Here is a 143,695-nt window from a genome sequence, read left to right on the forward strand (position 1 = left end):
TGTTATATCAACTTTGCAGCCTTATGATTACATAAAATGCAGCCCGGCGGGTAGGAGCATCTGCTCCTTTGCTTGCAGGGCTGGACCACGGAAGAAAATAGAAGGTTCACATGTCAAGCCCTGGGAAAAAGATCTAATAGACCATCCGAGGTTGCAAATTGCACAGACCAGCCTAAATCTCAGGTTCTAGTGAATGCTATGGATTGGTTACCAATGTTCCCTTTGGCAAGGCTTCTCAAGAGGGAGGAAAACATATCCTGTTGACACCACATGGGGTTTGGAAGCAGAAGGTCTCAGATGTGATCCTAGAAGCACCAGTTTTGCTACTGCAGATTTGGAAACCAGGTTACCTTTTAAGTCTCTTGCAGACTGTCCTTTTTTGTGTATTCTGATGTTGCTGGTGAGAAGATGCAAGTGCTGGAGGGAGTAAGCAAATACAGAGGGAAGTGTCTTGTCCAGAATAGAAAACTATCACTCTTAGATGTTACGTCTGAGTTTTAACTATGAGGAAGTAACCAGAAATGGCTTCTGTTGGGTTGTTTTCTGGATCTCCTTGATGGGTTCTTTGTCCAATGTGTCCACAGTTGCATGAGGAGCTTTGATTGAAAACAGGAGTGTTTTGTGGAAGGTAAGCAGAGCCCGGTTGGTTAGTAGTTGGACAGGAGACTGGTCCACAAAGGAATGCTAGGACTGAAGACTGGATTGGAAAGTCCCAAAGCCTTCATTTTAGCAGATGGTAATGACAAACCACTTCCATTTTGCTACCAAGAGAGCTGTGTGGAGGTGTCATGCAGTCAACTTGTTCTTCAGAAACAGCTCCTGATTGAGGCTCCTGAGTTGTGAAATGGGATTTGCACATTGGTAGGAAATGTTGCCATCTGTGTGTCCACAAAGTCACCAGCATTCAAGCTGGAGTCAAGAGATTCTTTATTTCTTTCCCTTCCTTTGGTGCTTGCCCCGTGCTGCAAACCCCAGCACACCCACAAAGCCTGAAAACTCAGCCTACACAGATAGTCCTCAACTTACAACCACAATTGGGACTGGAACTTAAGTCACTAAGTGATGCAGTCCTTAAGTGAGTTGTGCCCAGTTTTATAACCTTTTTTCCTTCCTTTTGGTTGTTAAGCAAATCCAGCTTCCTCCATTGACTTTGCTTGTCAGAAGCCCCCCGGGAAGGTTGCAAATGGCGATCGTGTGACTCCGGGATGTTGCAACTGTCATAAATGCCAGTTGTCAAGCACCTGAATTTTGATCATGTGACCTGGGGATGCTGCAGTGGTCATAAATGTGAGGATCCATCACCAGTCACTTTTTTCAGCACTGTCGTAACTTTAACAGTCGTTAAATGAATGGTTATAAGTTGAGGACTAACTGTACCTCAGTTATCATTGCCTTTCCTCATTTTGGAGAAGTGTGGTTGCTGTTATTTCTATGGGATTTCGTGGTTTCTTTATTTATTTGTTTCCTGGTTCTGAAAAAGAGGAAAAAAAAAGGGACTTCCAGTGGGGACATGGCAGACTGAACAGCTGTGCCCATGAGCTCTGCGGACAGAACTGGCATCGTGGCAGTTTTTTGGGGCTCAGGCTGGTTTCTCCTGAAGCCCAGGAGCGTTTCTCCGGACCACAGAAAATGCTCAGAATTAACCCATTTGCCCTCGGGACAGTGAATTGCAGCCAGGAGATCGTAAACGCCGCTTGCAATCAATGGGTAAGAGTTCTCCATGTTGAGGTTTTCCTGCTAACAGATTAAGACTGCTATATGTGTCTAATCATTTTGGCCAGGTGAAGGGGTTGTATTAGATTGTCTCCTCTCACGTGCTTCATGCAAATTAACCTGGGGGAGGAATCCTGCCCGGACTTGTTCTTACTTCCTCTTTTTCTCTCTGCTGGAAATGTAGCTCAGCAAGGCTTGCTCCAAAGGGAGCTAAGTCCTTTAAATGTTTTGCTTTTGTTTTTGCTTTCTGTAAATAAATTATTTTTATAGAAATGCTTGGTGTGTGACTTTTTTGACCTCTCCTGGGCTAAAGGCTTTCCCAGCATCTGCCAACACTCCAGGAGGCTGGGGTGTCACCATTTCCAAGCCGCACTGCAGCCTTAAAGGGACACTAAGACTGGCCACCCCATTTCTAAATCACCCAATTTTTTTTTTTAAGTATTTGTACTCTAAGAGAGTCTACATTAAGGAGAAACAATCTCTCTTGGTGCTCATCGTTAGTTTTGTGATTAAAAAAAATTCTTTAAGCTTTGGATTTTGCTTTCCATCCAAATACTAGGGAAGATTGAGAATATATTAATGTCTCCCTGTCATTATTTTTGTATTAATTTTGAAGATTTTAGCATTTTCCTACATGTTGAACCTGCCATTCTGAACTGTTACTTTCCTGCTGCTACTCTCCCTGGGGAATTGTCTGTTATCTTGCCTTCAATTTGTAAACTCAGTTTGGAAATTTTCCATTACTTTTTACTTCTGCCGGCTAAGCTCCTAGGGGGTGCCATAATTCACTGCCTGAGACATGGAGGATCTCAGCCAGGCTTTCTCTGATTTCCATCGAGATATAAAGCAGATTTTTTTCTGATTCCTGCCAAGTTATTATGCAAGACATTCAGAGCATTGTGGAAAATATGAGGGGTAAAATGCGCCATCTGGTTGGGGATGTTGTGGATGAAATGGAAGAATTTCACAGCAGTGGAAATGTTTCTTCTAAGACATTCTGTTTCTTCTAAGACATTCAGCTTCTGTTGAAATGCTGGAAGAAGTTGACAGTGCTGAATTGAAGAAATTTAATGGAGAAATTGAGTTGCAAGACATGAGTGAATTTGATCTTCTGATGGAATGTTATGGAAAAGAAGGGGTTATCATGTGTGGGAGGTTTTTTGAAGAGAAGTCTGTGTTGGTGAGGGGAGCAGTCGGGCTGTTTGATTTCTTTAAGAAAATAGCTCTGTGTTTATTATGGGGACGTGTAAATGCTTTGGTCTATTTTGAAGTGGGTTAAGGGGCTAAAAATATTTATCTGGATAGTCTTTTGTCTTTGGATGATTTATTTATTGTTAATGATTGGGATTAAAATTATTAAGTTTTTTTGGAAAAAATATTCATGTTTATTGTATTATTAATTATAATGGCAGATAATTTACATGCTTTTTTATTTTTGATCTTTATTACAGTAGACAGGATTGTAGATAATAGTAGGAAGGGAATAATTAAGTAATTGTTACTTTTGGGGGGAAAGTTGATTAGGAGGTTTATATATTTTTTTCTTTTCTTTTAATATAAGGGGAGGGAGCAATGGTATTTAGTGATTTTTATAATGTGCTAATGGGTTGATTCATAGAAATAATGTGATTTTGGTTTAATATAGAGTAAGGGATTGATTATGGAAAATTGTTGTATATCTTTGATGTTTAAGGTCGGAAGTCACTTCTTCTTGTAATCTATTTAAAAAAAAAATCTCTTGTGTTTTCACACTTTTTTTAGTTCTTTTTCTTTTTGTAGTTTTTTGTTTTTCTGTATCTTTTATCTCTTTCTGAAACTTAATAAAATTCTTATTTTAAAAAAAGAGAAAAAAAAGTGGGGTCTCTTGGCTCCTTTGTCAGGGTTTAGTTATAGACCAAGTATCCCTGGGCCAAAACTAAACCGAATGCACCAGGACCCAACTTGGCCTATTACCGTCTATATCCATAACTCTGGATTGTGGCCAGTAACAAAGACAAGGTGACAAACTGTAAGAAGAAGAAAATGGCACCCCCTTTCCATTTCAGACATGGAGTTGCAGGTGATTCGCAAAGCAGGGAATGGCATGGATAGTTCTGCATAGGGGATGATCACCGGCTTCCAGGGACGTCTCCCCCCAACCCATCCTCCACTGCAGACACCCCAGCTGGCTTCCTGTCTTTTCCACCAGTGTCCAGTTTCAGAGTCAGACACGTGTTAATGGGCAAGGCTGGGTAAAGCAGATGGTTTCTGGGATTAAAATATATATATATATATATTGATCCACTGGTGACTTAAAATTGATTGCTTCAGTAGTGCTGCCTCCCCCCCCCCCCGTTTTGAATGTTTAAAAGTAAAAATTCTCTCTTCTTTAATTTTTAAAAAATGGAAGAAGGAGAATCAAACGAAATAGATGTGTGATAAAGCAGGTGTAATGCCCCCCAATTCAAGAAGATATGCCTACTTTTAATAGGCATACGATTTTGTGTACTTTTTGGCTTTGATGCAAATCATGTTAGTTTTCAGTGGAAAGGTTGTTTTTGCATCTGGTGGAAGATAAAATTCTTGAAGAAAAATACATAACAGGACTCCAAAGGGTAATAGAACTGAAGGCCTTTTGCTCTCAGAATGAAGTGGTTTTTAAGGAGACATCAGGAAGGGTGTCCTGAGTAATGTGGAATATGTGTCCCAGCTTGACAGACAACATCAGATACTTCCTTTAGCCAACAGACTGTGCTATAAACATTCCTAGCAGGTTGCTAAATGGACCAGCCTCTTAATCCTTCTGATTTTACTTTTTCAAGCTGGAATCCAATCCATTACTCTTCAAGTTACAGGTTTTACCTGGGGAACAAAGTAGAATAGAGGAGGTAGGCTCCCTGAACTGCACGTAAATTGTATTCAACATTTTTAGACAATATAATGCTGTGTACATCTACTCAGAATTGCATGTCATTAAATTCAGTGGGATTAACTCCTAGGTAGTTGTGTACCTCAACTTCCCCCAGCCTCAGTTCCTCTGTTGGGGATTCTGGGAGGTGGAATGTAATACATCTGTCAGCTGAAATCACTCCCAATCCGGGCAAATTGAAGTTGTGCAGACCAGCTCCCAAAATTCCATAGCCAGTACAGCATTGCTGAGAACTCTGGGAGTTGAAGTCCACAAACCTGTAAGTTGCCCAGGTAGGAGAACACTCTGCTAGAAGATAAGATTGCTGGAAGGTTTGGGAAGGTTTTTCTTCAGCTTTCAACTTGTACAAACTGTACTTCTGTTTCACACACACACACACAAGAGTGCTTTAGTCCACAGCGTGCAATTGCTGTGGGTGCATCTGGAAAAAATATAATCACTCACCCATCTGCAAATTGCTATCTTGCCTCTTGTTTACCGAGCTGATGTCATGAAATTATCAGCCTTGGTCTTGCCACTTCTGTGATCTGGGAATAAATAAGTGTGTGCATACCTTCATACTTAAGAAAAGTGGTTAAAACTGGCCCAGTCTGCCATCAGCATCTCTAAACATGCACTGAAAGACAAAAAATAAAGAAACAGACAAGAAAGTGGGTAGTTTTTGCAATTTTTTTGCATTGCAATTCAGGCTGCAGGAACGGGATGCCTGTGGTGATTGAACATTTGACTCTTATGAAGGAGGAAAGAACAGCAAGGAAGAGATTAAGAGCTGTCCCATTGGACGTGGAGGTCCTATAGGTGAATTGCAATGCAGCAGAGCTTCTGAGAGTTGGAAACAAGGGAGGATTTTGGCTAGCCCAGTTTCTTGGTGGAGTGACCACAGCAATTAACGGGGCCAACAGTTAGCTAGCTGCACAAAAACAGAACAAAGCTTGGCCCAGATTTTAGAAAACTTAAGGAATGGAGGGTGGGGGTGGAAGTGGCTGCTTCCAGGGGAAATTAGTCTGGGTTGAGGTGCAGTGAAGAAGAAGTGGGACACAGCGTGGGCCAATTGCTGGCAGCGCAAGGGGGAAGTTTGCTCCAAAAGCTTGGCTTCCGTACTTGGGAGTGGGGGTGGGCTGCATACTTTAGAGTCTTTGCCAATCGCTTATGGCAAAGGTACGGATCTTGTTCATGGTCTGTAAGTGATTAAAACAGGGTTTGTGAAACCAGCAAAAAATGCCGTATGAGCAGGATCGAGAACCCGCAAACTGGTCCTTCCCCGCCATTGACCCAGACAAACCACGTTCCCCTTTGGAAATGACCCACCTCGGGAGGGAAATGCCGTGGATGTCACCTGCTTCCTTTGCAAGCGGAATACAGCTGGCTGGTAAAATAGGATTTGGCTGTGAGTTGTATTAACTGGGTATGACCCTGACACCAGTCAAGACCAGCAAGGTCCAGCTATCTCCGATGCAAAGGAGCTGTCCTGGAAGCCATAAACTGATGGCAGCCTTAATATTTGCTGAGATCTTCTGCACCCTTTCCTTGGGAGGATACATGAAGATGTGACCCTTCTGGCTGTGACACCCTGGTTGTGCCCTTCCCAGGAGGCTAAGCCAGGGCCAGGACTGGGACCAGTTCAGGGTCAAGCAAAGACAGCTGGCAAGAGCTTCTCTTCTTATGTTGTTTGTTTTGAGCATTGTTGTGCTACTTCCACTGCCTACATTCTGAGGTGATTCCTTGATCCAGAATGTGTTCTAAATCTTCAGCCAATCAGTTAAGCAATGGGTGTAGAAGAATGAACGGAGAGCTCGGAAGAATCAAGATGACCTCGTAGCTGTGTCTGTCCAGTTGCGGGAGGGAAGCAGGGAAGTTCAGGTCAAAACAGAATGGCTGGAAAGTCGGTTGGGACAGATGGAAATTGTGGCAGGGCTTTGACGGGGAGCTATTTTGACAAGGAAGTCCCCGGGTGGAGAAGCTCATCTTTTGCCAGATGGTTTCCTGCCAAACATTGTTTTTGCAGGTGTTGCTCGTTTACACGCTCAGGCAATTAGAGATGCCACATTTGTCCAGATACATCCCAGGTCACTGTAGATGCTCCCAGATCTTCCTAGGCCGAAAGCATGAGAAAGGTCCAAGTAGAGGAGATGGAGAGAGGTCTTTTTCAGGGACTTGAGTCACCTAGAACTCCTAGAAGACAGGCAGGATATAAAGATTTAAACTGAGTAAGTAAGAGGGTTGGGCAATGCTTCAGATTCAGTTCCACAGAATATTTGATGGCTGACAATTGAACAATCTGCACATACTTATCTTGGAACATTTAGGATGATTCTCATCAATAGTGGAGATAGCAGGCTTCAGATCCACATTAGCCAGTTCGTTGGCACATTTCCAACCTGTCTGCTTTCATACAAGAATGCAGGCATCGTATTATGTCCAGATGAACTGAAGGCCCAGGAGAAAGTGTGAACTTCATACACTTCAGGGAGATTTCCTGAACTTCATAAAATTCAGGAAGAAATTCTAGGCTTCGTGGTGTAGAGGACAGAGAGAAGACCCTCTTTCCCATCTATGTGGTACCATTCACTTGAGACATGAGCATCTGTTTGAGCCCTGATGCTCTGAACACATCCGTCCGTTCTGATTCTGACCCAGTGAACATGTTCTGTCATTCAGAGTAATATCACCACATATAATTTTATGAATAATTTGAAGACAAGATGACTATATATGTGTCACATGTCCACCAGGTCAGATCAGGTCATCCAGCACTGCATTCACCTGTGCTAAGCTTGATGAGGAGAGGCCATGATTTCATGTGCTGTTCAAACGTAGCCTATGATTCCATGTATGGTGTGACCCCAGGAAACATGTTAACTCAGTTACTGAGTAAAGCATATAAATGGCTTGTATGTGGCCGAATATAGGACTTACTTGCTGCATTTACATCCAACATTTCCCCAAAGGGCTCCCCTCTCTCACTGTGGTCTGCAAAGCAGCTCCAGATGTTAGGTTAAATTTGGCTCCACATGTCCTGTGACTTTCGTAGCCAAGGTGGGATTTGAGCCGTGCTCTTTCTAGTTGATATTCCCTGGGGCAATTTGGTCCACATAGTAATAAAACATTGTAGCCTTTGTGTTTGATCTCAGAATGTATCGCTCCTTTTAAAAAAATGCCATGGCAAAGAAGTAGGGCAACTATTCAGCCCTGCATCTGTGTAGACTTGTGCTCCATCCTGTGGCTGGAGGGAAAAACTGCATTGAATTTATTTTTCTGTACTGTAATTGCTGCTCTCTTAACTCTGCACATTCGACTGAATTCTCTCCTGTGCTGAGACTGTTGACATATTATGAGCCGTAGAATAATAATAATAATAATAGTGATAACAACAACAACCAATCAGTAAATAATGAAGTGACATGGACAACTTTGTTGTTGTTTATTCGTTTAGTCGCTTCCGACTCTTTGTGACTTCATGGACCAGCCCACGCCAGAGCTTCCTGTCGGTCGTCAACACCCCCAGCTCCCCCAGGGACGAGTCCGTCACCTCTAGAATATCATCCAGCCACCTTGCCCTTGGTCGGCCCCTCTTCCTTTTGCCCTCCACTCTCCCCAGCATCAGCATCTTCTCCAGGGTGTCCTGTCTTCTCATTATGTGGCCAAAGTATTTCAGTTTTGCCTTTAATATCACTCCCTCAAGTGAGCAGTCTGGCTTTATTTCCTGGAGGATGGACTGGTTTGATCTTCTTGCAGTCCGAGGCACTCTCAGGATTTTCCTCCAACACCACAGTTCAAAAGCATCGATCTTCCTTCTCTCAGCCTTCCTTATGGTCCAGCTCTTGCAGCCATATGTTACTACGGGGAACACCATTGCTTTAACGATGCGGACCTTTGTTGTCAGTGTGATGTCTCTGCTCTTAACTATTTTATCGAGATTTGTCATTGCTCTTCTCCCAAGGATTAAGCGTCTTCTGATTTCCTGGCTGCAGTCAACATCTGCAGTAATCTTCGCACCTAGAAATACAAAGTCTTTCACTGCTTCTACATTTTCCCCCTCTATTTGCCAGTTATCAATCAACTTTATGGTTGTATTAATACTGAGAGGCGATACAAAAACTCCAAGCAGAGGTATTAGAAGAATCTTGGATTTGTAAGGCATCCCATAAGATTTTTAAAGATGGCGAAACAGATAAAGAAGGAAACCATTCTGTCCCCAGTGTTCTCCCCATTTCTGGCACAGATCCTATTTCTCAAAATATGGGAAAAGGTAGCTGTGAGTTGACTTTTCCTAGTAAATCTCCTTTGGCACAGAAGCGTAGTCGTGCATAAATAGAGTCTGTTTAACAAATCCTGGAAAACTGTGTAACCTTACATAAGGACCTTCTGGTTAGATTATGAAATGCAGCCAAGCTTCACACAAATACCTGAATTATGGAGAAGACCTGGAAAAATTACTGTAGCTTTGTATCCCTAATGAACATTTAAGCTCGCTCTGGTCTCTGGGGTTCCTCTTTGCTGGGCTCTGAAAGCTGTAGTCCCACCTCAAGAGTTCAGTGAAGGCTGAGCTGGAGCAGCCATAAAACTCGATGAGCAATGGTGAATGGCTGCCTAGTAACTTGGAGGGGAACTTACTGTATGCAGTAAGTAACACCACTGATCCATTGATTTCTCCTTGGATGTTCCCACTTCAGGAAAACTGAGGCTGAACTTCCACTCCAGTTCTGTTGCTGTGGGGTTGAGGTCAATGGTCCTTGTGCTTCATTGGCAGCACTGCCAATATTGACTAAAGTAATTGTATTACCGAAGTAGTTTATTTTAGTAAACCAGGCATGGTTTCCTCACCATTTAATGCAACATTGGACTGGCCTTTGATGGCTCATGTCTCTTGGCCTAGCTGTTTAATAAGGGGAAAAGAGCAAACAGTCGTTGGAGGCTGGCAATTGAGCATTAAGTGCGGTCCAGATTCAGGGGAATTGGACACACATGCACACACAGCAGCACATTAACTTCTCAGATGGGACAAGAAATAAACACGGTAAGCAGGACCATGCAAAATAACCAGGTCGTGGTTTTTGAACTGGAATGTTGTGGCATTTAGCTGTAAAATTATATGGTTGGGACATAAACCAGTGAATCCACAATGCAAGTTTGGATCTATACTGAGATGGACTGTTTGCAGAACATTGTATGGTGCACCCTGGCAACTTTATATCAGTGAATCCTGGTAAACAAATATTTTGCAGAATACATCTGGTACACACAGTTTACACAGTATTTGAAAGTTGTTTTTTTTTCCTGAACTTACAGGATCTAGGGCAGTGGGCTATCAACTTTGCCTTGCATTCAAAACGTTGTGGTTTTTTTTTTCCTTTTTAATCCTTAGCTCCCTCTGAGAGCAAATAAACCACGCTGACTCCATTTGAGGAATCCTGTTGGTTGAAGGAATCCTTCAACCAAGGAATCCTTCAACCAAGTGCAGTTGGTTGAAGGCTCAGCTAAATAGCAGCACCCAGTTAAAATTTAAGAGACCCTAGAGAAGTATTTTGCAACCTCGGCAACTTTAAGATGGGTGGACTTCAACCCCCAGAATTCCCCAGCCAGCCATGCTGAAGTCCACCCATCTTAAAGTTGCCGAGGTTGAGGAGCACTGCTCTAGGGGCTAAGTGGGGCAGAAGTGGCTAGCGGCTGAAGGGGAATCCACCATGATATCCTAGGGCTATGGGCTAGACTAAGAAATTACAAAAGAAAGAAAGAAAAAGAAATTAGAAATAGATCATGGCAAACCACTGTTGCCAGGAAAACTACATGGTGTGTCCGTACAATTACCAGGACTCAGGCACGACTGACGGGGGATTTCTACCTTTACATATGCGAAGAAGCAGCATGGGTGTTCAGTAAGAAAGGAGGAAGAATCTGATGGGCATCAAAATATCAGGAAGAAAACAACTTGGGTAGCTGTTACCCAAAGTTAGACAGGTGAGCAGAAGGAGGGATCTGTATCTGTGATGGACTTGCCTTATATTATATATGTGTTTATATGTTCCTCGATGTCCATGGAAATACAGCCACTAACCATGTTGGGTCGCTAGGATCCATAAAAGCTTTTCTCTCCTCTCCTGGGAGCACATGGTCTCTAAATGTTTCTAAGGCTTCAATCCCAGGTGCCCTTTCACTATTACTGCACCATCCCTCTAAAACAGGATCTTTTCCAGTTGTTTTTATTCTCTTCCCTTCCCATTGGCCCTTTGCTGAATTTTTGTTGTTCAGCTTCCTGCCTGGAAATTTGGAATGCAATAATAATTTCCATTAAGCTGTTTAGGAAGCTTCCATACAGCCTTCTCCAAATGGGATGAACAAACTTCTCTCCCCACTGGCATCCCCAGAGGGAGCAAGTGACAATACGTGTGTCACAATTGTCGTCATAACAATGGCCTGAATTACATACTTGCATCTTGAAATGATGGAAGGAAGCAATTCCTGTCATTTGTAGGTTGATGTCATTACACATGAGATGTTGTTTTGATGTCAACACGGCTTCTGTTGGACACCTACTTTATGTATACTTATTTATTTTTTATTTATTTAATTTGTCCCCCCACCCCCACCCCAATCTCCTCCCATCAGGGGACTCTGGGCGGTTTACAATAATTTATTAAAAATATCATCTTTGGACCCTGAAGGAAATGATTCTATATCTTCCTTCAGACATGTCTGCAATGAAGCTACTTAGATGTTGCATAGATAACAGCCAGCTGGCCTCCTAATGAATTCCAGACTCATCCATATAGTTGCACCAGACAACCTTTTAAATGTTAAAAACATCTCCCAGAGTCAGAAACAAGCAATGGATGATCTAAATGAATCCAATGTTGCCTTTGGGGCACACATCCTATGAGAACTTTGGACTGGGAGGGACTTACTGTTGCACTGATGACCTTGCCAGCTGTGCTTCCCAAAAGGCAGCATCTGATTGGCTCAGCTATCTGCTATTCATTCTTTATACAATGCTTTTCTTTCAAGTGATCCCTAGTGTTGAATTCTGACTGGCTGATTGTTCATCCAGATCTTTTATGGAAGATGCTAGTTGGCTGGTAGCTGGCGGGAGGAGAGAGGATGATGAGGTATCATTTCTGAGAAAATAAAGCAAAGTCATATAAAGCAGAAGGGCAGCCAGGTAACCAAGGCTGCCACTGTATGGTGCAGTATGGTCCTTACAAGAGCAAACAGTGAGCAGACAATGCTTATGGTCAGACTGATGAATTTAAAAAAAAGTGGAAGAACAAGGACTTAGTTGAAACAAGATTTTATTCTGTCTCTTTAAAAAAAAATGTCCACCCTTTCTAGGGAAACCAAGTGCTGATAATAATGAGCAAAAATACATTGATCAGTGATTCCAACCACAACAGTGTGAAATGGCTATCCAGCCACACTCTTGGAGGTCTCAAAGATGGGTAAGGAAGGAAGCCACAAAGGAGACACGAAGGGGGACGCATAGAGTTGCCCTAAAACGTACAATCAAGAGTTTGCCACCCAGCTAGGATAGGTTAGAATTAGGCAAGTGAAAGTCTGTCGTGCTGAATGAAGATAGCTTAGGAGTAGGAGAGAGATCCCTGCTCTAGTGTCCTCTAACAGGTCTGCGTTTACTCCTGGGTTTCATACTGTAGTAGAAGACCTGGAGAAGATTAATTTCCTTCACCCTGAGAAGAAAAAAGACAAGGAAATAAGTTAGTTTACCTCCTGAAAAACCCACCTACTCTACAGTGCGGGTATCAAAACATATTAAAAACTACAATGAGTTTTTGGGGGATTTGGGTATTATTAGGAATGTGGGCTAAATTTATCCGTTTACTGTCATTGTTTTTCTGTAAGGCGGATATTTTATTGTTTATAATCTTGTTGCAAGCCACGGGGAGTCTGAATGATTTGGCAGCATAAAAATATAATTAACGCTGCTACTACTGCTATTGCTAATAACCACAATGATAATAATGTGCAAATTATGTAATCTGCATCATTTGCAGATGCCTAGGGTACAGTATTTCCATAATTCTTTAAAGGCAAACTAATATTAAGCAAGAGACCAGGTCAGAGTTAGTTGCCTTCAATGCTGCCATTTAAACCATAATAAAAGCATTGTAAAAAGCATGACATCATTAAAACAACAGTATAAGCTGAGATTCATGTACACAGCTAAATAAGTATATCGGTGCTTTAACAAAAGGTTTATTATCTGAAAAAAATTCCATCCTGAGCTGTTAACATACTTCCTCCAGAACAGTCCTGCTAAATAAAGAAATGACTTGGCATTTATTACTAACATTAAGCTAAATTAATATAATTAATTAATAATTCGATTAATAATCACTGATAACTGAGTTACTGTGGGAGTTATTGGAACACATCTGGAGGGCCAGAGATTGTCAATGGCCAAAGTTGAAGAATTTTCCATCTACTTTCAACTCTCTTAATTATCACCAAACATAATATCAAAATGGTCTAGAAATTAGGGTGGGGAAAGAGTGAGAGAAAGGGGGGAAAAACACCCCAAAAGGCAGTATTTTGATGTAAAAATCAGTAAACAAAGATTTGAAATCACTTTATGGAGAAAAGAAATGGTAACCACCTCAGCAGGGAACTGAAGACTGGTAGAGCTTTGATCACATAGTTGTGATCTTAATTTTTTTGACACACCCTGACTCCCACCCTCTAAGATTCTGGGGTGAGCTGAGCTGAGACCCTGCTTTACCTCTGTGGCTTCCACTGGGGTGTCTTCTTCCCCAGCCCCAGCAGGCTGGTCTTCAGGCTGCTCTGGATGCTGTAAATCCTCCTGCAGAGCATACAAGAAGAGGACCTCCTTATTGGATCAAAGTATTATCAGATGCCAGAATGAGCAGAGGGCTGCAGGAATTCCTTCAGGTCAGGGTTTCCTATTCTGGGTAGCTTCCAGATGTGTGGACTCCAATTCCCAGAATGCTCAGCAATGGCTGAAGCATTCTGAGAGCTGGTCCACAGTCCACACATCTGGAACAAAATGCTGGACTGAGATGAATCTTGACTGAATCCATCAAGACTGTTCTTCTGTACACAAAGGTCGGGCACACAGACTTTAAATGCTGAAAAGCTGTGTTTACCCAAGTTGAATGCTATTCCCCATATCACACTTTGCACTGTTTTGTTTTCCTGTGTTGTATACAGACCATCAATGCAAATGTGATCTCCCATCCTGGCCCTGCTGAACTTCAAACTCAGTTTCTGCTGACTGTGGACACAACCAGGCAGTGTGGTTGGGATTTCTCTGCTCTTGATTCCTTCTGGTTTTTGCTTTGTTTGGTTTTTTTGTTTTGCACTTCCCAATCTAGCCGTTACATCTGGAGACCCCTGGTGGTCTCCCGTCCAAGTATTGAATGGCTATGATGCATGAAGTTAATTGTTTAAATTCAGGAATGTAAACTAGGAAAGGAATTGATTTAGCTCTGTCCCTTACATCTACCCTCTCTGCCACTTTGCCAACAATTTATACATGAATGAGGCAAGCATATGCTTTGGATACAAACAAATGTCTGTGTGTTTCCTTGGACCCGAGGAAACGTTCAAGCTCATCTCTAATTGTGAATGGTGGGCTTGAGAATCACATCCTCTGTTTGTTTCTCTTGTGTCTGTATCCCTCATCATGACTTCACATCTCTGACTCACCCTCTATTTTTAACCAGGCAGGAAAGGAGCATCTTGAGATTTTCTCTCTCTCTCTTTCTTTCTGAACTGGAGCACAATTACAGGATGAAGATGTGTTGGCTTGCACACTCCTTCTCTCCCCCTGCCAATATAAACTTGACAACTTTGACACATTGAGAGACACGGACCTTGAACACAGCCACTCTCAAAATCAAGAACAACTGACCCAAAGCTTACCAGCCTAATATGTTAGAACAGTATCATCTATTTTTTTTCAGAATATTCCCTACCAAACCAAATGATAATTTCTGGGCAGGGAGTCATACTTCCAAACATACTTCCTAGCTATGAATTTGAAGAATGTATTTAAAGAATTCCTACGAGATTGGAGGTACTTCTCTAAATAAAGAGCTTGCTATTTTGTGGAGAAAACTCCACAATCAATTATCTTGGTCCCTGACAATAAAAACATCCCAGAATCAAAGACCATCGTGTTGTAAAAAGTCCTGATTCTCTTTTTTCTTGATATTCCCCATAAAGGTTTGTGGACCTTTTATTGTGCTTGCAAATTTCCCATAATTGGCTTTTGTAGAAAATGAAACACTGGGCTGGAAGTCTTTGTAATGAACCAACAGCATACTTGGTATTTGATGTGTTTTCAGAGCTTTTCTTTACAGAAAAACCCACAAGGAGGCAGTGACTTTTGGTTGTACAAACAGCCAATCGAGTGTGCTATGAAACAGTTGCTGCAGAATGTACAGAGAAAACCAACAAAATCCCAGGACAAATATCGCTCAAACATCTGTTCAGTTTCTGCATCATGTCACTAATGGTTTTCTCTGTATCCTGTTGTTCCTCATTTTCAAGAAACAATTGGTGTATCTACTGCCCATTTTAAAGCTCTTAATGGGTGAAATAGCACTTTTGTTACTGATGTCTGTGAAAAGGGCAGGTTCACTAATGTATCTGGTCTTCTTAGATAGTTTGCCACATGTTGGACTTGCCGAGAAGAGAAGGTCATGGACACCAGCATGGCCTTCATGGTGAAGCTCAAGTCTGGGAAGCCATTCCGCTTGTTGAAATCTAGCTACATGAGAGTTCCACCTTCTTGAAATTCCTTTATTGGGTAAACAAGTCACATGTAAAATTCACAACCTTTTTCACAGGAAGAATGGTTCATTGAGGGGAAATAGCTGCTTAGCTCCCACCCAGGCTTGACAGTTTCCTACCTGGCACCATTTCGCATCACTGGTCTAAAACCAGAAGAGTTCTGATTAAGAAGTAGGAAGGATGCTAGGGCAGAAAATTAAGAACCCATCAACTGGATGGATTCCCCTGGGAAACAACACCATACCCTGCACTGGGCTCACCTCTCAGGAACACGATGAAGTCTCATTCATGGGGCAAAACTGAAAGATCACACCTACCCTTTTCACAAGTCCACTGGTGGTTACAATAGTCTCTGCTCCTTCTACTGTCTGCTTTGCCACTGTGTTCACACTGGCCACCATGCTTTCTCCCACAATATTGGCCTGTTCTTTGGTCTTCTCAGCAACTATAGTTTAAGCAGAAAGAAGTTGAGAGGGTGAATCAAGGTAAGATGAAGATCCCACTTTTTGGAATGTGGCATAAATTGTCTGCTATCTTTCAGCTGAGGCCAGGTTTTAAAGGATCGGCACCTTGTGGCTGTCATCATTTTTGCAGCCCAGGTCTGGGAGCCCTACTACCAGCATCCCTTTTGTTGATCTCCAGAAGCCCCCCACACCCAAAAAAATGTGTGGAGGCAGATTGTTCAGCCCTCATTTTGCAGTTTCTGGAATTTTGAAGGGGGTTCAAGACCACCCCCAGAATGTATCGAGTCTGCACCCACTTTCAGAATGTAGCACAGCAAAGCCCTGAAGATGGAAGATGAAAGAAGTTGCACAAGTAGATTGTCTTTCCTTCAGATAGAAAAAAGTCTTGAGTTGACTCTGGTAGAGGGATTCTTATGCATTATTTTCTCTGTCTGCCTTGGGGTAACTTTCTTTATAGCTGCCGAGATGCTTCCCCCCTTTGAAGGCCAAAGACTTGGTGAACCAAGACTTCCTTGTTCTCTCCGTGAGTCCATTGATCATTCTTCTCATGGACCACATGCTGGGAATTATTCTTGTAGCATATGGCAAACTGTTTTGCAGTTTTGCATAACTGAAAGTATAGCTGTTAACCACATGAACAAATATCTGTCTTGGATAACTGAAATGATCTATTTTCTAAAGAGTTCTGAGCTAGAAAATGGCAGGTTGATACCTGCTCACCTTCAAGATCCAACCCTAACATGGTTGATTTACTTCTGGTTTCTCTCAATGTGCAAACCCACTGGGGCTACAACCATGTTTTCTTTCTTGGGATATTCAACTAAAAATAAATCACATGGTAGCATGATTTTTTGTATGTCTTTGCTTTTATTGTACAGCAAACAAAGAGAAGGGAAAATAAACAATGTACAAAATGATAAAAGAAAGAAGACAAAAACTAAAGAAAACCAAAACAGAAACAAAAATATATAGGGCTTATGTTTGCAGAAATACCAGCCCTACACAAGCATTTCAGGGCAGCCAGCCATATTTCATTTTAATCACCTATTGCTGATCTGCTTTGATAAGTGATTCATTCATAAATTGCTAATACTGCCAACACTGCAGACCCTGGAGATGTTGGGGCCATATCTTTAACCTTCCAGTGCTGAAGAATAAGCCACACTGTATTAACATCCCATAACGTTAATGGATGGAGCATTTCTTGGACAATATGCGAATTCACATGTATTCATGCAAGTTCCACATGGGTATAGGACGAGGTGAGAGGGTGTCACTCATTCAAAACATGGAATCTAGTAGCAAATCCACAATACCAAAATTTGTGTAGCTCTTACCTGAAGAGACACTTTGCACCACACCCTCTTTGGTTTTTGTACCTGAAAGGAGGAGAGAGAGAGAGAGAGAATTGATTAGTTTTGCTTTCAAAAATCATTTATATTTGCAGTAGCATTACAGCTTAGCAGAGAATGAGTCACCAGATAAAAGGCATTGAATTTCCTGCTTCCAGGATGAATATAGCCCTTCAGACAAGTGGCAGGTTTGAGCATCCATTCAAATACAAAATCCACAGGCAAAAGAGATTTTAGAGCGCAGGTCTTGTTTTGCTGAGGAAGGAGAAAATCTTGAAGGAAGAGTCCATCCCCCACAGAGCATCAGACCTTTAGCCAGAGAAAAATGAACAAGGTTTTTGGATAAGCAAAAAGAGCAAAGAGTTGTCTGGACATGAATGCGTGCTCACCTATGGAGGGATTACATTGTTTTGGAGACTGGTTGGGATTCTTGCTGGAACACATCTAGAAGCCATCTTGTTAAGGAGGACAGCCTTATAATGTAAGGAGCTGGTGCAGAGCTGGTGTCCAACCTTTTCTGGAATACCATCTTGAAGTAATGCCCTCTACAGGTCTTGTATCACAATTCCAACAACCCCTCAAGATAAAGCTGGGGAAGTGTGCTGAAGGTCTCCAGATGTTACCCATTGGGCAAATTCATCATCAAAGCTGATATTCTCACTACAAAGGTGCTAGGTTTCCCTAAATATATAGAGTTATGAACTGCCTACCACATTTACTGCTTTTCAGATGCCTAAAAGGTAAATGTAAAATCTCCTACAAGGATTACAAAGAAGGACATCAAGTCTTTGGTGCTTGGTAGATGGCTTGAAAACTCTGTTCTCCTCCAAAGTACATCATCTGAGTCTGCTTTAAAGGTTAGCAAGATGCTACACCCAGCCGAACTCCATTGCCATTTTAGAAAATTAGATCACTGGATTGTGCATCAAGTTTATGTATCCTTTCAAAGTACCCAAATCCAAGGATTGTTTTACTTAGCTCTTAACAATATACTGAACAAGCACAGAGGACCTCACAATGCTGAAAGTCATTTAGAGGTGATTCAGGTCGTACTTTATTGACATACCTGTTTTAAGTCACATTTATTCTAAAATATCAGGAAGCTTTATTTAAAAAAAAAAAATTCTGTAAGCAATTTTTCAACCTTATATTCACTTAGGGGAGGTGGAGGGGGTCTTAATCTTAAAATCAAGCTCTACTTTTCCATAAATGTCCTTCACTCAGGGAATCTGATTTTCTTCCCTTCCTTCTTTTCTGAATTACTGTATGTCTTCCACAGGACTAACCACAAAAATTAAGCGTGTTAAGGTTTTTCTCAGATGTGTGCATGTTAATTGGAGTTTACCTGCGAAATAATTCCAAAGTGTTGATGATATGGGGGGGGGGGGAGTGTTAGCTATGCTAATGAGCAAACCAATTTAATTTGCCATTATTCATTGTGGTGCTGAATGGGCATTTTAATGAGCCAGGTCTAATCTCTGGCATATTCTTGAAAATTAAGCAATATTCCTACCACGCCTTTGCTTGTGTGCTCTGAACAACAACAGAGCAAAGGGCTTTCCTTGAAGTTTCAGACAATATTATCAAAACTTGAACTGCTCAGTATCCATGTCCAGCTGCTTTCAGGGTTGCCCACTGTTTTTCTCACTAAGACCCGCAGCTTGGTCTTCACACCAAGGCTCCTGAGATTTGAACAACCTGGAGGCAGGTGAAACATTTTCTGACATGCAGATGTTTACATTGAAAGGAATATAGGCTGCATATTCACACACTGCCAAAATTAACACAAACCTGCACACACATACACACCCTAACTGAGATCAAAACTGACCAAGTTTGGTCTGCTGTGCAGTTCAGCTTTTCACTCATCTTGTGAACTGAGTTCTGTGAAGGGGGAAATTGTAGGACAGAATCCCTTTCTTACCGATGCCCTCCTCTTGGGTTTAACCGAAGAACACAGTTCCAGAGCTGCCAATTCAACTTAGCAGCTCTAGTACAGTCATCCTCACTGTGTTTAATCTTCTCCGCACTCTGGAAGGACCACGCCCAAGGCGTCCAGGTTCTGGTTGGTTTTCTGCATGGCATGAACTCTGAGTCCCCAAACCACTGCAGTTGCAAGTCCAAACCCAATGAATGGTCACCGATGAATGGATCACAATGGCTATTACAGGTTCAGTGGATCTTGACCATTGCAAAACTTTCTTACTTCTTCCTTCTCTTTTCCTGGGCCTTCAGGGCTGATGTTCTGTATGAAGTGACCCTCAGCTCACAACAGTCATCCCATCCTGAGCTCTGCTTTAGGTGCCCACCTACGCTATTGGGGGGAGTAGAGCTCCCATTTAAATTTCCCATGATGCTTCCAAAGGAGCATGACCCTGAGCATTGTGGGAAATGTAATGGCAGCTCTAAGCCACCTGGGGTTGATCATGTCTGCTCATTTCTGCCATCACAATGTAACTCCACCGGGTTTCACCAGAATGGGCTTGGCAATTTGGAGATCAGTCCAGAATGAGACTGTGTTTGGGGTTAAAACTGCATTTCCGCTGTATTTTTTTCCTAGTGGTCATAAATCAGGAATTTCTGGCCCCTTCTATGTCTCCCTCTCTGAGAAATTTGGGCCTTGCCATCTCTTCACTTGCCTCTAGGGAGGAGTAATTCAGCACCTGGCCCTGTCCACACACGAAGAACCTTCTAGGTCCATAATGAGATCATTTCCTAAAGCAGCAGGTGACTAGTCTAGGGTGACTGTGGCCATGGTCCTAGTTTGTCGCTACTGCCCTAGCACAACTTCATGAGGATGGGTGGGGGAAGGGTTAATCCCTAAAGAAGGGAAGGAAGCTTGTTGGGGAAGAAACCTCATGGGGAAAATGTTGAGCAGGTGGGAATGCACAAGGAAAGCATTATCCAGCTAAGTTCCTGGTCAAAAGGGTTTCACCAACTTGCAGGATGGAAGGAAACGCAGGAGAACTGGTGAGGTGGAGTTGGTTCTACCTCTTTGGGACTTTCCACCCCTACCCAATTTCCACACCAGCCCTGGTCATCTTAGACATCTACAGTGTGCGTTATCTCAGTAGCACTTAAACCATCACCACTTTCACCAAGTTGCCTGATAGAATTATCCACTTCCTGCAAGTGAGGGCTGAGCTGAGAGCTGTTGGCTGGAAAGTTAGGCAGATGGCCAATGCTATACAGTACTTCCCAACCTGAAGCTGTGTTAGTGGACAATGTTTTTCTGCTTGAAGGGTTATTCCCCCAAATCTGGTTTAAAGGTAAATAACCCTAAGATGAGAAGAGCAGGGATCTTGGATCACAACCCTCTGATCAGCAGACTGAGCAAGTAAACACCTCACCATCTTCTTCTACTTTGGCCTACACTGCAGTTCTGCTGAAAGGAAAACCACAGTTTCCTAACTTATCTCTCTAAAGCCACCTTACTCCAGGTCCGTCTGTTCTTTTTCCTTCTCGTGCACGAGTGTGATATATTCATGGCCATCCTATTGACAAGATGGTGAACAGATACACCTTCTGCTTTTCCTCTTTCGCCGTTGTTGGGAAAGAAGCCACCAAGACGATGAAGGAGAAGACCGGAGGGCGTCTAAACAGCGCCATTGCAAACCTGAGCTGCAGTACAGTCAAATTCCTGCCACTCTTGAAAATTGAAAGAATCTGGCTTAGTTTATTTCAGGAGGGGCTGCACCCACCCCTGGCTTACAGCTTTTGGCTCCCCGCTGTTTAACAACAGCAGCAACAAGATGACCTTTGCAGCAAGCAGGATGGGGCTGCTGATTAGCCTGGGCTGACTGACGTTTGCAGGAAAGCTCCATTTTATTCAGCAGATTGCTAGACTGGGAATGTGCCTGGAAACTGCCCGTTCCTTATTCTAAATTAACATCTCTGGTTGGTGATTCTTTTCGTTCTAGTAAAAGCCGACAAGCCTGAAGTCGTTGCAAAGCACAATCTGTTTTATCCCGACACTGTGTTCTCCCTCCCTCCCTCCCTCCCTCCCTCTCTCTCTCTCTCTCTCTCTCTCTCTCTCTCTCTCTCTCTCTCGTTGAAATGACTCAGCATTATTGGGCTTGTTTATAGTCAACAGGAGACAAGGGGGGTGGCGGCTGGGGAGTCAGGGGAACATAGGGAAAAACATCTCATCAAGGCAGGGAGATGTCGCCTGCTAATGACCTGCAAAACATGGTGCCAAATCTGCAAGGTGGTGCCAGGCAAAGAACTCACTTGCTAAATTCTCACAGCGTGGAAAAAGGACTCGGCATCTCATTTCCAATCAGGCTGCGAAGTCTCCACATTTATTTATCCCTGCCTAGTAGTTTCTGGGCAAATATATTGGGCCTTCCTTCTGAAAGTTTATTCAGTAGCAATGGCAAAGGAGCATTTCTTTGATTTTGCAAAAAAACATAGTCATGATTTCGACCCAGATTAAGATGGCTTTTTAACCGAAATGGATTTGTGCTGTCAGCAAGCACTGTGGTTAGATAAAACCATGTCAGTATATTTATATACATATACATATATATAAAATATACTATTACATTTATATATATATATATATAAAAATACTGTCTTGGATCAGTGAGCAGTTCTGTAAGGGGGCATCTCACAGCCTGGACTTCTGTGTCTTCTCCCACCAGGTGAGGAGAGAGGGCAGTTGATTCTCCTCTATTCTTATCTCTTGACCTTGTCAGAAGGGTCTTCCCACCTCTGCACCCGACAGAGAATAAGAAGTCCCGGAGAAGAAAGAAATAGATACAGCCTTGCTCTCCTTTGGTGGAACTGGGCAGGGTACACCCGCTGGCCAGACCTCCATATGTTCATGGAATGATGCACAGCTTCTGGGTTCAGCCAATACACTAAGCCAAATGCAATTATACAACTTCAGGCTCAGCACCACATGTAGACATAGCCATTGTGGTTTATTCAACCAACCATGATTAAACACACCAAGGCTTAGCATGCCAACACAACTGCTGGAAGGCTGCCTGATGTTCCAAGAAGGTGCACCAATTTAAATGCAAGAGTTTGGTGTGGTTTCAAAAGAAGTAGGGGAGCTGGGGAGAAGAACGTTCATTGCATGGGCAGGATGGCTGAATCCAAAGCCCTCCCAACGCCTGGGCCTTCCTGAATCATGTAAATATGTGGGAGATGACCCTTGTTGTGCAGCATTGAGATGAGCTGCAAGATAAAGGCAAAATCGCTCTGGGTTGGGCTCAGCTCCTGTTCAACAACGTGGAAGTGGTTTACTTTATCCTTTATTACAGGGCACAGACCCACCAAGAATATCAAAATAAAATTCAAGAAAAAGACACAAGAACATTATGACACCCTAACAGCCCCCTTAATAGGACCAAATCAATTTATAAACTCCAACTGGAAACTTTAGCAATAGCTAGTGTTGTTTTGGGGTCTTGGAGGGGCTTCATGTAAAATGAATCTGGTGATACAAGGAATAGCCTTCTGAGAGGTGATCGCAGTTTGCTGTGAGTGTCTCTACCAGTATTACAGTATACACAGATTGGGCCAATGACTCAGGATTCCCAGACTGACAGGGAGACACCTTTTTTTGCATAAGGAATTTCCTGCCCTCCGTAATGGCTGATAGCAGAACATCCAACTGCAATATCTTGAGAGCCCTTTGGAATTTATTAACAGTAAGCACTTCAATGTGCAAGGACAGTTTAAAACCAATTTTCCTATGTCCCAATCATATTGTGGGTGAATATTGTGAATATTGCTATATTCAGTTCAAAAGGCTGCATCAAAGATCCTATATTTAAGACCGTTTGGATCGGGATTTCAGGAGGAGTGGAGACACCATAATGTAAAGAAAGAATGGTAGAGCTGCCCATCTAATCTGGAAATTTAGACGAGGCATTTGTTTTCAGATGATGGCTGATGTGTTAGAATATAATCATGCTTCAAAATTAGGGTAAAGGGATGACGCTGTCTCCGTTTCATCCTTTTTTCCTGCTTCCTTTCCTTTCCTTTTTAAAAGTATGGCTATTACAGGTCAAACTTCCAAACCATATCTGCACACTCGGGAGAATGTGGATTTAAGGGAACACCTGCAGGAACATTGAAGGCATTTCTTCTGATGTTTCCCTGCAATCTCATTTCCCAGACATGTGCTTCAAATCGAGTTATAAGATAAAAAAATAAGCTTAGCAGGAATTATACATGCTGGGATGAAATGGGAAGGTCACAAGGCATTGAGGGGAGAAATCTCTGTATCTATGAACTGGAAAATGTGTTTGCCGAAGTATTATACAACTGCACCCCAAGAAATGAAGAAAAAGGGAAGGGAGAGAAGAGGAATGCAGAGGGAGGAAGGAGGAAGATTGCATAGCAATAAAAGAAAAAGCGATTCTCATTAGCAGACAGGATTATAAATGTTGTTCCTTGACATGAATGAAGATTTGTGCATTAGAAAAACACAGGACTTGAGACTAGCAGGTGATGCGACCCACCACTTTTTTTTTTGTAACTGCCTGATGACATTTCCAAGGTAAAGTGATGGGTTGAAATAGCTGCTTATTAGATGAATGAATATTGGTAGTTTCTTCATATTGGAATTAAGACAGAGTAGGGTTAAATGTATTCTTGAGCTGCAGTTGATGATTCTGGCAGATTTGCACAATGCAGGATTTCTGGTGGCTCCATCCACGTCAAACTGTCCTTACAGTTTCTATTAGCTTCCAGGCTCTATAAATCAGAGGACACTGCGGAGCTAATATATCATTCAAGTGTACAAGTATAAACACCTTGCTATGGGCATAGGAACTACCTTTTGCAGGCCGTCATAAAATAAGGAACGATACCAATTTAGAGCAAAATAACAGAAGTAAGGATTGCCCAGGATTGCACAGATAAGCAGTTAGGAACAAACCAAGCAAATGTAAAGAAAATAATAATTCTCGTAAATGCAGATGGTGGCAATGGTCTTAACAGTTTCTCCTTCCATTCCCCATTGCTGGGTTAGATGTCAACCAGGGGAATGAAGAGTGATTCTGTTGCCTTTGCAGACTGAGAAAGCCCTGAATTCTTTGGTGCAGCTCTTAGCCGATAATGCAATTCAGTTCCTGGGAGGGAGCCAAAAGAGATTTTACCTCTCTCAGAGAGCCGGCTTCTGGCCCTCTTTCTTCAGAGGAGCTGAGAAGAGACCGAATGCAAGCTGAGAAGCATTGTGAAAAGGAAGCACGTACTGAGAGAAATGCTTGGTTTCTTGATGGCTTCCTTTTGCAGTTTATCCTCACAAAAAGTATTTGGGGAAGGGGAGAGTTTTAAGTTCCCAGATGTGACGCAGGCCCAAGAAAGCCCATCATCCATAGCCAAACATGTATTTGCCTCCTGCTTTTCTGCCCCAAAGCACTTCTCCAAACAAGGGCATAAAAGATCCTTCCTTCCTTCCTTCCTCCCTTCCTCCCTTCCCAGAGGTCACTGGGACACAGGGCAACCCATACGTCAATCTGGAATTTTGATCGGAGCAGCTTTCAAAGGGTTAGGGGAAAAGGACATGCAGAGATGACCCTTTCATAACAGGATCCTTCAAAATGTTCAGAACTACAAATCCCATCATGGACGATCCCCTATGGTTCAATTGGTGAACCCAGAGGACGGGCTGGGAGGAATAGGGTGGTATTCTGCAGGGAAAGCAATTACCTACATTTATTATTATTGTTTTAAGAAAAGTCATACATGAGAGGAGGCCCCCCACCCCCCACCCCCACCCCCGACTGCTCTGATCTCCAGAGCATCGTTCTGCAAGGTCAGAAACAGAGATATGTTTATGCCAGGGACTGCAGAGGTGACTGCCTGTTGAGAAGGTACATCGTTTGACCTACCTACGTACATCACCCCTTCTTTGGTCTTCTCGGCTGCTTCAGTGACTCCCTGCTTCGTCTTCTCAGCCGCGGCCACCACTCCCTCCTTAGCAATGGAGAAGCCCTTTTTAAAGACATCCATGCTGTCTGGCTGGCTGGCCTCTGCAATAGTTTTGGTGCGAGCTGGTGGAAAGTCTTCTGCCTGCTCTGTGCAGCCTTCTCTCCCAGAGACTCTCTGCTTCTACTCCTCAGCCAAATGAGAGCAGCAGGGACTGGGTGGCTCGCTCTTATTGAGGAGACACATCGCAGGGTAGCCAATGCCTGCAAGAAGATGATGCTGAAATATTAATGACATGGATTTGCCTGTAAGGTTTTAGAGAAAGGAGCAGAAGCAAAGGGGGGAGGAGGACGCCAAGGTAAGTGAGGGACTTTTTTGGAAAGCCTGCAAAAGGCGTTTAAATGTCCTTTAAAGACCGACTGCAATGCTTCCTCAAGGGCACATGTTCTACAAACACTTTCAGCAGGAGAGAAACAATTTAGCTGCCCTCCCCCCAGGCTTTTCATTGCTCAACTTTTTAAAGCACACATCTCACAGTAAGCTGTAGGCAAACAGAATACTAAGAGGTTGGGGGTGGGGGGGGGGGAGAAAGAGAGAGAGAGAACCCAGCAGAGCATCACATCTTTCAATGAGGGTTTAATCTGAGCCAGAATCTTGCTGCAGGGTAGCTTAACAACAGCCTCAAGGTTTACAAGGCAACCTAGGCTATTTAACAACTAGCGACTTGCAGCATCTTGAGAGCATCGCCCAGCCATTGCTGAAGCGAGAGAGAGCTTCATTATTGCTCTTTGGCACAAGGATAGTTGGATGACTGTAGAAGATGCTAGAGGATGCTCCCGGAAATGTCTCTGGCCTCCCACTAAAGAAAGGTGTTTCTTCTACTACTAAAATTCCACCACCTTCCCTTTCCAAAAATGACCATCACAGCTGGGGAGATGAGCACACTTTCTCCAGAAGAGAGGGCACCAATTTCCAGTCCTCTCCCTTCAGACCTGCGCATCTGCACATTTAGATTCATGCGTGCAATTTTGGAAACAATCATTACAATTTCATTGGAGTTACACTATATGGGGAAAGCTCATGCCCTGGTTGCTGTCTGATGCTGATGAGCAACTGAAGGCCCCTGTTCTAACCGGCAGGGGCTTGAGATGCTAAGGCAGGCTTGGAGTGGCAAGCCGGTAAACAGAGGACATCTTCAGTTAAAGGATCTCCTGCTAAAAGCTCTTCAGATACTTTCTCTTGCCAAAGAAGTGCACAATTAATGCCCTCTGTGAGACGAAGAATCCATCCTCCCATAAGCGATTGAGTAGTGAAGAGGAGGAAGCTCAGGGTAAATTGTCGATTATATTTGAAGAATTATGTGGAGATGCCTCACTCTACCAGAGACATTATCAACCAATGTTGGGGTGCTGCTTACGCTGTAAACTGCAGTCCCAGGTTTATCTCCCGTAAGCCACAGTGATTAAGTATTAAAGGATAGTATCAAAAAAACTTTGACCACGACCAACAAAATAGACATTTACAGCTTAAAATCCCAGGAGCCTTAAGTTTTCATGGCATCTCCCTGCCAGCCCCTCTGCCCTTTGTCCAGCAAATTGGCTCAGTCCTGTTTGTCCCAAGCCCCAGTATCCCATCCTTCTGCTGTTTCCCAAAGACAAACTGGTTTACTTGCTCGTTGTTCTTCTATTTTATACCCTGCCTGTTGTACAGGAGCTCTCAGCATCATATGTAGCACTGCTATTTTTCCTCACAACAATCCTGTGAGGTAGGTTGGGCTCAGAGGGCAGGACTGGCCCAAAGTTGCCCAGTGGGCTTTTGTGGTTACGTATGGAACACCGCCAAAAGTATTGTCAATATTGCCCTGGATACACAAATGGGCCTTACTATCTATTTTCTACAGCATGTGGGAGCGCTTGGCCAACTTGGCTTATCTTGACAATGTACTTGGATGGATGACCCCAGGAAATCCCAAGACCATAGTCTAAATTGAAAGGACAGACACAATCTCAGAAGAAGACATTGTCAAATTTCTCCCAAGTTAAGCCATTGTAAGTCTGGCTTAACTCAAGCAAATCTCTTACCTTATTAGTAGACTGGGCCACAGCTAGGACATGTAGCCTTCCACTGTGACTGCAAGCCACGTCTTCCTGGTCTAGAATTTTGCAGAAAAGATGATTTCTAAAGGGAGAGCAAGCAGAGCTTTTGTATCAATTCATTAAATAAATAAAGGATGACTTACTGCTTTTGCTCCATTTTTGGATGGAAGATCAAATAATTCAGTAGAGCTGACAAGAAGGTACAGGTTTTGTACAAAAGAAACAGGTGTGGCAAGAGAACAAATGAGGTCCTTATGCAAGCAAGTGCCTCTAAATAAAGTTATGTGATTGATTGATTATGTGCCATCAAGTCCGTGTTGGCTGTTAGTGATCACATAGATAGAGTTTCCCCGGGAAAAATTAGGTAAGGCAAATGCGATGCTAAAGCTAGCATGTTATTGCATGAAGAGGCCCTTGCATCATTGAGATGCCACCTGGGATGAAGATCTCCAATTAACAGAGAGAAACAATTGAGAGAGCCTGATGCAACAGAAAGCCAGTTTCAACCATAGATAAAAGCAACAAAACCATACTTGAACATTGCAGATGAGGCAAGGTACTTCCCTCCTTTACATTGCAGCATCTCCTGGAGTCTTTCAGATAGACAGGAGAGACCGAGATACACCCACTTGAGTTCTCCACTGAACGTTCATCTTGCCTTGGAGGGTCCCTGAAGTCCAAGGTCATGCAAGTCAATAGGAATTTGATAATGGGGTGTGACTGCCCATTCTAGATTTGTGGGCCAGGCATTCAGACTGGTCACATTGAGGGTTTTTAAAGCCAGTCACATTTGAAAATGCAGATCATTGGCCACCTTGCGGAGAAGGGTGGTTTTGTTTTTGGACACCAGGAAGGGAATCCTCACTGATCATCACTGCAATGAATAAATAAAATATTGATTATGCTGAAATTAGTGCTGCATTGTAGTAATTGACATATTGCTATTGACCAGTTCTCAATTAGGGCGAATGGATTTTCTTTTTCTTGCAATCTCCCTTCCCCTGCTGACCTCGGCTGGCTTCTCTAAATTGCCCAGCATGGGATGGACCTGGGAGATGTCAGGCCTGTAACAGCACTGGACCCTTTTATGTGCAACCCGCAAGAGTGAAATGGAACAGCACATGAAAAGCGCACCAAAACCTCTGTAAAGGTTCAGCAGAGTTGGGAATGTTTGCCCCACCCACTTTCCTTCCCTGTCATTGAAACGTTGCCCACCAATAGCTGGCTGGTTTCTGTTAGGCATGGAGGGTCCCAATAATTTAATTCCAAGGGCCACAGTATGGCCACTGGTCATATAGGCAAAATGGTGACTGTGTGATCAAAGTCCCACCCTTTTTTACATATAAAATGCAGTTGACATATTAACTGAACTGAGCTGCAGTTCAGTTAATAGTGCCAAAAGGTTAATTAAAATGCAGTGTTCTCAGTGGTTGTTCTATTTCCCCTCATCTTTAATAACCATGGTGACCGTGTCATGTAGTCACTATTTTTTGCATCTCTTCTTTCAAATGCCTGCTTTATGTTTTTATAAATTATCCTCAGAACAAACCTTTTAGAAGTCCCCAATCTTATTTTTGATTCCTTGCACACACACATACCACCCCGCTTTTAACCTTCCCTAAATCCCATTGTTTCCAAGGGCCAGCCCTTGGCTGAGAATTGATGTCCTCTCGTCCCACATTCTTTGCTTCTGTTTTCCCATTTTATTTAAACATTTCTTGTCTTTTGAACTTTTATTGAATCGGATAAAACTCAATCAGGGCTGCTGCATCTGGAAAAGTTTGTCCCCCTGAAATAAGTGATGGCATTTTATTAAAGTGTTAATCTGTTGAATAGCATAATGTTGAAGTGTTGGGCTGGAAGCAGGAGATGCAGATTGGACCAGTTACTTCCTCTTGGTTCATCCTGCCATACAGGGTTGTTGTTGTAGGGACAAAATTGGGGAAGACACCAACAGAGGTCACCTTTACTCTCAGAGAATTTTTTTTAAAAATGGAGTAAATTATACACTGACACATCAGTCGGCATGTATTGGCCAATTTAATTTTAACCTTACAGTCTTAGTTAATCTTCCATTCTTTTTTGCACTTTAATTCTGCCTATGTAAACAAATTAGCAGCAACCTTATTAAAGGATACTTTTGAAATGGACACCCTTGAATCAAATTTAATTGAGCTGTGCTTAATTTAGTCAACCCCTTCATTAATTTGATTCATGCTAAGTTTAGGTTCACTTCTGCATTGCATTCCCTTCCTAATAAGAAACTGACAGCTCCGTTCAGTTTATTGCACCATTAATTTCCTTTTCCTAAAAAAACATGGCTTGGAAAGGCTCTGTTTCTTCAGTATTTGACTTTGGATGCTCAGCCTTCACTATACCTCCCTTGGTTCATCTTCTAAAAGATGATTGTCAGAGTGTGCTTTGCTAAATGCACTTTGCTACAGCCCTCAAGAACATGCTAAGTCAGGCTCTGGGCTATATTGTAAACTGACATGTGAAGGGGCAGAAATAAAGCTGGCTAAGGTAGCCTTCTCCAGCCTGGCACCTCCTGGATGCATTGCACTGCAATTCCCATCATCCCCAGCCAGGCTGGACATTGGTTGCACGAGTTGAAGTCCAAAGTCCTCTTCAAGCTGAACATGACTCCTGGTGACTTCACAGGCAGGTACTGCTTGGAATTGATTTGCCAGTTCCACTTTCTGAAATGTTGACTTCCTGTGATTTTTCTGGTGTCTCCCATCAAATACCTGTCCCTGCTTAGCTTTTGGAATCAGCTGAGACTGTCACCTGCTGTGGTTGCTCATTGAAAAAAATGTCAATATGGGAACACTTGTTCTGGCTTCTGGTAATTACCATATTGCTCTCAAGGTGCTTCCAGAATGACTTTGTGACCTCTCTGCAGCCTTCCTGGATACCAGTCAGACTGGCCAGTCTGTGATTCACAGCAAATGCCTTTTTGTTGGATGGAAAACTGGAGATATTGAGGTAAAGTCTTCCAAAGCTAAACATGACTTCTGAGGACCATAGGAAAGCGGTTCACCATCGCTGCCTTCCAGTCTAGCATGGACTCCCACAGTTCCAAGTACTAAATGGCTCTACCTCATCTGTGCTCTTAAAAAGATCCATATTGTTAGGGAACCCTGTTCTGATATCGCCCTGCTTCTGGAGTGAAGGACCCCAAGAAGGAAGTGACGGCTGTCTTTGAAGTTCAGATCTCAGAGGCTTCTGTAGATGGTTTATCTATTTTTGGATGAGTGTATACATGCATGAAACAGGAGGGTGTTTGCTTCCTAAAGCAACTTACATTGGATTTTCTATAAAACCTAATTATAGAAATTATCCTTTATTTTCCTTCCACTGGAGGAAAGGAGTTAAGAGTTTGTTGAGTTAAGAAAACATACTTTAGGATGTATAATACAATGCACTTAATGAAATGCCTCCATTCCTGAGCTAAAATTGTATTTGAGCATGTAAAGGAGTTTTAGGAAATAAAATTAGGTTTTAGTGTTTATTTAAAGAGGGATGTCTGTGCCCTCTGTTTAAAAAACCCAGTATGTGCTGAGGGCATCCAAAATTTTGCACTGATTGGCAACCCTTAGTGCCACAGTGGTCTTATTTTGGAGAAATTACTCTTCACTGTTAACTTTTGAGTGTCATGTCTTTGAATTTTGCCAAAGGACTTTGCGGAGCATCTCAGTCAGTAGAAATGCTGCTTCTCTTACTGACATATCAGGTGCTTTTTTAATATCTACATAATTTAAAATAGAAAGGATTTGTTGTTATTTAGCAATGAAAACTAAGATTTAAAAGAAGCTGATTTCTGAACCTGTAATGTTTGGGACTCCTCATTCTCTCAATGGCCATTGGCTCCCTCCCTCCCTCCCTTCCTTCCTTCCTTCCTTTCTTCCCTCCCATCCAGAAGATACTTTCTATGACCTAAACCACTGGAATGAAAGGAGCAATACTTATACAGCAATTAATCTTGCACGCTCTGCAGTCATTAGATATATTATTATTAACATGATCTTTACAACAATTCTGTAAGGCAGATTACTGTCAGCATTCCTACATTCCTGGGGCTGAAACTGGGGGAAAAAAATCAGTTGTTTAAAGCTACTCAATGAAGTCCAATCGGGAGCAGTGCCTTCAAAATTCTGCATTTTGACCTCCAAAGTCCTCATCTTGAGATCGTTGGTCCTCGGTCCTTCTACCTGAGCCATTCTTGGAACCCTGACCTGCAAAATAATGTTTCTGCCAGCTGTCCATGGCATCTGCCCACGGCACTGTCAACACTTCCAACATCACTATCAATTCAAAGATGTTTTGTTTTGCTTTCTTTGGTTTCCTGAAAATGCTATGAAGACCTTTGGGGATTCTCAGGAGTCATTTTGGCTGGAGTGGAAGTTGGTGATAAGAAGACACTGAGCACATGCTGGATATGCCAAGAGAAGCATGAGATGTCTTTTCTTTCAGGACAAGAGACGCAAAGGCCACTGTCAGTAAAAAACAAACAGATGTTGCTGGCTAGGAGATAGGACATTTTCTTTACTGGCCATGATAATCGGTGTTCTTTCAGATGTATTTATTGATGTTATTATCCTAAATTAATTGTTATATTTTAAAGTAACATTTAATTGTATTTAGAATAGAAGTTTTAACTGTATTGAGGATATTTTAAATTTGGTATGATCATTGTTGATAACTACCAGGAGTGTACACTGATGTAATAGATAGATAAGAAAAGTATAGATACATTTATTAGTATTAAGAAAATAATATTGTTTCAAAATGAATAATCACAATCTTAATTATGAAAGAGAAAAAGAGGGGCTGAATACTATGTTATAAACAGGACAATGCCCCCCAGACTGAAACTCTTCCTTCTTGCCCTGTGTCAGGAAAAGAAAGCAACCAAATCAATCAAACCTATGGGCCAGAAAGCATAGCAATAAACGACATAGACCTTTTTATTAATAAAACTTAAAAAAATTGCAAGGAAATTACATAAAATCCAGTATTATAGTAACCAACAACATGCAGTACTTTGACAATCAAATGTAGATTACTCTTCCAGGGTTGAACCATGGGAAACAATGCCCTATTACATAGCTCCATGTTGATTTATTTATATTATTAATTTTATCTTCCACCTTCCTGCTTCTATAAGCCCTCGAGGCAGCTTGCAATTTAGACAAGACCCAGACTCCAGAGTTTGTTTAGCAAAGCGTCTGACCCCTTGGCTAGAGGATTTGACTCGTTTTAAGAGATGTAGACTTGCCTTGTAAGGTCTTGCTGTCAAGTGCCAGGATATGCTATGATATTCATCTTGGGAATCTGTTCCGGCACTCAATATTTACTTTTCCTTGCCTGCTAGTTAAAGTTAACATCCTTTTCCTGTATCCCAGCAAGAAGGCAGCTGATAAAAAAAGGCTGGGTTCCTGTGTGTTTGTTGATAAGTCCAGAAGCAAGTCAAAAGTGAGATTTGCCCCCTTGAATCAATCACAACTCATTCCATACATTTCACATCCATACATCTCCCCCACACCAGTCCATTGCACTCCCACACAGGAACCTATTTCACATTGTCATCTGACCTCTGACATTTCCACCATAGCTGGGAGGGTCAACACTGTGAGCTTCCGCTCTTTGTTAGCAGTATCATTCCTTGTTCCAAGTTTCAGTTAAAGGAATGGGACAAGGGAGGTTGTAGGGACAGACTGATCTGAAGTTCAGAGAGGTCTCAAGGAGTTGAGAAGGATGCTAACTACAATTTTACTGATTTGTGGGACTGTTGGGCTGCTGAAATCAGACACACATTCAAGGTATCCTGGTCATCACCATCACAGGCAAAGGCCACACGTTCATCAGATGCCTGCACCTCCTCAACCATCGTCTCCAGCTGAGGAATTCTGGAGAGGGGAGTCGGTCCAAGACGAAACTTCCAATATTGAGGCAGAAGTGGATGATTCTTACCCTGGAAGTCAGCAATCCAGAAATGAGTAAGTATTGGCCAAAAAGACATCTCGCTTGTACCAATTTGCAGTGTACTGGAAAGGCACCCAGTTCTTCATTCTGGAATTACAAAGAGAGCTGGGGGCTTTAAATACCTATTCTAGCAAGGGATGCTGTTTATTCCAGAATTTGACTGCATCTCATATCCATAAAGTAAATGCAAACATACTGCAGCATGCCGATCTTTTCTTCTTGTAAGCCTCTGAGAAACCGAAAGCAAGATGTTAGGGACATACAGTGGATCTAAATCTCTGATTCTCAGACTTCTTTATGCCGCTAGAGACCATCTGCATATTGTTGGTGGAGCTGGCAAATTACTTAAGAGCATCACTTTTTTGACCTATAATCAAAGCACACACATCATTCACGTTTTAAGAGGTACTGAACACCATGCCTTTCTCTACCTAGTGCCTTCTAGATATGTAGACGGTAACATCCATCATCCCTGTCCAATGTAGTCAGATTAAGGGGCTTAAACTGTGCTTAGATGGGGACATTGAGAAAGTCCATTGCTGTCTGCAGATCAACAGAACAGAGCTTAGATTTATTGATTTGCGTTTCATTCATTTATTTTTCCTTTTTCGTTTCATTCATTTATTCAATTTAATAGACATAGACCAAAATGCAGAAAGAAAATTAAAAAGAAAAGAAAAACCATGTTGTTGTTGTTGTTTAAAAGCCAACTAAAAACAAAAAAGGAAAAGAGAATAAGCAGTTAGGATTATATATTTTTTTTAATCCAGGGGCAGAGTGTTTCAAATTCACTTAGAATTTGGCTTCTGATTGTAAAGGCAGCAAAGTGGAATTTGGCCACTGCCGGAGATGTACGACTGCGCTGATCAGCCAGCAGTAGCTGAACATAAAAAAGTTTTGTGTGACCTGAGAATTCCACACAAGAGGATCAGTGTACCTGTTTCTAAGACCTCTGTAGAAGAGGCAGTGTAATAAAACGTGGTTTAGGGATTCCACTGTGTTCTATCCACAAGGATATAATCGGTCATTATAAGGGATTCTTCTGAATAGCCTTCCAAGTCAACAGTTGGCAGAGCATCACAGCAGGACAAAGTGAGGAACCTTCTAAATTTGGGCATTGTTACATAGCTAGGTAGCTCACTGGTTTCCACAGAAGGGTGAAGTTGCCTAAGAGAAGATGTTTACTTAGCCATTCTATATCCAATATATGTGCTGATATCAAAACTTGATATCTACCTGTTCATTTTTTTTTTTTGACCAGTATAAATGTTCATATTGGCTGCCATTTGCAATGTTTAGAGAACATTTATTCATCTCCTGACTTTAAATCAAGGCATCCCACAGTTAAAAAGAAATGCAGGAAGAATGACAAATCAAGCACCTGACAGCAGTGGGCAGCAGTGTAAAGAGGAAAATGCATTAACTGGATTAAAATAGGTGGGAAATATGGACTGAGAAAAATCAGATCCTTCTGTGTCTCTGAAGCGCATATTACTTTTCATTGATGTCAGTGGGATTTCACACTTCTAAATTATGGGTTTGCAGACTTGGTGAGCCAAATTGTGATTGCCATCATTAGCCAGTCCTTGTCCCAGATCCTCAAATGACTCTGACAGGAACGTGAACAGGTTTTCTCAAATTCTTCAGTGGAGTAAAAGTGCTCTGTCTACTTTTTTTGCACAACTGCCACTTTTCAGGACATGGCAATCCTTCAAGGAATGGAGAACCTCAGTATACGCACTGCCTTAATTCTGATTCCATGTTTGCAGGCCTTCAACCACAACGTTTGTTGTGACCATCTCTTCTTCCATATTACCCGCTGCTTGCTGTCCCTCATCCTCTGGGCCAAATCCCCAGGGGGAGGGCACAGGAGGGATCAGACAAGTGATAGCAATTGCTGTTCTTTCTGGTAGCTCCCAACAATTTTTGGTGCATTCTTCTTGGCCAAAAAGCTAGAGCAGGTTAGAGAAGTAACAAGAAGGTCAGAGGCCTTGGTGGTAAGCAATGAATTGCCTCCTGGGGTGTGGGCCTTGGCAGGTGTTTAAATGGCTGAAAATAATGGCAGGAACTATGTAGGCCCCCCTTCCTGATACCTAATACCCCTTCCTGATACCACTACCTAATAGTGATATTCCAGAACTAAAGGGCAGAGAAGGACAACTGTGTAAAGTATTTTCAAGGCTTCCAAAAACAGTGCAATTGAGAGAGATCCAGAGCATGTCCATTGGTCCCTGTCTGATAAAATATAAAAGTCTTGAGGAAAGACGGATGAATGTTTTATAACAGCACACTTCATTGCTAGGCTACTCCTGGGAAGTGACCCACTTCTTTGTATTTACAGTCTGTGCTGCTAATGCTTTGTTCTTTGTACTTTCAGACATGTGAGTTCTCACTGCCAGACTTTTCTTTGATGGATATAATGGGCAAAACCAGGGAGAGATCATCTGCTTTCTTATGGTTCTCTAGAAACAGCAATGAAACCCATTCTTCCAGAAGATTACGATTCCCTTTTTAGATATGCAAAAATGTCTGCAAAAAATCAAAATCCATTCCTGGTATCTAATTTTGCCTCATCTCTAAATTATTAGTCAGTATCAACAGGGGCCCTTAACATCAACCTGTGTGGTTCTTTGCAAACTTTTTGTGATTTCCAGCATTAAAAAAGGCCCAAGGTTACTTTATTATTTATTCATTTCTGATTACAAAATTTTGCCTTTCTCTGCACATGTAATCAAAGAAGCTATATTTATGGTATCATCAGTGTGTGAAGTTCTTTACAGATTTTCACTGTTAAACAGCCCCACAGAGACATTTTATTTATACTTTTCTTATTCCAAAAACCTATCATTCTGCATGCATAAAATCTAGGCAGCTATACAACACAGTATATAAGCAATGACAGTAACCTAACCATCCACACCATCATCTGAAGCATCTTTTTCCAACCTATCTCCTTCCAGATAGTAGTTCTCATCAACTCCAGCTGGCATGGTTAGCAAGCATGGAAGCTGTTGTCCAAATCAACAGGAGTGCCACCTTGAGGAAGACTAATAGAAACAGGCATCAAAAGCAGTAGCCGTCAGCAGCTAGACAATGTCCAACCAGGTAGTCATTATTTGGAGACAGTAAGGAAGGAGAGAAGACATGTTAGGTAGAGGAGAATGTGGGCAAACCAAATTACATGGACAATAACGCTAGACTGGGTTTAGGCACAGTCCAAAGGTTTAAACTATAATTGGTCTTTGGGAAGAGATTCGAAGGAAAAGGATGGTCCTGCTTCTTCACAACTTGAGATCCAGTAGCAGGAACTTCATTTGAGGATTCTCACATCATCTGTTGCATTGGCTCCATTTCCTGAAAGCAACCACAAGAGAAGCAAATGGTAGTAAAGATAGTAATGAATTAGGTCAGAAGATACATGAAACAAGGCAGGCACTTGTCCCATGGAATCATTTAAACATAACCTTGAAATGTTCCTCATCTTCTTGGCCCCAGTGTCACTTGCCTTCTTCCCCAAATAATCCCTTCTTTTCTTGCTTGCATTTAACTGTGTTGTCTCTTATTGCTTTAAAGGAACATGCTCCAATCCAGCAAGGTGATCAAAGCATGAAAATAGCTTTCTGATATATGGTCTACTCTTTAGGATGTTCATTTAGGTTCCCCTGGCCAGGCTGCATGCATCTTAGAGGGCATCCATAACAGCAAATAGATCCTGCAGTTAATTCTGGGTGAGGGGCAGAAGCCTCAGGCTTCCTGCTTGTGGGACTCTTCAAAATGCCTTTGATTGGACTCATCACATGAGATGAACGTGATGATCTAAATGTGGCTTTCATATATGAAAGTGGTGCCTATGCTGAAATGGCCCCTCAAGGGTAGGCGTGAGAACATAATCAGTTGTTGTTGTTTACTCATTTAGTCGCTTCCGACTCTTCGTGACTTCATGGACCAGCCCACGCCAGAGCTTCCTGTCGGTCGTCAACACCCCCAGCTCCCCCAGGGACGGGTCCGTCACCTCTAGAATGTCATCCATCCACCTTGCCCTTGGTCGGCCCCTCTTCCTTTTGCCCTCCACTCTCCCTAGCATCAGCATCTTCTCCAGGGTCTCCTGTCTTCTCATTATGTGGCCAAAGTATTTCAGTTTGTCCACATTTTCCCATACAAGGTCATATATAGCATTATCCTGTTTACTGTAATCTCACCACAGGTGGTTGAACGTATATCTGGAGGAGGATAAGGGATGTCTATTATTTCTATCCATTTTTCTTGGTTTCATGATCACTGACTGGCTATTAGGGAGATGTTAAAAAAAGAAACTTTGTGATGTGACCGGATACAAGGAAGTTCTCTAGCAGCAGGAAATCTTTGAAGCTGCCCCTCACGTCTACCACCAGTGTCTGAATTAAGCAGAGGTACAGGAAAGAATTATTAGGACACTTCCAGACAATGAGGCTTTCCATCAACAAAGTCTCAAATATCATAGTGGAATCAGAACGGTTATGTTCCGGTTATGAAAGTTACTAAAATGCCATGGGAACTTCAGTGCTTTGTGTCTGTAGCCCTTGCACAGAATCAGTGACCAAGGAGAATATCAGAGTATCACCACCAAATGATAGAGATAGCTTTGCCAACTGGTCATGGAGATCAGAATGAAACCCAGCATGGCTTGTGAACAGGAGTTTCCCAGGTAAGGACACCAGTCACAAGCTAGTTCAAGAGGAAGCCATGAACTGGTGCCATCACAGGCACCAGGGGCAGAGTCAGCTAAACTGCTGGGTGTGTCAATTCATTCTGGGAGCAGATCTGAACCTTCTCTGGAATGAGACACCCAAGGAATGATCTTATGACTTCTGATCTCCTTTAGGTGGCTCTGTGTATTAGCTGGCTGATGTCAGCTCCACTAGATAGACCAGACCGTGAAATCAACTCCACAGGATTGAAGCCAATTTAGTGGCCTGCTAGAACCACTGAAAGGGAGCAGAGCTTATAGCACAGCTGAGAAGTTAGCACAGGAAAAAGAAAATTATCTTAGACAGCTTCAGTGAGCATGTCAGAGAAACACAGGTTATGGATCTTACACACTCAGCCGTCCCAAGCATAAAGAATCACTCGCTTAGACAGATTAGGTTAAGATAAGTAAAAGAATTCTGACTGACTTTATTCTTTGTTGTTCTGTTACATCCATTTTGTTGGAAAAGATGAAGTTCCTTTGTTCTTCTTTTCTTTCTAAATACTTAGTTTTGCCCTAAACTCTCAACCCTACGGCTGCCAAGAGCTGTGTGGAAGAAAGGGGCTGAATTCTTCATCAAGGCCTGAGCACATGGCCCTGATGAATGGAGAGCAGAGCAGCATGCTTGCTTCTCCCTGGGTGGAGGAAGGAGAGAAAGAGTAAGTAGGACTGGCAACAAACAGCTTCCTCAGAGTTGCATTGTGGGACAACTCAATTTACATGCTAATTCACATGCTAATGAGGCACGCTGGATTTGCCAGGACTTCCAACAAGGATGTTTACAACTATTTTTATTGAGATTAGATAGAATAACAGAACTGTGCAAGTCTGCTTTTGCTGTACCTCCTTCCTATAGTTCAATGAATTAGGGAGGTGTCTGTCTGAGCTGCTTCCAAATGTTATCTGGATGCTCTGGGCTTAAAAAATGTTTTACCCCTCGTTGCCTTGGCAACAGAGTCTGCATATCTCCATCAAAGTCATTTTCCTTCCTCTCTATACTTCAAAATATAGTAAGAGAATCCTGAAATGTTATATTCTTTCAAGTGGGGCATGGACTTCTGCTCAAATATCTGCTCATTTGTGTAAAACCTGACTTCTATCTGTAATACTATCTCTGGTATTAGAGGCAATTTTGCATAGGAATCTTAAAATGATTCTAGTGTAATCATATAGCTTGTTGTTGAAACGTGAGGCTGAAAAGGGTCAGAATATTAATTTATTTACAAATGGTCACAAATGCCTCTCTCTTCATCCCATCACACCCTGCCCCAAAGGTAAGACATCAACAAAAAAAAATGTATGAAAGCCTGGAGGCAGGGAGCAGCAGCATCTTCCCAGTTTTCAGTTGACACCCCAGGATACCCCAGGGCAGCCCCCTGAAATTCGATGGCAAAATGGCTAATTTAGAATGGAGCCATTTTTAGTGAAAAAATTACTACCAAAAGATGGAAGGAAGTGCCTTCAGAGTCTACGAGAGTCTCTTCAAAAGTGTACAACCCAGACTGAAAAAGTTGGCTACCTCTGATCTAATATGTAAGAATAACCCTATTGTCTAATATCAATACTGCAGGTTTAAACAGGTCCTGGAGGGATGAAGCTTTTGAGTTGTAACTCAATGAACTGTAATTAATGAGACTCTTCCGGCAAGGAAGGAGTTCTAACACCACAGACATCTATTTTGAAGAAATGATCTCAGCAACACTCAGAAATAACTTCTCCTGGTTTGCTGCTTCCACCTCTTCCCTCGTTCTTCCCGTCCTTTAGTGCAGGAAGCACAAATCAGACCGATTTGTTTAACATTGCAGATTAATCTCTAGAACTAATATTATCTGGGGGCACACCTCCAACCTTCTAAGTCATAAAAAGCCTTGAGAGAGAGAGAGAGAGAGAGAAAGAAAGAAAGAAAGAAAGAAAGAAAGAAAGAAAGAAAGAAAGAAAGAAAGTAGGCATATTCACAACATTGAGGGAAAGATTCTTATAAACATTCTGGATCTGTAAATTAATGCTGGTAACGGATGAGCTTAAACTCCAGCAGTGTCCAGACTGACAGCACATTATTTACTCCTTTCTCCTGCTTAATTGCTCTACTTTTAACATAGATATTTCAGCAATGCTCTCCAAGAACTATCAACTCATCAAGAGAGGGAAATAAGCCACAGAGCAAAATTTGTTTTAGATGCAATGCGTTATCATGTAATAATAATAATAATAATAATAATAATAATAATAATCAGAATTTCCTGTTTTGGAAAAGTTAGTCAGCTCATCTGACAAGGCTGCTTGGGCGATAAATGAAGGTACCAGGAACTCTCCAAAGTGTTGGAAACTGATAAAAGCAACATGAAATCCCCCATTGCTCTACTGCAGAGAAAGCCAGGACAATGGGTAGTCTATCTGAGATCACTACAAGCTCTAATCAAAGTGGTTTCACATTCTAGCGTTAGGCAAAAATGCTTCCGAAGAAAGCTACTCCTGGATTTGTGACCCTCAAAGGGAGGAACATTGTGACATGCCCTTCAGACTTTTACATTTTTGTTTGTCTGATTTTTAGTCTTGTGGCCCATTGCTGGCTGGGAATTCTGGGAGTTGAAGTCCATGCATCTTAAAGTTGCCAAGGTTGAGGAACACTAGTATAGACCGATCCAAAGTTAGCCACAGTGAATAGGAATTTGAAAGCAAGGTTTCCCCACTGTAGCTCAACACTCAAAGCCCTAAACCACAGATTAGTTTGTGTCTTGTTTGGGCTGAGAGATGCCAGCCCAGTTTTTGGTGTATTTAGTCTGGAATGTGTCTCCTCCTCCTTTTACTTTTGAACCTGGATTAGGGAAAGAAAACAATCTGCTGACTCAGGGAGAAAGAGCCGGTTTTCACCAGGGAGAACCACACAATTGAAGGAAGAGAGGCCTGTCTGAAAGGAGTTTTCTTTTCCTGAAAACCAGCCTGTGCTTGGGGTTGGCGGGCTTCCCGAAACACAAAGTCTGTTTCAGATTAAAATTGTGCCAGCCAAGTTGGCAACGTGTGTATTTTTGTTTGCATGAGAAAGCAGTCAAGGGGATAAAGCTGCGCTGGGGAGAACTTCATGGGCATAGAAACATTTTCAGAGCAGTGCAAAGTGCATGAATGCAACCGTAGGGTCTCCCTCTTTGAGGACATTTCCACCAGAATTTCTTTGGTAAGAAGGTTGTATTTCTGACCAAATCCCAGGTAGCATCATCAGCCAAGAGTACTTCATTAACCACACCTGAAGATGAGGTGAGAGAAAGAGGATGGTTGATAGACACATGCAGATGGGGATCAATGGACTTCATATTTTACTTCTGTTTTAATCAGCCCAAATCTCCAGGACTGTTTTAGAGGGAATTGGCAAGACGTGAAGAAAGGCACTGCATGGGATTTCTGTCCATAATTATTTTCAGTCTTAAATTCAGATCCATCTTAAATTCAGACCATTTTCCTTTCCTTTTAATAGGATAGATAGATGATAGATGATTGATGGATGATTGATAGATGATAGAGAGAAGAGAATAACATTTGCCTCGACTGAACTCAGGATGACTATATGGACATATCCATGCAATTTCTGGGCAACAAGGCAGATGTGTTGTACCATTGCATTGTTCTGCAACAGTTTTTCAACTTCTCAGTCTAGCCAACAACCCTGGAATTTCTGGGTGATTTTCTGTCCAAGTACTAACCAAGTCCGAATTGGCTTAGCTTTTTCGAGTTCAGATCCATGCTACCATGTATATGTATCTGCATCTCTGTGGATATGCATTAAAACACCCATTATAAATAGAAGTTTCAGGGGGAGAGTTCATTGCAGAGGCCAAGCCAGGCTGTTCATTGCTGCCTGGCTACCACCTTCTGCTGCAAAGCTGCACTCTCTCACATGTAGCCGCAAATACAAACACTGCCCCACCTCAGGGCTGATCTCCGCTTCCCCTCGGGGGCCTTACGCACTTCCCATTGTTTCTGCCACTCCAGCTCCAGGGCAGAAACTTTCCCATGTAAGGAGGTTATCAGAACTTGTGTTCCTCTGTTCCCACTCCAAGAGGTGAAGTTCTTTCTATTCTTAGGAGACCAACACCCAATTTCAATGCAAATCGTCAGCAACATGGGGAGAGGGCCACCGACCTTTCCAAGTTCCTCTCTGGAGGCTTGTGGCATTGTGTGAGGTTTTCTGTTTTGATTTGCCTCACCTGCCATTTTAGGAGAAAAGAGTATTTATATCAGCACAATGGGAAGGGAACAAAGTCCCTCCACCTTCCTGGCATCTTTGTCACAGTTACTGATCCGGGACAATTCTGGGTGGAACTGCCTTCTCATGTTTTCCAAAACATCAATGCTTTGGGTGAAGTGAGCTTCTAACACAAAGTCTTTGCAGATTGAGCCATTCCATATGGGACCTGCTGCGGTGGAGGCGGAGGTGGACCCAGCATGGAGTTTAGAAGGCTCTGTGCTAAAAGAACCAGTTTGGTGTTGTGATTAAGCCACCAGGCTAGCAACCGGGAGACTGTGAGCTCTAGTCCCACCTTACGCATGAAGCCAGCTGGGTGACCTTGGGCCAGTCACTCTCTCAGCCCTAGGAAGGAGGCAATGGCAAACCACTTCTGAAAATCTTGCCAAGGGAGATTTGTCCAGGCTGTTGCTAGGAGGGACTTGTCCAGGCTGTTGCTAGGAGTCAAGACTGACTCAAAGGCACCCCCCCGCTGCCCCAAAACAGAAATTGCTAAATGCAGAAGCTCTCGTTTTTGCATGCAACTCAGTCTTTGGCATCTCAAGTCGGGGATTGCTTATCTGGAATTTTGCTTAGTTGCTGACCCTCCGGACTGAACAGCTTTCCCCATCTTGAAGGTCTTGAGATATTTTGGCTGGGATTGATTGGGTAACTAGTTCAAACATGTGGAGGAAACCAGGTTGAGAGAGTTGATGCACACAGTCCTAATCTGGATGACCCAGCACCCCAATTCACTGTCCCCTCCTCTCCCTGTGTTAGGCAGTTTCTACCGTGTCTGTACCAGTGCACCAGAGGCAGAGAACGAGGCTTTTGAATGGTCTTGCAAAGGAGTGATAGGACAACGTTCGTCATTGATGACAGAGAATATGTTTGTAAGAATGGCTTGCCTGATTTCAGAGACCAATCATGACAAATTCCATGTTATTTCTCTCTTTTCCCCCAGGAACTGGTGCTCCTCTGTTCTGTTTCAGCCTGCCACGTACGTTGCAGTTTGCAAGACAGAGAAATATATAATTAGGGCACAGCAACCATGTCCAAATGGGACTCCAGACTGCCAGAAGGTCATGTATGTTGCACAACCTTTCCTTCATAAGGGGTGGTGGTGGTTGTGGTGTCTGAAGCCAATTCAGTGGCCTGCTAGAACCACTAAAATGGAGCAGAGCTTATAGCACAGTGGAGAAGCTGGCACAGAAAAATAAAATTATCTTAGATAGCTTCAGTGAGCATGCCAGAGAAACACAGGTTATGGATCTTACACATTCAGCCCTCCCAAGCATAAAGAATCACATGCTTAGACAGATTAGGTTAAGATAAGTAAAAGAATATCTTGCTGACTTTATTGTTGCTTCTGTTACATCCATCTTGGTGAAAAATATGAAGTTCCTTTGTTCTTCTTTTCTCTCTAAGTACTTAGTTTGCCCTAAACTCTCAGCCCTACAGCTGCCAAGAGCTGCGTGGAAGAAAGGGGAATTCCAGGCCCACCACGTGGTGCCCAGAATGGAGGAGAGCAGCACACATCTGTGTGCTTGCTTCTGGTGGAGAAGAAGGAAGAGAGAAAGAGGAAGTGGGAGTAGCAACAAACAGCTTCCTCAGAGTTGCATTGTGGGACAACTCAATTCACATGCTAATTCACATGCAAATGAGGCATGCTGGATTTGCCAGGACTTCCAACAGTGTCAACACAGCACTTACGGCAGACTTGCCTTCCCAGATGTGTTGAGATCAAAGTGTTGGATGTCTCTCCTGGCATGGCTGGAGACATTTGCCAATCCTAACGCATTGGAGGGAATCGGTTTGAGAAAGGCTGACAGAAGATCTTGCCTGTCCTATAAATGCATGACTTAGGCCAGTTGTGGCTTCCCCAAGGAAGCCCATCTAATGCAGCCTGAAGGTTTCCCAAGGGTGAGTAAATACTTGTCTTAGCTTAGGGCAATTTCCCTTCTTTGGGAATCACATCTCACCAGATCACCCCTGCTGTAGGGCCCAGATCAACATGAATAGGAATGCATTGCACAGAACCAAGAAAGCCAAATTTGGTAAGTTCATTACTGAGACCTTTGGTTATGTAAATCGGTCCCATCTGATTCATTAGCATGTGGCCAGAAGCAAACCCTCAAGCTGTGCTGAGAGATTGACACACAGCTGTAGCAGCTAGTCCCCATGATAGAAAATGAGAGCCGCTGGCAAAATGTCCAGAGAAGCATTTTCAGGAGAGCGTTACAGAATTTCCCAGGAATCCAAAGATGATTTCTTAGTATTGTCTCTCATTTATGGTCACTAACACATCGCCCAAAATGAGAAATGCCTCTCCCCTAAAGGCATCCTAGAATTGGTTGCAATCAATGGTCTTCTGGATGGGCTTTTCTAAGTCCCTTTTTGTGGCGTATTTAAGCCTTGAAGGGGACAACTTTTCAAAGGGAGAGGATGCCACCCAAAAGAGGCTGTCTCTCTGGCAGCCCTCCAAGCAGAGGATGGTCCTCTGCAAGGCCAGGGGACCATCCTCTGCTTGGAGGGCTCTCATCTTCCTCTGCAAGGCCAGATCTAGGGTCAAAGAAAGGTGTGTCTTTCAGCCACGGGGCAGGCAACCAAGAGCCACACTATCCTACAGTTTAGCCTAGGGCGTCAAGCTCAAGTGAAGTTTCCAGCGTTTATTTCCAAAGTGCCATGAAGTCCATGAAAAAAGAACCTCAAGCCATTGCAATTCAGTACTTCACAAATTATGGCCATCTATGGGAGACAAGGGGGTCAAGGACTGAACTGCATATTGTGACATCCTCATGCAAAGGAGATGAACATCAGGCATTAGTTGCTTGATACAAATGACCTGAAATACAAAATTTACATCATTTGTGTGAGGATGTCACGGCATGTCAACTGGCAGAGAGCCAGGTTGGTCTAGTGGAGAAGGTGCTGGGCTAGAAACCAGGAGGCCGTGAGTTCTAGTCCCGCCTTAGGCATGAATGCCGGCTGGGTGACCGTGGGCCAGTTGCTCCCTCTCAGTCCAACCCACCTCATAGGGTGGTTGTTGTTGTGGGGAAAATAGGAGGAGGAAGGAGTCTTAGGTATGTTCCCTACACTGAGTTATTTATAAAAATAATAAAGGAGGGATAGAAAATAAATAAATAAATAAATAATCATATATGTAAAGGTCAATAGGACAGAAATATTTGGATGTGTGAAAACATTTTATGGGAAGGAATTACGCAGCATAAAACAATATTTGAAAACATTTTTCATAAACAATAATCTAGCTTGGATTGTTATTTTTCTTAAGTCCTTCCTATGACACTCCTATTTTTTCCTTACCCCTGTATTTGTAGGGTATTAATGAAATGTGTGAGAACTTGTAAAATGTCAGTGATGCTATGTTTTGGATGATGCTTTCAGGGCCAGAAAAGATGGCAGATCTTGGAGTTACTGATGCTTTTCCAGAACAGAACAGAACAGAACAGAACAGAACAGAACAGAACAGAACAGAACAGAACAGAACAGAACAGAACAGAACAGAACAGAACAGAACAGAACAACCAATGTTGTCAAAGCTATTTGCTGCTGTGATTTAACTTGCAGTAGTAGACATGGAAGTGTCTACGGACAAACGCCGGCTCTTCGGCTTTGAAACGGAGATGAGCACCGCCGCCTAGAGTCGGACATGACTGGACTTAATGTCAAGGGAAACCTTTACCTTTACCTTAGTAGGCAGTTTCTGGTGTCAAATGATATTTGCTGTGCAGTGGTATCTGGATAGTTGACATTCTATGACTTTTCATATTTTATGCTACAGCAAAGCAATCAAGAGGTTTCAACAGCTCTGAAATTTCAGTGATAACTCATGTGGATAAGGCCAAGTGACCTCTATGGGACTTACATCAATATAGCTGTGTCCAGGATTACACTAAAGAAGTCTCAAATTATTTAGTTAATTTTCACATTCTAAATGCTATCCTGGAAGGTTGCCATTATTTCCTTCATGGAAGTATTAGAGAAACAGAGAAGGTGGGGAGTACATTTGGCTCTCAAGCAAATGAAGCCGACCATAACTGGGCTGCAAAAATCCAGATGAAGACTAGATGTCAGCCAAGGAGTAGAGAAAAGGATAAGTCCTTGCTGCCCTCTCATGGTCATCTGTATTTTTGCAGATAGGTTTTGCCTAATGAAAACTTCTGGTAGGTCCCTAATTGCTATGTTGCCATGGTCCTTTATCAGGACTTTCAGGGTATGAGATTAAGCTTCCGTCTAATCTATCACTCTTTCCTCTCCTCTTCTTCTAGGTACAGAACAGCTTTGAAACCAGTCTACATGATCAAACAAAAAGTTGTAAGCTTTTTACACTGGAAGTGTTGCCCAGGCTACGTGGGCAAGAACTGTGAACAATATGGTAAGGATAAACCTTTATGTAGTCTTCTGTGATTTTGTGCCAGATTGGCCAAAGTCAGGTCCAACATATCTGGAGGGTTGAGGAACCCAAAGGGACATAAGACTGTTGAGAAAGGTCCTGCAGGTCTCTTTTGGGGCATAAGTAGCAGGACAGCAGAGAAGAAGATTGCAAAGTCTTTTCCATACTGGTCCTTCTCAGAGTCTGAGCTTTTATCTGAGGCTCCAAGACTGTGTTGTCCCCCACAATATGAAGGTAATCCTGACCTTCATAATGAGTCTGTTGTAAGCATGACAAAAATACAAGAGAACTATTTGGGTGAGCAGAAAAACTTACCTTAATTGTGAGTAGTACATCAGCACATGTACTAGTATTAGGAAAGGGGTTAATGTCTGGGATGATACATAAATGAAAAATACTGTTTAATTTTTTTTTTCTGTGATAAACTGGGGAAAAAGAGGAATAAGGGAAATAAATGTCTTATGGAATTCATTTCCAGACCCAGCTCTGTTTCCAGTGGGTACCAGTCAGCCAGAATCCTGGGAAGAGGCACTCTCGAACCATGGTACGTTTTAAATCATTGGGACGTTCCACAACTGGGATTTTGTGTCTGTGAAGCTGCTGGTGATTAAGTTCACAGTGGTCCTTCACCTTCTCATACTATGCATGGAGAATATTTCTGCAGCTTATTCATTCATCCTACCTGCTGTCTTTCAGATATATTAGACTATAATTTCTTCTCCTTCTGCTTCTTCCTGCTTTCTTTAAACAGCTGGTGGTTGCTTAAACCAACATTAGCAATGTCTACCGAGTCATTAATTATCAGTTAAAACTATACCTGAAAATAACAGCCCAGATTTATCTCTGTTCATCTCTGGGCATTACCAAAATATGAGCAATGAAAGAGGAGGGCAGTAAGAAAAAGTAAACAAAGTGGAGATGAAGGCCTCTCAGGTGTCAATAATTTTTTTTTTAGTTTGGCCCAATGTATTTTGGAATGTATGCTTTTTTCAAGGGTACAGAACAAACGGATGATACAAACAAGGACTTTAGAATGACCTGCAACCTACGTAAATTACATTGCTTGTTGGAAGATGTATTTCTTAAACGTGTTCCATGTGGACTGACAGCAGTTCTGCTCTGCTCCTAGCTCTTTTGAAATTCCATTTACTGCAAGGAAGACCAGCGTTCCTTCCTCCTCCTTCCTCTTACCAACATGCGTGCATGGTTTTTATATCTGGATATTCACCTTCCGTGCTAATATATATTAGAAGTGTCTTTATCTTTTCTTGTTTCTTTGCAAATAATGCCATCTTTGCTGGACTCAGGAGATATTACAGAAACCCATCAAAGTCATGAAGTGCTGCTGGAAGATCTGCAGAATGATATCCATCAGGCGGCAAACAGTCTGGGAATCTTACAGAAGGTGCTTCATCTCAACAGCACCAAGAGAAACAGAGGCATGAACCAGGACCAGTTAGGTAAGAGAGCTGTTTCTCAACCATCTCAGGCAATCCATCAAGCATATAAATAAATGCTAATGTATTTCTGGTTTGTGATGTATTTCAGAAGTCCAGCAGATGCTCTTTCTCCACATAAACAGTTTCCTAAAGGAACATTTTAATCCCATCTGGGCAAGCTTCAATAAAAGTCTACAGGATCTTTCCATTGCCGTCCAAAACCTTTCGCAGAATGTTGAAGCTAATCGGAAGGGCATAGAGAGATTCCGAGAGAGTTCTGTGCCCAGGCAAGATTTCCAAGAGCTAGGGACAAAGTTTGAATCCAAAGTTCAAGCAAACGTTTTGAGGGCAGACCAGATGAAGCGAGAAATGGACCGTCATTACCATCTACAACAGGCAGTCATCCACTACAATCTCACTATGATCAAAGCAGATACTGACCTGAAGCTCAAAAGACACCATAAGATGCAGCAATCTTTTTTAGTAGCATTAAACAACAGTATGGCCGACATGAGACAAGAGCAAAATAAGCTTCATAATGAGCTTGAGGTCCTAATTAGAAATTTTGCTGTGTTCCCAAGAAAATTAGGCAATCAGAATGAGGTGTTTCCTGATATAGATATTCAGAGCCTCAATCAGACCTTGGAAAAACATGCTCAAGAGCTAAAGAAACTTGATCAGGAGTCTCATAAAGGCTATGAAGAACTAACTCATTCCATCACAAGGTTAAAAGACAACTCAAAACGCGACATAGAGGACTTCAGAATACGATTAATAGAGGGGAACCTCATGATAGATGAATATAGAGAAGATGTAGAAAGGAAGATTTTAGCTCTTAATAACACTCTGGCAGGTATTCAAGAAAGCCACTGGAATCTACGGAAGTCCATGAAGGCATGCTGCTGTGAAGACCAGCCTTCAAGGACTGATATAGAAGAGTTAACTAACACCACCCAGATGCACGGAGAACATATAAAACATCTGGAGGCACGTTTAAAAGATCTTGCTGCTGCTTTCCCTATTATACATCAATCTTTGGACTTCCAGCAAGAAGAAACTCGGAAGCTGGAAGGTGACATGTCTCTTTTAAAAACCCATTCTGAAGCTTTGTCTGAGAATGTTGATGTGCTAAAAAAAACCAGTGAGAAGATGCATGGTCACATCAAGTATCTCAACAGTTCTTTCAACTCTTTGATGGTAGATGCAGTGAGACATGAGACTGCACTTGAGGTCTTGCTTGGAGAGGAAATTATGGAAGTCCTCTCTGAAGAAGAGTTAACTCCACCCACAGATCAACTTCAACTGATGAACATGAAATTGATTTCAGACAATCTCAAGAAGCAAAATATGACATTAGAATCTCTTAAGAAGAGAATACACTCTTTGGAGACAGATCATGAGAATAACCCACATACTCATCAATCTTTGAAAGATCCTGATACTGAGAAACAAATAGAGCTCAACCCCCAACATAGTAGAGTAGCATATATGGAGCCAAACCATGAAGCTGCCATGGAGGATGCCCTAGACAATCCAGCATATCATGATATTATGACCCTAAAAAGAGAAATTGGACACCTTACCAAAGAGATGAAGAAATATGAACTCCAGTGGGATCATATTCACTCCTGCTGTAATCAGACTAAGGCCAGCCTAGACGATCTCCTCAGTGTTTCAGTGCAGGAGGTGAGGGAAGATCTTGTAGCAGCCAAACAAAACTTTGAAGAACATCTAGAGATCTTTCAGAAGTTGTTTGGAAATAGTAAGGAGTTGGCTGCCTCAAATGTAAGCCTGGATGTAGCAAAGCTTCAATTACTGATGAGCAGAAAGACAAGGAAGGAGCTTAAAGTGCAGGGACAGCAAAACATGAAAGGCAAGAAAAGGGTCCATGGCCACAGAGAAGGCACTTTGAATGGAAGAAACAGGATAAATGCAGAAATCCTGGAGGCAGGTAGGTTCCTTCCAACCAACCAACCATTTCTTAAAATGTTCTCATCATGGTTTCCTAAAGTTCTTGTCCCATGCCCCCACTGTATCTGTGTGTGTATGTGTTGAGATCTCAGCAGACTAGGTATGATTTTATTCCTGCAGTTAATAATTGCTGTTATATATTAAAAAATAAACAGCAACTGTGTCTCTCCCCCTTCCTCCTGAGCAGTTAAAAATCAGACAAATATTGCTTGTATGCAAAGCACATGACTTGACAGTTGCCACTCCAATATGTTTGGAAGTTGGGTTCTTTTGTTTAAAGCTATTGAAAGCTATCTTAAGAGAGGAGTGTGGATATGAAGAAGGCACAACCCTACAAGATCCAGGTTGATCCTCACAACCTATGAACACTCTGCCAGGTCCCTTCCCATTCTCTTCTCCCTGTCTCAGGCTGTGATGAGTAGCTAAAGAGACTGGGTTTTCAATCTTTGATTCTGGATGGCAAAGATCCTTGCTGGGACAATTCAGTAACCTTGGAGTTCCACTGCCAATTGCAGCAGATTGTATTGAAATCTGTGTTTTGTGTTTCCCAGCCTTGGCAACACCAGACCTGTGGACCAATGGCTGTGATAGCCATTGCTGGGAATGTTGGGAGTGAAATTTCACACTGGGTTTTGCCAGGGTTAGGAAACACTGAGCTAGTTGGCCTGACAAGGTGGATTAGAGTTTCCTATGTGCCTTGAATCTGTCTGGGTCATTTCCTTTACCTTCAGGCCTTGGAGGCAATGAGAGTAGCATCCAACCCATTTAGAAGATACCAAGCTGAGGAATGATCAAAAGTATATCTGTCGTGATTACCTTTCTGAAAAAGAAACTAGGCTGTGGATGACGAGGTGAAGAAAAATCAGCCAGAGGATTCCAAAGAAATGTCCTCACTTGATATCAGAAACACCATGTTTCTTCTGACCAGCACTGGACTAGAGTAGGTCTCTAAGTCAGCCCACCCCTTGTTTCAATCCATCCATCTATAAGTCAGTTTAGAAAGTTTCATCTGCTGAAACACTAACTGGAACGGATTGTATTTGCTAAAGGGATGGGGCACGCTGTCCTAGAGCCACAAATTCCCTTTTCTTGACCCACCAGAACATGTGGAAGAATTCACTTGGGTTCTCTTTGCTACTCTGCTGTCTTCCCAGATGTAATGGGTCTGCATCTCCCTCACATAGCCTAAGATGGCTGGAAATTCTAGGAATTGATGTGCATCCAGAGAGCACATGCTGGGGAAATTATTCAATTAAAAAAAGGAGATTTTGTCAAGGACCTGGATCTGATTATCACTAATGCACATTTTCAGTTTCAGTGTCTGTTTGTAGAGGAAAAATAGAATGATCAAGAACTATATAATCAAATACAAAGAACGCTGTGTTTTGAAAATAGTCTACAAGTGCCGTTTGCTATGCTGGGATGAAAAAGGCCATATACAAAGGCACGTTTTGCCAGAGATTCCGAGTGAAAAACGTACTCCATACCCTTGGTTACCTTTCAGTATCCCTATATATTAAATATGGAGAGGCAATGACATAGAATTTTGAAAAGCTTAGGAAAATAGCCAGGTAGCTTACTGGAAATGTTGGGGCTTACCAACAAGATGGCAATAGCTAAAACTGATCTTCGAGAAGCTGCCTCAGTCCCAAGAGTTTTTCTTTTTTTCTGAAATTATTTTGCTTTGTAGCAGCGACATCTCCTGGCTGATTTCTCTTCCCACACTGAACTGCTCCCTCGATCGCATTTTAGAACCTTTTGTTGCAATGCGGAGCAAATGCCACCTTCTGGCGTCCACCTCCTTCACTGAGACAGACGGCAGCATGGGGTGGGATGTTTCCAGGCTGAGCTGTGTGTCAGATCCCAGAAGCAGGCTACGCTTTCTCTCTTTCCAAGAGGCACTATTTATTTATTTTATTTTATTGTATTTATTTAATTATTCAATTTATATTGCCGCCCATCTCAAACTAGTGACACTTGCCTTTCTCCTCCATAGAACGAGAAAGGGAAATATTACCCTTTTTCAACTTTTGGAGCAGAAAAAAGAATCCCCTTTGGACATGGTAGATCTTCTTATGGATAAGTCCAGCTCTATCTATCTATCTAATCTATCCATCCACACACACACACATCCAGAGTTGTGAGTTGTGTTTACCCATACATCGAGCATCAGTATACTGTAATTGTCGGAGAAACCACACCTTGTCTGAAGTGGGGAGGACCAGCAGCCTTCACTCATACCCATTTCAAACACCCTGACAGCTGGGGAAAGCTCCCCCCCCCCACCTCTAAATTTGGTGGCTGTTATGGCCAGTCCACAATGGCTGAAGAACCATGGTACTAATCAGTAACAATTGAAAACTGCCCCAAGAGCAGAAGCCCCTCGAGAAACTTCAGCTGACATGGTGAGGAATTGCATTCCTTGTGACAGCTGAGCTTCTGACAGCACCATGATGTTATGACATGGAATATATTTGAGGACCTTGCAAGGATGGAAGAGGGAGGTGGAGATGGCCTTAGGTGACTGGGGAAAACTGTGACTCAAAATCTGGATCAGAGAAAAATTTGGAGGGAAGATAGATTTATCTTGATCTTTGGCCTCAGACATAAGCCTCAATATTCATTTCCAAGCTGGGCTTGGAAGAATGTCACTAGAATTTCTACGGTCACTTTGAAAATGTTACAATTAGATGGAATTCTATTTGCATCCCATTATTCTTCCTTTTTCTTACCCCCAGGCATGGCAGTGGCTTTTTATGTGCGATACGCTGAAGACAAAGAGGAACAGTTGGTCTTCAACAGGACATACCTCAACTATGGAGGAGGTTATTCTCATGAGCATGGCTACTTCAAGGCATCTCACAGCGGTGTTTATATGGTGGCTGTCAGTGCTGAGTTTCCCCCAGGACCTGCCCTTGGACAACTAGTCTTCAGCAATGGGGACAGAATGACTCTAATAAACAACAAGAAGTCCAGTGGTGATTATACAACTCTGTTTGCGCTGGTGGAACTGGAGAAAGGAGACCTGATGTGGTTTGAACTGGTGCAAGGTGCTGCAGTGAGACAGAACTCAGTTGGATTGAGCATGGCAGGATTTCTGCTATTTAAAACTTGAGAAAGAACACCTTTGCAATAAGCGTAGTCAACTTAATATTTTAATGACCCAACCTGTTTTGTCTTGTCTGCACGTGGACATTAGCTCAGTAACGCTTTCTAGAAGGACTTGAGTAGCTGCTCAGCCACAGCTCTAGCAGGGTGGAGAGGTAGAAGTCAATGTATTCCTTCAGCTGGCCAAAAGGCTATGAAGCAGATGCTTGTGGCTGCGACACATCTTCTTTCGTTGTCCTCAAAATTTCCTGCCCGACTCCCTCACCCACATTTCCAGAGCCAGGCTATAACCAGGAAGATGGAGCAATGCTTCTAGAACCCGTCCATGGAAAAACACAACTTTGTGCTTCACACCATACCTTGTCTAATGTATTTGACATGTTTCTTCCTGCACCATCCGCAATCACACCGTAGGATTAGAAACCCCAAAGGCAATTCCTCCATTTTCCCAAACGATCTGCAGGTACAGTTACTGGCAATCAGCCAAACAGCCATTCCTGAAAAGTGTTGTTTAAAGATGACCATAAAAGTATACTGTCAGAAATATATAACTTCATTTACTTTCTTGAGCCACAATCTTCGTTACATCCTGAGTTAAACATACCTGAAGTGACTAACCCCAAAGTTTGTGTGCTGAAAACTGTGGGATCAAACTCACCCAATCAATGGAAATAATTTTTAAAAAGAATTCATGTACAGGGCATGATTCCAATTTATTTCTAACAACACTAAAAAAAAAAAAAGCAAGGATGAATCAAATCAAGAGTTTCACAAATGTAAATTTAAAAATCAGTAATAAGCTCTTCGACAAAATTAATTTGTCTAAGATTGGAAGGTAAGCAAAGATGGACCTACTCGGTGTTTGGACTGGACACCTCCAGATGACAGCAAGGCAATAGCTAGGATGGGTTTTTTTTTAAAAGGCAATTTCTGTGGTTGCCAAGAAAACTACACAGATGTATCTTCATAAGCTTCACCCAAAGGGGGCTTCACGTTTGATAAAATTAAACCATCTAATAAAAAAAAAAGTGAGTCTTATATTGAGTTGCTCTACTCCTGGCACTTACACTAACAAGAGACAGGGGATGATGTGTTTTTGCACAGGACTATCCTCCATGCATGCATCACATTGAGTAGCAAATACATTAGCTAGACCACCACTGACAATCCCAGCTAATTATCAAACAAGTGGCACTGTTTTGCCAGGAAGGTGTATCAGCACCACCACAGATGTGTAATGTTTCAGTCACGAGGGGACAAATGAAGTTTACGTTTTATTCTAGTATCCCATTGTAATGTTACTGCACCATTTCTTGATGTTGTAGATGTACTCCCTGATTTGGGGCTGCAATGTGATTACTACGCCAACTAAGAATAATCTTCATTCTTCATACAGAAGATGACTCCATGTACTAATTCCACTGCAAAGTCATTGCACGATGCAGGGTTAAACACCTCCAAGTTAGATTCTGAATTTAAACCCATGGACAGCAACTGCCAACAAATGTAAACAGCTGCGAGTGAATCTGGTATGCAGTTTTAGCCCATTCTGTGTAAATATACGACTGGGACCTAACTGTTGTCTCTTGCCAATTTCCCTGTGCTGCAATAGATACGTAGCACTTTAAAAACCAAGAAATTCAATGAAGTTTCACTGCATAAAACTGAGTAAATGAAAACTCTGAATCAGCCATATCCGGTTAATAGTATTCATGTTTAAGTCCCATTGGACTGTGTCTACTTGCTCAAAAATTTATCAATCATACCCAATCAAGTATGTCATGTTCTAATTTTTGGAGTAAGTGTGGTGTATTTTGGTCCTATGATTTAGTGTCTGACCTGTAAATATTCTTGGCACAAGACACAATTGCAGAATAGCAGCAATCATTTCTGCTGAGGTAGCGTTTATGGTTAATTATGTAAGATTCACAACTTTAAGTTACCATGATAGTATTAAACTGCAGCATCCCAGTACATCTTTGCTACATCCTTACTCATGTTGATGGCGTTAAGTTGTGGCATCAGGATTGTGGCTTTTAAACAAGAATGCAACATGCTGATGCCATCTTTCAAGTAGAGCATCAGTGAGGCTAGAATTCTCTATAAACTGAGCCTTTGCCAAAGTATGCAATTTTCCCTGGAAACTCATTCCCCAAAATGTGGATTCTTGGACCACACACAAGGCTCTCAGAAATCCCCAGGTTTTTATAAGCATAACAAAGAATTGGAAAAAACGTAAAGGGCCTTTCTGTCAAAGGGGGATGACCAGCAAGATGAGGGGTGGAAAGAGAGAAAATGGCCAATGGGATCAGAGGAATGGGCTTCCAATGCATTTGCTGGGGTAAAATCCTGCTTGTAGTCCTCAACAGATGCAGTGCAAACCTTTGCATCAGGGTTTTTTTTTTTTTTTTTTTGCATTATACAAGAGAGATATTATTGGCGATACCGGACCGACAAATCAATAAAGGGAAACCTTCAAATGTTCCCCGTGACAGCAAATCCCTAAATCAAATATGCAACCTTTCCAATAAGACTATTAGAACTTACAGAAAAGGTTTATGATTAAAAACTGCATCTTCAGTCAGACGTCTTTTTGTCTCTCAGTATAGGGCCCCTTATTCTATTATCACAAATTTCCTTTTATTTGCAATCATTCAGTTGCTAGTGTATGCGTGGATATGTGGCACACATCATGAAGAGATCTCACAAGTCACAAGGGAGAAGGTGCTTACACAGCACTCACGGGCTCAACAGCTCCTTTGGTGTCCCTCGGTCTCCCTGGATCAGACTCTTAACTTTTTAAAGAGATTCTAATAATAATAATAATAATAATAATAATATGGGATGCTAGCCAGAATGCTGCAAAGCACCAGCCTCAGGCATAATCTGCACTTCCAATGATGTCTCTGGCCTTCATGTTCTTAAATTCCAAAACAGTGATCGGAGTGGCCAAGTTTTGTTTGGAACTGTGCCTAAATGCCTAAGGAAAAATGGCCAAGGTAAAATGAGATCAAAGGGACCTTCTGGAGGTAAAAATGGGTGGTGGGAAGCCACTTCACCAATCTGGCTTTTGGTAAATGGATTGTGAGCATGCTGAGACAGTGCCTATAACATGCTATCAAAATTACAAATATGGGAACTGGAGTTAAAAGGTTGGGGAAGCCTGACAAATCTGGCATAATTCTGGCCTGAGATGACTAAATGGGTTTTCCTTACCAGAAAGAAAGACTCACTCCCTCCCTCCCTGACTGGGCCTTGGCTTCAGTGCATCTTCACCATTTTTAAACCTAGCTGAAACAAGTGTGCATTTTTCTGAATGGATGCGTTTTCTTGTGCTTGAGTGCATATTTTTCCATGCTAGTTTTAAAAGCAAAAGAGACTGCCATTGTTGCGGAAGTCTGCAGCCACCAATGTTAAACTGCTAATGAACAAATGTATTACTAAAGTTTACTAAAATAAGGTTATTTACTCAAAAATGATACAGTGACATAAACTTCTGTACAGAACAAAGCAGTTCGTGGTAAACATAAGGCACCTTTTAAAACGGATGCGGCACAAAACATTTTGCCTAGTACATTTAAAAACATCCTACAACGTCTGGCACATACAGCACAAGGAGTATAATCAAACTGCTTCTTTCACCCTCTCTTCTTTATTTACAGAATCTGTAAGGTCAGCTCCATTATTCTCTCTGTATACAATATAACACATTTTTATGTAAGGCATGAAAAAGCCAGAGCACATAAGAGTACATGAAGTGGGCTTCTATACTGCATTCAGGGACATTACAGGAGTAGGCAAACTATTCAATGAGATGATTGAGTTTGGACAAAAACATTGTTCATTCCACATTTTTACCAGTAACAAGCCTTTAACCGAAGGACCCACCCATCTGAAGAGGAGAGGCAATACATGGAACTTGTCTCTTGGGTAGGAGCTTTCTTATGAAACATGGCCACATCCCCTCCATCTCACTGGGATGCCTACAACAGCTGTTCCGGGTGATCTGCCTGCCGTGTAAACCTGCACTTGCTGCCACAGTGGACTGTGGGAAGACTCACACGCACTGAAAATTTGGCAAAAATCTGGCAAGGGTAACTTTGTATTTGATTATTGTCACCAGACCAGAATAGGGATCAAATCAAGTAATTTCACGGAAGAGCATTTGAATTTAAGTCCTCTCATGCACCACTATGCAGAGTTTGGCACATAGCGTTGTAGTAACTTTACTCCTAACATTTCTCCTATCAGTTGACACTATTACAAATTCATTTCTGCACACTCCCTCTTTCACCAAAATAACCCCAGTGCTTGTGAGAGCCAGATGGGATTTCCTACCCTCCATGCGTTACATGGTGTAAACAGGACCTGCCGGGTCCACTGACAAACGACCCGAGTGTTCAGGCAGTCTGAAAAAGGGGACCTCACAAGCGAGAAGCTTCGAGCAAAGAGCTATGAGAAATTGAGCTTATTACTGAGAAGCAACAGGTATTTTGTGGGTTCTTGAAAGATGAAGGCTGGTAACACCAGCCCTTCAGGACAGGTAGGCATTTATGGACTTCTGATGGCACGTGAAGCTACTGGACTGTTTTAATGGCACCAACAGATTCATTCTTTCTTGCAAAGGGGTTTCATCACTGAAATTATGGCAACTTTTGGAAGCCTTATGCTAATACAGATATACATTTCACTTTCAACACTCCTGACTCATTTACTATTATGTAATTAATGTCTTGTCCGACGGAATGAAAATTAATAGAAGACTTCAAGGAGCAGAAGTGTCACTGAGCTGATTACAACAGGGGCCTTCAGGAACGTTTTAGAGTAAGAAAGGAGAATTCTGCATGGGGATACACGGATCGTTTCTAACTGCAAAATGCATGTAAAGAAGTTTGACGTGTCTGCTTCTAACACCGTCATGTCCACCCAACAGTAAGTAAAACACATGAAAATTCCCCCCCAAAGTCAGGAAATTGTTCTTCTGCTTTCACTGGCATATTAATCCAAGGCTTCAATTTGCAAACACTTTTTAAGGTTGGAGGTTTTCTTAAAAGCACAGTTCAAAGGCACATACTTGTTAGTTGGGCATCATTCTGCGCAGTACATAATGGAAGACATTACAAGGCATGCATTTCCGAAGAATCTGTACATACGCCCTAACGGCGACTGGACCGAAAAGGACAATACACCACCACGAAAGCTCTCCAGCTTTGGAAGGGTTGTAAAAATAAGGCCATTACTTTAAAAAACAAAACATATCAAATTCTGACCACCTCTGCACAATTCACTTTTGCTATAACGGATGCCACATTTCTTTACCTGCAACTTAGCTGAAATGCCTCTGGTTGTGTTTTTTCCCCGACGCGGCTACGAACTTCCCCCACTAATACCTGACGATGGCAGAACCAAGCACCCGCAGAACTCTTACGAAGCGCAGTTTGGCCACCTCTGTCAGACCTATCACACAGAAGAGTTTTGCCCCACAAGAGATGGATATTTGGGGTCCAGTCGCCTCTATACACAGATGTAGAATGTTGTATTACCCATCGGTTTCGGAACAACCAACCAAGTGGCAGTTCAAAAAATGGCATCTGATCATTAACAGTATGTTTTCTTTAGTTAAAGACTCGGAGCTGTAAGGCAGATTCTAGACCAGATAGGAATGAATCACCACATACTTTGAAACTTACTTCCATGCAGTGTAACTGACGGCAACAATTTAGCCACGCAACCTAGCTGAAATAGCAAGGTCCTAAGTAGTTGAGTAAATGACATCACTCTTTGGAGTGGAATGGAAAATATTCAAACCTCAGGACTTCTGATAGTGAATTATTCACCTACCACTAAAATGCAGAGAGAGAGAGAAAATGTGGTGCTTCTCATAAAGGAGTGGGCTGCTTTGAGTACACAGTGTGGGAGATTTTGAAATATGGGGTGTTCACGATGTTACACAGCTAGGGTCCAATCTGGGGCCACCCAGAGGTACAGGAATTCTGGGAACTGTAATCCCTACCCCACTGGAGGTCACCAGACTGGAAAAGCTGCTCTACAGTGAGGTCTGCTAAGAAAATGTAAAGGATATTTAATAATTCATAGATGTAACAACAAATTAGGAAGCATACTGGAGCCAAGGAACAATGGTTCTGACCCAGTATGACATTTACTAGATTGTCTTTTATTCTAAAGCTTCATCAACACGAATTATTAACGGTTAGCACTTACAACACTGCTCAACACTGCTAAAGCTACCCATCATCCCACATGGCACTTAAGAGCAGAAATACACCAGTCTAATAAACTGACATACTCATCAAAATTTCCAAGATCCATGGTATTTTGGGAAACTAACCTTTGCTTAAATGGAATTTTAATACAAAGGAACTTAGTTTAGACCAGTGGTTTCCTATCTGTATTCTCAGGAACCCTGAGAACTCTTCAGAAGACCACTACAAGCAGACCGCTGTCCCAAAATTAAGAGAAAAATCAGAAAGTTGGGTGCGTGTTCTAGGGAACGTAGTCAGCTAGTGGGCCATACTAGTGAGGTCCCACAAGATGCCCAAGTGGCAGATTAAAGTTCGTTAGCTGAAGAGAGGGAACACTGAAAGCACAGAGTGCGAAAACAACTGTTCTAGATTAATAATTTGGTTTATCCCAAATAATCTTCAACTACTTGTGCAAAAGAAAAGATGAGGTAAGTTTCAGAACATTAGACTACCTTCCTAGCAATGGACAGAAAAAAACATGTCTTTTGCTAAGGACCTGTGGCAAAATATTGTCCATTACTTGCTGCCTTCACAATAACTTAATCCATAGTTTATGTACCCATGAACTGTTCAGATGAATATGCACTAATACTTAAAGGCATTACTGAATGATCAGTGACTTAAATGTTAAATAAAAGTGTACATCAAGATATAAATTAAAAAATACTGCAATGTATTGCCTGACCAAAAAGCCCCTACATTTCATTATTTGAATTTACACTCAAATTGCATTAAACTTTCTACTGAATGCTTCTCAAAGGAAAATTTAAAACACTTTTGTAATATCCATGCATCTATTCCAACAGACTATTCAACATGTCTACATGTCACATTCAGCAGATGTGTTTCTAACTCAACATAATTACTTTTAAAATTATTTTCAGATCTGTGTATGGCATGTTTACACATATACAAAGGACAGGAAATAAAAGTACATTACGCGCTACATAAATAACTTCCCTTTTAAGAAAAATAGCTAGGGCATGGTTTACAGTACAAGATTACAGGCACTTAAATTATCAGAGATTCTGCGGTTCCATGTCGTGGACTCCGTCTTCGGAAATAGCTCTGGGAATTGATTTATATCTTCACATCAAACTTGAAAGAGACTTGCTGCACCAATCTGTAGTAGCTGTTTGATTCTGGGTCATCTTTGATGCAGCCCAAAAGGAAGGTAGAAGTAACTTTTCTTTGAATCCCAAATACATGTCATACCCAAGCCCAAGGCATTACAAAAGAAATGGTAGCTTTGCACAAAATTTAATGGCTTCTTAAGTACTCCAAAGGACAGGAGAAAAGTCCTGGCAGGAAACTGTAAAAGACTTAAGACATAATATCCCAGACATATGGGCTATTCTGCCAAGTCCTGGTAAGGTATCATCAGGTAGGAGGCAAAAAGCTTAATTTTTCCACTGCTGTTGCATTCATTTAACTTAAGGCTTTCACAGAAAGCACTATAAATCTGAATATTCAATTCAGAACTTAAGAAACTGATGGGAATTTAAAACCGTGATAAAAATCTTAATGCAGCTCCAAACAAAACAAAACAAAAAACATGAGACTATCCATGCATGTATCATATAGTGTGCATGGATACCGTATTCTATGAAAATTTATTAGCAGCCTGTAGAATTAGCGAGGAAGTGGGCTGAAATTCAAATGTTGTCTCCCGATCCCACCAAACCTGCATTTGCTTGAGTGAACAGCTCTAGGAGTCCAAAATTCACTCCTCTGTGACATTTCTGTGTCAAATTTTAACATCCTGCGATTCCACCATCTTGCCAAGTGTCTTCTTAATCCTCAAAGCTGTAAGTCTAGAGGCTGGATTGTGGGCCCAGCATTCACACATTAGTTTCAATATTGCTCTTAAACACTGGAAACAGAACAGAAAGAAAATCTCACAGAAATGAATGCAATGAAATAATATTAATCAACTCTGCAAGATATACTGGCCTGGTTATGCACAATTTAAAACTGGCTACACAAAGAAAAATAGCATCAGGTCAAGCATGGAAGAATTCTAAGTGAATGAAGGATTGGCCAGAAACACCGTAATAATTTTCCCTGGACCTAATGAGTGGGCAGCACAGACGGAAAAGGAAATGAGAAAGAAGAATGCCAGGAAACTAGTTACAGAGGACTATGTACCACAGACTGAAGGATGAAACTATCTTTTACTTTGGTTGCATCTCCTGTGTGGTTTTATGTTAATTTTATTAAATGTTGTCTTTATGTTAAATTCATTATTTTAGGTTTTATTTAATTTACCTGTCTGAATCTCTCTGAGAGACACAGTTTTTAAGAGGGCTGAGCTTACACTGAACCACCGCTTCATATGTAACAACACTCTACAACCTGGAAAAGTGGTTACAGAACATCTCTGCTGCTCGTGGGTTTCTCTAGATTGGGTGACGGAATGTCGTCCAAATTGTAAGATCAAAACGAATTGTTAAAAACCACAATAAGAAAATTATAATTATGCAGGTTTCTAACGCTGCTAAGACTTTAAACTGTAAATATCAAGAGGACTACTATGTTGTTGGTGTCTGCAGTTCTGGTGTGTTTGAACTCTGAGCAGGTTGTTGTTGGGCCTGGGGAAGTCTGAGCTTCAGGGTGCATTGAAATGCAGGTTTCCTGGCTTGTAGATATTTGGATGGCGTATCAAGGAGCAAGATGATGATGATGATGATGATAAAAAATAGGCAAATAATACAGAGAAGAAAAGTACATCAAAACAAATTAAAGACTATTTTTTAAAAAGAGACTCTAGTAATTGGGAGTGTATACATATACAGAGAAGCCCATATGTACAGATGGATTTTGAGAAATAAAACATTTTAAACATCCACCCTTAGTATTTCGAGCCAAAACAGCATTTTACAAGTATGGATAATCTATTAGCAAAAATATTAACGAAGTAACAAACTCTGACTAAAGGTGTCCTTTGAACAGTATTATAAACTTGTAGGCACGATGGATGAAAAGATCTCAGTCAGGGAGCCAGCAAAGTGGCGTGAATTCTTTCTGTAAGTGGAAGAAATGATCAGAATCACCCAGATTTCATTTCCCGTGTTGTGCTTACCTCATCACTGTTCCACCTGTTTGACACCACCGGGCGCAGATGCTTGACACAAACTACCTCTCTCATATCTTCATAGGAAGGGTCATTCGGCACCATATCGTAATAGGGAAGCTGGTATTCTTCAACGATCCCTGCAAGGAGGTGACAGAAATTTATGCCTACCATAAATATTGGAAAGAGTTACACCCTGTAGTGGATAAAAAGCTTGTCTCTTATTCAAGCCACAGCTGAACTCACACTGGCTCAATTTTTCCCACTTCAGAGAATACTGCAGCAAAAGAAAAGGCAATTTTTGGCATTCGATACTTCTGGAGCAAATCCAGTTTGTCCCAATGAACATCAAGAGAACACGTGAATTAAAATCCAAAACATACGGATAGCACTAGACCACCCACTGGTGCTCCACTACGTTTATATCCCATTTTTCATGCACAGGGTTTTGCAAGACGTACATAAAATTGCCTCATAGCTGTGGTCGAAAGAGAGAAGCAGTAATAGATAAAAGGACATCAAGAATGAGAGCTTCCGTATTATCCTGGGCTGTTCAGGTGCCACGCTTAGTCTTGTGTGCCGTTCTGGAACCACACGTGAAGGATCCAGACAAAGCGGAACATGCACAAGATTACACGGAGAGGCCAGATGGTGCTTTACCTCCTGTGATGCAACGCCGGGCCATTTCCCAAACTATCAAGCCAAAGCTGTAGATGTCGGCCATGATGTATGGCTGGAAATGGTTTTTATTCAAACTTTCATCCAGGACTTCAGGCGCCATGTAACGCTTTGTTCCCACTCTCGTGTTTAAAGGAACATCAACTTCATTTGTGTCACTAAATGGGGACAAAAGATACACGGTTGAAACAACGTAAAAAGAGGACAGAGGATGAAGTAATTATGGTATTACAATACAGAAATTACTACGGTAGTCCCATGTGAACGCACTAAGATTAAACTAATTTACAACTAAAGAACACTTTAAACTGCCTGCTTCTAATACTGAACTTATACTAATGTGGTGACATATTGAGCATTAATACAAATACTACCCTGAATATTCAGCTCTGAAAGGACATCTTCATTACAATGGCAATATTTGAAACTGCCAAGGAAGACCAGAATCAACATTAAGTGTGTCTTTTTGTCTGAAGTCAGGTGTATTTTTAAATATGCAGCATTAAGGTCTTCAGTCTAGGTACGTTTTGACATTCATGTTCAGTCTCGATTATTCTTTTCATGTTCATCTTACAAAGAAAATACTGAAGTCGGTCATTATTTTTATATGTTAAGGTTCTACTCTTCTGCTACAAGCCATCCATGTGAAGGAACTAGGTTGTTTAGACTTATGAACAAACACCCATGCTATGAATTATGTGAGCTGTTCCACCAGGGGACAAATGGCTCAGAAGGTGGTGGACTCCCCTAGGTTGGAGGTGTTCGAAACAAGACCGGAGCCATCTGTCGGGGACTCTATTGTAGTGGATTCTTCAACTGGTCAAGGAATCGGGCTAGATGATCTCCAGGCTCCCTTCCAACCTAGAATGCTATGAATACTGGACTTTCTGTATAAAAACAGGACTTGATCATCTACCTGTTAAATTTGACAGCAAGGCCCAAATCTGCGATGCAGCATGTCCCATTTCTCTTGATCAAAATATTTTTGCTCTTCAGGTCTCTATGGGCAATAGCAGGCTTGCCTTGGGTTCCATAGATTTCTGTGTGCAGGTGACAGAGACCACACGCAGCAGAGTAAGCCAGTTTCAGCAAGGCTCTGTTGTCCAGAGTGGTGTACTTCAGGAAATCATGCAGTGACCCATTTTCATGATAATCAGTAATCAGGTAGAGCTGAGTCCAGGAACCTGTGCCTTTAATATCTGCTGCTATAAACCCTGCAGAATTTGGAACGGAACAGGAGTTAAGTGTTTCCATAAATCATTAAATGAAGAACAAGTTAGAGATCAATAACAAATACATTAAAAAGCATTTTGGAGACAACATTTAGGCTTCTTCATTCTACTTAGGCAGCTATCACCCAAATTCAGTTATTGTGCTCTTAGGAGAGAAAAAAAGCCAAGTGTTAGTATAATGTTGCCTGTAGCGATGACTGCTGATTCATTTTAAGACAGGTCATTTTTACCATTTTGAGCTTCTGGTTTATCTTTTTGAAAACTGTGGTTCCAGGTTTGCTAATATAAAGATCAGGTGAAAAAGTGAAGTAAAAAGTAAAAGAAAAGGGTTTTGTTTTTTTTTGGGACATGTCAATATTTTATCTTCATTCAAACAGTATGTAAAGACAAAGGTGATGTAACGGAACAAAGAATACAATCATTTATTCCAAAAAAATTAATAGATATGCCATTTCCTTCTGTGGAAAAAGTCAAGTACACCTTTGGCTCTTAATTCCTGGTTTTATGGCAGAAACAACCTCAAGTACAGGTAGTCCTTATAACTACCTACCAGTTTCCCACACTGACTGAGAGAAATCTGTTTCCCACCCTCATGCAGACTTTTTTTCATTTGTGCAACGTTTGAGGGGTTTCTTGCATGTACAGCCTGTTTTAAATCACCCCACGGCATCTCAACAGGATTTAGGTCTGGGCTCTGATTGGCCATTCCAGAACCATTTTTTTCCCAGCCATTCCTTGCTGGATTTACTGAAATGTTTAGTGTCCCTGTCATGTTGCAAGGTCCACTTTTGGTTGGGCTTCAATCTTCTGACAGATGGTCTCACATTATCCTCAAGCACCTTCTGGTACAAAGAAGGATTCACAGCGGATTCTGTCATGGTGAGCTACCCAGGCCCTGGCGCAGCAAAGTGTCTGCATGAAAACAATGATGAAACGTCTGCACGGAACGTCTGCAAGAAAACCACAAGGCTCGGAGAGTTCCAGGGACTCTGCAGCAAAGCAGCCCCAAACCATAACATCTCCACCACTATGTTTTACAGCTGGCATCGGGCTCCTCTGGTGAAACGCTGTCTTTGGTTTCTGCCAAATAGGTCTTCTGGCGTTGCGGCCAATCAACTCTATCTTTGCCTCGTCGGTCCAGAGCACATTGTTCCAGAAGTCCTTGTCTTTGCCAAAGTGTTCTTGAGCAAACTTTAGTCTAGTCCTGATGTCCTTTCTGGACCGCAAAAGTTTCATCCTAGCACATGTCCCATATAGATCAGATTTGTGCAGGTTCTTTCTAATGGTAGGTTTGTGCACTTCGTCATGAATTTGCTGGGGTGGCCTGGCCTGGGCACATCGGCGGTTGTCTGAAATCTTCTCCACTTGCAGATGGTATTCAGGACAGTGGAATGATTGATGTCCAGTCAGTTGGCGATCTTTTTAAGCCACACTCATTGCTATAACCGTTTTTCTGAAGGCCTCAGAGAGCTCTTTCGGTCTAGGCATGGTGATATCACACACTTCAACAACAAAGAGTGAATTAAATTAAGCATCTGAGGTTTAAATGATACAGGTTCTTCCCAGATCCTCTCTAATGTTGTTCTAATCGTTTGCAGCTGATTTGGTGCACCTGATTCTAATTTTAGGTTTTTGAGGTAGTGATAAATGTAGGAGTAAATACACTTTACTTACTTTTTCCATATGCAAAATTGCATTTATGTTTATTTAAATTACAAAATGGAATGCAAAATGTAAATGGTGCACAATCTTTGGTATATTATATCCTCTTTATCAATATTGTTAAAATGAAGATCAAATATTTGTATGTTGAAATATGTTAAAAAAACTAAAAAATGTCAATGGGGTGTAGTTTTTTAATAGGACTGTATATAAATTGCATATGCTACTAGCTGCAATCCAGTGGAATAATTTGCTTACTCTGAACTCAAGGAAAGAAAACTGGGAATATAGTAAGTGATACAGTGATACTAGGGCTTTTAATCTCACCTAAGTTTCCGTTTCCTGGAGAATATACTTCAAGTCTTAAAAACTAACAATGCAAATGAAATTCATTTAAAGAAAGAAACCTAACACCCTGGATAAAGCTTTTAATATCTTTTCAAATTCTGCTAGGAATGTGTTACATATAAAATCCTTGCAATGACCAGACAATCCAGTTCAGTGTGAGCTTCTTTACTTACCTAGTATATTTTCATGGCGCATAAGAACCGTCTGGTAAATCTCCGTTTCCCGAAACCAGCTGGCTTCTTCAGTGGTGAAAAACACTTTCACAGCCACCTTTTCACCTCTCCATTTTCCCATCCAAACTTCGCCGTATCTCCCTTTTCCAACTTGTCGTACCATCTGAATCTGTTTGGCAATTGTCCGTTGCACCTTATGAAAGAAAAACAACACTAAATGATTCTCAAGATGCAGATGAAATGTTTGAAAGCCTTTATTTTGAAAAGATAAGAACAAAAAAGAATGACCTATTTGAGAATGTTTCTTTCATAAATTGGGCACTTAAACTATTAGTTCAAAAAGCGCTATAATTTCTTTTAAATTAAAACACAGAATGTTTGAGCTGAATAAGCTTGAACTTAATGTATAACGAAATGCCATATGAAACCAAAATACTTGGACTGAAATAATTTTGACTGTTATCCTTCAAGAATGCCTGAGCCCTAGGCAAGTATGCTGTACAGTAATCAAAGAAGGGTTAAACCACTGGCTTACCAACAGAGGAAGCCCTGAGCCACTGCCAGAGCTTATTGACTGGTCAATAAGATCCTTTAACGATTCCCCAGCTGGAATGAAGGCCTCATCCTGCTCCAGATCACGATTATAACATCGTCTCTTTGCTACCCATTTACAGTAATGCCTAGAGGAAAAAAGGATTCAGAATTTACACATCTTGATATCACACATTATTCAAGAAATAATTCAAAGTTGTCAATAGTAATTCCAAAATTATATGCAACAGACTCCCTTCATTTTTACATCAGTAAGTACATTTCCTAATTGTTTATTTTACATGACTGTTACCTGCTTGAAACAGAGATGAACACCTGAAGAGAGAGATTGTGCATCACCTTGAATATGTGATTTATCAAAGTGATCTCAACATTCAGTCACTAATTTTTATCCATGGACAACAGTGTAGTATCACATAAAAAGTCTTTTCGTCATCTTACTATCAAGCTATTTAACTAAGACCAAACTAAATAACTGAAGCTTAAGTTAGATTAATTTAAAATATCTTAGTTTTTCTGAAAATGAGTATCATCAGGATCCCATATAACATTATAACATGTAAAGGAAGACATTAAGTATAAACATTAAATTTATACTTTGCAGATATGCAAATACAGGTCCCGAGTCATTAAAAAAGGTCTTATATGCAGCATGACAATCCAGACCATGAAGCTTGAAAGTGTCTCCTACATTCCACAACAGGCTGTGTAACAGGGGACCTGAGTGTTACTCCATGTCTTACCACTTTCTATACATTTAACAACCAAAAGTGATGTACATCAAATTGTGTTCAACTCTAAACTGCTCTTAAAACTTTCAAAAATAAACATAAAATCCATACTGTTTTGATGTAACATATTGAAGTTGTAAATATCCAATGTGTTTTACCTGTAGCAGAAACAGCTAAAGAGAACAATCATAGCAATTATGCAGACTGCCATAGAAATAAGCAAAGCTAACCAACGTATGCTGCCATCAAACGGATCACCTAAATAAAAAACACATTAATATAATTGTAATTAAATGTAGAACTCTTTCACAGAAATATCAGGCAAGATTTAGACAAATCCTACTTTATTTTACTTTAAGTGATGCAATTTTGCAATAGTTGTATGTAAAAACTAGATGTGGAAGGCCAGTACACATGGTTCTATTATTCAACTGGTGTCTGACTCCCCAGAGATCATAATTAACAAGGTAAAGATGGAAGAAAGACCTCTGGCTTGAAATGGCTTGAAACGGGCAATCTGTCCTGCACCTGATTTGATGCCTATGCAATCAATATTTTATTTCCCCAAAGTTTTGTATTTTTACTCTGCTCAGAACTAATTGATGCTCCACATTGCTAAATCTTCTACTCGTCGTTCCTTGAGCGACAGCCAAGGTTGAAAAATGGACAAGTGAAATCTTCATGCAAACGCCTTCCGCCCTGTGGATCCCACCCACTGAATATTAGCAAGCACTGTACTTTTTGGAATGGGGGGTAAAGTGGGCTGCAGATCTTGATTGCAGAAATCTGTCCGACAACATTCAATTGTACGGCGTCGTAGTACGACTCGGGAATCCTAAACAGAATAAATTGTAGACTGAAGCAGCACAGAAGCCCATACATATGTACGTACATACAAACATCAGTCATATGTGTTTTCACAACAACATACAGATGTTCCAGAATCTACAACAGTAATTCTGAACTGGAGGTCAGGCACTTACATATATTATTGCTTTCAAAACAATCTTGAAAGATTGTCCCAGTCTGCTTCCGGGTCCAATTCAAGGTGTTGGTTATCACCTTTAAAGCCCTACATGGCATGGGGCCAGGTTACCTGAGGGACCTTCGTCCCCATCACATCAACCCGTCCCACCCGGTCATGCAGAGAAGGCATGCTGTGGACCCCGTCTGTAAAGGAATTCCATCCTGCGGGTCTCAGAAGCGGGCCTTCTCTGCAGTAGCTTCTGCCCTCTGGAACATCCTTCCCCTGGAGGTGAGACAGGCCCCCTCGCTCCTGGACTTCCGCAAAAAATTAAAAACCAGGTTTTGCCAGCAGGCCTGGAGCGGGAAGAGGAATGGCCACTCCTGCGGATGGCTGGCACCCTAGGATGATCCTGGAATCGCCCTTATACTCCCGGCCTGAGGGAGAACTTTTAGCCAATTAGATTTTATTGTATTTTCATTTTTATTGTATTTTGTATTTATAATCGTCTTGAATTTTAACTTGTTTTTATTGTAAACCACCCAGAGTCCCTCCTGTGGGGGAGGAGATAGGTGGTGATAAAAATCTAATAAATAAAAAATAAATAAATCTTTAAAATAGAGAAACGAGATCTGCAACAAAAGGTGGCGATGTGCAATGCTCCTGGTCAGAGTTCCAAGCAGCTGTAACCTTTTCCTAAGAAGATGCCCCGTTCTATTTTAGACTCCTTGTTTTCCATTTATTCCTCCAGCATTTGGCATTCTCTACTCACTGAGCATACACAACTCCCTCTCTGCGACATTTTGAGAACTGCCCATCTGGTTCTGCCTGCCTGCAGTCACACACATAGTAGTCTCCTCTGAGTTAAGCTAAACCACTGATGACCTCATGCAAATATTACTGTGGTCTTCCTGACCACAACATGAAAGTGGCTTGTCATCATCTTGTTTTGGACTTTTTCCCAACTTCTCAGACTAGTCTGCAGCTCTGGTACTCCCCGGTGGTCTCTCATATTAATACAGGTAGTCTTCACTTACTGACTGCAATTGGGACCAGCAACTGCTAAGTGACGCAGTCGGTAAGTGAAATGTCACGTGACCACACCGGACTTACAATGTCAGTCCCACTGTGGTCATTAAGTGAATTACCGTGGGTCATTAAGCGTGACATCACATGACCATGACTTCCAAATTCCTGTCGGCTTCCCATTGACTTTGCTGCTGTCAAGGTTGAAAATGGCGATCACATGACCACAGGACGCTGTGATGGCCACAAGTTCGAGGACCAGTCATAAACCTACTTTTTAGTGCCGTTGTAACTTCAAATGGTTGCTGAACAAAATAGTCGGTAAGTGAGGGCTACCTGCACTGTTACAGCTTTATACTTGACAAAATTGCAGCTTATAGTCCAAATTTTACCAAAGTCAGTCAGTGAAAGCTAGGTCATTAAAGGTGAGCAAAGAAACTGGAGCAGAAGAGACAAAAATGTGTTTCTGTCAAGTTAAATCAAAATAATCCTATGACTATGACATCTCCCATTCTAAACTAAAGACAAGTCTTCCAAACTTTCTAATTTGGAAAAATATTTTTGATAACATTACAACCTTTTTAGCTATTTGGAGTAATCAACATGCTGCCCTTGGCCTACAGCAAACAGGTTAGCTTTTAACAAAGTTGTAGGCCGATTTATGAAAAGCTAGCAACTGCCGCTTCTCCTTATTCCTGAAATCACTGAGAGAATCAGTAATTGGATACCTTGCACTGGAAGTCTGAACCTTCGTATTTCATGCAACCTGAAGAAAGAGTTTTTTCTCCATTTTCATCTTCTTCAATGATGGCAAAACAATGCCCATTAGTTCTGAAACAGATAAACTAACTTCAGTTCTCCGAATACTGTATTCTGCCAGTCTTGTTCAATAAACAGAAAGTTATTTTTCTCCTTCCAGCACGCTGCTCTAGTGGGAAATGAAATTACTCCAGAATAAACTGAAGGAGCTAAACAGAGTGGGAACTGGAAATAAATTCACTGCCCATCCCCACCCCACCCATCCTAGGGCCACAAAAGTAGCTGGATGGGTAGTCCATTAATTACCTGCCATGAAGGTAATTGGCCTAACGGATTTCCTTTTTTTAAAAAAAGAACAGTTAATAGTTACAGAATACTACAGCGACACACTACTTTGTTACCGCTGCAAAGGTCTTGAGTTTGCCTAGCAAAAGGCATTTTTCTAAGATGAAATTTGGAATTCAGTTTAATATATAAACTGCTCTGTGTGCCTCCAGAATTATTCTGCTGTTTCCCATTTTAAATGGGGTTTCACCAGGCTGTTCAGATACGAGATGTTTAATAACAGCAGAGTTGATATAAATGTGGTCACTAGAGGGCAATAAAAAACAGCAATTCCAGTATGGCCAAATCAAATCTTTTACTTCGATGAATGATGCTGTGTAAAAGGTTCAAATGCATTAAAATGTTATATGCTGAAAGCTCTGTAATATTTCAAAATAAGAAAGCAATTATTTAATCATGAACATATAAGGAATTAAGAACAAAGCGGGATAAAAGATTTTGAAGCCTCCAATCTCACCGTGTCTTCGTCCTGTCTGCAATACTTACTTGCAGGTGTTATTAATGGCATTTTCTGGACAGTGCCCTGAACAGTAGCACTGTAAAAAAGGCATTATGTCCTCGGGGGCAAGGGTCACTTCATCTTCCTGTTTCTGCTGGTCACGATCCGTCTTTATTCCTGCCCCGTGGATCATACTGTCAGGGTTCCAGCCTGTGGGGTACCACAAGGATGTTAGTTTTTTTGCTGCAAATCCACGTGCAGGGGAAGTTTAAACACTTAGCACTGGGGCTGCTAGACCTTTGCAGCTGGCTCTCTCTTCCCAGCCAAAAGGACCGCTCATTTCCAAATCTCGTAAGAAACACACACTCTAACCTCAGACAGATTTACCTGTAAGAAAGCAACACTGAGTTACAATTACGGTGGTGAATTCCAAGCATATTTTGAGGACAGTCAGAACAAGAGACTGAAGACATATATCGATCCACAAAAATTTATCTCTGTAGACTCTCAAGCAGTAATAAAGACGAACACTTATATTTTATCAGCTACATAATAGGTCTTCAGCAAAGGATCGTTACCTTGTCGTGGTGCTGGAGCTTGAGCACCTCAATGATGCCATGAGCTAAACCGTGAAGGGCCACCCAAGACGGGAAGGTCATGACAGAGAGGTCAGACTAAATGCGATCCCTGGGGAAGGTAATGGCAACCCACCCTAGTATTCTTGCCGTGAAAACTAAATGGATCAGTACAACCAGAGATATGTCGGTATACCATCGGAAGATGAGACCCCCAGGTCGGAAGATGGTCAAAATGCTACTGGGGAGGAACAGAGGATGAGTTCAACTAGCCCCAGACGTGATGACGCAGCTAGCTCAAAGCCAAAAGGATGGCTAGCGGCCGACGGTGCTGGTGGTGAACGGCGAATCCGATGTTCTAAGGATCAACACGCCATTGGAACCTGGAATGTAAGATCTATGAGCCAGGGCAAATTGGATGTGGTTATTGGTGAGATGTCAAGATTCAAGATAGACATTTTGGGCGTCAGTGAACTGAAATGGACTGGAATGGGCCACTTCACATCAAATGACCACCAGATCTACTACTGTGGACAAGAGGACCACAGAAGAAATGGAGTAGCCTTCATAATTAATAGTAAAGTGGCTAAAGCAGTGCTTGGATACAATCCAAAAAACGACAGAATGATCTCAATTCGGATTCAGGGCAAGCCATCTAACATCACAGTGATCCAAATATACGTCCCAACCACAAATGCTGAAGAAGCTGAAGTAGAGCAGTTCTATGAGGATCTGCAGCACCTACTGGACAACACACCTAAAAGAGATGTTATTTTCATCACGGGAGACTGGAATGCTAAGGTGGGCAGTCAAATGACACCTGGAATTACAGGTAAGTATGGCCTGGGAGAACAAAACGAAGCAGGACATAGGCTGATAGAATTTTGCCAAGACAATTCACTCTGCATAACAAACACTCTCTTCCAACAACCTAAGAGATGGCTTTATACATGGACTTCACCAGATTGACAACACCGAAATCAGATTGACTACATCCTTTGCAGCCAAAGGTGGCGGACATCTGTACAGTCGGTAAAAACAAGACCTGGAGCTGACTGTAGTTTAGATCACAAACTTCTTCTTGCACAATTTAGGATCAGACTAAAGAGATTAGGGAAGACCCACAGATCAGCTAGATATGAGCTCACTAATATTCCTAAGGAATATGCAGTGGAGGTGAAGAATAGATTTAAGGGACTGGACTTAGTAGATAGGGTCCCGGAAGAACTATGGACAGAAGTTCGCAGCATTGTTCAGGAGGCGGCAACAAAATACATCCCAAAGAAAGAGAAAACCAAGAAGGCAAAATGGCTGTCTACTGAGACACTAGAAGTAGCCCAAGAAAGAAGGAAAGCAAAAGGCAACAGTGATAGGGGGAGATATGCCCAATTAAATGCAAAATTCCAGAGGTTAGCCAGAAGAGATAAGGAATTATTTTTAAACAAGCAATGCGCAGAAGTGGAAGAAGACAATAGAATAGGAAGGACAAGAGACCTCTTCCAGAAAATTAGAAACATTGGAGGTAAATTCCAGGCAAAAATGGGTATGATCAAAAACAAAGATGGCAAGGACCTAACAGAAGAAGAAGAGATCAAGAAAAGGTGGCAAGAATATACAGAAGACCTGTATAGGAAGGATAACAATATCGGGGATAGCTTTGACGGTGTGGTCAGTGAGCTAGAGCCAGACATCCTAAAGAGTGAGGTTGAGTGGGCCTTAAGAAGCATTGCTAATAACAAGGCAGCAGGAGACGACGGCATCCCAGCTGAACTGTTCAAAATCTTGCAAGATGATGCTGTCGAGGTAATGCATGCTATATGCCAGCAAATTTGGAAAACACAAGAACGGCCATCAGACTGGAAAAAATCAACTTATATCCCCATACCAAAAAAGGGAAACACTAAAGAATGTTCAAACTATCGAACAGTGGCACTCATTTCACATGCCAGTAAGGTAATGCTCAAGATCCTGCAAGGTAGACTTCAGCAGTTCATGGAGCGAGAATTGCCAGATGTACAAGCTGGGTTTAGAAAAGGCAGAGGAACTAGGGACCAAATTGCCAATATCCGCTGGATAATGGAAAAAGCCAGGGAGTTTCAGAAAAACATCTATTTCTGTTTTATTGACTATTCTAAAGCCTTTGACTGTGTGGACCATAACAAATTGTGGCAAGTTCTTAGTGGTATGGGGATACCAAGTCATCTTGTCTGCCTCCTGAAGAATCTGTATAACGACCAAGTAGCAACAGTAAGGACAGACCACGGAACAACGGACTGGTTTAAGATTGGGAAAGGAGTACGGCAGGGCTGTATACTCTCACCCTACCTATTCAACTTGTATGCAGAACACATCATGCGACAAGCTGGGCTTGAGAAATCCAAGGCTGGAGTTAAAATCGCTGGAAGAAACATTAACAATCTCAGATATGCAGATGATACCACTTTGATGGCTGAAAGTGAAGAGGAACTGAGGAGCCTTATGATGAAGGTGAAAGAAGAAAGTGCAAAAGCTGGCTTGCAGCTAGACCTCAAAAAAACCAAGATTATGGCAACCAGCTTGATTGATAACTGGCAAATAGAGGGAGAAAATGTAGAAGCAGTGAAAGACTTTGTATTCCTAGGTGCGAAGACTACTGCAGATGCTGACTGCAGTCAGGAAATCAGAAGACGCTTAATTCTTGGGAGAAGAGCAATGACCAATCTCGATAAAATAGTTAAGAGCAGAGACATCACACTGACAACAAAGGCCCGCATAGTTAAAGCAATGGTGTTCCCTGTAGTAACATATGGCTGCGAGAGCTGGACCATAAGGAAGGCTGAGAGAAGGAAGATCGATGCTTTTGAGCTGTGGTGTTGGAGGAAAATGCTGAGAGTGCCTTGGGCTGCAAGAAGATCAAACCAGTCCATCCTCCAGAAAATGAGGCCAGACTGCTCACTTGAGGGAATGATATTAAAGGCAAAACTGAAATACTTTGGCCACATAATGAGAAGACAGGACAGCCTGGAAAAGATGCTGATGCTGGGGAGAGTGGAGGGCAAAAGGAAGAGAGGCCGACCAAGGACAAGGTGGATGGATGATATTCTAGAGGTGACGGACCCGTCCCTGGGGGAGGCGATGACCGACAGGAAGCTCTGGCGTGGGCTGGTCCATGAAGTCACGAAGAGTTGGAAGCGACTAAACGAATAAACAACAATGTAATAGGTAGGCTTTGTATAGTACCCAGTGTTAATGACAGATATTCCTCTATAATCATGGATGTCTAAGTAATACCCACTGCAATATGACTTTGGTATGCTTTGAAACAAATTGGAACCACAGGCATAGTGCATAATGAGAAAAACCTACATTTCATTTTATAGCTAATTTTATAATGTATGGATAAGGCTATTTTGAAACATTTATGTCACTGTCAAGGATTCCTGTCTAGTAGTTTCATTTTACTTTCCTAAAAACACCTCCGCTGCCTCCCAAGAGCAGAAGCCAGAACACAGAAACAAATCTCAATTTATTTAAAGCCAATATTTGTGTCTTAAACTTGCAGAAATTCCATTATTGAGAATGACACCATACTTACATTCCAAGTTCTATTTTTCTATCAAGCTGTCTATATAAATATTAAATATGCATTTTGAAATAAAAGTCTAGTTTCATAGCAATCTAAGGACATTTTCTCCATTTGTTAAACAAACAAGCACATGTTGAGTTTCCAAGTTAAAACAAAATAAAGGTAAATGTCTTAAATGTTTTCAGTGCTTGGAACAAAGCATATTTCAAGAAAACTGGAGTTCTTACCCGTAAATTATCAGATTAACCACTATTTCTACAAACTGATAAGCCTACAACAGTAAAACATTCTCTCCTCTCCTTTATATTAGCATGAAAGCTTTCTTTTGAGTCAACAGCATGGATTCAAGGAGTTCTCATTCTAGAAGTAACTATAATGCTCCAAGCAATACCTATTTAAAATTTGCCTAGAATTCTACTCTTGAAGGATTAGGAAAAAAGACATTTCCCATTCGGCTGACCTGGAGTTTTCTTCTTTCAGCTTCCACAGGGCAGCAGAGGTTTACAACTGAAACGCACTTTCACCTTCATGTCTCAATGTTCGTTGATGAGGCAATCGGCTGCAATAATTCAGTACTTTAAGTGGATTTGCAATCAATAGGACTGAGATCAGTGTGTTTAATGGTGAATCAAGTTTCTATGTACAAGACGAGCTTCTATGCACATACACATGGGAGCAAGACCCAGTGAATACAACAGGGCTTTACTGGATGAAGATGAACTCTGCCATTAGGGTCCTTGAAGAACATCACTATCTGCAGCAATGTGGATAGTTTATACACACAGTTTTTTTTATTTCCCAACACATACAGCAGCTGAAAACTAGGGAGATCACAGTATCTCACTGACTGAAAACAAATACAAAAGAACCACCTAAATGTGCTGACACAAGCTATACATATCACACACACACACACACACGAATTACCAGGAATGAAATTAGAAATTAATACTCACAAATAAATTTGGTACATCAATTAAAAAGATGCACGACTGTATTAGAAGCCGAATGAAGTCAGTGCTTATTTAAGCACTGCCACTCCAATGAGTTAATCTTGACTCTACCACAAGACAGTTGTGCAAGACTTAGGCATACTTAAACACTGGCAAATGAGCAGCATCCTAGGCTGCAGTCTTGAAACTTAGAGCACAACACATTCTGGATGGAGTCACCCTTCTCTTTAAAGGGCGCGTGAGGAACTTGGAGTGCTCCTTAGAGCACTGCTTACTAGCTTTATTTGGCTGTTGAGCAGTGACCTCTCCTGGGCAGGGCTATCTCGCCTATAGTGATCCATACTTCTGCTGTCTCCAGACTAGAAACACTGCAAGGTAAAAACTCAGTCAATAATGAACGTTTGGAAGCTCCAACTAGGCCAGAATTCAGTTGTCAGAATTCTAATTAATCTAAACTGACTCACCTTTCATAAAGTCTGAAGGACCCATATCAACTGCCCGTGTATTTATGATTTATTTCCTCATTAAACATGCTGACGTTTACCTGTAAAGCCCTAAATGCTTCTCTGTGGTTAGGGTATGAAGCACCTTTCCCACAGAGATTTGTATGGCATTCGTATGGGTGTACCTCCTGGTATTAGGAGGGCAATGAAAAGTTAACTGATTGGGAGAGCTTGTGACAAGCCCCACAAGATCAAAGCAGCAAGAACTACACGAAGTCCAGTAATGGATCTTTAACTTCAGTCTTGAGGTAAAACAAAAGCTTGGAAACTGCAGCAGGAATTTCCAGCCCTCATTTATAGTGACGTCATTAAGGTGGAGTCTCTTTCAATGGCATGAAGGGCTTCCCCCTAGGTTTCTGGCCACCTGGGCTGACCTGGTATTTATAAAATGAGTTTATCAGCAGCTTTCCTTCCTACTTCTTGAATGCTTAGGTCTGATCTTCCTTCCATTCCTTTCCCAGCCTCTCCACGACCTCTCTCAAGCTAGATCTTATCACTGGGAGACACCTCTGTTAATGTAATTCTGGTAATTTATGATAGCATTACCTAAGTATTCTGTCCTTTATTCTAAACTTCATACTGTACACTGCTAGGAGTTCACCGGGAGCATGGCAGAGCCACGCTATGAACTTTTCATTTGCATACGTATTTAAGAACAAGACAACCAACTCAGCATTATTTTTAAAAATTGTCCATATGTTAAAAAATGAACGGCTAGACCAGTCAGAACAGTAATGTCTTTTTAAATTAAAAAAATCCTTATCTCTGCTTCCTTGTCCAGTTTATCATCTATGTTCACAAATTCTACTTCACTTCTCCTGTATGTATGGCAGCTGAAATTCCTAATCTTTTATCTTGGTAATGACATCATAAATATTCTCAACTGGTGGACAGTCCCATCTAAAATTCAGAATAACCCAAATCCTTCCTCTGTAACAGTGGCTAGTCGAATATTTTGATTAAAAACAGGGAAATAAACCTTATCCCAAATCATCCTGATCTACATTCAAAATAATTTTGTCTTGATTAAGTTAAACTACATTTTAAGAGAACTGATTCATCAGTTAAATTACCACAGTTATCATCCAAAGTGTGTTTTAACTGGATTTCCTAATACACTGAAACTGCAAATACATCTAAAGCTTAACTAATAAAGAAAGCCAATTAAGAAGCACATGCCAATTAAAGTAATTTTTATCCCAAATCTCAGCATAAACAATATGAACACATACATAAAAATAAAGTTTTAATCACAGGCCAGCAAGTAGTAGTTCTTATGCCAGATTCCTACATTATTTTGTAGCTTCTAGTTTTCAAAAACATTTGAAGTGTTGAAGTTTGCAATAGCTTATTTCAAACTGAACACCAAACATAGCAGTATTGCTATTGTGCACAAACATTTTACGCATCAAAATCATTTCTTAAAACCTAAAGGTATAAAAGTGTGACTTTACCTTGAAAAATGAGGAACGTGTAGAACCCCAGCAATCTGATGAAAACTTTCGGACAGATCATGGTTCACATTTAAAGCCTTCCTGCACACTGTCAAGTCTGGCAAGTTGTTCTGCTGCTTGACAAGTCTTTAAGCTGGACTCTTCAGCGAAATCTGAGAGTCTGGGTAGTCAGTTGAATCAAGGGTTTAATTATTCCAATTTGTTTGCTGAAAAACAAATGAAATTAATAGATAATAGATTCCATCAACTAAAAAATACCTAGAAAAGAAAAAAAGTTTCACATGGATACTGTAAAACAAAGTCTTAAAATAAGTATATAAATAAGACAAGCTAAAACAGTACCTGTGTTTTATGACTACTTATTGATTGAACTTATACCAACTACAATTGCCAGAAATGAGTTTACATGCTACTATGCATACAGTCAATGCACCTCAAACTGTTAAGTATTCCACTACATGAGTGAAATGAAGGATTTTCAGTGGCTCATAATCATCTTATTCTCAGATGCTAACAGACTGTATTACTCAGAATGAATATTTCATTAGAGAAAACAAGTCTTCTTGCAAGAGTGTCCGAAAGAAAGCAGTTTTATGTTCTCTCATGCTAATCTATGATCAAAATAAAAATGTACTTATTACAAAATGGCATTTTAAAAACTCCTTGTTTAAATCCACAAAAAGAAGGCAGTTAAATTGCTCCAACCCTTCAAATCACCTGGCTTGAAATAGGTAAACATGATCATATTAAAAAGGTGCAGCTGACCCATAGAAGTTTCTTCAATGATTTCAATAGAGACAAACTTGGTCTACAAGGAATAGACAGCAATTTTAATACCTGAACAATTAATGCAGACAAAACAGAGTCTCTGTTCAGATGAACAGAACACTGATTTTGCCTTTTTTTTTTACTTCTTGTCTGAGTGAGTCTGACCCCCCTGACCCTTGTCAGCCTGGCGCTGTTCTTGAAATAAAAATTTGTATTTGTTCAGGGATGTGCTGTAATTACTATCAGTAGCTGCTCCTGCCATAAATAATTCAATCTCTCTATTGGCAGGACCCAAGGACTTTTGAGTTTAATGACTGCTTCGTAGCCATTTAACATGGAAGCAAATTACGGTCTGAGTTCAGAGGTGCCTGCACTTCCAATTTGCACATGCAAGGGGCACATAGCCTTCAACCTATGGCTTGCTTTTCACACATCTATGACTTCCAGTAATCAAGAAACAAAATACCTTCCTGACACAAGGAATAAGCCAATTTATCTGAGGACTGCTTGGGCCAACTTAGCTAAGGACCTAAAACCTAGGCCTATTCAATGCTATGTTATGCACAGAAACTCAGTGCCAAACTCAAAGCAAAAAGCCTGAACATTTTCCGAGTGAGATGGGCAGTGAATAAATTTGATATATAAACAAGCAAACAGACAAACAACTCTACAATTAAGGTTACATCTATTCAGATCTGAATCTTGCTCCGCAGCCATTCTAACAATGCTTTTCCAAGGAGAATCACTCCAGGTAGAAATAAGAAACACAGGTGTTTATTATATTTAGATTCGTATTTGTATGTATATCTATTTGTAAGCTTTTATTTGTGTCCATGCATTTATTTTCCTTTTTCACTGTGTATTTTTTGGTTTTGCTTTGAAGTTTCGTTTGTTCAATAAAAAAGCAAAATACGAACTAAAAAAGTGCTTTAAGTTCCACCTCACCAGTAAATATATTTGGAAAACAACAGGAAAATACATTCAGTAACAAAGTATTTTCACTCCAGTACTGAGAGGTATAAGCCCTTTTTGTACAAAAACTGTCACATCTGAAAAGCATGCATACACAGACACAAACACACTTTTTTTTTTTTTTAGTTTGATTATGTCCAGTTCTCGGAGACTCCCTAGACAAGTCCCTGCAGTTTTCTTGGCAAGGTCTTTCAGAAGTGGTTTGCCACTGCCTCCTTCCTGGGGCTGACAGAGTGTGACTGGCCCAAGGTCAACCAGCTGGCTTCGTGCCTCAGGCAGGACTGGAACTCATGGTCTCCTGATGCCTTAACCACTACACCAAACCAGCGTATGTATGTATGTATGTATGTATGTATGTATGTGTGTGTGTATACACACACACACACACATCTTTAAAAATTCCAATTTATAAGTAACCAAGGTGTAATATATACAAAAAGTACATTGAAACTCTCCCCGCGACCCGAGTTCGATCCCAGCGGAAGCTGGATTCTCTCTCGGGTGGCCGGCTCAGGTCGACTTAGCCTTCCACCCTTCCGAGGTCGGTAAAATGAACACCCAGCTTGCTTGCTGGGGAAGGTCACGACTGGGGAAGGCAATGGCAAGCCACCCCGCTCTATAGTCTGCCAAGAAAGTGCCGCAAAAGCAGCGTCCCCCCCAAAGGGTCAGACATGACTCGGTGCTGGCACAGGGGACCTTTCACCTCACATTGAAACATACCAATTTTTATGGGAATGTGGAAAAAAGGTTGAAAATTATGAATAAAAGTAAACAGGTGATTTGGAGGCCCAACAAGCCCAAATATGGGAAACTAAGCTGATTAGATGCAAATAATTTCGTAAGTGTTGATTTTTATTCATTTTAACCAACAAGGTAACACCATGCTATCAATATTTTGGCTTTTTGTGCCTTTTTTGAACACAGCCAACCACAAGCTGCAAATCATGCTTTTCTGACCCAGGCATGATGGATGATTATCGATGATAACTTTACACAAGATCTGTAGCGCTGCTCACTTCTATAAACCCCTGGGATTTAGCTAACTGGCCTTATCTTTCTAGACTGGCAGGCTGTGCTCACTTCTATTCCTTGCACGTTGAGTGCTAACTTACTTGATTTACAACCCATCCTATCAACAAGGACAAACACATACGCTAGAATAAACCCTTGCTTATCCCTGGCTATTAGAGGCTTGGCCTAATACAAAACTCTTACATCACCTTTGAAGGATGTCAGAAAATGGCTCTGACATAACTCAGGGCTAAAGAAAATGAAATGCTTGCAAAGCCCGTAAGAATATTTCTCTATGTACTGTTCACAGTGCCCAGTTACGTGAGATGATTTCCATTTTGAGATCACAGTGCACAAAGAAACAATTATTCAGAACTACAGCAAGGAGCTGCATTTGATTTTTGTTTCTTTCCAGGTTCTAAATTCTGTAATGTAAATGCCATTCGCGATTTTCAATGTAAAACCACTGCACAACTGATGTTGGGCACCCATGAATTCTTTTTATTTTGTTGTTTAAATCTTACTGGGAAAATATGCCACTTCGTTAACAATGTCTTATTTTTCCCCATTGGGTCTGAAGATGAACATGGTGCCTTGAACTCTGCTGAACAGCAAGGAAGTACCAAGCAGTAACCTTTAAATTGGATTATTTCTGAAACATGCAAATAAAAGTTCCCAGTGTGTGAGGAACACAAAAATAACCAAAAGCTTATGCTTCAATATACTTCCAATATAAGTTTATCAAAGCAGATAGCATTCCAATAGACCCCTTGTGAACTCTAAAACTTATTCAGGTTCCAGAGTTAGAGATCAGGTTCCCTTGGGTACAGTGATCTTATGGATCTTCTTTGCCATTCATGAAACACTGTGGGAGAAGAGCCATATGTAAGCCCTTCCTCCTCTCCATTTTTCGTGTCAAAAGGCTTTGGGGAAGGAATCACCAGAGGTGTCAGCACCCAAGGACCCAAAAATATAGCTTGAGGTTTCTCATCTGGCATGTATCTAGCCAAGTGTGTCAAAAGTTCTCCCAATCTTTTTTTTTTTTTTTTTTTGAAGCCCACTGGGATCCAACACAGATCCAGACAAATAGGGTACTCTTTATCAGCTCCTTTTGCTGGAAGAATCTGAGGGGACTGGAAAGGATGAAGGCTGCTTAGCATACGTCTAACTCCTCTCCCACTGTAGGGGAGCCTTGCTTTAAGGCTTGGAGAGTTGAAGAAGCACTAGAATCTGAGTGGGACAGCTCAGTGAAGACCACTGTTCTAAGCCAATTGAAGTCTGGGTGGAGGATGGCCTTATCCATTCCTGGGAAAATAATGAATTTCTATCTTGTACTTTGTTGACCATCCCCTCCAATATGTGGGCACCTGGTTCTCTGAAGGGATTGGAGACAATCTGTCATTTCTAGGAAAATGGCACAGATGGCACTCAGCTAAGAAAAGTACCTGGGAGTGGGAGGGAGGTTATGAAACTTGGTTTAATGGCTGCTCAAAGAGCAAATCCCAGTGATAGCAGCTCCAATCATTCAAGAGTTCTTAATCTGCAGATTTTTTTTCCAATTTATTTGTCTAATTTATATAGCCACTCATCTCACAAAGCAAGCGACTCTGGGTGGCTATATAAATCTTACACGTAATGGTAGGGTGTTAATTAATGTTAACAATTCTTCATTAGCTGAAAAATAACTAGAGTGACACACTTATCACAGTTGGTAAGACCAGGGAACTGAGTGGCTGTTCTCTAATTTGTGGATGCCAGAAGAACATTCTTTGGGCCTGCCTGCAAGAGTGAGTAAGAAGAACCAACTAAGAATAAACTTCAGTTGCAGTAGGAAAGTGAAGCATTTAATAATTGTGTCAAGCTTTGTATCCCACTATGGAATTATCTTATTCATGAGGACAAACACATAGAATCCTTGGTTTTCCATATGTAAGAAAACCCCCTCCACATCTGCCAGTTGGTGCAAAGTTTGTAACTGCAACATATTTCTAAAAATGCCACAATGACTTCTGTCTTATCTCCTAGAAAACATTATGGCAATTTGGTTCTTATTCGCAGAACACCCACTGCTACTTTTTGCTAATTAAAGGCTTTAGAATTGCAGTAATGGATTTTGCATATCAATGCAGAGAAAAGTAACTGAGCCACAACTCAAGGCCCAAAAGAGCATGGCCAAGAAGAGACTAAATGTCCTCCCAAATGATGATGATGATTATTTTTTGCATGAACAAATCCAAACCAATGATTGAACAGATATGAAATATACATATTTCACTTGCCCTCTTACCAGTAAGTGACTTGAACATTATCATCTAATAGCTGTTTGGAGATAACACACTTCATTTGCATGCTGCTATCTTGAGAATTAGACTTCAGTTAGAGTCAAAGTTAGAAATATTCCCACATTGAGAAATGAAAAAGCTCACCAATGAAAGACCTTTCTGCTTATTTTAAGGCTCAAATAGCAATAGATTTCTATCAATATAGAAATGATAGCTTAGAAATATGGTTATTGTACTCAGTCTAAGGATATGAATACTCTTATTTTTTCTATAGCTAATAAAAGCCTCACGCTAACAGTTTTTATTTGATATAAAAGAATGGGTTCTAAAGTAACGTCAAACGAAATCCAACAACTGCCAACAAATCCATTTAAAATATATCCATATCACGTAATGTTACAATAAAAGCAGCAACAATAATTATTTTATATTACCAAACAGTGAAAAGTGTAGCTATCCTCTAAAACAATTTACCTTGTTTTCAGTGTAGCAATTGAAAGCATGCTTGGAGATGATTCTTATAAAGAATGAACAACTTACACAACAATTATTAGTAGACTCGTGCCTCACTTTTTACTTGAATCCTCCAACTCACTGATAAGATTTGTAAAGGACACAGGGTCCTTCCTATCTTTCTGGCACACCCACCACTGCACCCAAGGCTGATGGTCTGTGCCAATCAAAACAAAAAGGGGAAGCCTTTTTTTTAAATCATGTAATTCCATTTTTCTTTCCTTGCAATATTAACCTTTTTTTTTTCCTCACTGGGGCCAGTTCTAGGTTGGGGGCACTTATTTGAGGACCCATTTGAGAAATACCGAGGCTTTAGCTCCTACAGAATGACCCATTCCTGGTAACTGTGTAAAAAGAGCAAAATATTATGCTACTGAAATGGGATGACTTCTGACCACAGATTTCTCTCTTGGAAAAGGCGTATCAAGTGCCCCCACAGCTCCCCCAACCCCCTCCCCTCCTTGAGACTGCTCCCTATAGCCACTCACTTAAAGCAAAACAATCTGCTGCTAGTTGTTATTTGGGGACTGCTATCATATTCACATTCAGCATTAAGTGATTCAGAGGCCATGCTACAGAGAAGATAAATCACTTGGCATCCAGGCTGATTTACAATCTGCTACACAGACGTTCGTCATCTAACTTTTAATAAAATACCTAATTCCCTTTTCAAGAAGCACTGCTCTAAATATATGCTGTCATTCTCAAACATGAAACACAGACGAATCAGCCTAAGTAGTAGAACACAACATTAACTACTTCATGAATAGGGAACTCTTAAAAAAAACCACCACACATCTGGTTGATATTCCTGAACTGAAAGCACAAGTCCATTATACAAAACATAATGTAAAAGTTAAATATAAATGTAACTAATACCTATCAGCATTTTGCCCAAGTTCTTGCGTGTTAATGAGGCAATTTTAACCAAACTGAAGTGTAATGAGACTTGGCATCTTTATTTCAAAGGAAATTTCATGGTGGGATAGCTAAGTCTTTTTGCTCTGATTTAATTGCAGCTCAATCGTAAATACAAGCAATGCCAGGAACTCAGTATATGAGAAGTAGAAAGTGGCTCCCCCCCCCTTGTTCCCCACACCCCACGCCAGTCTACGCAGCAGCGCGGCTCTTGGCCGTGGTCCTCCGCCAGCTCCATAAAATAACTCGGAGTGAGCGCTCCCCCCCTCTGGGCCCCTCCCCTCAAGCGGCCCTCGGCGCCCGGCCTCCTGTGCTTTCCGGGGCGTGCTAGACTGCACAGCAGACTTTCTGGCTCCACGTCCATTGTCTGCATGGCTGCGCTGCTCCTTAACCATGGGCTGGATTAGCATAAGAATACCGTCTTCTCCTTCAGTAAGCGGGCTCCCCCGCCTCGCGTCCTTTACCGGCAAGCATCAAGCGACTTTACAGATTAAACGGTGAAAGCACTTGTTTTGCTACTCAGAGCCCCTGGTTTCATAAAATATTAATTTAAGAGAATGAAGCACAGAAATCTGGCGTTAGCATTTTTTAGTGTTGGTATTATATGACAGTGTTACTGCAGACAAGCAGAGGTAGGACTTCCAGGACATATAACGGAAGCCGGGAGTCGGTACTCTGAATTAGCTTGAGCCAGGTAGGGAAGAGAAGGTGGGCATGCGCGCGGGGAGGAGGGGGGGAGAGAAATCAACAGACCAGCATGCCAACACACCTTTAAGGGTGACTAACATTAGATAATGCAAGGTATGAGCTCATCTGATCTGCTTTTAGGGAAAAAAAAACAGCTCCTACGCTTTTATTCCAATGTTTCAGATAGGGGAGACGTGAGTTACACAAATTCATTTCAAAAAGTCTTTTCAGCTATGTCAACAGTCAGATTCTTGGAAAACAAATGCACTGTGTGAATTATGAAGCCAGAATGACAAAAGTTTTGTTTAATCAAGATACTTGGCAGGACCGTGCAAGCTTTTAGAAGAGGTGCTTTGTGATACAGAGGAGAAAGTCTTTTTGAATTGTTAAAAGCAGCCATGTTAGCGAGGAGGCTCCTTCAGACATTGTTCCCAGCTGTCACTTAAACCACATGGCTGTTCATGTACATGCATGCAGAGGCAGCCAGAATCAGTACCCTAAACAGTCATATCAGCCTTGCAAATTTCTTAGTGTCTTTGATGGCTCAAAAACAGGAGTTTTGTATGCTTATTTTGAAGATTCTGTGCAGTCCTGATATTTACTAAGGCACAGGATATAACTTACATAATAAAAAACCTGCTCATTTATTAAGGATGAATTAAATTAAGAGAGCAAATTAAATTAACATAATGAGGCTGCATTTCTCTCCTATAGCTTGTTTCAAGAACCAACAGTAGAGCAACGTCCAAGAATTTAGGGGAAAAACTGGGCTTGAACACATTTCATTTTTATACCTTTCATCTTATTGGCACCAATTGATGTTCAAGTTTATAAATATACCCTCTTTTTACAGACTAAGATGAGAAGTAGTATAAATTGAATAGAGTTTATGCTCTTTCTAACAACTTCTTCTGCAACTGATACTGTAAAAGATGGAAGAACACAGCTGTCTTTAACACACCTTATGTATAAAGAAGGCAGCGTATATGACCACAAATTATTGACCCCTTACTTCGTTGAATCCTGTTGGTAGGATCAGGGCTAGATATTTTATTGGAAATTTCTGGGTTGGATGGATGGGACTGGACAGAGCAGAACCTATCTGCAGAAGAACGTGTTAATTTCAGAGCAGGGAAATCTACAACTGATCAGCACCCAAGTTTACAACATTTAGCAATGAAATATCTTTGAGGACCTTGAGGACCTCATAGGTTGCTTGCATGGGTTTTAAATCAGCTTCCGACTCAATGCTGAAGGGCAGTTTGGGATGGGGAATTATAAACACAAACACAAACACAAACACAGAACAGCATCTCATGGCATTTAACATATTGCTGGAAAGCAGCCCCCTCTTACTTGTTCTGTCTTAATATTATTGTAACTTCACAGATGAGCAGAAAGAACAGAGCCAACATTTTCAGATTCTTTTGAGAGCTTTTATGGGGAGGGGGGCTGGGGAGAAAGAGAGGGAATGTTGACAGCATGATCTCAAGGTGGGAGGGGGGCATTGCATGCAGCCCATAGATTGGCCACATCTGCCTTAGAAAGTAGATTCATTAATACCCCAAAAGATTGATAGTTCTATCTTTCTAGAGCTGAGGAAAAAGACATTATGGGATGTGCAACTTTACAATTCAGTTTCTATAGGAACCTCCAGGTTAGGTATCACAACTGCACACTTGGAAATTTGAGAACATGTCATTAAACTTTGAAAAAATGGGTGGTAAGGTGGGAGGATTACCTACTGGCTGAAAGGCTGGAATAGCCAGTTGCAAAACACCCATGTATCAGAAAACAAGTATGTGAGATTGCTTTACGTCATCCACTCAAGCCCCCATCATCTCAGCCTTTTGGCCTGAGAAGATGGGACACTTCCAGAAACAGCACCAGGTTCTATCACCACAACTTTTATTTTCTAAGAATGCTTATGGGGCTTATTCGAAGGCTAAGAGGAATAATTGTAAATAATGATTATATTGGCAGTTGGTGGTTTGCATTTAGAAGTCCATTCTCTGTGATAAAAACTCACTGGTGATTTGGGGTCTATCACAATCAGCTTAACCTGCATTACTAGATGATCTAAATTTTGTTCTTTTCGGGGATATTTAGAGTTGTTTGGGCTTAGATACTTATCCCTATGCTGCTTGGCATGCAATAAACTATTTGAAGACTTCTACTTTCCAATTTTCATCAAACCAAAGTTTCCCAAAGTAAATCTAGTTAGTTCAAACAACTTTTCAGATGTTGCTGCCTGGGAATATTGAGATTTGTAATTGCAATGCATCTGGAATATTAGGAATGATGCATTTAGAGTATGATTACTTTAAAAGCGACAGAGGCTCAAACCACGGTTTATGATACTATCCTTTTTATTAACTAGAATTCAGAGGTAATGGAGAACTTTGGCTGGGGTAAGAGTGAAATTCTGTAAGTTATTCCTAGGCTAGACACCAAAAAGGAAAAAGTAAGGGGGTTATTTATTAATGCTAAACCACAGATTAGCATTTCATCCAAATTAAGATGACATTTGTCATGGTCAACTCAATGGAACTTTTGACTAAATCTAGTTTATCAACTTATGGAGACCATAACGTTTGTACTTTGAAGTACCAAGCTCTTTGTTTTGTTTTTAAAGCGTTGAACTGAATTGTTCAAGTATTCCCAATGTAATCATCCTGACAGCATTATCAATAGAATTCATTAAAATGTAACTAAATTATCAAAACATAACTTTTAAGTAATTATTTAATTGCCCACTCTTTCTTTGTGAGCCCTGCCTTTTTTGGCACTGAGCCCCACAATATACTGTTCAAAGGATGGTGTGGCCACCAGCCCAACAAAAGGGGCATATCTCTATTTTACTGGATTAGCCCAACTTCCATTTCTTACTGTGACCATAAATTCTAAATCATATATTCAGCATTTGTCCTTTACATTTTCTTGCAACGATTTCCTATTATTTATTATCATTGGTTTTGTTAACTTCAATACTTTCTCCAGAGGTAATTTTCCCTTCTGATATAAACAAGAAAAGCATCACAGAGGAAAAATGCATCCAAATTGGTTTTTCATACTTCAGAAAGTTATCTATAGGACACCCTCTTTTAAAAGAATTCCAACATTCATGCAGCCTAGTGACATATTAATGGCTATCTTTCTAAAATAATTTTTCCTGTGTTCAGCTATACCACCTTCTCACAAAAGAAAGAACAATCCCACTACCACCACCATCTAAGGTTTTTTTAGATACCAGAATAAAAGACACTCTTGACTTTAACAACTGTGAGGATTTGCTGAGGGAAGGTAATTTACTCAAGAGCACTGTATCGCTGACATGGGATATGATATGGAAACTCCAACATGGAAAACACACAGTTATTTATGATTCACGCACAGAGCATAATGGGCACTGATGTACAGTTACGTTTCAAGTGCCTGGAATACAAACCATGCCCCGTTTCCTGGATGACAGCTAAAAACCTGTGAGGTCAAGGAAGGCTGAAACAGATTTGCAACTTTGAGTCTAGCCAGAAGAAGACGACTCTGAGTTTCTGGGATTAAGTGGCTCGTGGAGCTGCAGAGCTACCATACGATGCTGCTTCTCAAGGCTGTTATCACCTTAAGACCAACACTGCCCATCTCTGTCCTTGCCAGCTCATTTCTCACCAGCCACAAGCTGAATATTTGTAATTAAATAGGTATTACACAAACAGTTCAGTCTCTTACAAGAAAGTGACCCCTCTACGATAACACTCGGGATTGCTTAGTTCTTGTAAAAATAAGGACCACAGTATAATACAGTGCATTTGTAAATAACTGAATTCTGGCAGCAAAGAAATAGCTCGAATGTTAACAGCAATGCCCTTCTTTAGTAATAGTCAAGCATTAGTAACTTCCATCCAATTCATGTATCCTGAAAGACTCTAGGCGAGCCATCCAAGATGAAGATTAGAAAAGCTGGATGAATCTTTCTTTCACAGTAATGCCATTTCAGTTCCTAAGACATCAGCAATAATAGCACTGCCTATTCATGCAATTTGAAGTGGTTGCCCCTCACCCCAAACGTGCTACTGCTCAGAATCCTAAAGGGACATACTCCAAATAATTCCACAGGATGCTGACTAAATTGAATATAGAAATAGTCAAACTACAGCCAGATGTCTCTGCAGAATTTACAAAAATTCTGCTAAAATTCATCTTTTATGTTTGAGAGGATAATGTTAAAACTATGTAATACTCTCAGCCAAGTTCCTACTTCAGAATAACGTTTGACACTGCCAAACCATAGACTTCTGATCTTGTCGTTTGGGTTCTTAAATTGGGCTTAGCAGCTTCGAAAATAAAAGGTATGCAAAACGGAACAATCTGAAAACTATCTCAAATATCAGTTCTTAACCATGGAAGCCTTTGCTAAATACATGCCATACGAAAGAGTTACTGTTTTTTCCATCCATCCATCTGTAGAATATAAGTTGGTAGCCTAAATAAAAAGGGGGATTTTCTGAACTATGAAATTTTTACTGAAAAAATGACAATTATTATATAGTATGTCTTACAGTAGAATGCAGCAGTAAGGACAGCTCTTTAATAGCCAACTATCACACTGACAGATAGCAAGCCACATCAGCTTAACAGGCTTATCAGAATGCTAAAGGACTGATGAATTTAGGAAGCTCCTCCACCTGGACAAAGGTTGACATGGTGTATGACAAAATGAAACAAATCCAGGAGAAGTAAACAACAACAAAATTTCCTAATTACAAGAATACCGCCCAGAGTCACCCGTATCAGGGAGATGGGCAGTGATAAAAATATGATAGATAAAATAAATAAACAAACAAATGAACAAAATACATGAATATTTTTGGCAGTTTTTAAACATATCTGCAACATGATCGATCCATTTCATAGGTCTGCATCAAAGTAAATGCATTCAAAGTAGGGTGGAATGTGACTGGCTTGGGATCTCTTACACACACCTCGGCTAAACTCAGAGAACTAAGAAATAGCCAAACACTAGCGTTCACTTTAAATAAGCAACTCCACCAGAAAATCTTACCAGCAAATTGAAGCCATTACAAATTCAGTGCTAGGGACTGAATTCTGTGTGCCGAACAAAGCCACCCCAAATTCCCATTGTCAAATCCTAGTAGATTACATTCCCCGTCTCAGCCCCATGATTTGGATTTATCTAGGGACAACACAAAGAACATTTTAGGAGAATTTATTTGATCTCGCCAATTTTGGGACTCACATTCCCCTCCCTGCCCCCCCCCCACATTACAGGCTTTTGAAAGATAAGCATTAGTAGAAAGAACATACCTTACTCCGGTATTTGTATTTAAGTTTTAAGTCAGGCAAACTATGCACAGAAGGGAATGTGAGAGATGTTCGCTGCTCAGTTTCCCCATCCTAGGAGACTCTTGACAAAATACCACCAATGAAAGCTTAAAGCCATGACAGAAACACTGGGAGACCCGCAGCAGCCGCTCCAATGGACTGAACGGGTGAGCAACGGAGAAGGAAGGCCTTTTATCTGCCAAGAGTTTGAGAATGAAACAAATGGATCCATCTTAGAAATAGATACATTTAAATGTGTATTATATCGTAGCTAGTTTCTCTATTTGTGACATGATGGACACTAACCTTTCATTCATTTTATATGCAGCTATTAATACACTATTGCTATGGGAAAACGAAATGTACATACTGAAAACAGAGCTGCCCATTTTCTTACTTCAGTGTATTAGAGGAGGACACCCAGGCACATTTTCATAGTTAGCGGGGAAAGTATATAAACACCAAGAAGTGCGTACAAGATCTTTATAGCACGGGATACGTCACAGAGCAAGGGGAAGCACTTTTATTTAGTTTAAAGGAAAGTTTATCGGCAGAGGAATCATCAAGCATTTTTTCTTTAAATAATATAACCTAAAATTAATGCAGGAGATATTCCATCAAGCGTGCAACCCTATTTTCATTCGAGGTAGCAGTGATTCCCCTCGAACTTTTTGGACCGGGACACTGCCTATTTACGTATTTGAAGGCTGAAAGCAAAATGACCCATTCCAGAAATAATTAAAACTAATTTTCTTCAAGTTAAGCGGCGTTACATATTTAATCACTATGTGTGGTCTGTGCAGGAGTCCTACTTTCATGTATGCTGTCACTATCATTTCCCCTCACAAACTGTATGAAGCGGCTGCATCCATGTAGCCACCCACATCTGCACTACTAAGACAGATCCATCTGAGGATTAATCTCCTCTCATACATGTTCAAACACAGGCAAGGGGAAACAGTGATAGCAGCAGAAAGCATACAACCATGACCTTTGGTGGGCTGAAAAGCATGTTTTGCCACAGCTCTATTTATCTAACATTTGTGAGCACTTGTAGGAGTCACTATGACCCGTCTCCTCTAACATTTAAATCAGCTGATTCCACCCGAATTTCCTGCGACCACAAAGAGTCCAGCAGACGAATTGGAGCAGCACAGAAATGCTGGCTTGGAGCAAGCTCCTCGAGCAAAATTATTCTTGGGAGCCAGGTCTTGGGAGCCAGCTTTTTTTTAACCAGATCAATCCAGATCAATAGCAGTGAGGCCTAGGAGATGATTCTGAAGACAGAGGCGTAAAGGCTCCACTTGGGAGCAGGGAAGTATTGAAAACATGTCTCTATCAGCCAAAAATACTGATATAAACAACCTGCAACTTGTTCCCGATTTGAGTTGTCCAAGTGACTAGTGACTCTGGAAGCCCAACCTGCCTGCATCCTTTGCTTTTAGGTCTGGCCACACCTGAAAAAAGGCACTGCAGCCTTTTATAAAACCACAGAGTCCTTTTTTGTTTAAATCCATAAGCCTAGAAATGCAATTTCTAATGAGGTTAGTTACTCATGTGAAGAAACATTCCTTTTTCTGGGTTGGAACCCACTTCTGACTTTTCTTACTGACAGAGGGAAGAAAGCAGGTTTGCTTTTTAAATTTTTTTTCTAATTCTTCTTTTCTTTTGTCAGCCTCTGTGACATCTTTCCTTAGCAACTTTTTGTTTTCTAAACAGAGAAGGGACATAAGGAGGTTTCTCATAAGGAGGTTGCCCAAGCATCTCATTACTATGGAAGATGTTCTCTGCTTTTTTACTCGCACGGCGTATATTGGACGACAAGGTCTCTGAGTAGATTATGTCCTAGAACTTTTATCAGGACGCAACTTCCTGGCAAGCTACTCCTCGAAATATTACTGACGCTGTGCCATATTCTCAGATAAGGACTCTTTCAATGGGATGACAAACCTGTCGAACCTCAGAACTTCCATAACAGGGGAAATAGATTTCTGACTAGCAGTTACTGTAGGTAACAGTAACAGAATAGCAGGCCATTACCCTGTCAACTATTGCGGTTCACTCATGTATTTCAAAAGCGCCTAGCCTGCTGCAGCTAGAAGCAGGAACTGGTTTTATACAGCAAGCTGATTCCTGTCTGTTTTGTCTCATTTTTGCTGTAACAAGGCTCACCAATAGGTATCTATCAGGAAGTGGTATGTCTCTGGAGAGTGGTCAGACCGAATGCCTTCTGTTTCCTCGAATTCTCAGATTCCATAGGAAGCTACGATTTGAACCAGGCATCTATGACTGGAGTGTGGGGGGAAAAAAAATCAAGCCACTGGTACATTTGAAATATAAATCTTAAAGACTAGATGAATTAGATGAGAATAAAAATATTTACCTGAATTAAGCAAAAAATGCAGTACTTAAGTTTTTTAAAAAAAAGCTCTTCCCCTTAATACCATTTCTCCAGAGTTGGAATGAGAGTCCCTTTCTCATCACTCTTGAAAAAATCCTCCAAAGTTTCTGATTGAGGCATCTTTTCGGAACTTATTATAGCTTTGTGTGTTAAAAAAATCAGTGATTTAGGATTTGATTCAATTTTACTTCATTGAAATATATTCAAACAATTCATGTCTGAATGTGTACACACACACACACACACACACACACACTCCCCTATTTGCTTGGTATCTTTATGGCATCATTTCAGACAATAAGCTGTATGTTTTCCAAGGCATGATCAGGAGTGCTCTAAAAAGCAGTGCGGTAGAAGAATACAAGAACAAGTTTTTCCTGACTTATCCATCTTTTCCAAGGGCAAGTTCTCTGCACGTGAAGATAAAATGTGTGTCTGTGCAAAAGAGGTAGGCGTATCTCCAATGCTGCATTCTTATGCCTGTTAATACATATCTCTCTGAGAAAAGCCTCCAAAACAATCCCCTTTACTTCCTTTGTAACAGTACATACAGTAATTACTGCATTCTGTACTTGATAATGGATGAATGTGATAATGATATGGGTATTTGCAGCATCATAAAGAACACAGTGGCAACTTATCTTCTTCCGAAAACAAGGGGTTGTTTCCATGTTTGCTCGAACAGAAAACAAAAACAAAAACTTTCAGGTGCAAGCAAATCTAAAACCCAAAAGAAGATATAATAACTGCACTTAAAACGCCTGGTAAGAAGGAAAATTGGTTTTCCCTTTCAAGGCCCCTTTTAAAAGAAAACCTCTTTTGGTCTGTCCTGAGTGGGGACAAGGCTAAAGAGGATTGGATTGGCAACTGCATCTTCTAGCCAGCATGTCTCCAGGCTCCAAGGATAGTGGTAGTCTCTGGAATGCAGAAGGAGTAACTTGATCCCTTCCATTCTCCTTCACGGCAACATTTGGAAAGTAATTTAAATGGCATCTCAGCACTGGTTCACAGAACTATTCTGCTGAAATCAAGGAACAATGGTAGTTTTAAGTTTGTTCTCCCACTCTCTCCTTTCCTCTAAGTAAACCTTAGAAGTTAACTCTAGATACACATCCATAAATACACTTCTGTCTTTTATTCTGCATGCTTGCTTCCAGAAAGCAGGACATCTTGGTTTCACAATAAACTTAAGCCCAATGTTGAGGCTGCTACTTATTTTAAACAGAATGTTCCTCTCAGTTAATATGCCCAGAATTGAAGTTTGACATCCATACAATCTCTCCTTCCCCTTAAACTCAAGTACTTTCTTAATCAAAGAAGGCCAGATAAAACTATTGTACAACAGACAAAATATTTCATTCTGGCAACGCACAAAAAAGCAAACATCTCTAAGGTAGGAAGGATGAACTCTAAAGATTGGGACAGAGAAAGATATTCCTATTTCATTCTTGTAATTTTAAGTGTGAATAGATATGAATGAAATGCTGAGGATCTGTTACTTAAATTCAGGAGAATTGTTTATGTAAAACTAATGAAAATGTTTTAAATGAAAACATTTAAGCATAACAAAATACTTTTGGAACTCACAGGAATTCCCACTCAGAAATGCTACAGATCTGACAGGAACATCGTTTCTGGTTACACTGCTGTATAGTCACAAGACAGGTTTAAAATGTTTTATCTTGATCCATCAAGCTATGTTTTTTAAAGGTTATGCTGAACATCATATGTAAAGCAGAACAGTGATTACAGTAAGAAAGAGAATGCTAAAAATTCCATGGCATGTTACAATTCTTTGGTATCCCAATAAACCTGTGGGCTTGACCATACTGTAGTATAAAATAATCCCTTTGCCGCTGCGTGCTTAGTTTGAGAGAAGGCAACATACTTTAAGTGTTTCCATAATGTCTCCTTTTTATTAGGGAAAACTGTCTCTAAGCACTCGTTCTGGCATCCCTGCAAATAAATTAAGAGAAAACAGATGCATTGGCAGAGACGCATGGAAAACACTCAGACCATGTCAGGGATCTATTGTGCTATAAATATGCCATGCAACCTAAGGAGGCTTCTCTATTGATACACGTGTCTTTTCCATAACAGCAGCAAACAAGTATGGATTAAATACATCATAAAAAAATGAGAATGCCTTTTGTTACTTCTGGAACAAAGATCTGTGCCAACAAATTTAACTATTGAAAATACCTTACTATATAGAACAATCAATTTTGGGGCAGAGTAATAAAATCTATTAAGCATGCCATATGTTCTTTAATACAGCAAAGCACATTAAAAACCAGAGCATAAGCCAGCTGAAGTTAAACTTCTTTAAGTTCTATTGAATTAAATGAGAATTGGGTATAGGGCTGCAGCCTGAGATAAAGTCCCATTTAACTGATCTGGATTTATTTCTAAGTTGCCAGGAATACTGAATAAACACATGTATGAATTCACTGTTGCAATACTCAGAGTTGCCTAAAATCTAAGTATGTGACCAAAATATGTGTTTTCTGAAGGGATTTCAGGAACTCATACATACTCATATGAAACAAAAAAGACTCAGTTAAAATATTATAGTTTTTGTTGGTGAATAATAGCATGCTGCTAGGTTTTTCACTGATCTAAAACTGAACTTGGCAACACATGTCACAGTCTTATATGCACCTTTTGTTTTGCTTCAAACATGTATGAACGCCAAGAAAGGCGGGGGGTTGAACCAACAAATTACTTGATCCAACAAATTGTACATTTTGAGAGATTTATGGTGGGGTGGGGAAGAAGTGAACATTCAGAAGAATCTTCAGAAACTCCCCACCCACAGGACAGATTGATAAATATATGTTACCAAAAATGTTAAAAAGAACCAATGTAAGTACATTTAAAAAAAAAATGTTTTAGTGCATATAGGCCACCCTCAGTTTGCAGACAAACCAGGCAATGCATCGCTTAACCCCCCTCAAGATCCTCCATGGATCAGGACTGTACCTGCAATATAAGTGGATGTTGTTCAAATGCATATACCTGCATTCCCCAGTCCCATGCTCTCCGGAACTACAACACATCAGGAGGGTACATATTATCTGAGAATTATGGGAGCTTGTCTGACATGATGCTGCAGAAGGCTGCACTAAGCTATCTTCCTTTTTAGGAGGGTATACTTCAGCTGCCTGTGTACATTTATAGGGCCAAGATGGTTGGCTTCATGCCCAACACTGCTCTGAAATGAGAGAAGGTAGCAGACAGTTCAGTCCTCCACCCCACTTACGGGAAGGAGATGTCTATGTTGCTTGGTAAGTAAAGTCAGTCTGAGAACTCAGCCAGAATAAAGTAAGAGAACCCCCATCACTAAAAGAGGTGCTGAAGAGGATCTAGAGAAATTTGGTAGAGCAATTTTAACAACTGTTCTATTTAAACATGACTACTTTCATTTCTTTTTGCTGGTTTATGCAAAGAGTTCCATTAAATTGTTCTTTTATTTTTTTCTCATACACCTGTACACCTTTGACTGCCCAGGAATGTCAGTCTTACACCTATAATAAACTGGATAGGGTTTATTTATGAAACGGAGGTCCAGGATGATAGGGTTTATGTAAAACTAATGAAAATGCTTTCCTATTCCATCCCAGCTTTGCATAGTATGAGTATCCATGTCTCTTTTAATATCTGCAGATGATTTTTTGGAAGCTCATATGCTTATGGAATGCATCTGTCTTTTGGAACAAAAAATCAAGTTACATGTCAAATCTCATAAAGTACAATAAGGTTTTCCAGTATTTCTTGGCCCAATGTTACACATGCAATTGCAAACGACGCAAAGAAATGTAACAATCGTTGTGTTTTTTGCATCTCAAGTCTGAAATACCAGATTTTTTTATTAAAAACCAGTGATAAACTACTGGCTTGGAATAGTAGCACAAAGGACTGACTGTTCGTTTCCTCTGCTATGTAACTGTAGTCTGAAAAAGATTGATTTGATCAATCACAAAAATAATTTTTGTTTCAATCAACTAAACTATGCCCCCAAGCAGCACATTAAAAATATTTTTAATGTCCATTTTTATAAAAATTGCAAATGGCAACCAATATCTTATTCACCCTTCTCTTGATGATGTACTGATATGCATGTATACAAGTTATTATTTTTACCCATATGCAAATGTAGCTGAAAAATAAGTTGCTTGACTCTGTTGTGATTTTCTTGGGAAACAGTTAACATTCCTCTAAGATTGAAATATATAGGTAGCTAGGTAGCTTACTAGCATCAGACTACCCAGACATCAGAGATATAATCGCATTCCCTATATACACACAGAATGGTTACTCCAGACCAAGCACATAACAGCCACAGATTAAACGATGCTTCAAAGACTACAGCTTTTGTGTTCCTGTGTTCTGCAAACAAAACAGACTAAACCACATGCATTTCATTGATGTGACCCGTGCTAGCTATGGCCTAACCCTGCAAACAATTCTAGGCAAGTAACTTTGGGGCCATCTCCTAGCAAGAGTGGCCAAAGCCCAGAGGAGACAAGGACACCCCACAGTGGAGATATGAACCCCCACAATTATTTCCCACCAACAGAAACACATTGTCGCATTCCAGTGACTCATATACATACAGACATTACAATTAGTCTTTAAAATCGTTTCTACTACTTTTAATAGATTTAAAACAGTCTCTTTCAGGTTAGGAGAAAGCTATTTTTCATTCTCAGGTGGGGTACAGAAAGGCTAACCCTTCCTTCCAAACAGTGATTCTCCCCCTAAAAATACTTCTCACGTGATTTTAAAAAAAATCCATTCAATCACGTCTGATTCTCACAGACAGCCTGGACAAGTCTCTGCAGTTTTCTTGGCAAGATTTTCAGAAGTGGCTTGCCATTGCCCCCTTCCTAGGGCTGAGAGAGAGTGACTGGCCCAAGGTCCCCCAGCTGGCTTTGTGCCTAAGGCAGGACTAGAACTCACGGTCTCCCAGTTTCCAGTCTGATGCCTTGACCACTGCACCAGACTGTCTCTCTCACCAAAAGCTCTCCCATATGGTAGACTTTAAAATACTGTAGAAACAGTTTATGCCAGTCAAGGCTATTTTTAAGCCTTGCTAGTTATTTTCACTTTCCACCTGGGATACCATGGAAGGAATCTTGGGGGCGGGGTGTGTGTGTGTGCCGATGTGGCCTTCCCAAACTGCTGAGAGGCCAGAATCTGTAGGGACTTCATTAGGCCCACAGCCAGAGGCAATGTGTGGAGAAGTTCACGCACATGGTGTAAGCAAAGATGGGTTGCATGGACAGAAAAGTATGGAGAGAGATATTGAATGGTGTTACTGTAGACTATATTTTAGTTAAGAGCTTCTTTTCTCTTGTTTGATCTCCTGCCTTTAATTTCTTTGTCTATCTTCTACTCCTTTCCTGTGCTCTGCATAATGTTGCTTACTCCAAAAGAAAACAAAATCATGGGCATTTTTGTATGTACTGTACAGCCAACCATCTCATACTGTTCTTTCCTCCCATCTCTTTCTAATGAGCAGGAAGGGAAAACAGAAAAGAAGTTATTTTCTACTTTTTTATGATTTGGCTTTGTGAATGAGGCAACCACTGGCTATCAAAACACCCCTTTCTAAATTATCCAGGAATGGCTGGATGGTTCAAGTGCTTGGCCAGTACCTCTTAAGGGCCAGAGGGCATTAGGGCTGGGATGGTGTTATTTTTGAAAGAAAACATGAATCTCTCCTCTTAAACTAACAAACCCTCAAAGCAAGCAGAGGCAATAAGGGAAAAAAACAGAGACAGAACTTTGGAGATTCTGAAGAGGTGATACAATAGGAGATAATAGCCAATGGTGCTGAACTCAAGTACATGGTATCCCACAATACACTGCTACCGTGATGATATGGTATCTCTGTTTCCGGGAAGTGAACAATTACAGGGACTCTGTAATTCCCATCAAAGGCCAGAAGGCATATGTCATATATTCAGGAGACAGGAGGTGTTAGTTTGAGGGGAACGCCCTTCTGCAACCACAATCTTTACCCTGGGTAGGGGAATGGTGTAAGGCCAGAACACCTTTGAAGCCAAGGCCTCCCCCATTTCAGTTATAAAAGAGGAAATGGACAGCACTGCAAATAAGAGAGCTGCATAGTTACAGAAGAAATTGTTAGCTATATAGGTAACAGTTAGATGGATGTTGTATCTTATACCTGTTTCATAATGAAGACAACCATGGAAGGAGAACCAGTAAGAAGACATTTATACATATGAGAAGACTAAACAGGATGAAATTGGAGAAAGAAGAGAAGCTTGAAAAAAAGATGCACGGCAACTGATATAACTTAAACTATAAACTATCAGAATGAAGTGTTAAAAAAACATCTGTAATGGATTCCATGATGTGACGTGTTAAATTTTCAAATGGAATTATTCCACAGCTGCTAAGCAGATGTTTAATTCCACTGTTAGATTATCTTTCTTTTAGTTTATTTTTACAGATCCGTCTCAGACTTCAAAGCTGACATCTGTTCTCTGACCTTCCACAATTTAGTTTACACTTTATGTTCTTATTCATTACAGAATATTTCTCAGTATAGTGAATATTTTTCACATTGAAAGGTGTGAACTGGAGAAGTAGTAGCAAAGCATAAGCAGTCCAGAAACTCAAGGAGTAACTGAATTAATGTTTGCTTAAATCTTATTAGCAAAGCCTACCTATGTATCCAATGCATTGATATTTCTCAGCAAAGCACAAAGCACTTCTTTCGAATGTTTTACGCAGCTACTATTTTGATGATGTCCTGTTGGTGTTTGTCCATCATAAACAGTTTGATATATTCCTATATGAGTTGAATATATCAAGTAAACCTTACATGCAAAAGTCTGCATAGCGTACTCTGCTTCACTGAAGCACCGCTGTACCAAAACAATGACGTGAAAAACCCGGCTCAATAATATCATTCTAAACATTAATAACTTCTATCTAGCATGCCTATTAGCAACAGTGTGGGATTAGAGGTCACAGATCAGATCAGTCCTATTCCATGGATGCTATACATGGCTAGCAGATGCACAGTGAAGCTTTTACCGCTTGAAAAGTACAAAGATTTTAAAAATGTCAACAAATGCATTTGGTGAGGTGGAATTGATAAATGAAAGGGGCAGTAGAGAAGAAGAGAATGTGAGGACAGGATTAAACAGATAAAGAAATGTATTATGAGTCCATCGTAGAAGGAAAAATCGATAATGGCATCAGGACGTAGAAGACACCCCATCTAGGAATATATTAATAAAGTTTCCATCACATAATAATAATCTGCATTTCAGCAAGATCACTGAAGTCCAATTTCTAACAGCAGAAATCTCTTGTAGAGAAGAGAGAGATTTTTTTAACGTGTACTAATTCATTCTAAATTGAGAAATATTTTGGGAACTTCAAGGGCAAGTTTGTATTACAAATGATGAAAAAAAAAAAACCAGCAAAGCAAAGGTGAAAGACACTGTCATAGCCACTGCATATTTTATGCTTTTGGCTGAAAAGGAGTTTGATTTTTTAAAATACCCTCATTTTAAATGAAAATTCACTCCAATAATCATAATCATGCTTATGTAATTATGCATATAAATACATGAACTCTTAAAATTGAATTAATGCACTGTTGAACACATTGGCCATATTTTTATGACCCAATCACACATACTGTGTGAAAACCAAGCCTTTTAGCTACACATGCAATTTCCTAATTCTTCCCTTTGCGCAAACGAATGTAATTATTTAGTAATCATTTCTGTTTGGACCCAGCCTTGAAACTATGGTTAATTGAAGACTTCCCAGCTCAATCATCTAAATTTTCCTAATGAGTCAAAAGCCTTTTTCTATGTTAAAACAAACAAAAACAAAAACAAAGCAGAAGCATAAACACCTGGTTTTGAAGTCGAACAATAACAATACAGAGAATTGTTTAATACATTATTGTGTGGACCATGAATATTTAGAGACATAATACATATTCAACAGGTTTTACTCCCATGTAAAGAGTATATGAATGCCTTGATATTAAAAAGCACAGATGCAGTTTCTCCCCCACCCCTTAAAAAAAAAATCCACTCAGTAACTTTCAGCCATTGCTTCTTAGTCTGGACATTTAGTCTTTAAATATATATTCTCAAGTATTAATTCTTAAGAGGGAAAAAAATCCTTAATCTCAGAATGTTTTTCCTTAGGGCAACCCTAAGGAGATATAAATTCTTTAATTTAAAAAGCCACATGGATTGCTTGGCCTTCTTAATACAAGTAACATTAACTTCTTGGCTGCTTCTATTTGCAGTGAAGCCATCAATGCCTGATGTGATATGGCTTTTTTTGGGGGGGGGGGAACAGCCAGCAGTTTGAAAAGTCTGACACTGATTTGAGCTGAGAGGAAGTGAATGGCCCAAGGTCACCCGGCTGGCTTCTTCTCCCTGCTCTTAGTCCAGCATCTCGGCCACCATAATACGTTGGCTTTCATAAGTAAAATAACTACCCTACATAATTTAGCTACAAATCATTGGGTTGGATTAAGGAAGAAAAATGGGTGATTTTTTTGGATTCCTCCGTCCCACTATTCTTTTTTGGTCCTCTCTCTCTAAAACAGCTTTTCAGGGAGCAACTGCAAATAGTGAAGGATCCAGAAGAAAACCACCTCTTCCTCCATCAAAATCAGATCAGTGCAAAATTTGTTCTGTTTATTAATATGAATGTGCACTCAGAGTACTAATGAGAAAACAGAAAACTTGCTTTAAATCAGCTTGTTTCCCCTCTTTCTGATTTACATAGATTCATCCTCGCCGAAGTACATGGGCACACACACACACACCTACAAACAGTGATGGAACTGACAATTCTTGGAAAAAGAATGTCATACTTCTATCCAGTCCATTATGGCTTGGCTGTAAAATTCAATTGGCACTTTCAAGGTTACAAATCAGAGTCTGGACTTCACAGGAGACATGCTGTTTTTATTATATGCCACACTAATGATTGCATGCATGTTGGTCTATGTTATGCAATTCTGGAGCTCTTCTGGGAATTCTTAAGTTTGTATTTCAAGCTCAACAGAGTCATTCTGACTCAATATAGATTTAACCAACCAAATCTACTGATAAGACATTAGGACTATGGGATGCTTCAAAGCACAAATGCAGTTCCAGGAAGCAACTCTTTAAAGCCACCATGTCTCTGGGGTAGTGTAGCAGCTGTGAAGGGCACTCCTGCATGCTCCAAAGCTTCCTTTGGAGACTGAGCTACCCAACCTGATATATGCAGACATGCAGTTAGTTCCTTCTCAGGGGACAAAGTTTCCTCAATGAATAAATCCTGAACAAAGGTAGGTGTGTGTGTGTGTGAAATGACAATACAACACAAGCTCCACCCATTGTGTATATGCATTATGATGTTGCACAAACAAATAAAAGGGGAACAGCTTGACAGTGTGACCCTATTTTTGTCTTTAAATGGCAAAAGTGCTAGATCCTGCAGATATCTCTGACTCTGAAAAATAGTGAAATAGTGAAATCTCAATGGAAACTGTATTCTTCTCCTAGTAGAATCCTTGTAACATTCTACTGTAGGAATTAATTTTGAAATTCTGAAAGAGCCAGTTCGGTGTAGTGGTTAAGGTGTTGGCTTAGAAACCAGGAGACTGAGAGTTCTAGTCCCGCCTTAGGCATGAATGCTGGCTGGGTGACCGTGGGCCAGTCCCTCTCTCTCAGCCCAACTCACCTCACAGGGTGGTTGTTGTTGTGGGGAATATAGGAGGAGGAAGGAGTATTAGCTATGTTCGCCACCTTCAGTTGAATATGGAAAAAGAGGCGAGATACAAATCTAAAAAGAAAAAAGGCAACACTCAATAGTAAAGAAGTCTCCTTTACATTAGTCTTTAGTTTGGGGAGTTAAGATTTTAGAACAGCACAATACTTCTTCATAAACCTAAAATATCACAGAGCACACTGTCATAACAGCAAAAAAACCCATCTGGTACTGATATTCTAAGTAAGTCAAAAAGCAACAAACCATGATAGCTAGTAGCCTGAAAGAAAGCAAAGAAGAATTCTCTTTAAGCAAAAAGGTTTACTGAAGGTTTGCTTAAAATGAATGAATTAAAAATAACTGATTAAATCATTCATGCTTTTAATTTCTTTTAGGCCACATGTAAATATAAAGATATATGAAAGGAGGAAGACCTAGACAGTTTTGTTAACTGAACTGCCCTATAAACCAACATCTTATACAAAAATAGAGAAGAATCTAGATATAAATGTTTTCAGGCTGGATTGGTAGGATTTCCACCTGTAAAAGATTTTCTAGTTTATATTTTTCAAGAATTTCATTGTTATGGTGACTTTGTCACACTTAGTAATTTTCTCTTCAGTACCGCTTATTTTTGGAATTCAGATCTTTCTAGGACATAGTTGTCAAAGATACTAGTACTCATATTACCACAGCTCAAGGACCAGTACTCACCCTGAAGAAAAAAAAGAAGAGAAGTCTGCCCACTGCCAGATTTCTCTAGTATATCAAATCAGATGCAAATCTTCATAATTTGACTCAGGGGCATGTCACTCAGTTGTAATCCAGTTTTCTAGATAATTTCTTCAGTATCAAGTATCAACCTTATTAATAGTTTTATTAATAAAAATATTGTGAAGACCCACAGGGTAAGGTGAGTTGTTCCAGAAGGAACAGATGACCAAAACTAGCCTCATCTTTACAAAAAAAGAAAAGATGGTTCTTTTCAAGTTTAAGGATATGGACAATGAGAGAAATGTTAAATACTTTATCACAGCCCCAGTTATGTTTACCATCAAAGTATATGATGGTATTTTTATACATTTCTGAGCTTGCTTGAAAATACAGTGAAATCACAATTTAACAGACCACCTGGTGGGATGTCAATGAAATATGAACATACAAAATTTGATGAAATTTACATCAATTGTATCAGTCTGTATAAAGCTATTACCCTACTGACATACTGTAAATGTATATTAACTTTACATTGTCTGCAGCAATTTAACTTCCTTGTTGGGAGTTCTTTAGATGCAGCAGACATGTCTGTTATTTGGGGAGCGGGGGACTGCTGGGGTGGAAATCTGGTTCACTGCATGTTGAGTCCCCTAACTGGGGATCTGGTAACTTGAAGATCCATTGTACTCTGCTTCCTTGGACTCCAACACTCAGAGTATCTCTGAATCTCTTAAAAATGCTTGGTAAACTTCAGTATATTGCTATTGTATCTGAATTTAACAACAGGTCGGTCAATCTTCTTTACCTTTTCGCTTCTAAACTAATGCTTTCTTTGCAAACCTGTCATTAAAATTACACCCTTATTTATAGATTCTGGAAAAGATTATAAATTGAGATCCTTTATGTTGCTTTTATTTCCCTCCTCTTTCTTTTCTCCTTTGTTTTTAAGAACTTTTATTTAAATTGTTTAGGCAGTAAGATAGCATTTTATCTCTTTTTAATTTCATGCTTTCCACATGCATTAGTATGTATAGCACATGCCAAGGAGGCATCAATCTGGAAGAACAGGTTTTCATTTTTGTTTATTCCTTTCTTTGCTGCAGAATCGTTGCATCTGCATTTTTGTTTACTCAGGACAGATTTGGCGTATCTTTTCTTCCTGTTTTCTTCTTTTAATAATTCTAATTTTCTTTTATGGTATATTCCACCCTCCCATGCAATCATTTTGGTTTGCCTACAATCACCTTGTCTGACAGTGATCTGGAATCCAATCTTCTTGATCAATTCCCAATTAACTATCATAAACAAATATTTTTATTGAAGGCATATCATGGAGAAGTTTCCTGACAGATCACTGTTCTCTGTTAACGACGTTTACATCACATATCTTCCCTAGCCGGGAAAGTATCCTATTAGATGTTTCAGCTGCAGACTCCAGGATTAATGCGTATATATAATTGCTATTATGGCCTCTAGAGTTACACATGGCCACAAGGTTCTGATAACATTAGGTTTTTAATTTCTCAATAGCTTTAATTCAAGATAGAGTTACTGTTCTTTTGGATGTCGAGAAAGCTGCTCATATGGTTTTTAGTGGGTCTGAAGAATTTCATATATTGCAGAGGAGTGATTGACTTGGACAACTGTTCGCACATGGTTACAAATGTATATTCTCTCTTTTTCAGTTAATGCCATGGTGAGGAAAGATGCCATCTCTTTTTCCTTAATGGCCCTGAAACCTCTTCCTTGGGCTATGAGTAAACCTGAAAATATTAACAGTATTGTAGTAGGAGGTGGGGTAGACATTCGATTTTCTATATATACTGTTTGATAAACAAAGGGTTATAAAATTTATTTCTTTAAAACTTTGGTATCTCATCTGGTTGTTCTATAAATTGAGGAAAGTCAGATTTAACGATGAATAAAATTGTATTTAGGAATTGTTATATTTAATTTAGGAATAATATTGACATGCTTGGGGTTTTGGGTTGTGTCCCTATTATTTTCTATATCTAGTATAATGAATCTTGGAAAATCTTCTCTACTGGAAATTTAAATTTAGCTCCAAATTTGGTGTGAACGAGGAACAATCTTGACAAACAGCCCAGTATTCCTTTGAGAATTTGTGACAAGAAAAATGCAGTTATCTGAGGCTGATTTATATTTTTAATAAGCCTGCTTATTTGTACACCTTCATATTATTTTAAGTAAATGTATAAGCTGCTATCTTGGGATAAGAGCAATGACAAATCTCAATAAAATAGTTAAGAGCAGAGACATCACACTGACAACAAAGGTCCGCATAGTTAAAGCAATGGTGTTCCCCGTAGTAACATATGGCTGCGAGAGCTGGACCATAAGGAAGGCTGAGCGAAGGAAGATCGATGCTTTTGAACTGTGGTGTTGGAGGAAAATTCTGAGAGTGCCTTGGACTGCAAGAAGATCAAACCAGTCCACCCTCCAGGAAATAAAGCCAGACTGCTCACTTGAGGGAATGATATTAAAGGCAAAACTGAAGTACTTTGGCCACAGAAGGAGAAGACAGGACACCCTGGAGAAGATGCTGATGCTGGGGAGAGTGGAGGGCAGAAGGAAGAGGAGCCGACCAAGGGCAAGGTGGATGGATGACATTCTAGAGGTGATGGACTCGTCCCTGGGGGAGCTGGGGGTGTTGACGACCAACAGGAAGCTCTGGCGTGGGCTGGTCCATGAAATCACAAAGAGTCAGAAGCGACTAAATGAATAAACAACAAATAAGCTGCTATACTAATTTCTTTGGCAAAGTCATCCTTCAAGAATCTCACACCATACATTATCTGTTGAGAAAAGTGTTTTTAATTCTTCACATTTTCAGTCTTATCACTTGGGTTTCAGAATTCAGACCTTTGAGGGGGCTCAAATTATTTCTCTTCTGTTTGAATTTTGGCAGATATTGAGGTACTTGTCTGGTGATATGTTTCAATGTGATTATGTTTCAATGCCTGGATAATGCAACAAGATATAAATGATATATATTAGGTTGAAAAATATGTATCATACATATTATTAAATATATTATCCTTTTACCAATGAAAATCTTGTATTTTCCAAAAATCCTGATTTCTGAATAGCCGGTAAACTGCTTTTAGGGGATAAATTGAACCTCCCATAATACAGGACTGGATTACCTTAGAGTGGTTCTTGGCATTTTACTGTATTCAACTTACAATTTTCTTATTTGACCATCTTCGTTATGATGCAAAAGCTCCCTTGAAGGCCTGTGTTTCCTAACAGAAGGAGTAACAGGCTACCACCAAGCCAATAGCTTACAAGAAGCTGCAAGAAGTAGATGGAATGTATTTCTGCAACCTATGCAGTAACTAAATGCAATTAATGCAACAAAAATAGCTGTGTATGTAAGGAACACCTCAGAAAGTTTTTAGGGCTATCACTGCCTTGCCGCTGTGAGATGGAATGCCGGAGTTGGAACATACACTCCGGTCTTTTGGACTTGTCCTGCTATGGCAATATTTTGAGCTAAAATTCACAGTATTTTTAATATTATTTTAGAGCAAGCACTAACACAAAATTTTTGGACTCTTGTCTCTGAAAGCAATTATTATATAAGGTTGGAAAGATAATTCTACATCTGATTTGCAGCAGGTTGCCAACACGTGCCATTTGTCACTATTTTAAGTCATCTTTTGAAGCAATCTTATCAAATTTTCTTTTATCCATCTACACCCATTTTCATTTTGTATATGGAACAAGTTGTTCATATTGTTTAAATGCATCAGACAATTCATTTTTCTATTTACCTACTTATCTCAAATCTCTATAGCTCCACTTCTTGGCTCATTTACTTCTGCACCTCTCATCTACCCCATCTCATAATCTATGCATACCTAATCTCTTTTCTTTCCTCCAATCTATAAATTTCCCTCAATTTCCACAACTCCAGCTACGTTTTCCCTTCTAATACCATCTTCTCTTCTCTTTACAGTTCTCTCTGAGTCACATCTTTTCCTCTGGCCTCTCCTGCTTTCAGCTTTTCTACATGCCCCCTTGCTTAGTTTGGCATCTTAGCTGCAGTCAATCATACCAGATGCTCTGACTGCAAAAGGCTGGAAAAACAGCTGACATCTCCACCACCTACCTCTGAATCTAAAGGGAGAAAAAAATACTGGATATAACAACACACTATTTTTCCAGACTCCTTACTACTTTTGAAATGCACAGGTAGATTTAAATGGTCCCATAAAAATGTGAGGAAAGGATATGGGAATTCCTTTAGGGAACTACAACTAGATAAAATAAAGTGGGACACCATTTGCTTGTTGACTTATACTATGCAAAGCTGTTTAAATGTGATTAATAACATAATGAAATGTTATGAATTAAAATATCATGTTTTCAGCATTAAGTGGTTCAAATTCCCTACACTTCTTATTGATAGGCCTAACATTATCTTAAATGCTATTGTGGTGGAATTAAAGCACTGATACATGACATACATTTTCTTCTTTTATTATTTCAATTTTATATGGTATAAGTTGTTTGTTCTGTTAATGTGCAACAGACTTTCTCAGCACATCAAATGCTGAGTTCCTTGACTTGATCTGGTACTGAGACTTTCATTCAGATATCCTGTTAACTCCATTTTGGTTCTATCCAGGTGGATTTGTAGCATAATACATCAGATGCACTTCTGAGATCAAAGGACTTCAGAAGGTGCTGTTTTAAGAGCTGCCAGTACACTTGATTAAATTATAAATGAAATGCTAAATTCTTCTCTGTGGAGGGGAAGCACAGAGGAATCTTCTTGTCTAGGTACCTTAAGCTCTGGAAAGCAAATCCCAAGGAAAACAGCCAGAAGATTAGCTTATCTTTGGCCCTGAGTAAAGACAATCCAATCTTGGAAAGAGCAAGTATATCTAACCAACCATTCCATTCAAGCATCCCACTGATCCAACATAGCTGTTCCACTGATTTGATTATTTTTTGGCAGGATTCATACAAGCAGGCTAAAAAACGTTGGCCGTCGCTTAACAGGATGTGTGCATTCGGACACTGTGACTCGAAATAGTTTAGTGCATCTTGTAAATCCAGCCTTGAGGTTTGTTCATGTTTTAAAATAATTGTGACTTATCCAAGGATGACTCAAGGTGGACTGAGCAGAGCAATTCCCCCCAGCACCACAGGGAAAGAAAGACTTGAGTACCAGAGAGAACCAGAAATTGGTCATCCCAAAGAGAAAGAAGAGCACACCACTCCACTGAGACTATTCCTGCCAACGCAGATCTTAACATCGGCTTCCCCCCCATCAGTCGCCAAACTTCCTTGGTGGCCCATCAGGATGTCTTCACGCTTAGCTTTTACAAATCTTTCTTACTCTCAGTGGGGTGCCTGAAAGTCCTCAACTTAGCAGCATCGGGACAGTTTTCTCAAATGGAATGAAATAAAACAATAGTGCATTCAGACGCAGAGATAAGGGAACTCTGATAAGGAATGTTAATAAGGAGAAGTCCAGTTTGTATGTCTTCAGTCCATCTATCTAAATATGACCTCCGTTAACTCTGACTAAAGAGCTGCCTTCTTTCCTTCTGGATGTCTTTAAAAGCTGAATTGTCCAACTGGAAACCTGGTGGTAGCAAATAAAAGATATCATAAAAGCTAAAGTGAGAGATGAGAGTTGCCAATGATAATGGGAAACCATATGTTTACAGGTTTGCACTTGCACTGGACAGATACTAGGAAAACGCTGGGATGGAAACAGAGGTCACAACTGCTGTTTGCCAATGAACCCTTGGTTAGTTGAGGGCACTTTCTAGTGCAAACCAAGGGGAAAAAAAGTGGGACTACACTGGTGCAGTAAATATTGGATTACCTGTTGTAAAGCAGAAGTTCTCTAATTTAAAAGAAAAAGACCCTCACAACCTGAACTCTGACCTAACTACAAAGTTTTCTCAACAATAACAGGCAAGTGGTTTGCCACTGATTCTTTATGGGATTTTTTTTTTCCACTTCTCAAGGTGGTCTACAGCCCTGGGATTTTCTGATGGCCTTTCGTCCCAATTCTAAGCAGGGTTAACCCTGCTTAGCTTGATCAGCCGGGGGGTGGGGTGGGCACACATTTTTTTAATTATCAGTTGAAGAATTGATTATTTTATTATCAATGTAACTGGCCCAAAAGAAGTGAAGCTTTTTTTTTAAGGCAGACTAGTTTTCCACACATACATCTAAATTGCTTCTTGCATTTGTACTGTTATTTTAGAAAAATGAAAGTGCAATCCTATTGCTCTCTCAAGTAATCCTATCACTCAATCTCAGGTAAGGCACAATCACCTAAATTGTAGCTGTACTCCACATATGGGGTTAAATTCCACTGAACACAGTTGGACTAACTTCTAAGTACAGCAAGCAAACATAGCAATCTACTTTGAGAAGGCAATATTTCTCATGTAGCGTTATCTTTCATTTTAGAAATCAAGGTACAATTGTGAAATACTTCTAATAAGGGTGGAACTTCAAATCTGTGCATGCATTACAAACTCACTTCTACCTTGCCATCTCTTGGCAGCAGATTCTAAAACTTTACCAGGAAATTGAGTCTACTTTTACAAACATACTACAAATTATGCATTTTTCTTCTACTTAAAAACTGTTTTGCCATTTATATTATCTTGATGATGGCCTTCACATAAGAGTCCCTCTTCTTTTTGATATGCTGAAGATACCTTTAACTTCTTAAAAATATATATATATATTGGCCCTGGTCTTCTCCACTTCATTTTTGCTTCAAACTCTAATTATACTGGGAAGTATCCAATGTTACACAAATAGTGTGATGTTCACACAGCTCTCTTACCACCCCTACATTCCCAAAATCTGCACCTAACCCTCCAGAGCTGGATGGAAAAGAATAACAGAGGAATCTTTCCATGTGCTGGTGATAGATGACTGAATTCAAATATTTATTTATACGTACATACTAGGCTTATAGGCTTGATCCAGTCTGAACTGCATGGCTTACAGATCTCCAGGGGAAAAAAAAGTAAGATTAAAAACTAAACATAGCAACATAAACACAATGTACTAAGTAACATCCCAAATGCCAAAGAACAACTGTAACACAATCATCTTCCAGGAGAAACTAAGATGATCCACACAGCTCTCAAAGAAATAGCCAGATCTTAATGGTTCTCTGAAAGACTAGCAGAGTTGCAGCCTGTCTGATACTGAGAGATCATCATTCCAGAGATGGGAGGGAGTGACTGTACAGGCCCATCTTGGGATTCCTGCAAGTGACATTCCTTAAGGGTCAGAACCCGGAGCGAGCCTTCTCTTCCAGATATGAAAGTATTTTATTGTCAAATCTACTGGCATCTTGTATTTGGATGGTACAAAAGATTTACCAGAAATTCCAAATATAGGGTTGTTTCTGAGCAGGGCTTCCCAATATTGTTATTCAAGAGAGTAATCACTACATCAGCTACTCAGAAAACTCACTTTCATTTATTCCGTTTCAGAAATTGTCACACGTGGTATGTGATTAATACAAGCACTGCAACTTCTGTCATACTATTGAGTACAGCATGTTCAAAATTGAAATAACACAGTTCTTGAACAAATAACATTCAGCGTATTCCTAGAGATTAATACAAGCAGAAGTCTTCGAACCGTTGTTTTAATATCCCAACTCCCTTACTTAGAGGTAAACTATCTTCCAATTTACTGAGCATTATAAATCAAGGAACACAACTGAAAAGGACATGAACAGCTTAACAAGAGGTGTGCATTCCAGTCTCATATATTTAACAGGTAAATATGTAGACATCTTTCATTTTTTTAAAAATTGCACTAATTTGATTTCAGACTTGTTAAAGGATGCAGAACCCAGGTTTAAGAAATGCATCTACTTGTTTAACTTCAAATGGATTCTTAAACTGCACATAACAAGGACCAGAACAGGACTTTTGGTGGAGGGCCAGTACACACTTTCTAGACTACCACGTAACTACTTGCAAGTCAAGTCACGTCATGGATTTGGTGTAGAAGATACACCTGTTAAACTGTCTCCTAAATGTTACATAAATGTTACAAGCTGGAAGAGTGTTCTTCTCAGGAAGGGCTATTTCACATGATGATCTCATGGAAAGGAAAAGCTAAACCCAGTGGAAGACAGTGGGGACCACTGGCCAACCAACTCTGGCAAGTTAGTCACAGATCATACTCGCTCTAGGCCATTCCCCCCCACCAAGCAGGGGTACACACAAGACATAAATGAAACAGAAGTACAAAGAAACATTAGAGAAGGATTGGAAACACTTCTAGAGTTTATGCTAAAATCTAAAATATCCTTGCCCAATCTGCTACCCTTCGGCAACGCTGGGCTCCAAATCCTATTATCACTAGCAGCACATAGTCGGGCCCAATGCATTTGGAGGGAGCGACGTTTAAGGAGGGGGGTCTAAACCACAACAGTCTCTTCCCACCAAACACAGCCCACGGCGCGAACAATACAGAACGCGACTCCAGCCCCGATCTTTATCCCCTTCTTTCTTTTTCGCAGCAGGAAAGCCTTCCTTTTACAGAAGTGACTTCCTCTACAATCTCTGCCACCAAACAGCTGCACTGGGTTTATTTATTGGGTTTCCAGCGCACTAAGGAGCGACTGGTAAAGGAACCGCAACAACAGCGCCAACCGACCCCGGGCGGGTGTCTGGCAGGCGGCGGCGCTCGAAGGGACCTCTGGCGTTCCCCGAGGACCGGCAGCCCACGACCCAGCGACGATCCTGGGGGCGCGGGGGGGGGGTCCCGCCGCGATCCGACTTCTCAGCGCGGCGCTCCCCCGCCGGGCGGCCCGCGCGCGCCCCGGATGCCGGGCGCCCTGTCGAGGCGCCTCGGGGGCCCGCGGAGAGGAGGAGGGCGGCCCAGCTCCTCGCGGGAACGCGGCGCCGCGAGGCGGCCGAGGGAGCGCCCTGCCAGCCCCCCAGGCCGAGGGGGGCCCCCGCCCGGCCGGCCCGCTCAGCCTCCGCGGGGAGCGCGCCGGGGCCCCGGGGGGAAGGGGGCGCCGGGTCTCGGGCCGCCCGGGCGCTTCCGGCCCCCCCGAGCCGCAGGCCCCGGGAGCGCCGCGGGCCCCCTCAGCCTTCTGGGGGGCGCTCCGGACAGCTCCCCTCCGGCGGCCCCGCACGAGGCTCCTCCCCCCGGGGGCCCCGCTCGTCCGAGCGCCCCGCCCCGCCAGGCCCGGCGCCCCCGCGGCGCGCCAGGAGGGCGGCCCTCGCTCACCCGCGGCGCATCGTCCTCTGGGCGTCCCCGGCTCGGCTGGGCCCGAAGCGCGTCCCCCGGGAGCGGAGGCCTCGACGCCCTCGCGGCGGCGCTGCGGTGGCGGCGTCTGCTCGCCCGACGCCCGGCCCGAGCTGAGCCTCCGTCGGTCCCCTCACGGCGCTTGGGGAGCGCCGCGCGCATGCGCGGGAGAGGGAAGGGCCCCCCGCGTGCGCGCGCTCGTGGGGGCGCGCGCGCCTCCTTGGGGTGGTTCCAATCACGGCTCTGGAGAGGGGGCGGCCACCGCCCCGGGGAGCCGAAGCGTCCAATCAGAGGCGGCGGAGGGAACAGCGCGGTTCGCGCCCCACGCGGAGGAGAAATAAAAGAGTCCGGCCAAGGAGGACGCCGTGGTGGCATGCTTGTTCTGTCTCCGCGGCGGAAGCTGCCGAGTGGGTTCGGAAGGCCCGTTCCTTTTTTTTTCCTCGACCCGAACGCACCTTTCTTGTTGTGGGGCGTGTCCCAGCCCGAGCCCGAGCCCGCGACGGAAATTGCCGAAGGGCCTGAGGTGGCGCCGAGCGAGCGAGCGCGGGTTTCCTCCGCGACCTCCTGCCTGGCACATTGCGGGAAGGGGGGAAAGGAACGCTTCCCTCGCCTCCTGGGCGCATGCTCCGTACGGCCCGGGGTGGCTTTTGGATCCGCAGAGGCCGAGAGCAGAGGGAAAGAAATGGGGGCGGAGGAGGAAAAACGCAGCTCTTGGCAGCAGTGCTTAGCCATGCTCTGTCGTTCCTGGCAAAACTGTAGTTGGTTGACTAGTGCTTAATTAACCCATGAGTAGGTAATGTGCCCTTGTCTTTGTGGTATGGCTTTATTCATTTTGTTCCTTGCCTAGGATTAGGGCAGGCAATAAGCAGTGTCCAGTAAATCAATAATTTCCCAATATCTGATCTGAGACTTTTAGGAGAATGGGTAGCCCATAAATGTTTTAAGGAACCCAAGCAAATAATAAATGAGTATGTGGTATCTGTTGGATTTTCACTTTTTGTTGTTAGAGGGGAAAATTGGGAAAATCCCCCCACCCCCATGGAAGAAAATCCCTGGGGCTTTGTCCTGAATTGCAGATGACTTGGGTTGCCAGTGACCATTTTGTTTGGAACTGATGGCTACTTTACTTCTGGCCTTTTATTTTTCTTCTTTCATTTTCTTCTTCTTTTTTTCCTATTTTTATAATGGTTTTTATAACTTTTATTTGAAGCTGCCTAGAGTCACTTTCATAGTGAGATGGGCAGTGTATAAATTTAATAAAGAAAATACATAATAACTAAATAAAACCTTCAGTGATTTTCCACCAGCTGGAAGGGCCAACCTCTGGAGCGGTGTTTCTCAACCTCGGCAGGTCTGTAAAAGTGGGTTGGAATTTCTTCAGGACCGCTTCACTTAGCAACCAAAATTCTGGTCCCAATTGTGGTCGTTAAGTGAGGACTACCTGTAACTCTTTGGAATTAGCTGGAGAAGCAATAATGTTGTTAATAGTTTTGAACGTGCTGGTTTAAATAAGGCCAACTGCCTCCATCCATGGGGGGTTGTCAAATAATGAAAGCAGCATCACAATGCACAAGCTCTGCCTCTTTTGTGCATGCATCATGATGTTGCAAAAGGATGGGCAGTACTCGCAAGATAACTTTTGCTGAATTAATTGCAATTTTACGGATTTAAATATATTGATGCCCCAAATGATCTCCTGCTGATTCAAACTGCTTATTCCATGCCTCTCTCTGTTTTTCATCATCTCCACTAACATATGTTTATAAATAGTTGTTATAGGCTTAGTTTTTTTGGGGGGGGGTTAAATACATTGTGTGGTCTAAGCCTTTTTTTTTTTTTTAGCACCCTGGTGGATTACCCAAATGAACTTCACCCACCTTAGATTGTTTTCCTAACCCCAGAGGATCTTCATGAAGGAAAATTGTAATTTGCAGTGCAAATACAGGGACGCCAGAGCAAGTCATGAGCTGAAGGAATCCTCCAGTGGGCGGGCTGCGGCCAAAGGAGGATTGTCCAAGATCACAGGGTTACCTGGAAATTAAGTTTTTCATCCAAAATGTCCTTCCAAGCAAGGTGTTATTTCCTACACTGGGAGATTCCAACTTTAAACGAAGGATTTTGCATCCTCAATGTTCTGTTTGAAAACATTAGACATTTAAAACCACAGAACAGTCACCCTGTGTTATCTTCCGGGCAAAGTCTCTCAGTCTGTGGAATATGTGATTGGCATAGTGAAGAGGGAAGTGTTCAGACAAATTTAGTTATAAATGAAGATTTCTCGCTGTGTGGGAATGTGTGTCTTTTTCCAGTGGTTGCTACAGATGCCTAAGTTTTTTTAATCCCAAACATCCTATTTCTAGGTGAGTATCTGTTTTGTTTAGCAAGGCTGTCAGATGTGGGCTGCAACAATGCAGGGGACCACTAGATGGCAGCAAAGAGCCATAGAAAAATACTGATATTCTGCCATCTAATGGGGTCCAGATTTTTGCAGGGGAGAACTGGTAGCCCTAGTTCAACATAAAAATATGGTCAGATTGAGAGAGTGTTATAAAACTTGACACTTTTAACAACTGTTACCCACCAAGAGTGCTGAAGATACCCAACACATTATTTAGAAGCTAAAATTCACTTTTCTTTTTACTGAAAAAGGACATTTTAGCTAATGTTTGATTTTATCGATGTGTAAAGGTAAAGGTAATGATTTCCCTTGACATTAAGTCCAGTCGTGTCCGATTCTAGGGGGCGGTGCTCATCTCCGTTTCAAAGCCGAAGAGCCGGCGTTGTCCAAAGACACTTCCTCCGTGGTCATGTGTAGTGGGTCTGAAACTAAGAGAAAGAGGAAGGATGGAAGCAGTCTGAATAAAGATGGTCCAAAATCTTGTTAAGCATATTTGATGAATGTATGCAGAGAAGTGGTGGGTTTAATTATGAATGAAAGAGTTAAAAGGTATGCCAGAAAGGATGAATCCAAGCCATCTAGGTGGCTTGGATGCATATAAAAATAGGCATCCGTAAGTTCATAATAGTCCAAATAGTGAATGGTGTTCGTAGCAGAACCAAATATGAGTTTGGAGAAAATGAATGCAAATGTCTACATTAACATGACCTGGGGTGTGTTTGTGTGTGTATGACACTGTAGCACAAATGAATGAGTGACTATGAATGGATATGTATGTATGCATTTAATGAAATTATCTGTACGGGGTTAGTTAAAAAAATTCATTGAAGGCAGACTCTGTTCTGAGAGCCCAGCTTGCAGCTTGCTTCAAGAGTTGCATCCCCCATCTTTCCTTCTTGCCGTCCAGCCAGGGAGAGGAAGGATATTCAACAAATTCCTCATTTGGGGAATATAAAAACAGCTGGAATTGATTGGATTCAGCACCCCAGATTTCTTATTTTTTTATTTGTATTTGAAATCCAGCAGTAAGGAAAAGCTACGGTTTTAAGAACAGCATGATTCGTCTTTATGAGTCCTGATTGAAGATAACCTTGGTGTATGTACTTGCTTAACAACCATTCATTTAGTGATGGTTCAGACTTACAATGGTGCTGGAAAAAGTGACTCTTGACCGGTCCTCACACTTAGGACTGTCACGGCGTCTCCACAGTCCTGTGATCACCATTAGGGCGCTTGGCAACCGGTTCACATTTATGACCATCACAATGTCCTGTGGTCATGTAATTGCCATTTTCGACCTTCCCGGCCAGCTTCTGGCAAGCAAAAACAATGGGGAACTGTGTGATTCACTTAATGACCACATGGTTTGCTTATTGCTCATGGTGATTCACTTAACAACTGCCATATAAATGGTCATAAAATCGGGTCAGATTTGCTTAATGACCACTTTGCTTAGCAACTGAAATTCTGGTCCCAATTGTGGTTATTAAGCGAGGACTACCTGTATAACCCTGAAGAAACTACTCTTAAAATGTTAAATGTGTGAGGCCTGCAATAAAATGTCAGTGTGGAAGGTTTCTCTTCCTGCAAATAAACGGTTGTCTGTTCCCTCTTCAGTAGCCAGCATTTCATACCCTCTGAGTTGAGTTTCCCACCAAAACGTTTTTATTTTGAAAGCTGTGTTTATATTTCTGCAAATCTCAGGTTTCTCTGAAGGTTCCTATTGTCTCCTGGTGGCATTTGAAACCCAACCTCTTTCAGCATTCAGATACATCCACCAGATCAACTCAGTTTTCATCTTACTTAACAAGGATACGCTTGCATCTGAAGCACCCTATGAATTTACAAGGTGCACATTTAGTAAATTAATGTTAATTGTGTGCAGAAAATGATCAGAAACCGTAGGGACGTTTTATATCCCACTTAATTGGATTTAGTGCAAAGGAAAACACTGTGGATTCTGCCAAGTCAACTAAGATTTCCCCTCGTTCCAGGCTGTGAATCACAAATTCTGCATCTCTCCCTACTTTGCTGAATGCATGTGCTGCGAAATAATGGTGGTAAAATCCTGCAAACCCTATAAAAATCAGAGCAACAGAGTTTCACAAATCACAAGGCAATTCAAAACTTCAAACAATGGTTTCTGTTGCATGTAAAGCCACAGGAAACCAAGCTGTGCTTCTCTTACAATTAATTGCTTCCGCTGTATATAAAATTGAAAGTATTGGGTACTCTGGGGCGGAAAAAGGATATCCTCAGAGCCTGCTCCCACTTCCTTACCAAACTCTATTACGGAAACTTTCACCCTGAATTCATTTATAATAAATTATCCTATGATGACAAGGTACCGAAACTATGTCCATTATTGGGGGAGTTTCCATTTTTCTTTCTTATTAGGTATGGATTTTTTTTACAAATTTCAACATTGCTACTAGAAGATTGAATTCTCTTCAGACTTCAGAACTGTCCTTGCAAGCCTAAATATCTTGATATACTGTATATAAATAAAGCTAAGTATGGACGGCTGGGGCCATTTTGCTCAAAACAGTCTCATGAAATGACTTCCCTTTATAAAAAGAAGGTAATTGGAAATTTGCCCCTCTCATGACCTGGTTTTGCTTTCCTCAGTGCAAATAGTTTGAAAACTGGCTTTTATGTAATTTTCCTTTTTAGAATGGAATCTCCAAGTTTATCTCATGGCTTACTAGATCTCAGACGATCTAGACTGAGGACTATCCAGCCTCCTATTAAAAACTTCTTCCCTTCTTTCTGCAGCAGAATTTTGTACCAAACGACTTAATCTCCTGTGTCCTAAATAATGAATGCCTGTAAACCACATCTGGGACTTGTTCTTAGGCTTGATTTAGTTAGCCCCTGCTAACCAGAGTTCCAAAACTGTCTGAACTACTGTATGTACTTTTTTTAAGGGTTCAGAATCTGGAGAAGAAAACCTGCCCTGGCCAGTTTGAGGGCTTTTCTGAAGAAGGTTCAGTTGCAACATTCAGGCAAACAGATGCACTCATGAGGTGCTTCCCCTTCTGCCATGTGCCAGCTGTTCTCTGCTTCAATCATGAATTCTTCCTTTTCTCTTCTTTTTTTTGCAAACTTCTCTTTTCAAGGAGCAAGAGTAGCTGTCATCTGGCATGGGATGACCTGCACCCCTGCCTCAGTCCACCTCTCTGCTCCTGTAATGCTGGTGTGCAGCTGGACAAGATCCCTGGGCCCAGTTATAACAGCTGGAGCTCCAGAAACAAAACCAGGGGAGGCTGGCAGTTACCCATTTTAGGCAGGAATGTTTTGGCCCATAACTGTGGGATGAGACAAGTCACTCCTTGCTGGCTGGAAGTTGAGCGCTGATGGATCTATGAGCCAGAAAGACCAAGTTCTCCGTTCCCATTAAATCCTGATAACCTTCAGTAGCCGGAACGGTTCTTTTTCATTTGAATAAAACTCTCTTTCCCTGTGTATTACCCTTCCTTAATTCTCCCTTTGTAGGCAAAGGGGCTGCTTTTCTGCATTCAGAAGGCTGTGAGTAACTTCCTCCAGATTTCATATAGGAGTGGAAGAGGAAGGGGGGACCCAACAGAAGGTTTTGAGGTGGTGATGGTGGTATACTTACTTCTACCCGAAGCTGCCCTCTTGCTTCCGTATTTGCGTGCTGTCCAAGAAGGTCAGAAGAAAGTTACCAAAATAGGAATTGAATCCTCTCTCGGGTTATAGGTATAAATATGTACTGACTGTTCAGGTGAAGGTAGTTTTGGAAAATGGCAAATGTGAATTGTAGGCTCTCGTTGCAAACTGCCTGAAGCAAAGCCAGCTGTTGCTCCGAGGCGTACGTGAATGTGTCAGTGCCAACGCCCTTAGGACAATGGCCATATTGGGTTCAGCCAAGATCTCAATTCCCTTTGCAGCATCATTCAGGCAAACATCTCTAGAAGCCAGCCAAGGGGCTGATGGCTGGTCCTTTCCAGCTATCCCAATGAACTGACCCGAAATAAACTTTATTTGAGGAATTTATATGCACTGATAGTCCTGCACTATTAATATCTATAGAACAAGATCAGGTAGAAGACCTAGCCCAACTGAAAAATCAGGCAATAAACTGCTATTTTGGAAAGACTATAAATTCTCTACATTTACTTCCGATGGTTTAGATTCAAAAGAATATGTTATTTGACAACAGTATTGTCATGTTCTCCGTTTCAATGTGCTTGGTACATCGTAACGTTTCGCATGTCATTAGCCAGATACGTGTTTGATCTTAGAAGGGAGGAAGATTCCTCTTTGGGAAGTTCTTATCTGTTGGCCGCCGGGTCGGAATGTATTTGGGTTATCTCGTGTGTTCAAGGTTGCTTTCCCAGGATGTGCAGAAAACGGTTGCTGGCACCTGGGAGGGGGGTGGTTGCTATGGCTAGTAGGGGGGAGGGATTACGTTTGCAGCCGAGGGTTTTTAGTTTGTATTTGGCGCGCTTTTGGTCATTCTCAGCTTTCTCTGTATCTGCCTTAATTTCCTTAATAAATCAGATTTCATTTAGCAACCTCTTGTGAGTCTGAGTATTTGGGATAGGCAACCATTACAAGTATTTCCAGGTGTTGAACATTCCTCCTCCTCACATAAGTTCAGAAAGAAGAGTGCATACTTTTAAAAAATAGTTTATTCGTGTCAGCACAGATAATCCATGCAAGATATATCAACTCACACTCCATGAATAAACACACTGTATGCTGAGCAGCTGGGGAAAAAAAACCCTGGGTGATCAGATTCAAACCTTATTTAAAAGTAAGGTCACTTGTGGCATCATATCAATATTTCCATACATGTTAAAAAGAACAAAAACAGTAGCCTAGCATGACTGCTGCAGAGAGCAAATCACTCACACATGTTAATAACTTCATTTTAAAAAAAATAGCGTCTGTTATGGGGACTTCCTATTTCACCTGAGTCCCAACATCATTTTTATTCTGTGTTTTAGCACTGGTATCACTGAATACGCAGAAAGCTTTCAACAGAGTGTACCACCCAAGCTACTGACCAACGAACGACCAAATTTATTTCATTTTGCTCATGTCTGGATGGATGGATGGATAGATATTTTTAGGCTGTACTGATAGTTGGTTTTGGTAGACTTCCTTTCTGAATTAGGACTGAAGCAAAATGTATTACTTTAACCTTAGGTCAAACAGAAGACGAAAGGCCAGCCACAAATTAATCAAAGTTTTATCACGGAATTCAATAGGATCTGGATTGTACCCCAGAAGTTTTAAACTGTTTTCTGCCCATTGCAGCTTTAAAGAAAATATTAATTATGGTAAATAGTATCTATTTCAGTGGGTCCATTAAAACCATAACTCACTTGATTTCAATGGATTTTTTCTTCTTAATATGATTACAACCTAATCTAGTTCAACATTTAATTGGATGTCATTGATATAATTTATCAAATCCTCTGAACAGTTTAATGTGCACATTTTATTATTTGGTCATTCACAGGTACAGTATTAGGAAGAAAAAGGCAAAAGTCACTATCATTCTTTCTGGTGAAGCCAAAGAGTAACAAGGTTAATTTAGCATAAATAAAGGTAATTGTAACCTGTCATAAAGATAGCACACAGATAAACTTGGCATGTGCCCCCCCCCTGTGTTTTTTTTCCTCTTATAGGACAATTATTTTACTACTTGTCTATGACTCCTATCCTATATACTTAAAAAAAAAATGTAACAGGATAGATGTATGAGATTCCACTCACATAAAATCTGATCCTAAATAAATACACTAAGCAGCAGATCTCAAAGAACAGCCATCCTCTCCTACAGCCCCCTTGCATATTAATTTGCTAAACTGAGTAGAGACTTCATATTGAGTAGTTAGTGTGCCAAAGCAATTTCTTCACTCATTTTCAGAATAAGAATGCTAATTTTTCATACTCTGGCAGGGAAGATGAATACTGTAACATAAGATCTTTAAATCACGGATTCCTTTCTTTAAAACTGGGCTTTAGAACTATGCAAGTTAAGGGAATACTGTTTTGGGGTGTCTGCCACTTGAAGATGATTGAGCTGTTATGGAGCTTCACATCTTGTTCTCTTGCCAGTTTAATCATCTAAGTATTAACAGTAGGTCTAGCCAAAAAGAGATAATAACCATGCCGTATCTGCACTATAAGAATAGTCCCTAAAATTCACTGTATGGATGGGTTCAACACTGTGCTACGCCGCTGCTCTTTAACTACTTACTGTCCTATCTTAGAGTGAAGAACCATGCCGAGACAGTATCTAGGTCTCTAGTGTTTACTGTCCTACTTTAGTAGACAGAAAATCCTGCCAAACTGAAGGAGCATGGGAAACCCACACAGATACACCCCAAAACTCAAGGTGGGTCTTCTCTGAGTTTCTTCGAAGGAAAGTTCAAAGCCTCTAAGCTACACATGCATTTTTCCTCCTGGATAGGGGCCCCCTCCTGCTCACCATCAGTATTCATGAGACTTACTGAATAAATCAGAGTGAAATAACCATGATGACTAGGTTCCCACCATGAGATGAATCAAACTAAAGCGAATCCCATTTATGGCTTAATCCCATGCATGAACCCAGCCAATGAATAATGTTGGTGCTCTCTTCGGGCGCGGAGCTCATGACCCCCAGCTGAGTATGAGCATCATTCTGCTGGAAGTCATAAATGGGACTCCCTCTTGGGTTATTGGTGGAATTTGCTAGCCAAAAATAATTTGAATTAGAATCTGTCTCTGTGCCTTGTTGACCTGTCAGATTATAGGAAGCTATGCTATCTCTGGCTATTCCATTTTTCTCCGAGTTACTAGGTCAGAAATGTAAAAAATGAAAGCGCATCTTTCGGGGGGAAAAAATGAAAATAAAAAGTTTGATCGAAATGTTTATCCTTTTAAGAATAATTCTGAATCCCATGGTTGTGCATTCCTTGTTACATCGACAAGATAAGCAAGAATTAAAGTGCTGTACCTGCGTATAAACTAGAGGTCAGATTTGCTCAACTATCCAAAACAGGGACTGAACTGGAAGAACAAATGGTATATACAGTGCTAGAAAAATAAACATTTTACTGTTTGTCCCATTCTTTGCAGAAAACAAGAAATAAAGAACGGGATTCAGTCATAGTTAAGCCTTCTAAAATCCAGTTAATTCCAGTTAAACGGTAAAGCATATCTTACTCTTCCATGGGATACCAAAGGGATCTTAAAATAAAGCATAGGATTTTGAGAAGGAGAAACTGACCATAATGCAGCTCTTATTTTAGATTTTAGCCCTAACGAAGTAGGGATTCTGGTCAACAGGGCTCAAATGGTTTTGCTGTTCAGTCAAGTTGTGCCTGACTCTTCGTCAAATGGTACATGTTATTAAAATCAATCTGTGTTTTTCTTCCCTCTTGTTTTTAAAATGAACAGTAAATATTATACATCGTTATAAATAAGATGTTGGTGCTACTTGCTGGAGCAGATAATACTGGGCCTCCTCTGGAGTAAATGACTTTATCTTTATGACGGTGCTGTTCATTCAAATGAGCTCCTAACATGGTTGACACAGAGTGAATCCTTCTACGTCTGAATTTAGGATGCTAATCTGAGCAGATGTAAGCCAGTGGCTTCACTGTACAAACAATTACCTGATGCTAAAGGATTGAATATCCAAAAGCTAGCCAGAATAATACACACTGCCCACCACAAGAGTACAAAAGCTTCAGTAGGTAAATACTTGCAGAAATCCTAAATAACATTTGTTCAAAAATGTTTTTTTTTAAAAGAAAGAAATTATAACTACTCTAAGTTCCACAGGCTTCCTTTCCTTGTAGCAGCAAACACAACCACACTTCAGAGACACCGTCTTTAAAGAATCGCAAGTCTCTTGTTCAAGGTCTGTCCAGTGAATGGCGCCAACTTTAGCCAAACAAAATAATCACATTCTTGAAAGCAAGGATAGAAAAGAGTCTCTGGATACTCCCCCTCTCTCTGTCCTTTTGTAGACTTTCCTAATCCTCAGCAAAAAGAAATTGCCGCCTTTCCTATCGCTGATATTACAAGCAAGAGCTTAGAAGAATTCAGAGAAGCAGTTACTGGTGGATCATCCAGGCAAATGCTTGTCAGTCAGATTGCAAAGAGTTAGAAATGAAAGTGTTGCCTTCCAGATATCCACAGACTACAGCTTTACCACCTGTTGCAATTGCCTGAACCAAGTTGGAGGGCCTCCTTCTCGGGGCAGTTTCTTACATGAGTTATTCCCCCGAGGTCAGTTGGCTTGATAGGGAGGCGACAAAGGCATTGTGAAAATACATCACAACACTTTCTCCTTCCTTACTTAACGGAAATGGAGGAAAACTGATATTCTGAGTTAACTCTTTACTCTTCCATGCAATACATTCTCTATTGCTTCATTTTTCCCCACTCTCCTACCAACTGTCACCAAGCTAGCGGTCCACACTCATCCAGAGTCCTTTGAGAATCATTTTCTAACAGTTCTACTCTAGGGGGATGTAGTAAAAATGTGAATGAGATTTAGGAAGAGCCATTCACAGTTGCCTTGATGAGAAGATTCAGGATGTGACTGTTTTCTCACCAAAGTTTACCAGCTTGGAAAGAGCACAATTTTTTATCCAGGAAAGCCACACCTATATACAAGGAAACTGGGTAACTAGGGAGAAATGCAGAGGGGTCATTAACTGTGTTTGGATTCAAGCTTTGATTGGGTCAGTCTATGGGGTGTTTTTAGTTAATTCTATGTGGCCTAATTTTTTTAATCTAAAAGTTATCCCACATCTAAATAGGGTGAAGAAGAGTCACAACATAAAACAATGGAATATATCTTTGTTGGCTTGGAGAGGAATACTCAGTTGACTCATCACAATAGACTATGACTCGAAAACATCATCCTACACTGCATAATTGGGCACTTTTGAGCTGTGTTATAATACGAAGAAAGGATTCTATTTTTAACACCAATGGGTTCTATTAGGCTAAGTTTATCCTAGTCCGTATGCTTACGTGGAAACTATCCCCCCTTTTTTTGTTCATTTTGCTCAAGCATTTGCAGCCGAAGTTGACTGTCAAACTATGAATATTCGTTCACTCTTTTGTGTGCAAGAGACAGATCTGCACATACAAAAGCATAATTAGAAGTGTTCATAATTCATGATCTCGCATTCCCCCTATCATCAGAAATCCATAGTTATCTATATTTTGTTTGTTGAATCAACCCCCAAACTTTTGACTTCGTTATTAACTGCTAGACCTTTCTTTAGACGTTGATGGCGTGAGCATGCTTCTTGCACAATGGCTTATCTTTCTTCGAATAAAATGGTTGGCCTTCCAAATTCACATGGCACACCTGCAAATGAAAGATATACGACTGTGGAATTGAATCAAAGAAGGTGGGCTTCCGAGTCACTAAATTTCATCCAGTCCTGCAAAATCAGCCAAGTGGAGCAACCTAAGTGGAGACATGCTGAACCCCCGTGATACTGATTCAAGCAGTGGGAGGGAGAGAGATATTTGCGCACACCGTGGATAGGCTTCCTTCATGCAACTCCTTTAGAAAGTTATTGACTTGCCCCAGGGAACATTCGTTAATGTGTTGGCATTAATGAATGCACAAAACAGTTTGGGTTTTCATGCACTTTAAGTTGGTCATTTCTTTCTGAAATGATCCACCAAGCTGAGCCCAGATGAAGATTATCCAAATCCACCTTCTGTCACATGCCAGCACTGCAACCTGGTTTCTTCTATATGTTTTGAAGTACATCTCACATGACCTCTTGCCCCTGGCCATAACTCAAGGGTGTGTGTTTCAGTTTGAAACTCTAGAAGGCACCTGGACCCTGTTGGGTATCTAGGTTTGTGTGTGTGTGTGTGTGTGTGTGTGTGCTGCCACCCACCCACCAGCCTTGGGAAGACACTTACAGCACAAATGAAGCAAGTATCATGCCAGGTGTGACCAAGGGCTTCGATGAACTTGTCTCCAGCCTCAACAGGGAAGTCACAACCATGACATTTGGTGCTGAACAAGGCAACATAGTCTATAAGAATATATACAAAAGAGAAAAATCTAGGTTTAGAACATAAACAGTACTAGGATAAATATATTAAGTCCTCCCTGAGCCCAGCTTGTTTCCTGGTGATGTCATAGACCCGTCCATGGAGTTTTGGGGCAAAAAGACAAAAGTGGCTTGTTTGTGCCTTCTTCTGATGGGGTAAACAGCTGTGGGTTTAATTTTGCTTGCATTTCTCCCCAACCTTCTGAAAGTTTCTGGAATAGCTTTTGAAATGGGTGGACTTCCCTGGTGTGCCACGATGTTTGGAGTATGAGGCCAGGAGCAGGAAGAACTAGTTTCAGATCCTGCTGTCCTAGAGAGGTCAGTGGGGGAAGATTGGCCAGCTGATCTCCCTCAGCCTGGCCAACCTTACAGTGTTTCACAGGGCAGTTGTGAAAGTACATAAGGACATGTGGGAAACTTGTGGGAAGAAGGGCATGACTGAACACGTCGGTGATGCATTCCATCATAAAGCAACACCAGAGCCAAGACTGCAAATGCAGCCATGTATAGAATGAATATTATGGTTCACAGGCTTGTCACAACTCCATCTGCACCAAATATTAGTGGTGCTAGAGCAATAATTACCTTTTTGTAATCTCCAGATTTGGGAAACTTTGATTTTCAACTCAAGAACCATTTTTTTTACCCAAATGTGCTAATTTCATCCTTTTTATCTCCCTAGGAATGCCCAACCAGATGGAAGCCAATTGGCTGATGGCAAAAACAAAAACAAAAAACCCTAGGATTGTTAGTACTTGGATGAGTCCACCAGGAAATCTCAGGATTGAATCCACAGAAGTTGAAAAATTATCCAAGGGTAAGATAGTAGAATATTACTGTCAAGAAAATTGTATGGCCATCTCAAAATAGTTTCCCGGAATCAAACTTCCCTCCACAAGGGCTTCACATTTTGTTCCTTGAGAGCATCTGATCTGGCATTAGGACTGTAAACTCAAACTGGCAGTTGCTTTTCCAAGTCACTGCAAGCAAAAGAGGACCTCAAAAAGTCCAAGGTCCTGCAAATCTGGGGAAGGGGAAGAGCAAAAGAATTAACAGAGGAGCAAAATGCAGATTTGCATTTCTGAAGTCAACCCCATCAGAAAATGGGCTGAACACGAAGGTGATTTGGCAAATATTTGCAAGTAGCGAGCCTAAATGAGAGTGGTAGAGAAGGAGGGGGTATCCGGGCTGACCGTGAACCAAGACCATCAACCTATGGAGGAAGTTTGCCACACCTTTCTCACAGTAGGGCTCCCCATCCTCCATGTGGAAGAGGCTATTTCCAAACGGTTTCCGGCAGGCAGCACAGACAAAGCAAGTGGTGTGCCAAGTTTGTCGCAAAGCATGCATCACTTCCTGGAAGACAAAGGGAGAAGTGGGTGAATTTGCAGAAATGCCCCCCTGGGGAAAGGAACAGGGAAGGCCAACTCTTATCCCAACTAACTAATTCATTGATCAATTTTTACTTCCTCTTTGTAAAGAAAAAGAAAAATAGCCTGAGCAACTCATATGGAATTCTTGTAGGTCAACCTGGGGTAATCAGGTGTTCTCCAGGGGTGGTGGACTACAGCTTCCATCATCCCTAGTGAAATGGCTGAGCTGTCTCAGGTTCATGGAGTTTATAATCAAGCGCACCAGGAAAGCATTAGGTGGAGAAAGGTGGTGTGACCTCATTTCACCCTTTAAAAAGTGTGCTTAAGCTGGCTATTTTATTCTAAAGGGGAATGGGGATTTATAGCCACACGGGAGAAACTTTGGCCTGGAAATGGGGTATTATGCATTTCCAATGACCCCGTGAATGTCTGCTTAAAAACACAAAAAAATGGCAATAGTGGAAGTTTAATATATTTGAACACACCACTTGAGGCAAGCTGACCCAAATGGCCAGAGAAAATCAGGACTGAATGGGACTGAGAGAATCTGTGTATGGATGTTTGTCTGAATACAGCTAATTACCTATTTGGCAACTTGTTTGCAAGGCCTCTTCTCTTGAAATTTTAAATTCCTAGTTGCAAAGGTGTTACATAATTTAATCCGATGTTCCCTCCTTCTCACATACTCTTGACAAAACCCTACTATCATTTTACATTAGGAAGATGTCTCACTGGTGAGTCACTGTTGGTAAGTGTTTGCGTAGCAACCTAGCCAATGAGCTTAGCTTAAGTTTGCAGGTCTTCCTGCTCAGTTTATAGGAAACTCTATAAAGGGAAATGGACAGCAGGTGCTCAGTGTCTTACAGCAAATGGAAACCAGGGCCTGCCTTGATTCTCAACTGATGGGCAGCAGAGGTCCTTGATTTCTTAGCCACAGTCCATTATTCTGTTTTTCTTAACAGTATGGCCCATGTTCATGGGTTGATGGAGATGCTGAGACTTCAGGTTCCATCCCTGTGCTAGTGGGTACTCATTTCAACTTAATTTTACATCTGGAGAATCAGGAGATCTGGGCTTCAGAAGGTCAGATGACCATTACATAGTGGCAGAGAGTTAGGGTTTTCTCCATCTCTTCGCTACCACCTGGTGGTCATTCGAATTTTTGCAGCTCATACCTGGTAGCTTGCCTCTCCTCATAACATGCATAATTTGGCCAGGATTCCTCCGGGTTTACTTGTCGACTTACCCCCATGATCTTGGTATGGCATCTAGCACAGGTTGGGGCAAAGAACTGCTCATAGCAGCGTTCACAGTAGACACTGTTCTGCTCTTCAACAAAGCCCACATCAGCCAGAGAGGTCTTGCAATAAGCACAGTTGAATTCCTCGGGATGCCAAGAGCGACCCATGGCTACCAAGAAGGGCCCCCTGTAAGAATGAATCAAGCACAGTCAAAAGTATATTTCTTTTCTATCACTTGCATGTATGGGCCAGTTCCAACGACTCCTAGGAATCAGCTGGACAACACCCACAAAACCCCCTTTTCGAAAAAACCTTCAAGACTAACCAGTTCAAAGCTTTTTTGAACTAGAGTCCCCTTGGTCAAAAGTATAAAATGCCATTTTCAAGTATGGGAGAAGCAGTTAAATCTGCGTTTGGGAATGGAAGGGGAGAAATGTAGAGAGAGGGTCAACCAACTTGAGCACACCTGAAACAATTGTAATACTATTGATCACTATAGTTTTGAACAGCCTCTGTGGGATTTCTTGGTGATTGGTGGCTTCTAGTGCAACCAGTCACAACCATCCTTAACAGACCTTTTTTTTCCAGAAAAAAACCAACAATGTAGTATGAAAAGATGGGGGAATTATGAACGGAGATAATATCAAATGTTTCCTTTATAAAATCCCATTAATAAGGCATAGGCACTGCATAAGAAAAGCCGACTACGGGTTTTAGTATTATTTTGATGTTGTATACCCAAATTTTGTTGTTTATTCGTTCAGTCACTTCCGACTCTTTGTGACTTCATGGACCAGCCCATGCCAGAGCTTCCTGTCGGTCGTCACCACCCCCAGCTCCCCCAGGGATGAGTCCGTCACCTCTAGAATATCATCCATCCACCTTGCCCTTGGTCGGCCCCTCTTCCTTTTGCCCTCCACTCTCCCTAGCATCAGCATCTTCTCCAGGGTGTCCTGTCTTCTCATTATGTGGCCAAAGTATTTCAGTTTTGCCTTTAATATCATTCCCTCAAGTGAGCAGTCTGGCTTTATTTCCTGGAGGATGGACTGGTTGGATCTTCTTGCAGTCCAAGGCACTCTCAGAATTTTCCTCCAGCACCACAGTTCAAAAGCATCGATCTTCCTTCTCTCAGCCTTCCTTATGGTCCAGCTCTCGCAGCCATATGTTACTACGGGGAACACCATTGCTTTAACTATGCGGACCTTTGTTGTCAGTGTGATGTCTCTGCTCTTGACTATTTTATCGAGATTGGTCATTGCTCTTCTCCCAAGGATTAAGCGTCTTCTGATTTCCTGACTGCAGTCAGCATCTGCAGTAATCTTCGCACCTAGAAACACAGTACACCCAAATGCTGTCCCCATTTACAGCTGCTCCCTGTATACCCATCTACAGACTTCACCCCTTCATGAACAGGTGTCTAATCCATAAAAGCTTCTGCTGTGATGAATTTGCTCGTCTAAAATGCCACAAGAGTCTTTGTTCAGAGACAACCTTCCCCTGAACAACAACTCTCCGTTAGGAATGTCTTTTAAATTAGCAGAAGGAAGTGATCGAGAGGGATCCGCACTCTGTTGAGCTGTAAAATAGGAATGACGCTGACCTCGAGTTCCTATGCAGGAAAGGTAGATACAGATTCCATTAAAGATGCTGTTTCTCTACTTCTACCTGTCCCTGGGAAAGGACAATCTATCAGGCTAACCAACACAGGAAAATTACACCTTGAGGGAGGAAAAATCCTTTTTGACATATATTTTAAGGCAGTATTTCTCAACCTCAGCAACTTTAAGATGGGTGGACTTCAACTCCCAGAAGTCACCAGCCAGTCATGCTGGCTGGGGACTTCTGGGAGTTGAAGTCTACCCAACTTAAAGTGGCCAAGGTTGAGAAACACTGCTTTAAGGAGTGATTGATTTCATTAGGACTTAAGCAGACAGATATCCTTGAATATGTACAGCCTCAAAGAGGGGAGAAAGGGAGGCATTCCTATAAACAGTATTCTTTGTCTTATGCTATATCTGGAACCGAACACATCTGTTCTCTGGATCGTGCTGCAACTGTAGGGGGGAGATGTGTGATTTCAGAAAACATATTGCTGCAATAAGGAGTAGCACAGAGGTATCATCTGATTTGCACAGAGTTATCATCTGATCTTCTGTGAAATATCCTTTGGATCCATTTTTTTTATCCATACTCTACGACAAATAGGCAGACATGGAAATAGTAAAAGAGTCCACCTGTAATGGTCAGTTTCCAGGCTGATACAGATCCAGGAGATCATTCTGCATAGCCAGGAGGCAGTGAAAACACCCACCTTTCCATCAGATCTTAGGAGGCTGTTAGGAAGAGACTCAGAAGGTCTCTTCCCTGATGCACACAGGGGTATTTTGGCTGTAAATAGGAAATAATTCAGTTGCTGAAATTCTTGGAATTCCATCCGTTCCTTCCCGACAAATCTTGCTGAAAAGAACTCTGTGAGAATGGCACTTGGAAAGAATCTCTTGGTTTTAAGTGTCTGCCAGGAAACCAGACATTGCAGAGAAACCAGATGCTAAAAATTATGATGAAGTTGAGGTAATAATAAAAAATGAGAAGATGGAGCTATATGTGTTTATAGTCCTTAAATTTAATAAGTTTAAGGACTGAAATAACTTTATTTTGATATCATATGGATCCTCTTTTCTTTTTATTCCTTCCTTTCTTTTTTGTGTTCTATTTTTTATTTATTTCAATCTCTATAAAGTTCTTTATTGTACTATCATTGATATATTCTTTTTTGTTTGTTTCACTAATAACACAATTTAAAAAATAGCCAATAATCAAATACAGGAGTCTTTGCTGATTTAAAACATGAAATCTGATAACGTTCTATTTACAACAAAAACAGGACATTATCTTTGGAAATTACATCTAGCCCAGGCTCAAGATGTAAATTACTCTAACTGGAAGGTTTTCCAACTTCTATTCTTCTGGGAACCCCATAACTATTTCCTCCTAGCTAAAAGAGATTGTGTTACAGAAAAACTCTACACTAGTTTGGGATGACCACCAGTAAGACTTCTGTTTCTCCAAATGGGATTTCACCAGTTGTGTTGGACATCATCAGCCCTACTGGTTGGAGATAATGGAATTTGTAGTTTAGCACCTTAGGGGTGATCAGATTGGGACAAATGTGTAAGCCATCTTCAATGTCCAACATGAATCTAGTATGTGCCCCAGAACAGACGTCCTGCTTTGCAAGGGCTGAATGGTGCAGGTAGAGACTGTCCATAAGAGATAAACTTTTCTCTAGGGAAGCTGGTCCACCGTCTTTAGTCTCCTTCTGGTCCTAGCATGCATAAACCAAACTGCACTCAACTAGGGTACAGTGGTTCTCATTCCCTTTCACAGAAGAATGCAAAGGACATACCTGATGATGCTATTACAGTGTCCACAGAGCGGAGTTCGGCTACTGGCCGGGAAGCGTTCTGCTCTTTGAATTGTTCCCCGTGCGATAGCAGGAGCCTGGATGGATGCAGGAATTGAAGGAGGCGGGGCAGAAGATGCGGGCACCGGAGCACCCTTCGGCAGAATGTGCTTAGTGATGGTGGTTGTACTTTTTCCAGGAGCAAATTTTTGGGAGAACGAGTCGTCTGTTACCCAGGGGGGGCGACTTGCAGGCTCAACTTGGCTTGGAGTATAGATATGTGTTGACACTGATGGGGGGGCTGGAGCAGCTGTAAACAAGAAATTTGCACTGAATAATCTTCATTTTTGCTTTTGCAAACCATATTATTTATCAGGACTTTCTCCTTCATACCACAGCAGCCTCAATGCTGCTTGACCTGTTTTCAAAATCTGATGCTGCTGCAGACCCAGGATACTGAATAATACTCTGTCTTTAGAGTCAAATAAAATACAAGAACCTTCCTTCCTTCCTTCCTTCCTTCCTTCCTTCCTTCCTTCCTTCCTTCCTTCCTTCCTTCCTTCCTTCCTTCCTTCCTTCCTTCCTTCTGTTTTGGCTATCTCTAACAAGGCCGTCTATATCAACCCTGCCGCCATTTGCTTTTATACATGATAACGGCAGCAAGACTTTTATACGCACAAAGATGGAAAGATTCACAAATCCCCACAATGGAAGAATGGATGGTGAAATTAACAGAACCGGCACAAATAGCCAAGTTAACGGCATTGATAAGAGAAAATACCGTATCTGGATTTGTTTCTACTTGGAAACCACTTTTGGACTATTTAGGTGTATCTGAAAAAAAAATGAAATTTTGATTTGGGTTTTGACGATTAAATGGTTTGATTTTATAGAAATAATGTTACTTAAGGTTTAATTAATGGTAAGAGATTATATTTGTATAATATGCTTTATATCTGTGTTGGAGAAAGTTGGAAATACATCTTTCTATATTTTCTGTTTCTGCACCTTTATAGTTTCTCCTTATTTTTTAGTTCTGTATTCTATCTCTTTGGTATTCTATATTTTGCATTTTAACTATACTTTGAAAATTAATAAAGTTTTTTAAAAAAGAGGCTTTCTTTCTGATTTCTCTTTCTGTCTCTTAGCTGGACCTAAGATTGGAGTTGGACTTCAGTGACATTATGATTTTTTTTTCCGGAAAGAAACAAGTTGGAAGAAATTCCCAACTATCCAAGTCTCTAGTTTGTATGCATTGCCTTGCACAATTCCTTTGTTATTCTCTTCTAGCTGCAGGATCATTCTCCCAAAACGGGAAATATTTCATCCCCACCATGGCACCCTTCCTGATTCTTCCATCCCATTTCTTTCTTTCTATTGAAAAGTTGGGGACTTGCCTTTCTCCCCCACTGTTTCCCTCCTCCTTCACTGACTGACTCCCTGGTCCCCTTCCGAGAACATTTCCTTCTGAGCTGATCTGGTTCTTCTTGATGGAGCAGCTGAGGTGTTGTCTGGTGGATTACTGATCTCTTCCACTGTTTTTCAGAAATGATCCATAGGGTTATATTATGATCCTTTCTGAAATTCGGTGGCATTGTACTGGGCTTTTACATTATTTTTCTAATATCTCTATCCGCTACCAGCTATGATGTCCAGGGTAAAATAACCACCGCCAACTGCATAATGGACAGCTATCCTGCCTTCAATGGCTTCTTTTGTTGTTGTTCACACCGAGTTAGCACATCTTTCACTGTATTACTGCCACCAACTTTCATTAATTCCAGTGGTTAGTGTTCCTCTTTTCCCCACAACAGCAACCCTGTGAGGTGGGTTAGGCAGAGAGAGAGGGACTGGCCCAAGTCACCCAGCCAGCTTTCATGCCTAAGGCGGGACTAGAACTCTCATACCACGCCTGATTGGCTCTTGGGCTGAGAGGGAGGGACTAGCCCAAGGTCACCCAGCCAGCATTCATGCCTCAGAAGGAACTAGAACTCACAGCCTCCTAAGCCAACACCTTAACCACTAGACCAAACTGGCTGTCTATAACATGGCCTCTAAACATGGAGGCTCCACTTGGCTGCTGGTTAAGTGGACCCATGTTTTATGAAAGTGTCTAATTCTGCAGGACCCAGGACCTGGTGGGCTCCCTTTCCCTGGTGGAATGAAGTAGAAGTTTGCATGGCAAATTCAGTATCAAGCAGAAGGCTGGACTCGAAAATCTTCTAAGACGCTTTACAGTGTTAATGTTCAAGGTTGTATCAGCTCCAAAAGACAAAGAATTTGCAAACTAAATCCTGAACTGCCAATAGTTTGCATGTTGTAGCTTTTAATAATAATTAAATCTTGGAACATTGTCTTGTCTTTCTCTGTTCTTTCTGCTCTCTGCTTAAAATAAAGCTTTTTTTTAAATTTCTGGTTTAGTTTTCTTTCCTTCCTTCATAACATCTCCAGTGCCTCAGTCCATCCCCACCTTAGCCCAGCATCTCTTTCCTTCATGCAAACATAGATAACAGAACTTAAAATCTATAAATGAAGTCCTTTCCCTGCTCCCAAGCTTTGGATGTCTTATGATATTAAGTCACCCAAAGTTTTCGAGAGCAATCTCTTGCCTTTAATCGCAGGCTCAAAAGATTCCCCCTTGCTAAGGCACACAATAATCAAACAAGATAATTTCTTGAAATTCCTTGAAATTTCTAGAATTTTTACTTCCCTCTTCCAATTTAAGAATCCAGATCTGCTTATTTTAGATACAACTTGCTAATACCTCCCTCGCCATTTCAAATCTAGGAATAAAACCTGTGTGCTTCATGCTGGATGGGGAATTCTGGGAGTCGAAGTCCACACAGCCTGAAGTTGCCAAGGTTGGGAAACACTGGTCTAGGTGCAGACTGAATTCACGGCATCGGAACGAATATAGTATGTTAGGATCAGAGATCAACACTGCAATGCAGCTTGCCCCAGCCCTTTGGGTATACAGTGGTTGCTGGTGTGGCTGTTGCTGATGGCTCCCACCCTCTGCTCTGGGCCCCCCACCAGGGCCGCAACTTGGGGGGGCAAGCGGGGCATGTGCCCTGGGCGCTGCGCTGGGGGGGGGGGGCGCCAAAATGACAAAATAGTATTTTTATATTGAATGTTTTATTAATTTAATTTATAATAGAATAATACAACTTGCTAACACCTCCCTCACCAAACCATGGGGCGGAGGGCAGGGAATCCATGTTTGCCTCACAGACCCTAGTTGCCCCCCACCCCTCCTAATAAGCACTGTTCAGCTTCACTGCTGGTGGACGTCCTGCCGCCCATCCCTGGTTTGTCATCTATTCGGCTGGAAGGAATATCCTATTTGTTTCCTTCTGATTTATGGACATAGCCTTGCAGTTTTCTCAGCCACTGTACATAAAAAATTTGCAGGGCTGTCCGCGGGCTATGATCAAAACAGTCAGGAAGGGGCTGCGATGGTCTGATCAAAGTTCTGCCTTTTACTTGTTTGTTTGTTTGTTTTAAATTTATTGGACGCCCAACTCCAGTGGACTCTGGGCAGCATACATAACGAGAAAGAACATAAAAGCAGCCAAAAATGTTAAATCAGACAGCCCAGGCTAAAATGATCTCATAAATAACAACTTCAACAAAACAAAACATTTACATGCATTTTTTTAACAGGTGGAGCTTCAATCGCACCATTGCAGCTGTCGTCTCAACTTATTTGCCACCCCCTGCCACCCCCCTGCAGGTCTGGCATTGCCTTCGTCCAATCTAGACTAAAGGCCTGGCATTTCTGACAAGCCTTCTTCTACTCAGCAGGTCTGACTCAGCTGAGCTTTCGGCATCAGGCGAGGTCAGTGAGAGCTGCTGTCTTCCACAGAACTAGAAGGGGCTTGGACCTGCTGGGGCTTGGAGACAGCCTTCCTTTGCATCGTTCCTCCTCCTTTTCAAACTGCGCATGAAGGGGAAGAGGTGGGAAATGGATCTGCTAATTCTAACTTTGCTCCATCCTGAGTACTCCATCCCTAGGGGAAAGCCCAAGGGGCCCTGATCCTGAAGTTTAGGAATGGAGTCATCACTTGCAACCATAGCATTTTCCTAGATCAGCTGCCCATAATTTCACCTTGACCATTTATGTTTTAATTTGGAAAAGTTTAGCTATCACTTATGACGTATGTTGTCTTTCCTTCAAGTATTCCAGCCCTAAACTCAGCGACATAAAAACTCAGAAGAGGAACATTCTGGTACAAAGTGTTTTTTGCACAGTAGAACTTCTTGGTCTCCTTTTGTATTTTATTTAACTTTTGCTTTGCAGACCCACTGCAGAAGAAGCATCTTGTAAATTCTGACAGCCCTGCTGAGTGATCCCAAATAATCAGTTTCCTTCCAGGTATCTGCATATAAGATTGCACTCTAAATTACAGTATTTATTCAAATGTGCTGAAGGTGCCTTGACATTTTTAATGAATTGATTTAATCCTCCTATTTTCTCCTTTAGAAGCCTTTCAAACGGGCAGGAATTCTCAAGGGATTGAACCCTTTCTGGAGGCATTTGTCAGGAAAGGCTTATTTGAAAGTGCTTCCATAGCAAAAATATCCTTCGTTTGAAAAATTTAGGCCAAATTTACAAAATAAAAATGAAGCATTTCTGAGAAGGGTTACAGCTGATGGGTAGTGAAAGGGCTATCAGGAGAATGCTAATTTAAATGTTCAAGTTACTTTGGTATCTTTAAAAATAATAATCTTGAGCATCTCAGTAGGGCAGCCGTTTCTGTTCTTTGCTATGTGAATTGCTAACTTTCAGGCAGTTAAAAACAGTGAAGAACAGATCTGAACTGGCTCTTATCCTGCTCACTAGGAACAGAAAGACGTATTCTCAAAACTCAGAGATTATCATGGATAATCTAGAATGTGATGCCATCTGCTGACAATTTTGGGGAATTGCCATCCTGTGAACAAGGGCTATACTTCTGATTTTTGGGGAGGTAGTTTATCTCTAGAAACAGAAGGGTGTGAAGTTGTTTAAAACAATACTAAACAGTGTTCTTACTTAAACAGTGGAATGAAGAATTTTTCTACCTGTGTTTATACATCAAGATAGCTAGTTAGGCTAATAAGATAGGAATGAATGCCTGTGGTTGTCGTTTTAAAAAGCCCTGTTCTCTTCAGACGTGCAGAGTCCTTCAGGAAATGCTAGCAAGAGAAACAGGGCTGTGCACTTCCCACATTTTCCTTCATGGTGGGGCAAGGTTGCACCAGATTCCAGGCTCTTTTCCCTTTTTTGGACCCCTGGATCTCTTAGCAACTGCACAGCTGAATTTCAGTTCCAAACCATGTTGAGGTGGATCTTGGCTGACTGAAGAAAAACCTAGCATGGTTCTACCTGGTTAGTACTTGGATGGGAGACCGCCAGAAAATCTGAGATATGTGTACCAGATTGGGATGTAAAAGGACATTCTGGAAGAAGGCAGTAGCAACAGTTCCTGTATTGTTCCCAAGGAAACCATATTAACATGTTCATGAAGTTATCAGGAGTGGAGCTTAACTCCAAGGAAACTTCAGATTCATAATGCATGAAAGTGTGTCTAAAAAGCTTGCTACAGTTCATTAAAAAAAAAAGACCCACCATCCATCCAACCCACCAGTTTATTCAATAAAAAGACCCACCATCCATCCATCCATCCATCCATCCCAGGGGGGAAAAATTAACATAGTGCTGTGCTTTCTTCTTCCTGAAGGTTTCCCCCCCCTTTAACGAGCATTATTAGATGTAGTCAAGGATACTCTTTGAAATGCCCTTACCTGGCTGATAGACCGAGGGCTTTATGCTCGCAGTGGTCACAACTCTTTGCTTTGAAGCAGGCACCGCGGCTTCGCTGTAGCTTGAGTAAGCAGCTGGCCCATGGGAAGCTGGGGCTGAGGGGTGTGCTTGACCGGGGCCTCTAAAATCAAAGCAGATCATGCATTCACCAGAAGATCAAGACTGAGCAAAGAGCTGGAGAATGATGGCTCCCACTCAAGGTGACAATCTCTTCCTTGGAAGCTCCAGAAGAAAGCATGGAGTGGTGACCACCTACAAGCCTCATACCGTTAATAGGTACTTTCAATATTTGTACTGTAAAGAACAGGGTAACATTTAAAAAAGCAGGCATCAAATGCTTAGGACATTGTTAGCATATCTGTAGAGCCTTTGTAACATCAGAAAGCCAACTCCAAGGTTATTTGATTAAGAAGGTGAGATTTTCTTGTTTCAGATACCAAGGAAGATAACATTGGCTCCTTCTACCTGGGCCTCAGCATTGATTCGAATGGAAAGAAGTCTGATGCACATGGAATATGGCAATATACAGGTAGTCCTCGCTTAACAACCATTTGTTTAGTAATGGTTCAGACTTTCAATGGTGCTGAAAAAACCTGACTTACAACCGGTCCTCATAGTTACAACCATCACAGCGTCCCCGCAGTCACACAATCACAATCTGGGCACTTGGCAACAAGTTCTCATTTATGACCATTGCAGTGTCCCATGGTCACATGATTGACATTTTCGACCTTCCCAGTGAGCTTCTGGAAAGCAAAATCAATGGGGAATCACATGATTCACTTAACGACTGCATGGTTCGCTTAATGGCCACTGCAAAAAAGGTCGTAAAATCAGGTCAGATTTGCTTAATGGCCACTTCGCTTAGCGACCAAAATTCTGGTCCCAATTGTGGCCGTTAAGCAAGGACCACCTGTAGTAGATACAGTAAGAGAAAGCTTCTAAAAATGCCCTTCAACAGAATGACCAGCGGAGGCAATGGATTCTTTGAGGAAGGAAATCATTCCCAATCTAGACGGTGTTTCCTCCTTCACGGGACATCTGGAGCGCTCCAGTTTCTTATTGAAGGGCTGAAAAGCCTCCCCTTTTGCCAGGGCTGAGGACACTCCTGACTCCAGTCCGGAATAAAAGAGGAGATGCTCTCAGAGTCATCCTCTTCTTTTGCACTGGAAGGGTTGCCTTCTGGCTCAGAAGCCACCTTTCTTCCATTGTATTTTCTAGAATCTCAGGCCAGGATGTGGCTGTAAATAACGGGGTGCTTTAAAAGCAAGCAAGCCCTGCTTTCTTTTTGCACCCCTGTTCCTTTTCCTAACAATATCCCAGTTGGAGCAAGGTTATTTCTGGAGCATGGCTGGAAACAAATTATTTTTCAGCAGCTGCCTCTGAGAGCATTTTGGCATGCCTTATTCCGTTAAGAAGCCAGCAGTGCCCCTGAGCCTAACTTGAGTGTTGGTTTCCCCTGCAAAACAGAGAGGCATGCCATCTGACATCTTTGGGGAACCATTTTCTGTTTCTTGCCAAGAAAACTGTACCTGTATCGTTTTAGGCCTTCATTGATTTAAAATCAGTATGTCCAAGGAAAAGCTGGTAAAATAACTTTTGTGATCCTACAACAAGTACGAAGGCTTAAAAGATCATCCTGGATTTTAAATGTGATTCGTTTCCTGTATGTGGTCTGGTTGCAAACATTTTCTAAAAAAAACCTTAGTGTTTTTCTAAATTTGCATTATGCACATGCATTGCAATGACACCAAAGGGAGTCAAATTATAGCTATAGGTACTATCCTAAAGATAGATGAATATATTTATTTATTGTTACCTTATTTCTTGACTAGCTTGCAGGAAAGAGCCCTTGCAGGCTGGTATATATGACAAAAACAGATGAATAATGTATGCGGTTGTTTTGTTTTGTTTTTAAAAAAACATATATAGAAGTAATAAATTGCTTTACAAAATGCTGTTATTCTAGGGGAGAACAATCTAAAGGAAAACTCATTTGGGAACCTGCAGAATGATTATGAAAAACAAAAATATCCAATGCAATCTTTGCAAGGATGAAACAAGAACTTTGAGAAGCAGAACTCAAGTAGGAAGGCACATTAGAATTTGCCACTGTGAAAATACCTAGTCTCCTGAAAGAGAGAAAACAGCACAATCCTTCATTAATAAAATATTTTAGCAAAGCTGTAAAAAGAGATCCATCTAAATCTCAGCGGCAGAAAATTAAAGTCGAACTTGGGAAGGAACCAACAGTGGTTTGCAAGGACAGCTCAGAAAGACTGAAAACCAGCGACTTGACTGCAGGACAAGCAAGAATTAAGTTTGGAAAGTGTTAGTTGTCAGAGCCAGGAAACCACTGCAAATAAGAAGGTCATTAATGCTTTACTAATGATCAGCTGTGAAATGAAAAACGAGACACTTGGAGCAGTCTACCTCTTTTGGGACTGGTAGGAGATGGAAGTCGAAGCACCATGACGGAGGCTAAAGAAAGAAACAAACGGTGTTTTTTTTTAAAGGCAGAAAAATAAAATCAGCCATGACGGAGGCATAGCATTTCCAACGAAAAATGAGGTTTGTGAAGGGTTGTAAGAAGGTAAGACATATGGCAGTATATATATAAACACTTGTAACAAGCACTCTATAACTAATATCTGGTTAGGGGATGCTCTGGAGCACTGCATTTATAGTGAGTGGGTTATTACTATCAAATAATTATCCTGTGGTCCTTCCTTATTTTTCTTGACTTGTTCTAACTGTCAGAGAGGCAGGGGTATAGCTGCTTTCTGCTCTTTTAATCAGCTGTGAGAACTGGAACGAATCTACCCCTTGCCTGATTTCTTGCATTTTCCACCCACGTCCTCCTCTTTCGGCTCGTCTGATAGAAGCAGAAGTCGTCTCCTTCCGTGTCCGTTAGCCATGATTTAAGATCTCCCCTGGACCTTACAATGCATTCTTAACTCTGTTAACTTTGTCTTAGGAAACTTTGTCATAAAATTTCATCCCGACAAAATTTAACTCTGGTTTGTTGAAACAACCCAGCTTTGTAACCCACGAATTGACGTACTACAGTTAAGACAATGACCCGTCATTGCACCCTAGCAATCAAATAAACTGCAGCAGATAAAAGACAGGAAAGAAGAATTCTGCCCAATCCTTGTGGCTGAGGAGGAGGAGGAGGAAGGAGAGAAAAGGCTCGTTTTAGGCTGTGATTTAGGGAGAGTTAACAACGTCTTTGCTTTGTAACCATGGCTGAACAGGCGACAAGGGATAGAGCACTGCAACTTAATATCATGAATTAGTACGACAGGGTGGATGCAGGATACAAGGAAGCTTCCAGCATGATCTATGTTCCCATGCAATGCTGCTGAGTGGTCTTTCAAAATTTCTGACGGCTCAGAACATGAGGACAGCCCGGCACTTGTAGGTTAAGAGGAGAATTCATGTTTAGAAAAATTAAAGACAATCTTCCATTTAAAAGGCGATCAGCACGATACGAAACGTCACAAACAACGTAAGAACAGCAACAAATAGGAACTACCCAAAAGGGGAAAAAACATAATTTGGGAGAATAATGTGTATGAATGCAATTACAGTCTTAAGGAGAGGTGCAAAATGTAACACCTCCACATCCAACATTTTCGGCCTAGAAACATTTGTACAGGTAGACCCAAGCAATCTATTAGCAATTTTTCTGTGGATGCCCATTTAGTGAAGTCAGTAAATGTCAGTAAAACAAGTTTTATTCAAACGATACTCCAAGGGTAGAGCCACGGAAAATCATTTTTATACACGATTGCTGTTGTGAGACTATTATATGCACGAAAAGGGAAAGACTCTGAAATACCCACAACGGAGGAAGGGCTGGTGAAGACGACAGACCTAGCAGAGACGGCAAAACGGGCGGGCTTGTTTGATTAGAGAATGATCAACAACTACATTGATTAGTGACTGGAAACGCCTTACCGACTTTTTGCTGAAAAAAGAAAAAAAAGGAACTTGTGGTTTATGGGTTTGAAGATTAGAAAGGGTAGTTTATGGAAAGGAGGAAATTACGATGTAACTTTAGAGAGAAACGGTAAAATATAAATGCATCTATAACCGCCGTCAAGAAGAGCGGAAGTTGCTTTTTTATAATCTTTTTTTCCCTTTCCCTTTCCCTTTCCCTTTTCTTTCTTTCTTTCTTTCTTTCTTTCTTTCTTTCTTTCTTTCTTTCCTATTCTTTATTATCTTTATTTTCTCTTATGGTTTTCACTTTGTATGTGTGTGTGTGTATATATATATATATACTCACAACACACACATACAGACAGCATATATACCACGATACTCCAAGGTACTTTGCTACTGCATTGAATTTTTGAGCTGATAATGTTTCCCATTCTCTTAAATACCACTGATTTTAAAAAGATGCACTTTAATTTTTTGATGCTTTGCTCTAATAAATCTGGCAGCTAACCACTGAATTAATTTATCCTGGTGCGCCCTTTTGAATCTCCTTGGGAACAATCAAGCCACGCTAGTGTTATTTATGAAGGACTGTTGTGCAATCTTTCCAATTTCTCAAAAACGTTCAGTCAAAGGGATTAGCTAAATGGGCATTGCTCCAGAGATGGTAATACATACCAGTACAAGTACCGACACAGTCTAGAAATGGGAGGCTTGGTGTTAGCATGACTGGAAAGCAAAGCACCTGAGACAGGCTGTCATCAAAATAGATGGCCACCATATCCAAGTTCAAGAGTTGAACAGCAGGATGTTGGTCACCATGTATAAATAGCAGAAAGGGACCTAGACTTAAATCCTGGGTGTCTTAACAACAGAGGGTTGGATTGCTTGACTCTGCAATAGCTGATCTCCTTCATGATTAGGGCTTTGTGGATCTGCCATAAAAACAGCTGACCTATCCAAGCCATGCACTTGTCTCTTTGCTGCTAGCTCCTGAGCATGAGACAGTTTCTAGAGAAAGTTTTATTGCTGGACTTGGGTGATGCTCACAGAAGCAAGAGTTGGATTAATATAATGCAGTTTTAAGGAGTTATAGCTAGGAATTGAAAACCACTTGGTGGCTCATCATCATCATCATCTAAATTTTAAGGGGATACTCCATGTTATTATCTATGAATTATTTCAGTTCTCAGTTCATAAGAGAGAGATGCAAAACTTTTTTTTAAAGGTTGAAATATTCTGACCTTGGCAGGTCCCATTCCATTATCCAAACATCTGCTCCATCTCCAACTTTGACAAAGACCTGAAATCCAGCATTGAAATTGGGTGTTCCAAACTCTGTGCCAATGTCACAGTGGCCTCTTTCAAGGTTGGGCCACTTCTGATATACTTGTCCCACTTGATTGTCGGTATGCCCATTCCACTCTTGGAATGTGCCAGGATAAAAAATGGTTTTGCACACTTCTAATCCGTGATGATTTGTTGAAACAGACTTAAAAGGAAAATTATACCACAAAGAGTTCTAAGTTGGCTCATCAAATTCAAACTGCAAGTCCTTTCCCTATCCTTAAGATTTTGAACAGATCCTGTTGCATATAACATAAAAAATTATGTAGCACTACAGAGATGCCTTTGATTTGAAATTATGTGCATAAATAATATTCTAGTGTACTTAACTGCTCTGCCTCTCTCTGACAAGAATAGCTGATACTGGGAAACACTGGCTAAATGCTCAATCCAAGAGCTAGAAGAATATCCCAGACAGATGCTCAAGGGTCTTTCAGAGTCTTGGAAAGATGAACATGCCGGCCTCTTTCCTGATTCTCCAAGACCTGGAACCAGCCAAAAAAGGCATGAGATTTGATACCTCTTAACGCAGGCTGCTTAACCAACTTGAGTTCAACGGCAGTACTTTTGAGGTTAAAATTCCGTGTGGTCTGACCCAACCCTGTTTTTGACGGTCTCCGAATTCCTGTGACCAACTCAGCTTCAGACCTTGGGACTGGTCCCAAACTCCCTGTATGCGAATAGTGTGGATTTCAGACTGTTCAAGTCCTTTGGTCTGACTAACAGTTCCTGACTCAGACTATCACCGCCTCCTCCTCATTTCAAGCAGCATGACTTCTGGACCAAAGCCAGATTTTGTAATTAGGTTCTGAACATCTCCTAGTGAAGCATTTGTGGTCTTGCACATCTCCTCTGAAACCAAGTTGGAACTTGTGACTCATTTTCTGCAGAATATATTTAACAGAAAGCATTTTCCCATCAAGTAATAAATCTCTAATGGAATAAAGTGCTCTGTCTTCCCATTGCCTGAAAGGTTCTTATTTATTTGGGTGTTTAAAACATGGTTGATAATGGAATGGGAGATGATGAAAAGGAATAAGACCAGAACTTGTTTTCACTTTGTGCAAACATTTATGGTAAATTTTAAATATGGATTGATCATAGTTAGATCCATTTCT

General features: G+C 41.1%; 4 protein-coding genes across 6 annotated transcripts in view; 1 reads left to right on the plus strand and 3 right to left on the minus strand.

Annotated features, from left to right (window-relative positions):
* Positions 1-11,890: 11,890 nt before the first annotated feature.
* SNCG (synuclein gamma) lies at positions 11,891-25,300 on the minus strand. Its single transcript, XM_063306287.1, has 5 exons — positions 25,052-25,300; positions 17,187-17,228; positions 15,703-15,830; positions 13,350-13,430; positions 11,891-12,300 (listed from the first exon to the last, which is right to left on the minus strand). The coding sequence occupies exons 1-5, from the start codon at positions 25,170-25,172 to the stop codon at positions 12,286-12,288; spliced, it is 387 nt and encodes a 128-aa protein (XP_063162357.1). The 5' UTR covers positions 25,173-25,300; the 3' UTR covers positions 11,891-12,285.
* A 7,568-nt stretch (positions 25,301-32,868) lies between these two features.
* Positions 32,869-53,066, plus strand: MMRN2 (multimerin 2). Its single transcript, XM_063307738.1, has 7 exons — positions 32,869-33,183; positions 43,076-43,198; positions 46,404-46,510; positions 47,007-47,072; positions 47,836-47,988; positions 48,077-49,918; positions 52,677-53,066. Exons 1-7 carry the CDS (start codon positions 32,942-32,944, stop codon positions 53,051-53,053), a joined length of 2,910 nt encoding a protein of 969 aa, XP_063163808.1. The 5' UTR covers positions 32,869-32,941; the 3' UTR covers positions 53,054-53,066.
* A 7,584-nt stretch (positions 53,067-60,650) lies between these two features.
* On the minus strand, positions 60,651-113,128 carry BMPR1A (bone morphogenetic protein receptor type 1A). Its single transcript, XM_063307739.1, has 12 exons — positions 112,989-113,128; positions 78,342-78,547; positions 71,339-71,501; positions 70,477-70,579; positions 68,497-68,593; positions 67,917-68,016; positions 67,011-67,155; positions 66,476-66,668; positions 63,977-64,274; positions 63,043-63,218; positions 62,392-62,522; positions 60,651-61,182 (listed from the first exon to the last, which is right to left on the minus strand). The coding sequence occupies exons 2-12, from the start codon at positions 78,400-78,402 to the stop codon at positions 61,057-61,059; spliced, it is 1,593 nt and encodes a 530-aa protein (XP_063163809.1). The 5' UTR covers positions 78,403-78,547; positions 112,989-113,128; the 3' UTR covers positions 60,651-61,056.
* Positions 113,129-123,549: 10,421 nt separating this feature from the next.
* LDB3 (LIM domain binding 3) overlaps positions 123,550-143,695 on the minus strand; it is a 128,914-nt gene continuing 108,768 nt past the window's right edge. For all 3 annotated transcript variants that reach the window (XM_063307741.1, XM_063307742.1, XM_063307740.1), the window contains 6 exons: positions 137,267-137,406; positions 131,483-131,789; positions 128,082-128,262; positions 126,698-126,818; positions 125,329-125,444; positions 123,550-124,756 (listed from right to left, as the gene is read on the minus strand). In XM_063307741.1, coding sequence (XP_063163811.1) covers positions 124,667-124,756; positions 125,329-125,444; positions 126,698-126,818; positions 128,082-128,262; positions 131,483-131,789; positions 137,267-137,406 — 955 coding nt within the window. In that variant the 3' untranslated portion in view covers positions 123,550-124,666. The remainder of the gene's footprint in view (positions 124,757-125,328; positions 125,445-126,697; positions 126,819-128,081; positions 128,263-131,482; positions 131,790-137,266; positions 137,407-143,695) is intronic.

Source organism: Candoia aspera, chromosome 6, assembly GCF_035149785.1.
Source record: "Candoia aspera isolate rCanAsp1 chromosome 6, rCanAsp1.hap2, whole genome shotgun sequence".
Lineage (NCBI taxonomy): Eukaryota > Metazoa > Chordata > Lepidosauria > Squamata > Boidae > Candoia > Candoia aspera.

Coding starts and splice junctions, on each gene's coding strand:
- BMPR1A (XM_063307739.1), bottom strand. CDS start 78,402: ATGATCTGTCCGAAAGTTTTCATCAGATTGCTGGGGTTCTACACGTTC. Junction 64,275..66,475: donor GCGCCATGAAAATATACTAG/GTAAGTAAAGAA, acceptor CAAATTCTGCAG/GGTTTATAGCAGCAGATATT. Junction 61,183..62,391: donor ACAGGTGGAACAGTGATGAG/GTAAGCACAACA, acceptor TTCTGTTTCCAG/TGTTTAAGAGCAATATTGAA.
- MMRN2 (XM_063307738.1), top strand. CDS start 32,942: ATGCTAACTACAATTTTACTGATTTGTGGGACTGTTGGGCTGCTGAAA. Junction 46,511..47,006: donor CAAGAACTGTGAACAATATG/GTAAGGATAAAC, acceptor ATTCATTTCCAG/ACCCAGCTCTGTTTCCAGTG. Junction 49,919..52,676: donor TGCAGAAATCCTGGAGGCAG/GTAGGTTCCTTC, acceptor TCTTACCCCCAG/GCATGGCAGTGGCTTTTTAT.
- SNCG (XM_063306287.1), bottom strand. CDS start 25,172: ATGGATGTCTTTAAAAAGGGCTTCTCCATTGCTAAGGAGGGAGTGGTG. Junction 17,229..25,051: donor AGAAGGGGTGATGTACGTAG/GTAGGTCAAACG, acceptor TCCTCCTTTCAG/GTACAAAAACCAAAGAGGGT. Junction 13,431..15,702: donor CCAGTGGACTTGTGAAAAGG/GTAGGTGTGATC, acceptor TATGCTCTGCAG/GAGGATTTACAGCATCCAGA.